A 144,179-nucleotide genomic window follows, 5' to 3' on the forward strand; every position below is an offset into this window, starting at 1 on the left:
TGTTCTGTACTTGTGGTTAAAGTCAGATATTATGACGTGTTGGCTTTAAGATAAACACCCACACTATGACAAGGTTCCTCTGTATAATAATTGTGGCAGGGATGGCATGTGTAATATTAATGTTATATTTTTGTCATATTTAATTGCCTACTTAAATACCTGTAGTATTAAATTCATATGACTAAAAAAAAAAAACGTAATACTTTTCTGATCTTGTGTTGTCCAAATTCTTCACTTTCTGTTTACTGTCTTGTGTGGGTAAAAGGCGATTTTCATAGGCTCTTAATAGTACAGTCATTGTGCCTACAGTATTGGCAGCTTCTGATAGCATTTGTCTCATCTTTGCAGTCATGCTATGTATCTGACCTGTTCCCGCCTCATTTACTACCAACTGCAGTTAGTAAGGGCCAGACCGTCTTCCTTCAAGATCGTCGTTATATCGGAAACGAGAACGAGACCAATACCGCTCGTACAAACTTAGACGACTGAAGTCGTTAAAAGAGGAAAAGGTATTTAACAACGCGAGATGGACTTATGACTTTGGGATCTGGGTTTTAACTTTACAGCCAGGCCAGAAAAATTGTCAACATACATTTGTTTGTGCTTTTGCTGAGGACAGAAGAGTAAGTTGGGTAATGAGAAACTGTTAAGATAATTTTACTACAAAGATATGTTCAGTTCTATAAAATTACCACCAAAAATTGATGAATGAAATTTGAAGAGAATTTATTACAGTTACACCTTTTGATTATAAACCATCAAGTGTCAGTGTTTCTCAGATGTTATCAAGTTTGTTATAGTTATTTTGGGGTGCTCTAACCCTCGTCCAGTCTGGCTGTACAGTAAGTGTAACGGAAAATTAAATGTCTTGCCGAAAGATTAAAGTCAATTAGACTTCAGATTTTGAGGTTGTACAAAAAGTCTTCAGTTGTAAAATATAAATACAAGAGATTGATGTTGTAGAATATTGTATAGAAATAATAAAAAGGGGGAAGGTAAGTAACAAAAATCCAGAGTTTGGTGTATAGAAAGTAACATCATCAGGTTGTCCTCAAAGGTTTAGTTTAATTTAGACATCTTAGGATTGAACACCATTTACCTTACAATAATTTAATCTCATTTAATGGTTGAGAGATTTTGTTGTTTTAATAAGTTATTGTATTTGAGTTGATGTAACAATGAATTTCATAGTTTTTTTTATTGTATGTAGTTATATATTGTATGAGGCTTTTATTGTTTGTATATGGCAGGACTGTTACAAACACTTCGAGTTTTTTTAAGCAGGGTTACTATACTACTGGTCGACCCAACAAACACGGTTGTTGTAGCCTTTATATTACTCAAAACTTTTATTGTATGAAGACTAAAAATTATATACATTACCAGTTCTAAGACAGGTTGTCCCATTATCTTATTCAACTACAGCATAAAAACTGCTGGTTGTAGATTTAAGACCTAATATATATCCTTGTCCCAGAAAACTCCAGGGAAATAAAACAAAAATATGAGTCTGCCAAAAGTGTAGGAACCCCGAGTACTGAAATTCGTTCATATACTTTTTGTGTTTAACATTTTTAGGTTTAATTACAATTATATTATTTTAAGGTAATTTTAAGCACGGATAACTAGAGGTAATAGTGATTTAGTGTTTTAACTAGAGGCCTTTAAAATGTATAGAGAATTACTGATAGATTGACAAAACTATTTTGTGGATGTACAGGGTGTCCCAAAAGGTTCATGTTCATATACAGTATTGATGGTAATGAAGAACAGCCTTTAGAATGAGTGAAGTAAAATGAGAAACATTCTGAGGGGATGAAGTGCAGGGATTGATACTGTGTCTGTATTTTTGTTCATCATCAATATTTTACAGCCACATTTACACAGGTGAGCCACAATTACCTGAAGGTTGCTGTTAGGTATAACCAGTGTAAATTTTTGATGAAGTAAAGGTACATGTTGAGTTTTGCATTCTGGTGATGATGGACTTTTGAGCCACCCGGCACAATTTTGTATATAGTTTGTGTTTTGATGAAGGTTCAATAATTTATTTACACATTTAGTTTTTCTTGGCATTAATAGTTTAGAAATCTATATTTTAATCCAATTTTTGGCTGACCTGTACCAGAAAGAGACTTTGTGTCAGGAATACTGTTCAGTAGTTCCAGATTTCTGAGTGTTTGTCTGTGTAGGCTTTTAATGTTGTAGGCATGAGACGGCCTCAGTGTTTAAGTTATTTTTATGGAACTTATCAGGTAAAGTCTTAGATGGGGTAGTCTGACCACATGGAAAATGTGACAGTCACACTGAGACTAAAGTAAACAGATATTGGTACTTTTCTCCAGCTTTAATGGTACTGTGCTGTGCTGTACTGTGCTGTGCTGTACTGTACTGTACTGTACTGTGCTGTACTGTGCTTTACTGTATGGAATTTGGGAAAGATTGAGAGTAAAACTGTAGCTATCCACTGTGGCAGTAGAGGACTTATTTGTACAAGAAGAAAATTGTGTATAATAAGAAGAGAAACAACAACTAGACACAGGAAACACTGGATTATTTCTGTGAAGAAAAAAGTCTGTCAACTTTAAATACTGGTAAATGAAGCAGTGTCTTAGACAGGAAATTATAAAACTAAAAAGAGAAATGTCAAATTTGGGTATATGAAACAAGCTGTCAGAATGTCAGATAGGAGAAGTGTGTTATGAGTGCCCATACTGTACAGGACTATAGCCATCAGTTAAAGAGAGGAGAGACTCTACACTACTTTAATAGGCAACAATTGTCAACTAATCTGCTACATAAAAGCTATATTATTATTAACAGCTGTGGGTAGTGTGTATAAGAAGATAATTTCTTGGCATTCATAATGAATATTGTACTGTACATGGGAGGCTCCTGGAGCATCATAGTCTCTTCTGGTGCCATTTAATGTATGTAGGTCATCCACATTAAAAACAAACTGTTTCACCGATGAAGTTTGTGGCAGGGCTTTCTGAATCAACACGTACTGTGTACTTTTACCTGCCGTACCTACGGTAAATATGTGAAAGTTACCGGCTGAAAGGCATTACTGTATCTTAACCTTGTACTCATCGGCCATTCTTAAAGACGTCTCCTGGTTACCGACAAGTACTTCCGGCACTAGACATTTTGATGTATTTCAGAGATGAATATTTTATTTCACGTGTTTTATGGTAAATATATTACTTTGCAAGCTGTGTCTTATCAAGTTTGTTTTTGTGAATTTTTTTGTCTAATAAAATTTTCCTTAACATAAAAAAAAATATTAATATGCTTAGGATTTTTATTTAATCTTTTTTGAGACATTATTTATGAACTGTGACAGTCAGTAGGTGTAGCCATAGTTCTTCAAGGCAAAGTGTCATTCTATGATTTTCTTCTTCTTAAGTTTTTAATAAACACTGAGAGGAGTCAGTGACATTTGATGCATTAAGCCCTTCACCCATGGTATGTACAGTGCTGTATTAACACATTCTTAAGTATGGTACAGGGGGTCCTTATTATAAGTGGTTAATAGGAACCAGAAAAAAACACTGATAATGAAACCAATTATAAAGGGAAATTAATTCCCATAAGAATTAATAGGAATAGTCTAATTGGGATGATCACATTGTAAGGGAAACTCATAAAGTTTAATTTGGTATCTTTAAACATTTATATATACCCTTATAAACAATGAGATGCAAGCTGTCGAACCACGCACTCACATACTCATCTAAGTGATTGTGGTTCATTGAGACACAGTCACCCATAACTACTAGCCACTACACCACCTTGCTTCTCTTTCGAACTGATGACTACAAAAATAATCCACCAAAGACACAACAAAGTTAATAATTATACTTCTTGGAGCACTTCAAAATTGTGCAGGAGAGAAGGATGACCTTTAAGAGAATGGGAGGTGAGCAGCAATTTCAATCACTCAAACACTTTTGCTCCTGATGATCAACGGATTTCGTCGTTAGAATCCTTTTAACTTCGGGGACTTTTTACGTGTAGGCCCACAATTATTTGACCAGTTATAATGAAGATGCTTATAGCAGGACCCCCTGTATATATAAACAGAGCCAATTTAGGTTTGTGGTAAAGAAGTGAGTCCAAGCAACTAATGTATTTTTAGTAAATCTTTGGCAAAAAATAATATATTGAAATGCATAATTTTTACAGATTTTCTTAAGGTTTTATAAAACAAAATTACAGAAGTTTTATCCATATATATATATATATATATATATATATATATATATATATATATATATATATATATATATATATATATATATATATATATATATATATATATATATATATATATATATATATATATATATATATATATATATATATATATATATATATATGGATAAGATAAATCTTGATAAAGTCACACGGGGAAAAGGGAAACAACGGAGCACCTTAACTTTCGTCTTTATTCAAGACATCTTCAGAAGCAACTGGATTACATGGACAGAGAGAGAGACTTAAATATACAGGGTGACCTTGTTAAACATGAGGTCAGGTCATAATGATGTCATCCACTAATCCTCACACCAACACACATGTAGAGGAGCTTAAGAGAAAGGGGGCGATGTGACTAGTCAGGTCAGATCAGGTAAAAAATAAGGGACCCACTAAATAACTATCCTACATCTAGCTCCAAGGTTTTCAAAGCATTTTCAACCTTGGGCCACTGACAAATAAATTTATGTAACATATTATCAGTTTTGGACTGACCATTACTTAGGTTTATTGATTTTAATTCCTTAATCAAACTAGCTTCAACCAGAAGTCTTTCTGTGATGCAAGATTTTTTGAACACCTCTAAGCTTTTTTCCCAAGCAATGGGATGATTATTATTCCTAACATGAACGAACAGGGCACTGCTTTCAGATGCTGTTCTGTATTGTACTTATGTTGTTTGATTCTGAGCTGCAATGTTTTTCCTGTCTTGAATAAAGACGAAAGCTAAGGTGCTCCGTTGTTTCCCTTTTCCCCGTGTGATTTTATCAATATATATATATATATATATATATATATATATATATATATATATATATATATATATATATATATATATATATATATATATATATATATATATATATATATATATATATATATATATATAAATAAGAGGTGGACACATTCAAAATACAGGTATACTGTAACTACACATTCTGGATACAATGAAGTTATATAAATAAATCTACGAGGTCTGGATATTTATTCAAGAAACATTTATGTATTCTGGATGTACTGTAGAGGCGTCTCTTGCTTTATGAGTATGGTAGGGTCCTTGAAAACCATTAATTTAATATTTATATCAGACTTGGGGACATAGCCAAGACTCCACAAAGTCATTAGAATGTCACCAATTTGAAGCCAGACATGTAAAAGGTCATTAAGCCAAATCTAAAGCTTTTCAAGGCTTCATGAAACCTTAATACCATTATTTATATAACACAATACTGTATTACCTTATGTTGATTGTAATATGTATGGTATTCTGAGTTGCAACAAGACTTTGAAATAAGCTGAGTTTAAGCTGACTGTTGTTGGGGTAACTTTTAACTCTCCCTTGGCTGAAGAGGAGTTATTTATAGTAACAAATTACCTTTCTAAATTATTTTATCCACAATACATAAACATAGTAAGTTACTCACATATCACAGAGAAGCATCGGGATGAATTATCATAAGATTTCCAAAGGTACAAAGTGAGCTAATGTTCGGGTCACAACTGCTTAGTATCTTTGATCTCTTCCAACACTGAGGTCAGGTCCTTGTGAGACTACACCTGTAGGAATAATATGTGATATCAGTGTGGCTCTCAGTTCATGTAAAGTCAGATCAAGGTCACATTGTCACCACACACTTCACCTGACCTCCTCTGATGTTGACCCTCCCTAGCACTACCCGAGGTAGAGATTCTGACCTGATTGACCTGTGATAATATGTTCTTGTGTCAGCACTGGTCACTGACATGCTGGTCAGTAATTTAGGTGCCTACACGACAACCCATGTCACTTGTCAAGTCAGGTCAAAATGACGCTGCCTTGTATCCACCACTAATATGATATACAGCGGGGTATGCTATAACGAACGGATCCTACTACGAATATTCCTATAACGAACGGTTTTACCTATAAAATTGAGAATGCTATAACGAACAAAACTCCTACGACGAACAATTTTTTTTTTGTATTGTTTTTTTTACTAATTTATTGTTTTTTTATTACAAGTATTAATGATATTGGTTATTTCAGGGGTTTAGATGCATATTTATGCACTTTTTTACAATTTTTACAATTCTATATTATATTTTTCAGTGTTAAGTGGTTGTATTTGGGGGCCTGGAACGGATTAATCCTATAACGAACAAATGCTATAACGAACAAGGTTCTAGAACCAATTAGATTCGTTATAGCATACCCCACTGTATTTAATTAATATGATCGAAATACAATTATACACTGTACTGTAATACGGTCAGTGTGTCTGCGTAAAGGTGAAAATCCAAAGCCAGGCCTGTGGCTTTCAAGCCGAAACTGGTGCAGTGCATCTGGCTTTGAAGCCAAAGACTTTAGAAAGTTTTGAAGCTGAAGCCAAGTCCAAAAAGAAGGGTTCAGTTCCCCATTGACAAGACCCCAATATTGTATCTAATAATAATTAAATCAGTTCACAAACAACAACTAACTACAGTACTGTAATATAGCGCCTGACACATTAAAAAAAAAATAATAATATAAATTTGGTAAATTACCTTAAGGGACCATATAAGTGAGAAGAGCTTTCGTATAATAAGAAAGAGGTGTAACACAAACTTTAGTGTCTCATATGGTCATACAGCGAGGGCCGCCTGTACTGTATATTCAATAGACTGTGGGTCTGTCTTTTATATGGTGTATATTAGTGTCAATTTTTATTAATGTTACTGTATCAGTCTGCATGTGATATTATGGTGCTTGTCTTAATATAGTACTTGGGAGTGTTTACAAAGGATAATTATCAGGAACATTAGGAATAACATTTGGCAGCATATTAACTCAATTTATTTTATATGTCATTGTCTTACATTATCCCAGAAGTGTTTGGTTAAATTTGCATCACTCGGGTATAATGAAGACCACATTATTTTTGTTGTTGGAAAGTTGTTTTTATCATTAAGGTTTGATCAGAGAAGAACAAATGTACATAGAGTACGTACACATAATGGCCAGTACGATACTTTACTGTACTCTGAATGATATTATAGTTTGTTCTAATTTAGGAGTAAGTAAAACACTTTATTTCAACTCGCAAGAGTCAAAGATGTAGGGTAAGAAGAAAGGTTCTTATTTGTAGTGAGTTATTTCTAACAATAGTTCAGATATCACTGTTCAATGTGTCACAGATGTCTGCCAGCAGCTGTAACATGACTGCCCACCATTTACAAACAATGAGGGTTTAATACTACCTAAGTTAAGCTCACTCACAAACTTAGTTATGATGTAAATTTATTAATATTAACTTTAATTGGTTAAATGGTCACATTATTTTGTACTGGTCCATCAACTACTTCCATAACCTCACCTCACCTAAGCAGGTGTAAGACAGAACTTATAAGGTACAGTTGATACTTCACTCTAAGCTTATCTAACAAAGGTAATTATTAATATGTTATGCATAGCATTTTATAATAAACATCCTCATCAAAATATAATTATTGTAGTCACAGATTTCTACCTTTCCAGGATTATTATGCATGATGTTTGATAAAGTCTGTTGCAGAATCCTAAGAGAGAACATAGCAACTAGATGAGAAGGACATGATTGTTTTCTTCCTCTTATCAAAACTGTAAACTGTATTGTATATTTTTGGAAATGTCTAGAATGTTGTTATTCACTTATGGTATTGCATTAATACAACATTCTTATTGGTTTTGGAGTAAGATGTTATACTCTTGCATGTAGTACTGTATCTAATGAATTTCTCCGGTCCTCTGGAGTTTGTTATTACAATAATCAAAATGAAACATTATCAGGTTTTGGTGCAAAAAGAAATGGTTTTATTTGCAGCAATTTTTTCAAAGTAAAACTTATCACCACATCATAATGTGTTACTAAACTTACCTCTGTGTAATTGAAATGTTTTCAATTTGATGAAGCTGCACTTAACATATACTGATGGGAGCTCTACCATACCCCAGTAACTGCAAGGGAATTATGAATATATTTCATAAAGAATAATTTAGATTTTTTCTCTCAATGCTGTAACATGTTTGTGAGGCTTACTATTGTAACTCCAATATAAATGTGGCTTACTGTGACCGGGTCACATGGTCAGTCCTCTCTCTGTCCATCTGGCTATAAAATTATCTCTATACAGTACAGTACAGTACAGAACCTCAAACTACACAACTGCAGGATAATTGGAGTGCAGAAAGAACCCTTAAGTTCATTCTTTGTACAGTCAGGAGGACAACCTTTACACCACTAGTGTGTTTGAAGAGGTCTACTGTTACAGTGATATGCTTAAGGAAGGCACTATTAGTACCAGGAGGTCTACTGTTACAGTGATATGCTTAAGGAAGGCACTATTAGTACCAGGAGGTCTACTGTTACAGTGATAAGCTTAAGGAAGGCACTATTAGTACCAAGAGGTCTACTGTTACAGTGATAAGCTTAAGGAAGGCACTATTAGTACCAGGAGGTCTACTGTTACAGTGATAAGCTTAAGGAAGGCACTATTAGTACCAAGAGGTCTACTGTTACAGTGATAAGCTTAAGGAAGGCACTATTAGTACCAGGAGGTCTACTGTTACAGTGATAAGCTTAAGGAAGGCACTATTAGTACCAAGAGGTCTACTGTTACAGTGATAAGCTTAAGGAAGGCACTATTAGTACCAGGGTCAGTTTATTATGAATTATTGTGCCACAAAAACACTATCAACACAAATATAGTTAATTAATATCCTATTAATGTGTAAAGGTGACTTGTTTACTCTAATTAAATGAGTGTACAGTATTGTTGGAACACAGGTTATCTTTGTTTTAAAACCAAACTTCAACTTTCATGATGATAAAAATTAAAGTGAACACTCTTGATATTGCTTCTCAATTATGTAAGGTGACAGTGTTCAGAGGAATATACTGTAGTCACACTCAGAACAGCTTGACAGGTGACCAACTCAAAGTTGTCTCCCCAAATATATCATTACCCCTGGGGGTCAGGTGTAGATTGTGAGCAGTATTAGCATTTTTGTTTTGGATTGGTTAGTACATTAGTCAACCACATTGATAAACACCTTTATCTAATACTGTACGTGGATCAAATTGTCTGGTAACACTAGTGTAGAGAAATGCCAGAATTTCAAAGTGATCAGTAATTTAAGTTCTATTCCTGTAGATATTTTATAAATTCTGTGCATATGTTGTGTATAGTTGAATACTGTTACCAATATGGGAAGCAGACATACAAACATATGACAATTCACTGGAGAAAATATCAAAGTATTTCGTCTAGTCTTTCAAATTGTAAAGATGGTAAACTAATGATAGTGTCTTGGGAGGACTGTACAGTACAGGCAATAAAGCCTCAAGACCCTTGCTATTAAACTTGTGTTAATTAAGTTACGCTTGAGAGATGTGTTATTTATAAAACAATCTTTGTTTGTTATACAAAATTCTTTGGCATACTGTATATACTGTACAGATATTGACAAAGATTTAATGATGACGTCAATTTTTTTAATTACCTTCATGACAGAATTATGAATGAGCATTACACAACCATGATAACTATTACTATATTTGTAGGCTTATGTGGCATCAAGTACAGTACAATACAGTACAGCACAGTACAGTAAAGTACAGTACAGTACAGTACAGTACAGTACAGTACAGTACAGTACAGTAAAGTACAGTACAGTACAGCACAGTACAGTACAATACAATACAGTACAGTACAATACAGTACAGCACAGTACAGCACAGTACAGTACAGCACAATACAGTAAAGTACAGTACAATACAGTACAGTACAGTAAAGTACAGTACAATACAATACAGTACAGTACAATACAATACAGTACAGTACAATACAATACAGTAGAGCACAGTACAGTAAAGTAAAGTACAGTACAATACAGTACAGTACAATACAGTACAGCACAGTACAGTAAAGTACAGTACAATACAGTACAGTACAGTAAAGTAAAGTACGGTACAATACAGTACAGTACAATACAGTACAGTACAATACAGTACAGTACAATACAGTACAGTAAAGTACAGTACAATACAGTAAAGTACAGTACAATACAGTACAGCACAGTACAGTAAAGTAAAGTACAGTACAATACAGTACAGTACAATACAGTACAGCACAGTACAGTAAAGTAAAGTACAGTACAATACAGTACAGTACAATACAGTACAGAACAGTACAGTATAATACAGTACAGTAAAGTAAAGTACAGTACAATACAGTACAATACAGTACAGTACAATACAGTACAGTACAATACAGTACAGTACAATACAGTACAGTAAAGTACAGTACAATACAGTAAAGTACAGTACAATACAGTACAGCACAGTACAGTAAAGTAAAGTACAGTACAATACAGTACAGTACAATACAGTACAGCACAGTACAGTAAAGTAAAGTACAGTACAATACAGTACAGTACAATACAGTACAGAACAGTACAGTATAATACAGTACAGTAAAGTAAAGTACAGTACAATACAGTACAATACAGTACAGTACAATACAGTACAGTACAATACAGTACAGTACAATACAGTACAGTACAATACAGTACAGTACAATACAGTACAGTACACTACAGTACAGTAAAGTACAGTACAATACAGTAAAGTACAGTACAATACAGTACAGCACATTACAGTACAGCACAGTACAGTACAATACAGTACAGTACAATACAGTACAGTAAAGTACAGTACAATACAGTATAGTACAGTACAGTAAAGTACAGTACAATACAGTACAGTACAGTACAATACAGTACAGTACACTACAGTACAGTAAAGTACAGTACAATACAGTAAAGTACAGTACAATACAGTACAGCACAGTACAGTAAAGTACAGTACAGTACAGTACAAAATAGTACAATACAGTACAGCACAGTACAGTAAAGTAAAGTACAGTACAATACAGTACAGTACAATACAGTACAGCACAGTACAGTAAAGTACAGTATAATACAGTACAGTAAAGTAAAGTACAGTACAATACAGTACAGCACAGTACAGTAAAGTAAAGTACAGTACAATACAGTACAGTACAGTACAATACAGCACAGTAAAGTACAGTACAATACAGTACAGTACAATACAGTACAGTACACTACAGTACAGTAAAGTACAGTACAATACAGTAAAGTACAGTACAATACAGTACAGCACATTACAGTACAACACAGTACAGTACAATACAGTACAGTACAATACAGTACAGTAAAGTACAGTACAATACAGTATAGTACAGTACAGTAAAGTACAGTACAATACAGTACAGTACAGTACAATACAGCACAGTAAAGTACAGTACAATACAGTACAGTACAATACAGTACAGTACAATACAGTACAGCACAGTACAGTAAAGTAAAGTACAGTACAATACAATATAGTACAGTATAGTACAATACAGCACAGCACAGTACAGTAAAGTACAGTACAATACAGCACAGTACAGTAAAGAAAAGTACAGTACAATACAATATAGTACAGTATAGTACAATACAGCACAGCACAGTACAGTACAATACAGTACAGTACAATACAGTACAGTACAGTACAATACAGCACAGTACAGTAAAGTAAAGTACAGTACAGTACAATACAATACAATACAGTACAGTACAGCACAGTACAGTAAAGTAAAGTACAATACAATACAGTACAGTACAGTACAGTACAGCACAGTACAGTAAGGTAAAGTACAGTACAATACAATACAGTACAGTACAGTACAGCACAGTACAGTAAGGTAAAGTACAGTACAATACAGTACAGTACAGTACAGCACAGTACAATAAGGTAAAGTACAGTACAATACAATACAGTACAGTACAGTACAGCACAGTACAATTTTCAATGGGTAAAAGTACAATTACAGTACAATACAATACAGTCCTGGTACAGTACAGCACAGTACAGTAAGGTAAAATTACAGTACAATACAGTACAGTACAGTACAGCACAGTACAGTAAGGTAAAAAGTACAGTACAATACAATACAGTACAATTACAGTACAGCACAATTGATAAGGTAAAGTACAGTACAATACAATACAGTACAGTACAATACAATACAATACAGTACAATTACAGTAAAGTGAAAAGTACAGTACAATACAATACAGTACCAGTACCAATACCCAGCACAGTAAAATGAAATTACAGTACAATACATTTTGGTACAATTACAACAATGCAATGGAGTAAAGTACAGTACAATACAATACAGTACAGTACAGTACAGCACAGTACAGTAAGGTAAAGTACAGTACAATACAATACAGTACAGTACAATACAGCACAGTAAAGTAAAGTACAGTACAATACAGTACAGTACAGTACAGCACAGTACAGTAAGGTAAAGTACAGTACAATACAATACAGTACAGCACAGTACAGTAAGGTAAAGTACAGTACAATACAGTACAGTACAGTACAGCACAGTACAGTAAGGTAAAGTACAGTACAATACAATACAGTACAGTACAATACAGCACAGTAAAGTAAAGTACAGTACAACACAGTACAATACAGTACAGCACAGTAAAGTACAGTACAATACAATACAGTACAGTACAATACAGTACAGCACAGTACAGTAAAGTACAATACAATACAGTACAGCACAGTAAAGTACAGTACAATACAATACAGTACAGTACAATACAGTACAGCACAGTACAGTAAAGTACAGTACAATACAGTACAGCACAGTAAATTACAGTACAATACAATACAATACAGTACAATACAGTACAGCACTGTACAGTAAAGTACAGTACAATACAGTTCAGTACAGAACAGTACAGTACAATACAGTACAGTACAATACAGTACAGCACAGAAAAATACAGTACTGTACAGTACAATACAGTACAGCACAGTACAGTAAAGTACAGTACAATATAGTACAGTACAATACAGTACAGTACAGTAAAGTAAAGTATAGTACAAAACAGTACAGTACAGCACAGAACAGTACAGTACAATACAATACAGCACAGTACAATGCAGTACAGCACAGCACAGAAAAATACAGTACAGTACAATACAGTACTGTACAGTACAATACAGTACAATACAGTACAGTACAATACAGTACAGTACGGTATAATACAGTACAGTACGATACAGTACTATACAGTACAGTACAATACAGTATGATACAAGACAGTACAGTGCAGTACAATACAATACAGTATGGTACAATACAGTACAGTACAATACAGTATAGTATAGTACAGTACAATACAATACAGTATGGTACAATACAGTATAGTACAGTACAGTACAATACAATACAGTATGGTACAGTACAGTATAGTACAGTACAGTACACAGGTGGGCAAGCGCAACTTTTTTTTTGCGCCACAACCGTAACTCTGCTGAAATAGTTGCTCCGCAACTGCAACCATTTTCAAAAAGATTCACCGCAACGCACAACTTTAAAAAATAAAAAATAAACAAATACTAAAATATTTTTTTTTGCTTATTTACCTGTAAAAGTAAATCAAAATATAATTGATACAAAAAAGTTAATATCAATATTTTATAACAAAATTACAAAAAATGCCTGACAACCACTGGCCTCAGTGGACTGGCTGTCAACAGTCTCAGTCACTTCAACTTCCGTGTCCATGTCCTGGTCGGCAGGATCACTGCTGCCGGCCACAGATTCCTTCCTCCCCACACAATGATCCATAATACTAGTAATAACAAGAAACAAAACAACAAGAAACTGACGTCTTAAGTACAGTGCTACTGACTGCCTCCCCTTCCCTCGCTGTAGTTGTCAGATTTCATCTTTCACATCAACTCTAGTTTCGAGAGTTTATGTGAAAGATGAAATCTGGCAACTACAGTGAGGGAGCAATGGGGGGGAGGGGGGGTCTCATCTGGTTTACAGGTCAGAAATATGCTGCCCAACTTGTATCATGTTTATGCTGAATCATTCCGTCACAAACAGAAATTTTCGTAATGCATGTCTCTAGGGATGCCCGTTTGTTTATACGGTCGTATTCCAATTTTCAATTACTTGCCGAAAAATTTTGGCCGTTTTGCTTGAAAATGCTTGTAAAAGTTGTGCTGTAACCAGTTCCGCAACTCCCTGGAAAAATGTGCGGCGCAACTGTACGCGCAACCAAAAAAGTTGTGGCACAAGTTGACCCGCAACTTTTTGTGGAGCAACTGCCCACCTTTGATAATACAGTACATTACAGAACAAGACAGTACAGTACAACACAGTACAATACAGTACACCACAGCACAACACAGTACAGTACAACACAGTGCAGTACAACACAGTACAGTACAACACAGTACAGTACAGTACAGTACAACATAGTACAACACAACACAGTACAGTACAGTACAACACAGTACAGTACAGTACAACACAGTACAGTACAACACAGTACAGTACAGTACAACACAGTACAGTACAACACAGTACAGTACAACACAGTACAGTACAGTACAACACAGTACAGTACAGTACAACACAGTACAGTACAACACAGTACAGTACAATACAGTACAGTACAACACAGTACAGTACAGTATAACACAGTTGTGGTTCTTTGCCTCAAAGAAGAATCGTTGTATTTCACCAAGACAAAAGACCAGTTATCATTTAATTTAAGATTGTTATAATAAACTCGTGTAGTGAAATATCTCTGTTGTCAATGTGTGTTTGGTTACAAAAAGCTCTAACATGGTGGAAGGAAGCTATCTTGTTCAGTTGACCAAATAACTATCTGTACCATGGAGGGGTTGATGAATTCCAGAACGAACACTGTGACTCCTGTTGTCTTTGTGGGGTTGTCAATATCCTACTTTTTGATATACTGTACCAATATACAGTACACAGTACTGTATACAGTATTGCACATTCACCACAAGATTATTTGAAAATGGATCTAAAGGCAGTCCTTACTACACACACACACTACCCACTTTTACATGACAAAATTTATGTATTAATGAACATGTTTCACCATGTGCTGTATATTTTCATTTACAGCCATATTTTCCTGTTATTCAAATGACAAAAGTCACCACCAAGTTGTTTTGCCCTACAACCTGTGCCTCTACACAGGTATTATTATTTTACCAAGTCAGGCTGTCGGGGATTTGTGTTGTTTTTATTTTAACCAGTGCTTTGTTAAATGAACATAAACCTCTTTCACTCTAACAATTTTCACATAATACACCATTGTCACAGAACACATGTCTAGTGAGCACTGCCTTCACTATGGTAACTTTATTCCAATTTTTGAGATGTATAATTCAACATATTTTTTACTGTACTGTATAGTGGGTTTGGGTGTTCTTTGAAAAAAAAACATAATAAATGTAAAATAAAACACCAGTTTATTGCTCTAAATCAAACTCCAGTGGTAAGCAACTTCTAGTATTAATTGAAATAGTTTCTTCAACCCTTAGTTAAACATTTGTACTTTTACTCTTCAATTGTTCTGACAAAATATAAGTACAGTACTGTACTTGAGAAATTTTAAATAAAAATTAAAATAATTAATTCACACTTAAAATACATTATAGTTTATTCAAGGTTCATTGTTATAAAGTAAAGTGTTGACAACTTGCTACAATATGCAGTTGTTGAAAGTGTTACTTACTGTTTACTAATTAAACACACTGTAGTAGAATGATAGAGAGCTCCAAGAAGAACCGGTTATTACAGATCTTTGGTTGTTTTATCCCCTGTAATAGTTAATAAATTGTGTTATAACAATAGAAGGCATTACTGCAACAGATGAATTTTATGTTTGTGTCTAGCAGCTAAAAGGAATCAGGAAGATAGAGCATTTATATTTTATGCTTCCTAAAAATGTAATTTACTGTGTGTCTTCAGTGTATGAAATGCTTTTCTTACTTTTATATCTTTGCAAAGATGACAATTGGTACATAACTGATAAGTAGATTATTTAAATACTTTTGTCTTGTAATAACCCTCTGCACTCAGCCCTCAGGAGATGCAATAATTATATTTTAAATGAATATTGAAGGACACGTTGCTCTTCTTGACCTAAACAATAACCTCATATAATAATAAATACCTAACAAATATAACTCGCCCATTTAAGGACTTATTTATAATGTTCAAAATATTATGATAAAAATGGAGAATTTGTTGGTTGTAGTACAGGGGCGTCCTCGCTTAACGTCGGGGTTCCGTCCCTGAAAATGTGACGTTAAGTGAAACAAAGTTGAGCGAATCAATTTTCCCCAAAAGAAATAGATAAAATACGGGAGTTATGTTCCCCAGCCTCACCTTTGACCCATGAAAAAAGTTACATATACAGAAAATTATTGCCATTTATATAGAAAACAGTATATAGAAGTACAGTACTAAGTTTGTATTGGTACTCACTGATGGGCAGAGGTGGTAGAGCGAGTGTGTGGTGGGTAGTGAAGCGAGGGAGGAGGATGGTGGGAGCGGAGGAGGAGGGTGGGAGTGGAGGAGGGCCGGAGCGGAGGACGAGGGTGGTGGTGAGTCACTGAGACTCTGCGGCTGCCTCCTCCACCTCCTGCTCTACCTGAGGTTCCTCCGCTGTTGTTTCCTCCTCCTCGACTGCCAGCTGTTGTGAAGAAGCTCCTGCTGTCCTGCGACGAAAAAATGAATCCGGTGTTGACTGCTTGGTGCTACTCTTCTTCTCCTTATAGATCTCGGTGTAGCAACCAAGACTGTCCTCAATGCTGTGTTGAACCTTTGAGCTACGTTCTCTGTTTGGGTCGTCATCTAGAAGCATTTGCATTGCTTGCTGGAACATGTTCAACAATTCTGCCATCCTCTTGGAAGTTAGCGTTCGTTGAGGTTCTTCGTCGTCGTGGTCTTCAACGGGACTGTGTTCTGTTAATTGTGGCAGATCTTTGTTGGTGAGCTCTTCTGTATGGGATGCCAGGACGTCCTCAATATCCTCTGATTCCAGCTCATCAAAGCCTGCCTGTCTAGCCAAGCTGAGGATATCCCTATTCACAGCTGGGACTAAGTCCGAGAATCCCGTAAAACTGTTGATGCACTCAGGCCACAGTTTACGCCACACACCATTCAGGCAACTTTCTGAAACCTCTTCCCATGCCTTACCAATGTTGTCAATTACATGAAGAATGTTGAAGCCACGCCAATATTCTCGGATCGTTGGTTTATTTTCTCCGTCTGTAGCCTTGAGCAGCTGGGCCATGGTACGGCGTAAATAATATGCCTTGAATGCAGCGATGACGCCTTGGTCCATAGGCTGCATCAGTGCTGTCGTGTTGGGAGGCAGGAATACAACTTTTACACTGACATGCAAGTCGTCAAGATTGGGAGGATGAGCTGGAGCATTGTCAAGGATCAGAAGAAATTTGAAGTTAAGGTTCTCCTTGGCACAGTATTCCTTCAGTGCAGGGATGGCGTGCACGTTTAACCATTGGCTAAATATGGCGCCGGTTATCCATGCCTTTTTGTTTGCCTTGTAAATGACAGGAAGGCGATCCTTAGAGTAACCTTTCAGAGCCCGTGGGTTGGCAGCACGAGAAATCAGCATACGCTTCATCTTGAAGTCACCGGCAGCGTTCGCACCAAGCAGCAGCGTCAAGCGGTCTTTTGCTGCTTTAAAACCTGGCGCTCTTTTCTCCTCCTTGGAGATATAGGTCCCCTCAGGCATCCTCTTCCAAAAGAGACCAGTCTCATCCACATTGAAGACGTGCTTTGGTGAGTAACCTCCTTCCTGGATAATCCGTTTGAATTCTGGCGGGAATGTCTCGGCAGCAACCATATCTGAACTGGCAGCTTCACCAGTCATCTTAATATTGCGGAAGTTATAACGACGCTTCAGTCGTTGAAACCATCCTCGGCTGGCCGTAAAGATCTCTTCCTTCAGTCCTTCACTCTCTTCTGCCTTTAAGTCGTCAAACAAAGATCTGGCCTTATGCTGGATAACCATAAGGCTCACAGGGGCATTGCATCGATTCTGGTCCTCCATCCACATTGCCAGCATCTTTTCCACCTTCTCTATCACAGTGCTTCTAGTACGAGTCATCTTAGTAGCACTCAGAGAAGAACCACTTCCAGCACTAACCTTAATCTTGTCAGCGTTGGTACGGATAGTACACACCGTTGTGGGGGTTAGACCCAGCACAGGGGCTATGTCCACAGCACGTTTCCCTTTTTCAAATCGGGTTAATACATCCATTTTCGTAGCCAGGGTAATGGTCTTACGTTGCCTCTTCACTACACTAGCATCAGTAGCACTTGATGGGCGCTTGGAAGCCATTTCGAATGGTTAGAGTAGGTTTAGAGCAAAAACACTTAAGCACGCATGAATAATTTGAAGTCGTAAAAGAGACTGGCTTGGCATCGCTTGGGGATGCTGTGACGTTTCGCGAGTGAGGGCAGCGCGCCGAGCCGAGAGAACGTAGCGCGGGTGATGTGCCATAGAAAGTAGTCCGTGACGACGCTAAACGACGTAGTACAGGTATCGGATCACCGGGACGTTAAACAAATTTTTGGTCTCTAAAGTTCACGGACGTAGTACCGAAACAATGTTAAGCGGGACGACGTTAGGCGAGGACTTACTGTATTGATAAACTTTTGAAAATTACAGACAGAACATCGTCTTATTTCTAAATGAGCGGAAATTATCAAGTTTTGAATCAGGAAATAATTAGTTACTATATGGTAATCTTTTTACTGTACAGTACTGACATCACCTTAAGAGCATTTTGACACTGCTGGTGACTAATATGAGGTGAATTTTTGTAGCTGAAATTATTGTAACAGAGTTGTGGAACTGAACCACAATTCTGGCTTTACAACAATACTTAACTGTCGATGTCTTCCTGAAGGTGTGAAGTTATTTTATTTTTTATTTTAATATATTTAAATTTTATGTATTTTGAAAAGTTTCATTTACAATAAAAGTGGAATATAAGAATAATAACAGAGCCAGTGACTGCAAAGGGTTTAAGTAGCGTTAATCATGTCTTATAGTAGAGTACATTACCGGGTTACACTGTACAGTATTTAGATCAATAACACATTAGCTGTAGCTTTTAGTGAAACTTACTAATTGGTCTTATAAAATAAAAGATGTGTGAATGAGCCAAATGTTTGCAAGATGTTGGTAGTTTTTCAAGGATGGACTTTAAGATGCTTGATTAGTCTTCTTTGATATTATGTACAATCTCTCATAAGCAATCAATAAATTGTATATGTACCAAGTTGTATTTTCTCTTTCCTTTTACAGTTTACTAAAAAACTTTGTACAGTACAGTATACTGAACCTCCACTAATATGATACAGTTGTCCTCATACAATATTGTGTTATTCTTGCAGTCATGGCCCCAAAATCATTTTTATACAGAAACACTTAAAAATCAATGTAAATAATAAAAAAAAACATAAATAAGTAAGAAGTTGTGAGCATAATCTCCATCTCACTGCCATTCATCAGCTGACTACACAGGAACCCACAAGAATATTTTGTTCTTCTTTATTCATGTTTATTTCCATTATAAGAGGAGTACATACAGTACAATATACTTTATACTGTATATTCACCAAAATACCTCTTTTCCCTAAACATTTCCTTCTAAAATCATTGTGCACCTTATACACCAGTAAACATGGCAGGTTGTGGTAATGAGTGATTTATTGAGAAGCTGCATATAAACTCCGTCTGTCATTATTTAACTCTTGTTCCTTTATGTTCATGTCAATAAATAATGTCTATTTTCACCTCTAAAATGACACTTTTGCTGCTTATTGGCACATACATGGAGTGCTTGGCTAAGCACCGGAAGACTTTTCTGCACTTATAAATACAGTATGTAATTCTGAATACCGTAAACAACCCGAAACTTAATTTGTATACTGTATTATATATATTACATTGTTATCTAGTACATGAATAAACATAAATACTGTAGAACTTGACAAGGTGTGGGCGAACTGACTTCAGGTGGGGGCGAACCGACCCCTAAGTATGGGCGAATTGACCATAAACCACATGTACAGTTCTTTAGAAAACACAGAAAATCCTTTCTTTGTGGAACCAATATTATCTATTACTGCCAGACACTCATGCCTGCTGCTTCCTCTAAGTTTCCACAGCAGTCACTGTTATCACTATGAACTGTACTAGCTGAAGGCACAGTACAGTACTATATTCTCTCATCCTCACGTGGGCGGCCATCACAGCCATCAACACGCCTAAATTAAATTTTCTGAATAACTCTTGGCATATGGCTTTAGTTCTATGGCTGTATTTCAATCTTTAATCGTGAATAACAGTAAAAATGCTACATAAATTTACACATTCACATCACCAAGACCATCTTGATCATCTTATGAACTCACTATTAGTTACAAAATATTTTTATTTTATTTTATTCTAATGTCATCTGTGGTGCCACATTCTCAGGCTTCTCACTAGAATTTTGAAAGTAGCACCCGGGGCTCCTTTCCCCCAAACAGTAGGGGTCCCTACTTTCAAAGATGTACAGCGAACCCTCGTAGATCCGGACTGAAAGGGGGGGGGACCACCCGTCCGAATCTTCCGGTGAATGTTTTAAGTGTATAAATACGATAAATAATTTTAAAAAAAGCGCCAAAAATACAGTACATATTATCTTGACTACTTGGGTTAGTTATAGACTTTTTTCTTGTGAATAAAACATAATTTTGAGCAACATATTACCATACCCACTTTGTACTCAAATGTACTACACTAAAGGAAATTTTTTGTTTTACCTTTTATGCAAACTGTGTGATGTCTCCCAAATTAATCTATATCTTGCAAGGATTCCAGCAATGGAAGTTATATTCTGCTAAGTTTAGTCCGTGACATTTTATAAGATAAAATCGTTAAGCCTAAAACTACCTTCACTCTGTTTTGGGAATGCTTCTTAGCCCAGAACCAGCCCATTTTTTTTCCAAATCTTCCAAATCTGTATTCACCGGGTCCTGATCTTTGAGGGTTTATGGTGTAATATCTTGCATTATTTAATGGGAGAATGACAAGTCACATGGTCAGTCTAGCTGGGGCGTTTATTGTCTGGTGTTGGTTACAACGTGCCTAACACATTTCGTGTTTACACAAGCCTAAATACGGTACAGTATTTCATTTAGCGTTTGTACAGCGCACTGTCTTATACAGATAGAGGGCTGGCAATTAAAGAGAAACACTCAGTAAATTAACATAAAAAACATTGTGCATCTCAAGAATCTCCCGGGGTTCAGTACTTTGTAGGGTTTCGTGATATTAATGTTGTCTAGCACTCAGGATGGATGGAAACTCTAAGGTGGTTTTCTTATATAATATAAGTTATATGGTAGACAGTCTGGTGCTGGAGGTGCCGTGTGGTGAGGAGCTGCTCAGTAGACACGTTCGGTGAGTAGCGTGTTGAAGGAGGTAGATGTGCAGGAGCTTCGTTAGAGAAGATGTTGCCTGTTGCTGGCCTCCTGGTTGAATGAAAGCTGGACAGCGAGGAGCTTGCTGGGAGGAGGTGTTGCGTGTTCAGGAATCGAGAGCAGAATGAGAGCTGGTTGGTGAGGAAGCTCAGAGAAGGACAGCTGGTGGGTCGCCATGCTCGCTGGCGGGAGCGAGGACCGCCAGGCAGGCGGAGGAGAAGCGAGGGCCGCCAGGCAGCGGTGGAGGAGGAGGAGGTGTTGCTTGTTCAAGTAGAGAGGCCAGAATGAATCTCAATGGAGAGACAGAGCTCATATACCCAGCAGCCGTGAGTCATCTATGAGTCATGGTGGGAAAACCCGAGAAAGTCGCCGGTCTTTGGCTCCGTTGCTAGGATACTGCGGCATCTGGTGACGCCCCCCTCCGGGCCGCTAGTTTGGTTGCTAGGGAAGACGTCGCAGGTGGCCTGCAGCTATGCAGTTGTAGGGGAGACGTCCACTACAACTTCATTTATCACAAACGATGCATTCTTAAAATTCATTGTGAATATCGGGTCAATTTTCCCATAAGAATTATTGCAAATGAGGGGGGGGATGCATTCCCTGCCAGCAAATTACACCACATATTTTTTTAAACAGGTTGACAACGCTTTATCCGAAAACCAAAAGTTTTTTGGTGGAGCAAAACTTTTTTTTTTTTTTTTTAAACAGGGATTAGTCCACCCAGGCATAAATCACTGACCCACATCGGGGCCTGGGGGGCGCAAATGTAATAGTAATACTAATTATAATAATAATTATAATAATAATTATTCCTAGTAAATAAAATTTTTAATAAAAAATACACCAAAACAAAATAATAATGATAACAATAATAATAATAATAATAATAATAATAATAATAATAACAATAATAATAATAAAAAATAATAAAATTAATAATAATAATAATAATAATAACAGTAATACTGTATTAATAAAATAATAACAACAATACCTGGCAACAAGGAAATACAAGAATGAAAAAAAGATAAAGTGAGAAACACGATCTAGACCTATGAATTATTATTATTATATTTTTGCCCCCCAGGCCCCAATGTGGGTCAGTGACTTGTGCCCGGGTGGGCTAAAAAAAAAAATAAAAAAAAAATCTGAAAACTGAAAAATAACGAAATCCGAAATGCATCTGGCCCCAAGGATTTCGGATAAGGGATTGTCAACCTGTATATATACTCATTATCTGAGGCTATTAGGGGCCAGGGTCACGTGTATACTGTAGTACCAGTAAATGCGAGGAATTAATAAAAATTATACTAATAAACAAAATAAAATACAAAATACCACATTGGCAGTTGGCAATAGTTTCACTACATATGGGAGACTGGAGCAGGTGAGGACTCTAACACTACTTCCTCAACCTACACTCCAACTATCGTGCATCTAAGAAATATTTATTCCCTTATGATAATCATTTGTTTCATTTTTATGCACATTCTGTACGAACAGTAGTGTGTGCATGTAACAGAGTAAAATAATTGAATAAAAATACATAGGCCTTCTAAAAATTACTTGTTGAAAAATGACAATATGACACCTTCACCTAGGAGGAGGAGAGGTACTGTAGACAGATGTAGGTACAGGGACACCTCACTTGGTGACTTACCTTCATTAAGACACCTTCACCTAGGAGGAGGAGCGGTACTGTAGACAGATGTAGGTACAGGGACACCTCACTTGGTGACTTACCTTCATTAAGACACCTTCACCTAGGAGGAGGAGCGGTACTGTAGACAGATGTAGGTACAGGGACACCTCACTTGGTGACTTACCTTCATTAAGACACCTTCACCTAGGAGGAGGAGCGGTACTGTAGACAGATGTAGGTACAGGGACACCTCACTTGGTGACTTACCTTCATTAAGACACCTTCACCTAGGAGGAGGAGCGGTACTGTAGACAGATGTAGGTACAGGGACACCTCACTTGGTGACTTACCTTCATTAAGACACCTTCACCTAGGAGGAGGAGCGGTACTGTAGACAGATGTAGGTACAGGGACACCTCACTTGGTGACTTACCTTCATTAAGACACCTTCACCTAGGAGGAGGAGCGGTACTGTAGACAGATGTAGGTACAGGGACACCTCACTTGGTGACTTACCTTCATTAAGACACCTTCACCTAGGAGGAGGAGCGGTACTGTAGACAGATGTAGGTACAAAACACCTCACTTGGCGACTTACCTTCATTACACACACACACATACACACCTATGCTCTTCATATTTTTTCTTTCATTGCAACATATCTTTCAATATACAGTAGTACCCCGATTTACGCAGTCAATTGAGCCCACGGGGTACCGCGAAAAGTGAAAACCGCGTAAAGTGAACAACAGAACATATGGGATTAATTCCAATTGAGACTGGCCCAACCCCCAAACTCCACTTTTTCCGACACAATACCTATGTTGTAGTAAAAATAACATCTTAATTTTATGATGGTATGCTCACACAATTAATATTTAAGAGAAATACAGTTGCCAGGTTAATGTCCATTCAAATAATGGACTCAAATCCCCCTCCCTCTTCCCAGCTCACTAGCTCCTACCTCTCTGAGAAATGCTTGGGTGAAAACACTAGATTTTAAGGTATAGTAATAAATAATACCTCAGATTAAAGTTAGGATAATATAATTGACATTTCTGGATTCCTTGCAGGTCAGGGAATATTTTGAATGTAAAATTCATATATTTTGCACAAAAGATAAAATATTTGCTTTGTGTAAACCAAATTATTACATTAGATCTAAAATTTGTATGTCTAATGCAAAATCCATGATGTTTATATTCAAAATGATCATCATATTGTAAGAATTCCAGCGATGTAAATTATATTCTGGCCGGGTAATTTGTATGAATTTTATGAGCTAAAAAAAAAAAAAAAAAAAAATTATACTTCACCGCGTGTATGAGTAGATGCACCGCGGAAAGTGAAAGTCCGGTTCTGGCAAGGTACCGCGTAAATGAGAAAACGCGGAAAGTGAAACCGTGTAAAGCGGGGTAATACTGTATTAGTTTGTTTACAATGTAAACAAATTTACTACAGCTACAACCATGGTCTTATTTTCTTAATTTTCTCGTGTAGAACTATCGTCCCGGATTCCCGGCTGTAAACACAAGCGTAAACAATGGCGTCCCATCTCCTCTTGTGTGGCCATATTATTATTCATTTATATTGTATAAGGTGCATTCAGAAACATTATTTAAAGAACATAGTTTGCACTTTTCATTAATTGTATTGTTTTGGGGGAAAAGAGGGTAAAAAACCACACAAAAGATATGAAAAGGTTACACTGGGGGATGCATATCATTATTATTGCTATAATTTAATGGTAATTAATGATTCACCTTACACTGCAATATTAGAGGACACATTACCATCATTATTCGAGGCTTTGCTGGACAATAACAATACAGTACTGTACAAAAGAACACTGCGTGAGTGAGTGTGCTTACGTGAATGAGTGTGTGTATGACAATTGTAAACGAGTGTAAACATTAAAACATGCATTACCCATTGCCATTAGAAGAATTCTAGAACGATCGGAGTATTTTTTAACGCTGCAGTTTGGAAGTACAGTACAGGTACAAGTGTGGGGTGAGCACCTCCCAATATACGATAAATAATTTGACTTAAAAATAAAATGACAAGCTAAGTCAGTGTTGGTGATACCAGAGCAGACCGAGGAAAGCACGACTGAGCAGCAGGTGAAGCAAGTTGTCAGAAACGTTGAAAAACTCAAGGATGCTTTGAGTGCTGAGTCCAGCCTGCAACACAGTGATGAACTCAGTGTACAGTTAGACAGTTCGAAGTCATACTACAGACACCGCTACCAAGAGTTTAAACACCACCGCCTATTTTATGCCTCAACAATTCATTTTATAAGTGTCTGCAGTTGATTTTGAAGGCTTTGAATGTGAGTAACCTTCACCCTCTGCCCATCATTTACCAGAGCTTCCCAGACCTCCATTATTTGGTGGAGTATCATATAATTAACTTCCTGGGCTTTCTTAAGATATTAATTCAATAATGTAGATGCATTTTGTGACATTATGTGTCATTTATGTAAGGTTAAGTTAACCAACCAACCCCAAGTTGTTCCAGAGTAAAAGTCTGGCGAGTCCAGTACAATACAGCGATTTTAACACGCGTTAAAACGGTTATCCTGATGGCAGTGTTATCGCGCGACTCAAGTCACTGAACATATTCCACGCGCGTAGCCGCAGACAGGGCCGTCATACACATAAGCCCATTAGGACCGTAACCTCCACTAGGAAACCGAAGAAACCCACCCCTGACAGACCGTACCACTACACTGAAGTTCCACGGATATGGTATGATCTCCCGTCTCTACTGCCATCCAACGTCACTTCCCTAGCTAACAAGTTTGACGAGCTGGCAACTACAGTCAGGTCAGCCGCCGCGAGCGTCGTTGCCATATGTGAGGCTTGGCAAATTGTGCCTGAAACGTGTCATATTGAGGGATATCAACTCTTTCATCACCTTCGTTCACATAGACGCGGAGGGGGCGTTGCCCTCTTCTGTCAAGATGACCTACGCCCGTCACGCCTGGATGTTCAAGTCCCAGCAGATGTGGAAGCATTATGGGTACGTGTTGTGCCACGGGCCCACCCGCGCCACACTGCTTCCATCATAATCTGTGTGGCATACCATCCGCCTCGCTCACCCACCAGAGACACTCTTATCAATCATCTCATTACCACCTCAGACCACCTCAGAGTTAGGTACCCATGTGCCAAGTTAGTATTATGTGGGGATTATAATGAAATTGACACCACTGATATCCAGGACCAGCTATCACTATCACAAGTTGTGAACTTCCCCACACACGGTCAAAATACCCTTGACCTTATCTTAACTGACTTAGCGGACCAGTACCAACCACCTCAACCAATGCCTCCTATCGGGTGTAGCACACACTTATCAGTGCTCTGGTCCCCAGCTGCCACTCCCACTCAAGTACAGAGACCCTACATCAAGACCTACAGGCCGATTACTGACTCTGCAGTGCGCCTCTTCGGGCAGTGGATAGTTCACCATCCCTGGACTGAAGTACTTAGCGTGGATGACGTGGAAACCAAATGGATAAATTATACCAACACCACCACGGAAGCTCACCACCACTTCTTCCCCGAGAAGTCCGTCAGATCTCACCCAGCTGACTTGCCCTGGATCACACCTCGGATCAAAAGACTTATGCAACAGAGAGACAGAGCCTTTCATCTCAATGACCACATCCGCTACAGGTCCCTTCGCAACCGAGTCATCCGCGAAATACGCACTGCAAAGAAGTCCCACTACCCAACCAAATTACAACACCTGAAGCAGACCAACATCAGTCAATGGTATGGTAAGCTTAAAGAACTCTGTGGACTAAACAATAAGACACACCCCCTCCCCTTCCTTAGCCATCTCACTAATGTTGACGCAGCTGAGCAAACAAATAACCATTTCGCTACTATATGCCAGACGCTCCCCCGGCTTGACACAACCACTCTCCCTGCTTACCTACCAGCCCCCCTTCCCACTGACTTAGTAGAAGAATTTGAAGTAGCAAAACGCCTGGACAAACTAAAATTAAAACGCTCTACCACCCCCATTGACTTACCAATGAAACTCTTCAAGGAGTTCTCCCCGGAGCTTGCTAAACCCCTATGCTCCATCATCAATGCTTCTCTCAGTCAAGCCAGATGCCCAGCTGACTGGAAGACCTCTTATGTATCACCAGTGCCCAAGTCAACCAGCCCACAATCCTTAAATCAGCTACGACCTATTGCAATCACCCCAATACCCAGTCTAATCTGTGAAAGTTTTGTGTTCGACTGGGCTTATGCTGATATTGCAGGAGTCGTAGACCCTCAGCAATTTGGCAATATGAAAACTTCCTCCACCACTCACTGTCTTGTCAGCTTTCTCGATTACATATACCGCCATCTCGAGAGACGAAAAACGTCTGTAGCTGTCGCCTTCATTGATTTCACTAAAGCATTCGACCTAGTCGACCACAATATAATCATCAACAAAGCTATTGACCTCGGGCTTCGGAGAAGTCTTATACCATGGCTTACAGACTTCCTCAGTGACCGACGCCAAGCTGTACGCTTCCGAGGGGATGTCTCCACCTTTCAGTCACTCACCTGTGGCGTCCCCCAAGGCACCAAGATGGGACCACTCTGCTTCCTTATGCTCATCAATGATGCCCTAAGAGAAACCCCTGCTCGCTGGAAATATGTCGATGACTCCACCATTGGGATCAGCGTCAACAATTCTGCTCCCGACTATACCGCCCTTCAGGATTTATTGAACAGTCTCCAAAACTGGGCCACCAACAACCATGTCACCATCAACCATACCAAGACCATGGTTATGCACATCAACCTCTCCTCCGACATTGTCCCACCTCCTTCCATTACTTTAGGTCCCAACACACTCCAGGTTGTAGATTCCACGAAGCTCCTCGGCGTCACCATAGACAACAAACTAAATATTTAACCACACGTCAGTGAAGTTGTCAAATCCTCCAGTTTCCGTCTCCACCTCCTCCGCCGACTCAAGTCCCTCGGAGTCCCTGCACCCGAGCTCCTGTGTTTACACAACATTCATACTTCCCAAGCTCACCTATGCCTCCCCTACCTGGTCTTCCTCCCAAAATGCCACACAACGTAAACACCTACAAAAAGTGCAAAAGAGGGCATGCAAGATTATTCTCTCCCCTTCCTACTCCACATATCAAGAAGCGCTCAACACACTGACCCTTTCGACTCTCACTGACCATCACCACGACCTCATCTGCAAATTTGGTAAGAAGCTTCTGCACCATCCTCGACACCGGCTCCTACTACCACCTGAGATCCCTAGCCCGAGAATTGCTGTTCGATGCCACAACCGCATCCAGCCTAGGGTTGCCATATCTGAACATTCAAAAAAGAGGACGCTCCCGAAGACATTCCCCCCCCCCGCCCGGCACACACAGGCTAATATACAACACACATGGTATAGAAATCTTAAAAAAAAATTACCTTTGCTTAAGGCTGAACATCTTCATTCCCTTAGCTGCAGTCTTCTTCCCCCACTGTGTGTGTGACTTGATGTGCCCATGCATACTTTTCTGTAGATCGGATCTTTTTCAGTATTGGCTGATTGCTCTTTAGAAAGGTATAGAAGTCACTGCAAGGTGTTTCTCGGAAGTTGTACTGTACGGTCAGAATGCCTTTCATTGTTTCAACACTCAATTTGTTCCTTTCCTTTGTCCATTGACTTTGCATCAGTGAAAAAACTCTTTCTACATTTGCATTGTGACATGATATAGCAAAGAAGAATTGTGCAATTCTTAGCAATTCTGAGTGGCATTCAATGTTCTTTGATTTTTCAAAGTATCTGGTCCACTTTTTATGTGTTGGCAGATTACTAAATTCTTCATCACTCTTGTAATTTTCCACAAACTGCTTCAGGTTACTAACTTGGTCAAAACACTTCTTCAACTTCTACCCCCTTATCAATCAAATATTTGACAGCTAAGTTGACAACACCTACAGGCGTACAAGTGACTTATCAGCTGACGAAAACTGAACGAGATCTCTACGGTTTGCACCTTCCCCCTCTCTCTCTCTCCCGTCATTACAGTTTCATGTTTTTTTTCCGTGGAGAAAATGATGGAAGCTGAAACTCCGGACTTTTGAAGAATTTTAAAAATTCCTTCCGGATGAAGATTTCGAGACCTAAATGGAGGACATGTCCGGGAAAATACGGACGTATGGCAACCCTAATCCAGCCCATACGTGCATGAACTGATCGCTATAAGAACAGCCCAGTCCCAACCATTGTAAAATTTATCAATAACTTGTAATAAACCAGTGTATTCACTCCCAGTAAATACTACTTCTTGCACTGTCACTATGTTGAAATGAACTGTAGTTTGAGCTTTTCCCCATCTAGTTATTATATGTCTTATTTGTATCACTTATGTTACTTGTATATTATTTGTAATTCGAAACCCATTCCCCAAATATGTAACTGTATATTTTCAGCCTTCTGGCTGCCAAGCTCTTTCAATAAACCGTTAATTATTATTATTATTATTATTATTATTAATGCTGCTCGGATTTCCGAAGTGCGGACACATACCAGTACGGTACACCCACAGAGCGAGACCCCACTGTTCTTAGTCTCACAACTGGTTGTTTTGGATTGAATAAGTTGAGAGCAGTAACAAAAGGGGCCATGGCTGTATCACCCCCCTATACTCTCTACACCAATAAATCCCACTAAAGATATTTTACCTAGCAGTTTTACACCTCTTGTCAGGATCTCACTTCACTGGTAGAAGGCTGGATACTTCAATACCAAAATGTTGACTGATTTCTGTCATTTAAGAACAAGGAAAATAAAATAATCTGTACTAACAGTTGATATACAGTAGCTAAATTTTTTATTTAAATGACACAATCTGAGAAATCAAGACTATTGATGTGCTGGAATGTTAAGTGGCCAGGGTTGTACAGCACCTGCTGAGTAAATAACTCAAATCTTTGAAAAAATTCCACATTTTGAGGCCAAAAGATAGTTTTAGCCCCCTCTGCCATAGGTTACCCCCTCATCCCTGCTTTTAACAATGTAAAACTGTTTTTATTTTAACGTAGTTGTCATTTGCAGGCCATTTTCTGGGGATACAAGTCCTGTACAAAATAACAGACTAGTGTACATGCATGCTTGTGTACACCTGTGTGTGTAAACAGTCCTTCATGAAACATAAAAGCATCACAAATCATAAACATAACTCATGCAGTACATATAAATGCAAAATACAGTACTAAGTTAATATTTGAAGCATAATATTTGAAGCAGAGTAAAATCTTAAGGTTTGATTCCTGGGAAGGATGAAACCATAGGCAACTTTCTCTGTAAACCCAGTGTGTGTTCCAGGGTAATGGCTGACCGCAACAATTAGGTGGCTGTGTGTACAGTAGTTCTGAGCTACACCTTAATATGAAAATCATCTTGGTGGCAGTTTTTCCACTTTATATAAATTCCTTTTTATGTGGCCTTATGGTAGCTACTTAAAGCAACATAATAAAATAACACAACACATTCCTATATTTATGGATATTTCCTTAATACATAAAAAATAATGTATGAACAATGTAAAATAATTATGATGATAAAATATGGCAATCCTAAAAGAAACACTACACTGAGGATAATAACTTGTGTTAATCATCCTCACTGTGTAACTTGAGGGCTGATATGTATGTCTTAAGTTTCTGAGTCTCACAGTTATAGCCACAGTCGATGAGATTCCCTTCCTCGTCAAAGTTCTCCTCTTCGTACTCGTCCGCATCGTAGCTCTCGTCCGAGTCGACTGTTAGGGTAGATAAGGTTCTGGTAAATGTTACTGACCAAATTTTTTCATCACATAACTCCTAAACCTTCATTTTTGTTTTTTATCAAATGTTTCTCTTTACTTCAATATCTAGGTGCATTAGTCAGCTCTATGAATGTCTCTCCAAACAAACTAACTGACTAGGAGTATCCAATCATGCTACAGGCCTCACTGGTCACCCTTCATTCTTATGCATCAACTGTGATTTTATACACACACAAACTGGTCACATCTTAAACCCTTCACTACGCCGCTACTTTATTGGCTAACATCAGACCATTTTAATCACATCAGAGGTGGCCCCATACACAAAGAGTTAAGGAAATGTTGGAGTACAAGAGATTCCTGTACCCCCCAACTATAATAGAGGGTGTGAAGAGAACTTTCTGCTTTACTGTCTTATATACATATAAAGGAAGCTAAATCAACATTATATTACGATACATGAGTAATAAGCCTTAAAATATAACCTTACTATTGTATAGGTCAAGTGTTAACTAGTTCATCCCAGTAATTCCCAAGCTCTCTCAACACAGGTCATAAGACTGACAAGTACATCTGTTTTACTGACATATAGTTAAGTACAACACTTGGGTAACTATAGAGATAAATAGCTCACTTTACACACCTCCAACACAGAGATAGGTGGGGAGGGAAGGATAATAGGAGAGAAAATAGAGCTTGCATGAACTAGGCTTTTCTTATCAAATTTTTAAGAGGATATTTGAAATTGCTCTTAACATGACTAAGAAAGGTTTTCTGGGCAGCAGTTGGGTTACAAAAGAAAATAATAAGTCCCAAGAGGACCAAACAGTACAGGAAACAAATATATTATGTATACGATGGTTTTGTTGGGCTGTTCTTGCTCGAATTGTCTTACATTTTAATATAAAGTACCTGTACTATCTATGCAAATAGTCTGCATACCTAAACTATATGTATAAATACAGTAGTTTGTATACCTAAACTGTCTATATAAATACAGTAGTATGTACAGTAGTACTCCGATTTATGCGGTCAATTGAACCCACGGGGTACTGCGGAAAGTGAAAACCGCGTAAAGTGAACAACAGAACATATGGGATTAATTCCAATAGAGACCGGGCCGACCCCCAAACTCCACTTTTTCAGACACAATACCTATGTTGTAGTAAAAATTACATCTTAATTTTATGATAGTATGCACACACAATTAATAATTAAGAGAAATATCAATATTATTAGGTTTTTTAACACTTACATTAGTAGAAAAGATGGCTGGGCACACGGGGATGGGGCAGAGGGCAGATTATTGGCCCTCACCTGTATCACTTGTATCAATTGTATCACTATCCACCACATGGGCTTGCAGGGCCTCTTTGTCAAACCCATCAAAGTCCATATAAGTCCATATTCTCACTATCATTATCACTATTACTGACTTAGGCCGGCTGTGGTGGGTGGCGGGTGAAGAACTCGGTAATGTTTTGATGACTGGGCGACCTTGTGCGCATCCTGCCCGCGCCGCTTCCCGCGTATATGAGTAGATGCACCGCGGAAAGTGAAAGTCCGGTTCTGGTGAGGTACCGCGGAAAGTGAAAGTCCGGTTCTGGTGAGGTACCGCGGAAAGTGAAAGTCCGGTTCTGGTGAGGTACCGCGGAAAGTGAAAGTCCGGTTCTGGTGAGGTACCGCGGAAAGTGAAAGTTCGGTTCTGGTGAGGTACCGCGTAAATGCGAAATTGCGGAAAGTGAAACTGCGTAAAGCGGGGTATTACTGTATACCTAAACTGTCTATGTAAATACTGTACAGTAGTTTGTATACCTAAACTGTCTATGTGAATACAGTAGTTTGTATACCTAAGCTGTCTATGTAAATACAGTAGTTTGTATACCTAAACTGTCTATATAAATACAGTAGTTTGTATACCTAAACTGTCTATATAAATACAGTAGTTTGTATACCTAAACTGTCTTTGTAAATAATTTGTATATCTACACTGTCTACGTAGTGACCAAGAAAATACCATGGACACATCTGGTAACCAGGGTGACCATTTCCAAAAGGAGTTTTCCTTTGCGACATCTACAGCATTTTTTAACCTAAATTAAGCATGTTTAATGAGGAGTTGAAAAATATATAAAAAGTCGTATAAAATATACAAAATATACTGAGAAGAATTGTTGATTTGTCAAATATCACTATAATGTGATGAATGCCATTTTGTGGTCATTTTTATAAAATTTAATTTTTTTTGAAATGCACTGTATATAACACATAAATGCACTCATACAGTATAAATAAAGAACTGAAAGAAATGAATATTCATTTTTACTCCTGCTGAAACAGCAGATGCTAACCAAATTACTTACTTCACAAACTAAAGGAAGTAGCCTATTTACCATGGACTACCAGGTATGGATGTCTATTTTATGCCCTTTACTTGCCATCTCCAAGAGTTTTTTGTTGGCCAGAAATTTTTTGTACATGGCTGGGCACTTCTGAGAAATTGTTACAGATTTGGAGCTCTGCTTTGACTGAGTCCACTTGCAGACAGTTTCTCTCGTTTCTCCTAGCTGAGATCATCATTGAAAAACCTCTTTCTGTGTGAGCATTGCTGCATGGACTAGAGAAGATATAAGCGCTCACCGTCTTCAGGTTTGTGAAAGGGACCTCAGATTTACTGAACAGCTTGAGATAACGTTCCTCATTGCGGCTCTCTACCATCTCAGGAGTATTGATAATTGTCTCCAAATGCCCAAACTCTTCATATAATTCATCCATATCAATATCTTGAAGGTTATAGACCTTGAATGCATCACAGAATTCTCCAAAAGGTATGACACTTGTTAGGCTCAGCTTTGACACTTTGTTATGAAAGCTGTTATCAGAGAAGTCATACCTGTCACATAAGTACTTTATGGAGCTTTCAGAAAAAACAATGAAGTCTGCTTCACATTTCTTAAGACACATCTGGGGTAAGCTGGCTAAGCTTGGTGTTCACTGCAGTCAAAAAAAGTCCTTTACTCTTCTCTCAAGTTTGCTTTTCAGTTCAGCCATTAGCTTAAATACTGAAATTATGCTGAATGTCTTGGCTTCTAGTGCTTCAATAGTGTCTGAGAACAATTTAAGAGTGTGATTGAGGAGGAAGAAATAGATCTCTGACTATTCACAGGCATTTCCTTCATCTCCAAAGCACTTCCACAGTACCTTGGGGCACTCCTCCTCACCTAAACTCTGGAAATAACTTTTTAGGACTTCCCACCAGTTTAGTATTCTGTCAATAGATGGCTAAAGAGAGAGCCATCTAGCCACAACAGATTGCAAATATCAACCTCCACGGATTCACAGAGTTCCTTTAACTGTGCTGTTCTTTGAGCCGAGATGCTGAAATGGTTATACACTTTGAGCATAATATTTTCAACAGCAATTGCCAGTTTTTCTGTAGCAAATCTTGTTGCATTGTGCAAAATATGAGCCATTTTCAGTTTTTGATAAACACTACACTATTGTGTTTTTCAAAGTTTACACTTGTATTGTCAGCAGTGTATGCAGACACTTTATTCAGATCTAGACCCGACGTCTCTAGTTTAGAAAGTAGCCGATTTGTTATGGCCTCTGATGATTATCGCTGTAAGAGTCAAGTACCACATGTTGTACTAGGGTGCGTCATACGGAGGCGAATTTTTTTTTTTTTTTGAAAAATCGGCCCATGGTATTAATGATGTAGTTCTATGTGCAGAATCATGTGATATCTTCAGATTTGAAAAGTTTTCATTTTTTGCTAGGTAAATTTGAACTTGAAATCTTATGAAAATTCAGTATTCCCACCCTTTTACCAACACCACTAAATAGCTTATTTAAAGTAAAGTAAATGTATCAGGTTAATTTATTAGGATGAAAATGATCCAGAATAGTGAAACGAATGATCTTGACACATTTATTAAATTTAATATTCCTTTAGAAAACAAAATCATCAAATGCAAAAACCAGTTTTACTACTACGACCCGGTGTTGCTGCACACCATAGAGAACATGTCTTTCTTGCTTCTGTTTCTACTCATCACCTCCCTGCTGACCACCTGAGCTCGGATGTAGCCTTCCCTCCTCTCCTGGTTGTACATCGACTGCTGGCCCTCGGCCACTTGCACAACGCTTCTATACTCTTGGGTGTGCGAGGGCCAGGCAGGACATGTATGGGCTGTCTAGGAAAGCTCTGACTTGGAACAATACAGCTGCAGGTAAGAGGGGGGCCTACTGCCAGCCTGATGTTACTCAGGATCTATGAGATCAGTGGGGAGGTCTGGCACCTAGATTGATCTTCAGGAGTCTTCCTGACCCTGGAAGGAATCGGGCTACCTCAACTGATTCATGCCCAGATCCTTCCTCATATAAGTCTCTTACATCCAAGATCTTTTTTGACTGCCACTCTTCTCCTCCTTTGTCCTTACTGCAGAGCATTGTCTGCAGAACTGCCTCGGAGGAGCATACCAGGAAGATCTCCCCACAGTCTGCCCACAATCTGAACAACCTCTCCTTGGCTGACTCCTCAGGAGCTCAAGCTGGAAGAGAACATGCCTCGGACCTTCGGAGAACGATGACTTGACCTTGGTGTTGAACCAATTTGACAAGTAGACACTCACGATGAATTGGACAATAAGTCTCAGGTTGTGAAGCTGGTTCCTTTTCAGTTTATGATGAGCGACCCAAATTCTGCAGAACCTGAGAGCCGTTGTGAGCCACCTAGAATGTGAGACTGGACCTATCTGCAGGTAAGTAAGTCTATCAGGCATGACCCCAGTTTTGATGGCACTGCAAATCATGTAACCATAGTACTGGTCAGTACTCAGGTCGTCAATGACAGTATGTGCAAGCTCAACGAGTGGAGGGCCAACTGTGATTTTTTCAAAGCTCGGATTTATTTCTAACTCAGTGGCAGAGTCCAGCATCTTGCCAAGAGGACCAGACCATCTGTTGTTTGAAAGAGTCTTGCCATCCAGCTCCTGGATCAGATGTTTGAGTGGCAACTCGTTGGTGTGGAGGTCACAAACAATCCAGACCAGCTTCCTCCCAATCTTCCGCTCTATCCACTGTATGACTCCCCTTGCCACCCTGTGTTCGTGTTGGTGCTGTCCCCTCCAATGGCCTGCAGGGTCTGGTCTACGTTCCTCTCTTTGAGCCAGTTCACAATGTTATCTGCCACTCTCTCAGCTGGTTTCCTGCTGTCATCTTTCTCTGGAGTGAAATGCCACAAATACTTCCCTCCTGGTTCACTGCAGCAGGAGTAGTGTTCCTCCTTCACCATGGCAGGGAACAACTTGTCAGAATCTCCAACTTTCATGAACACTTTAGTGTCATCCCTTCTCCCATCAAAAAGACAAACAATTGGTTGTTTCCTCTTATCCTTCAAACTCCTCTTCTGGAGTTGCTGACAAGTTTCTCCTGAAGCTCTCCTTGCTTACTTTGTTATGATCTATCTGGGTGAACATCATCCCAGGTGTTATCAAACCACCGTCAGCAGGCAGCTGTTGCTATCTCTGCAGTTCTCTGGGGCCAGTGTGGTGTCGCATGCTGGCCAGGCTATGCTCAGGATATCTTTCTCTTTCGAATCTTATGCCTGGAAGGTTTGGGATCATTATTTTTCTGGGTTGGGGACAAAGTCACCATTCTCTGGTCAGCACTCGGATCAGCCATGGGAAGTCATTAAACTCTGAATCAGGCTTGACTCCAATCATCGGCCTTTTTTTACCTTCACCCCAGCCTTCACAGCCCCTTTTTTCCCCAAGGCCTCTTTCCCTTCTGTCTCTGTGGCAGCCTCCTGTCTTGACTCGGAATATCTTTGCCAGGAAATCATGGATTCTTATACGTCAGTCTCTGTGCTTTGACAAATGCCAGTTCGATCACAGGAATCTTCAGTTCACGCCAGCAAATACAGGAGATGGGCCTCAGATTTACAGTCACGACCAAGATTCAAACTCAGGACAGAGAACACCAAGCACTTGCAAGTAATTATGTCAAATAACTGGTCCAGTTGTTTTCAAGCAAAGCTGTCCTTAACCTAAAGCTTTCTCCCAAGAGAGATATCTCTGCCTCAACTGGCTGCTAGCAGTCTCTCACTAATCTTCTTCTGACTTGTTACACTGGGAGGTTTGAACTGAGCATTAGCCAGAGTGTACTGTGCCAAGACAGCTTTGGTCATATCACTGGCAATGTCTTGTTTGTGTAAGTTCTTGGTTCCTTTCACTGATTTGCCTGATTAAACACCGAGATCTCAAAGCATCTCTCAATGTAGGCAACTCCGACTTCAGGAGCCTCTCCAGACCCAAGATAGTGACTGAGATGGCTGGATTTTTGGTTCCTCGCTCTGACAATACGTTAGCCATATCGCAACATATCAACTTGAGTAAATGCATCAGAATCTGAAACAGAAAAAAATATTGTTAGAAGGTTGTTAAAGAATGAAGTCAGAAAGCAATGTTCGCTATTTAATTGTAACAATGCACTAATGCAGTTGTACGTTAGATTTTCGATAAATTTCACGCTAAAATTTAATTTCAAGTAGTGCTGCTGCAAAATATTGAAACTGAAATTATTTTCTGTTTATATACACCAAAATTCCGTACTAAAAAAGTGATGGGCCATTAGTTTTAGCTTGATCTTCTCCTATGACACACCCTAAGTACTCCCTTCAAATGAAAGTATCTCAGAGTATTGGGAACACTTTTTGCACCTGTGTTAGCATCAGTTGCATTGAAAAGAGTAAGTTATGTTCTTGATGTACCCACGTATGCCAGGCCAATAAGGTGATAGAAAATTTTCACACAGAGCTTTTTTCTTTAGTTTTCCCACATGTTACACCTTTCACTATCAATGAGTCATTGTATATTTCTTTGTTAACTTTTACTCCACAATCAACACTTCTGTATGACTGATGATGCTTCACGCATGATACGGTGACCGGATAAAACCCCAATGGACATAACCCCAGTCTCAAATATAAAATACAAAATAAAACCCTTTTAAGCTTAGGTTAGGTTAGTGTTGACAAATGATAACCCCGTTGAGATTTTGTCCGAGGTTTTGTCATGGAACCGCATGATACACTGTACACAGTCATCTTTTCTGCTTTTAGCAATAAATCCAAATTCTTTGGCCCATTCATGGTTAAATGTGGTCTTTCTTTTTGGCATTTCTTCAGGGGCTTGAAGCAAGAACCAAAAAGTCAACCACTCTCCACTGTGGCCTTGGCCCGCGGCACAGTTGTGTTACCAGCGGTAACACAACTGTGCTCCCACAGACGTTGAGATGTGTCACAGTGTTTCGGTCCCCTCTCCTGTGTTGTATAAAGTAAGGCCTTTATGTGTTATTATGTTGTTCTGTTTTCTCCCAGCTGCCATGTTGAGTGTATTTTGTGTGACTGTACGAGGTCTGTCCAAAAAGAAACCAAACTTTTTAAAAAACAAATTTATTGCTTTACTTAAACCAAATCAGATTTGTCTCAGTACTCCACTGTTGATACACCGCCCCAATGTTTTTCCAGTTCTGGAATGCATTTTGAGGATGGTGTGCAGGTCTTGTAGCTTAATTTCTTCTATTCTTCTATCGTCTGAAATCGGCAACCTTTCAGGTGGATTTCAACTTGGGAACAAAAAAATTATAGGCAAATCAAGAGAGTAGGCGGCTGACGATAATCGCCTCGCCAAAAGTCACGGATAAGGAGCGACGCGAGCAGGTGCATTGTCATGGTGTAGCATCCAGGTCTTGTTTGTCCACGCCACGCCTTTCCTTCGCACTGCCTCTCAAACGCCCAGGCCTCAGTAAACTTTATTGACTGTCTGACCACGGAACAAACTCATGATGAACCACGCCTTCCAATTAAAGACCATCAACATCACCTCCATATGAGATGTAATTCGTCCAGATTTGGGATTGTTTCGTGGATGTTCTTCTTTGAAACGCTGGTGACACGTGACATTGTGTACGGCTCAAACAATCCTCCCATAAGCCTGTTGCAACATCTGAAAGTCTCCTGTTTTCCCAATTTGAAACAGAATTTCACACAAACACATTGCTCTTCAAGATCCTTTGTTCAACTTGCAACAAATTGCCGGCGCATTAAACACACGCTCACTCTAGCTGTAGCTTTATGACTAATTGACTTGGCGTGATGCGCTGGTGTTAGACTAAAAGTTGAGGTCATCTGATATGCCGCCCTGTCACCAGTACGCTGCACCGCTCGTTACACTATTTAAAGTACTGATTTCTTTTTGGACAGACCTCGTATATATACTACAGTAGTTTGTATACCAGTACTGTCTATGTATATACAGTAGTTTGTATACCAGTAGTGTCTATGTATATAATAGTAGTTTGTATACCAGTACTGTCTATGTATATACAGTAGTTTGTATACCAGTAGTGTCTATGTATATGGATCGCAACAGTGGCCCCTCGGTTAACGAGTTACCTTCCACAAGATTCTTAACTTCGGTTAACGAGCTTTTTACGAGCCGACCTCAACATGTATTCGCTAGGCATTTGGGGGTCCACCAGCTGTAGTATTAGTCCGCCAATACAGTAATCGGTTCTAGGGCTTATATTCCTTGCCATTTTAGTAAATATTAAGAAGTTTATACTATTCAATAATTTTAAAAGTTTAATATTAATTTTTTTAGTCATTTTAACAATTATTGAACATAATTGAAGGTAAGGTAACTAGTTTTATGCGTGCCATCCAGCCTGTCAACACAGCAAACAGGCACCAGTCTCTCTGTCTTTTCAGTGGAGGTAACATCTTGCTTGAGATTCTCCAACTAAACGCTTTTTTTCTGTGTTTGCAAGCAAATTATTGGTCATTTTGAAAGTTATTTTACATATTGACAATATATAATGCAGTGCAGTGTTGATTTAAGAAAATAATCTTGAATTATACCAAGTGAACTAAAATTGTATGGGTGAATTGGCACCATGGGGTGACTTCTCTTCCACCCCAATACCTTCCTTCTCCTCCACCCCCATTCTAATTCCCATCATCATCATCATCATCATCCAGGAGCCTTCTACATACACACCTCAAAGTAAGTGTACTTTACTGCATTTATTTTTAGTTTGTATATAATTTTCGGTGAGTTGAACCAATTACCCAAAAACCCATTGAAACAATGGTTTCGGTTAATGAGTTCACTTGGTGTAATTCAGGATTATTTTCATTAAATCAACATTGCACTGCATTATATATTGTCAATATGTAAAATATATTTAAAAATGACCAATAATTTGACTGGAAACACGAAAGCATTTATGTTGAAGAGTCTCAAACAAGATGTTCCTTCCTCTGAACTGGTAAACAAACTGACGCCAAGCTTGGTGCGTTGAGTGGCTGTTTGCCAAAAAAACTAGTTTGCATCAATTATGTTCAATGGTTGTTAAAATGACTAAAAAATTTAATATAAAACTTTTGAAATTATTGATAGTACAACCTTCTTGATATTTACTAAAATGGTAAGGAATTTAAGCCCTAAAACCGATTACTGTATTGGCGAACTAATACTACAGCTGGTGGACAGCCAAATGCAGGCGAAAACATGTTGGGAAAAATTCGTAAGGCATTCATAACCGAAGTGAAGAATCTTATGGAAGGTAATTCGTTAACTGAGGCGCTCATTAACCGAGGGATCACTGTAGTTTGTATACCAGTACTGTCTATGTATACACAGTAGTTTGTATACCCCAAATTCCTATGTACATAGTTTGTACACCTGCACTAGCTATGTACATAGTTTGTACACCTGCACTAGCTATGTACATAGTTTGTACACCTGCACTAGCTATGTACATAGTTTGTACACCTGCACTAGCGATGTACATACCGTATATACTCGTGTATAGTTCGAGTTTTTAAGACCAAATTTTTTGGCAAAAAATTGGGGGTCGTCCTATACATGCGTAACAGTTTTGTTAGGTTGAACCCGTGCATGATGGGAAGGGCGAGGAGCAACTTTTAGCTTCAGACATGAAAAATATTTACCATTTACTGCCAGTAAACAATGGAAACGTAAAATATGTACCAATTAGTAATGAAAAGTTGTGCAGTTCCTTCAGTAAATGAAGCTCACCAACTTACAATAGGCTAAATTACCTTACAACGTGTTTTCAGTAGTCTATGTTGAAGTTCTTAGCACAGGCTAACTTATCATATCATATACGGTATCACAGTTCTCATTGATCTACAAAAAATACCGGTAATAAAAACCTTTTTGATATTTCACACTTTATATAATACCCAGTAATCTACTTCAACCTCCTATTGTTTACAATGACGCATCACGCACCACCAGCTGTTGAGTATCAGCTAGACGGTACACGTGTTTTTCGAATCGTTTTCAGTAAAAAAACTGTTACATCACACGTATATTTTACCTAAACTGCGCCTAAATGAATATATTCTCGGAAATAAATAGTACAGTAGTTTTGCTGAAACATGATGTATTTTAATGTAAAATAGGATAAAATACATGCCGAAAACAAAAGATTTTACCGAACCTTCCGATATTCAAGAGAAGTTACTCGTTTTTTTAATAGTTTTGGGTTAAAATATTGTGATATTACAATGGTATTCTATTCATACTGTGCTTGATATAATGCATTCACGGAAATGTAATATTTTTGCTGAAATGACGTACATATTACAGTGGAAAGTGGGATAAAATCGTGACGAAAACAATGACTTTCGCTTTCGTTCGTTCAAAAGATGTTACCATAATCGCTTTTCGAATGGTTTTCAGTTAAAAAACTGTTGTATTACAATAATATTCTATCCTAATTGACTTGAATAAATACTACGATACCATATTTCGGAATATTTTCATTAAAATCCATCAAAATAATTTTCCTTGTCTTCGTCTGCAGCACCAAACAACTTCTCCCAGTCCTCTCCTTGAACAGGGCTAGACGGTACACGTGTTTTTCGAATCGTTTACAGTTAAAAACTATTACATCACACGTATATTTTACCTAAACTGCGCCTGAATGAATATATTCTCGGAAATAAATAGTAGTTTTGCTGAAACGTGATGTATTTCAATGTAAAATAGGATAAAATACATGACGAAAACAAAAGACTTTACCTAAGCTTCCGATGTTCTTGAGATGTTACTCGTTTTTTTAATAGTTTTCGGTTAAAATTCTGTTATATTACAATGATATTCTATTCATATTGTGCTTGATATAATGCATTCACGGAAATGTAATATTTTTGCTGAAATTACATACGTATTACAGTGGAAAGTGGGATAAAATCGTGACGAAAACAATGACTTTCACTTTCTTTCGTTCAAAAGATGTTACCGTAATCGCTTTTTGAATGGTTTAGTTAAGAAACTGTTGTATTACAATAATATTCCCTCCTAATTGGCTTGAATAAATACTTGAATGGAAATATACAATAATTTTGTTGAAACTACCCTCGTTTCAGTGTAAAGTGGTGTAAAGTGTCGTGTCGTAATAATAAATGGTAAACAATTTGCCTTCGGCACTCGGTGTTTCGGGCACGGCGAGCCTCAGTTTATAGGACGTAGTGTTTTTACTGAAGGTTTTGTTGTTCCATTACCCTCAAAAACTTGGGTCGACCTATAAACGAGGAATATCATAAATTAACGATTTCTTGGTCAAAAAATCAGGGTCGACCTATACACGAGGGGGGGTTATAGACGAGTATATACTGTAGTTTGTACACCTGCACTAGCTATGAACAGTTACAGACATAATTCCCTGGACACTCTGGCAGTGTCTACCATGTAAGTACAGTGAGTCCCGATAACCAAAGACCCGTTGGCCGCCGATTCGCATAACTGACAATTACATACAAGGGAAATACCCCGCAGGTGTTGTTGATACCCCGGAGATCCGATGATCAGCAGAGCCGACGTGGTGTGATATCTTGCCACCAGAGGGCTCTGTGCACTGCCTCTTGACTTATTGCTGCCACATTTGCTCTTGTTTACACTTACCATGTGTCTCTGACTTTGTGTTATTCAATCATGCTTAAATGCCCCAGTGATAGTTGCTCTTGTGCTGGACAACTTGATGTCATGTAATAAGGCATAGTAAGAGTGGTGATGGACCAGCAGAGATTGGAAGAGACTTGAACTTGCTACCCTAGTCTCTCCCATCCCCAACACAGGTAAACAACAGTCTCAATTTATGCTTTACATTGCTCATTTAAGGCTTATGATGGTTACTATATATGTCTGCTTTATTATCTGGCTTGACAGTGTGCAGTACAGAGATATGTCAAGGGTAGATGAGGAGGGTGGCCAGTCTTTAACCTGTTCTTATGGGATTAATTGCTACTATAACCGTTGATTGACTAACCAACGGCTTTTCACGGTCCCTATATGCAGTGGTTATTAGGTATGCCTGTACTTGATGATCATTAGGTGAAGGATTAGAATTTTAGTGAATAATCTCAGAATTTTCTTTATATTAATGAGTGTTTCTTTTCCATTTTGTGGTTGTGACACAATACTGGAAAGCCTTGAGCTGCAACAGACATGAGTCAGGTGAATCATGGCAACATGGGTCCATAATTACCACAGCAACAATAACATTTGTTCCCTGGTAATGTCTTATTTACACCTTCTTTTTTCTTCTTCAAAACTGTAAAATTAGTGGAAATAAAGTGTTTTAATTAATATAAACTGAACAATATAATTCACCATTGGTTAGGAAGAACACACGGAGACAGATGGCATTGATGTGGGCAGAAGGCCAGAGTAGGTATGAACACAACAAGACATTAATAATGAGAACCTTATCATTTCATTTTCCTCTTTTTTCCTTTAAAATAAAAAAAAAATAAAAAAATGTATATTTTCAATGTATCTGTTAACAGTGTTGGTGGCATGTTAGACTCATCACTGTAGCCACCCCCAGCCCTCTCTCTCCCTCTGGGACTGAGCTGTGAGCTGTTATGTTTTATATCAACTTGTAATTTTGGGTAGACACAGGGTATAAGATTTGTTTTTTTACATGCACACACAGTCTTTCATATGGGATGTGCCAGAAAACAACTTGTATGGTCTAAAACATAAAGGTAATACTGTACAATAAACATTTGTTGGTGCACAAGCAAAAGTTAGCATGGAGAGAGGGTGATAAGGGATTCCAGCTGTTCACTGTGTGTAGTGAAACAATTGCCAAATATCAATGTAGTACTGTATTTACTTTACTTATTAATATTATTTATATTTTCTCCACACATTTATTGGTACAGTATATTGTACTGTACCAGCGATGTCGCCAGAACAATTATTGGTACAGAACACTACAAGGGAATGAGAGATTTCTGGGTAATGAGATGACTCTCAAACAGGTACACTATACACATGTTGGTCACGGCCAGTTCACATTGGTCAGTTATGGAGTGCACGTCTACGGTCTACCGCACCAGCTTTTTTCCACTTTTTTCTCCATCATTGGCCAGTATTTGAACCATTTAGCCTGATAACTCTGGACCATGCACCTAAATCTGGTACTGTACAGAGGTACACACTGTACTTAGAAACATTTAAATTTTGGTTGGGGGCAGATAACGGAAAAGTACCATTGTTTTTTTTTCCCCTCGGGAGAAGGTGTCCCTCATATTTCGTATAATCTCCTAATTTAAAAGGACTACAGTAGTTATTTCAAGTAATGGGAGTATTACTGTATACAACACAAGTATATGCCAGATACTGCCAAGTGTTCAGGGAATTATGTCCACAACTATACACTGTTTTGCTACACTGTCTGTTGTGATTAAAAAAATTCTATCTAAAACAAGAGCCATAAGAAATATAAATGCCATCAACTGTAAGAGCAAACTTACACTGTCTGGAATGTGATCTGTGCAGGTGTTGACTCACATAATCTTTATCTCTGAAACAAAACAAAAGTTACCATTAAGATAATAATAAAACTTACAGTACAGTATATACATCACTCTATGGGAGGAACTTACGACACATAGGGATGCAACAACAGTAGAGGTCATACAACATTAAAGGAACTTCAGGATCATTCTCAACAAAAGAACAATGGAGTTTCAACGAGCCATTTCGACGAGGCTTAAGAACGGCCGAGCCTAACCTAACATAACCACACCTGTAAAGACAAGACAACCTTTATATAACACTTGCCCCTCCCCCCCCAAGTGGTGAGGCTGGGATGAGCAGGTTTTTTAGGCATTAATATTTTACTTTACTTAAGTCTTTTACCTACACATTTATACACTACTGTACAGACTATTGGAGTAAGAAACTGTGTATGGTATTATGCTGCACACACTCACTGATGGATATTAATGAATGATTAATCTATTGACAAGTAAAGATTTGTCTGTTTAATTTTGACCTTTAATATAAACTTACTCCTCTATTGTACTATATTACCACACATAGACGTGGGGTGAAAATAATAATGGAACAACCTGCCAGAGAGAGTTGTGACAGCACCAGACTTGACCAACACTAAAGAAGGTACAGATACATTCAGTACTTGCCAGCAGTGTGTGACAGACACCGCCCAACCAACTAACGAGCCAATTAGTGGTGTACAGGATAAAAGTGTAAGAAATAAAAAATAAAATAAATAAAATGTATATGTAAAGATGTAAGGCCACCCCTCTCTCTCTCTCTCTCTTCCCCTGTTGGTGGAGGGTGTGGAGGGGGTATAATGAGGACGTGGGGGTGTGGCCTTCTATGTGTCACTTAACTTCAGCTTCTCCCTTTGGGCTGACCACAAGTGACCAAACAAATAAATTACAACAACCCTGATCACAACTTTCCTGGATACTGTTGATAAGGAGAAAGATGTTGGTGTTGTGATAGAGTCAGATAGATCAAACACAGCACAACTAGTGAGGGCAGTAGTGAGAGAAGGAAATCGACATTTGGCAATTATAAAGCATACCTTAGAATACAAAGAGAGGAAAAGGCTCATTCAACTGTAGAAATCTCAAGTATATTCCAGTCTGGATTACTGTATACAGGCAGAAAGATCTAACATCTCAAGAAAAGGTGCAACACAGAGCAACTAAGATCATTCCTGAACTGTCATGTCAATTATCCAAGTAGACTTAAGGCCTTAGGACTAACAACCCTTCAGACAAGGCACAATAGGGCAAATCGCATTGAAACTTTCAAAATACAGAAAGGGAAGAAAAACACGAACCCGGGATATTTCTTTGTGACGGCACGCTCCACCAACACGAGGAGACAGAACTACAAGCTCACCAAGCTATCATGCACAATGAATATAAGGAAATACATCTTCACACAGAGGCTGGTAAACATATGGCATGGTCTACCAGCTCAAGATGTGGAATTAAGAACAGTACAGTACTAGGCTTCAAAACAGCCCTTGATAAAATGATCAAGAACAACAGAGGTCCCTACACAGGCTACTGCCCCAACATGGCCACCCACTAGTACATAAGGTAAGTGTATGAATACAAGATATTTTCTTATGCTGTGGATGATCATTTTTTTCCCCCAAGTGACTAAATTAAAATACTGGCGAGTGTCTCCCAGATCAAGACACGATACAGGCACAAAGACTTAACCTAATAATTAACATAAACAATGTAACTCACTCGTCTGAGCTGTCATCCTCCTCAGGGTAATCATTCCTCCAGTTGTTCTCATCATTCTCATCGTCGTCGTCTTCATATTTATCGTCATCGTCAGATAACTCGTGGGTACTTATCAGTATGCTGTAATGACAACAGATTTAGTGATGATAATAATAATAATAATATCTTGTCATAAAGATACAGTAATAATAATACAGTTATTACAGCAGTAGGTACAGCCTTACCTGGAGTGGTTTGTCTTCTTACTTAATATCTATGGAATAATTCTCATTTTTTACTCCTTAATGTTGAAGATGGTAAGTTAAGTCCTGCTCTTCTCATCCCAGTGTGAGGTTTTTAATACTAACAGTACAGCTTATCCAGGGGTTTAATGTTGACATTACTCAACTGTCACTTGCCACCAGTAAGTACTGTATTAGGTTATGAGAAATAATTGATTTTAAGACATCATCCCTACTTCATCATAGAGCCCTTCCTCAGGTTCAGTGACTGACTGTGTGTATTAAGAGGGGGTCAGTCTGGGCACCTAAGACCCAAATATTGTGGTGGTTGTCATGAGGACAGTATCATCAAGTTCAGTTGTAACTCAGCCAACTCTTATACCTTTTACATGTACAGTACACGACTGCAGACCTTGAAGATGTCACCTTGGTACAGTAGCCATCCAGAGGTGGGGCACCATGCTCTTTGTTCCCCATCAACTCTCACTGTCAAACAACCTTAGACTTACCACTTGCTTCCACCTGTTCCTTGTTGGTTTCTTTGCCACTCACGTTTTTTGCAGTTAAATGGATTTAGTTATGACTTACACTGTTAATGTAAAGTTGTTCTTGTGTAGTCAGTAGTCATCTTAGTGATGAGCAACCCATCCTTAATTAAGACGGAGATAAAGAAAAACTTATCTTAAATATGGAACAAACTGGACGGTCTCGCACACACACACTGCTGCTAGTTTGAGCTTCCCATGGAGGGTCATACGAGGTGTGATCCAAACGTTCCCGGACTGGCTTCATAAAACCTTTCTCTTTGCAGATATCGAAATTGAATCATCAGCAGTTGCTCACCTTGGGTGTAAGTTGTTTACTACATTGATTTGGCGGGAATCTGTGGCGCCAACCGACCATAGTGCAGCTTTGTGTGAGTGTGTGCACCGGCCCATCTGCTAAGTAGAGTCAGCCGCCACTCTACCCTCAACATGGAGGGAGGTATTTGCTTCAGACTCTGATAAAAATGGTGCAGAAACCCACAAAATAATCAAAGAAGCCTACAAAGATGAAGCAATGTCCAGGGCTCAAGTTTTCAGGTGGCACAAGAGCTTCAAAGAAAGGTGCACCTCCTTTGAAAATGAGCATTGTTCTGGGTGGCCTTCCACTGAGAGAAATGATGAAAATGTCCAGAAAAATGACCAGCTTGTCCATGAAAATCATAAGGTGACCATCCACAAGATTGCCGAGCGGTTGGACCTCTCATATGGAAATGTTAACCGGATTCGGACTGACGACTGGCAATTGGCCGCTTCACCAGGACAATGCACCTGCGCACACTCTCTCCTCTCTGTCAATGATTATCTGGTGAAGTACAGCATCCCAGTGGTCCCCCACCCTCCAGATCAGGCCCCTGGGAGTTCTGGCTGTTTTCCAAGTTCAAGTTGAACCTCGAAGGGAAGAAGATCATGGACAGAAAGGAGACCCAGGACACATCACAGAAGGTGTTCTTCAACCTCATCAACGAAGACTTCCAGAAGTGGGAGGAGCGGATTCAGTGCTGCATTGAGGCCTCTGAAGAATATTTTGAGGGTGACAAAAAGTTTCACTGTAATATCTTGAGAAATAAAGATTTTATGAAACCAGTCCGGGAACTTTTGGATCACACCTCGTATGTGATCAAGCCAACCCTGTTAGGTTGCAATTCTCTCTCTAATAATACAGAACACTTTTGCTTAACCAGTGTCCCCGTACAGTATGTTAATATCATAGACCTGGGAGTGTTTTTTCCATTCAAATGTTTTACCCTCTATACTGTACAGTACTGTTTAGTTATGACTAGAGATGATGTATTCTTTTATTAAAGTACCTCATATACTGTACTGTACTTCTCCTTTACATTTAAATGCGTCTAAAATGTAACATATTACCGGTACTTTGCTTATAATTAAATTTTACGTGTAGAGTTGTTTATTATGTTACCATGAGGGGAGTGAGGGATCATGGTGTGACAACTTCTCTGTCTCCTGGTCCAGTCTGGTCAGTGCCACACTCTGCTTGTGTACCACATCTTTTCCTCATCCTTAATACAGTACTGTACTGTACTTCATTATTATGGCACTAACTACAAAATATATGAGGGCTGTTTAATAAGTAATGTGTCCATAACTAGCAGGGAAATAATGTGAGGGTGAATGTGTCATAACCTGCATCAAAGAGTTATGAGACAATTTTGACATTCAATCATTTAGTTTTATTTAAGTGTATAAGGTATTGTCTGCTTATGGCCCTAACAAGGACCAGCTAACAATGTTTGGTGGCAGCTTCAGTAACAGCAAGTTGTGTTAAAGGTTTATAACATTTACTCCCTGACCTGAAGAAACACTAAGACCTTCTGACCTAATGTTTTAAGATTAAAACCTAAAACATGTGTGACCACCACATACTGTACCCTTATTACCTACTGTACTGAACTGTCAAGGTCTAAGAAACACTCACCATAGTTGTCTCTCTGCCTTCCTTCAGTGCTCAGTATAATAATGGTGTATATGCCTTTATAATGCTCCAAATTAATGTTAATTACTAAAAATATTATTATATAAATAAACTTTAATAAAAGAACTAAAATTACAATATTTTTATTAGTAGTACAGTACAGTACAGTACAGTACATTACAGTACAGTACAGTACGGTACGGTACAGTACGGTACGGTACGGTGCAGTACAGTACGGTACGGTACGGTACGGTACGGTACGGTACGGTACGGTACAGTACAGTACAGTACAGTACGGTGCAGTACAGTACGGTACATTACGGTACGGTATGGTACAGTACAGTACGGTACGGTACAGTACAGTACAGTACGGTACAGTACAGTACGGTACAGTACGGTACAGTACTGTACGGTACAGTACAGTACAGTACAGTACGGTACGGTACAGTACAATACAGTACAGTACGGTACAGTACGGTACGGAAAGGTACCGTACCGTACGGTATCATACAGTACAGTATGGTACAGTAAGGTACGGTAAGATACAGTACTGTACGGTACGGTACAGTACACCCTGTGGTGCGATGAGTCACATTGTGGCACATCTTATCCAAAATGTTTTAACAATAACACATTTAATTGTGCCCCTAAGTTTTAAATCTCCTTAATATATATTTTCTTAAATATAGATTTATCTTTAATATATAAGGTTAGGTTAGTTTTCACTTTCCCTCAAAAAAAAAATGTCATTTGACATAAAAAATACACCTGACCTAATACTACCTTGGTTTCCAGCACTGGGAGTCATACTGTGATTTGGTTCAAATTTCATACAGTTACAGTACTATTTTACATGGGTCTAAATAGTCATAAAATGGGAACTTGGGGTTGGTCTTGGATGCCTGGAACCATAACTTTCGTTATGACGCACTCGGCGGGGTGATAACCAAGGGATGACTGAACAGTACAGAGTAGTTTCAGTAAAATGTACTGTACCAACATGCCAGTTCACATCAAGCTGAGCTACAGGTTGTACCTCTCTAGTCCGGCAACCTCGGGACCTGACCGGTGCCGGACCATGGAAATTCACCCTTTTCCTGGATAGATAGTGACTTGTGCTTATGCTTGGAAGCACTAGCACCACTTTCTCTGCATCATGGTCTCTTTGAAGACATATTGAAGGGTTAAATGTCGTATAGTAGCTTCTCAAATTTCGCGAGTTTTTAATTCAACGTATTTTATTGGAACACAAAAAAAAATAAAAATTTTGACGGCGGAAACTTGAAGTTCGACGGGTTTGAACGGCCCGCCAACGTGCAGACGACGTGCATAATCGTGTAAACAGCGTCATTTCTCTTATGTACAAAAGATTCATTATTGTTTATTGCTGAATGTCTTTTTTATTGAATTAATGTTTATGTGTGCAAAATGAGCAATACAATTCATTAATAACACGTAGAATATTAAAACACACGAGGAAATGACACAGCATTGTTTTTGTTGATTACAAAACCAGTGACTGACTGGTTCTACATATAAAACTGAAGAAAATAAGACCTTGGTTGTAGCTGTAGTAAAATTAATATAGTTGTTTTAAGCAATGTTATTTAATGTTAATAAATGGAACAATAGAAGTAGCTAACGATAATGGTAAAGAAAAAAGAGAGATCGCGTATGTAAGTGCGCACACGTGAAAACATATCATCATTACTTTACATAAGAATATGAAAACAACACTTATTTACTGTTCATATATATTTTAATTAATGTATCTGAATTTGTTTATATTGAATTAATGTTTGTGTGTGCAAAATTAACAATACAATTTATTAATAATACGTGGAATATTAGAGGAGACGAGACGGCTGCCGGCATTGTTTATGTTAAAGCTTACAAAACCAGTGACTGATTGGTTCTACATATAAAACTGAAGAAAATAAGACTCTGATTGTAGCTGTAGTAAAATTACTGTAAAAAAATTAATATGGTTGTTTGAAGTACCTGTAATGTTATTTAATGTAATAAATGGAACAATATAAGTAGCTAACCATTAATGGTAAAAAAAAAAAGTGAGACTGCGTGTATGTTAGTGCGAACATGTGAAAACATATCGTCATTACTCTACATAAGAATATGAAAGCAACACTTATTTACTGCCTCATATATATTGAAGGGTTAAATGTTGTACTCTGTATAGACAAGCAGAGAGAGAGAGAGAGAGAGAGAGAGCAGCTGAACTGCTGGATGTCTACAGACCTTAATTTCCGGCTTTTTTTGGATTAGCCCACCGGGCATAGGTCACTGACCCACATTGGGGCCTGAGGGACAAAAATTTAATACTCCTGTAATAATAATAATAATAATAATTCAGATAAGGAGAAAAAAAGAAGAAGAAGAAGAAAAAAAAAAAAAGCTGCCTATTGGACAAACTGAAATCGTTCCGGACCACAGAATGCCGGACTAGAGAGGTACAACCTGTATTAGCAAATATAAGATACTCTTGGAACATGAAAAAAATAAGGCAAATTCACCTTCTTTGTTATACAAAAACTTGGACATGATACTTTTTCTTTTTACTTTTATCCTCTTCACTACCGATTGGCTCGTTAGCTGCTTGGGCAGTCGGCTACTGCAGTCTCTGTTACATATTGTTAGCAGTATTGGGCATGCACTGGGTCCAGGATGTATCTGTCTGACTTCTGACTCTATAACACTGTTCAAGTGCCAAGATAGTGAGGCACATTATACTTAGTTCCTTTTAAGAGTTGTAGTAAACAGGGAGATGTGTAATGAGCTTTGAACAGCAGCTCAAGCTGAGGTTTCAAACCTAGAGTGATACCATTGGTGAGCCTTAAATGTCACGAGTAGTGTGGGCAGATGCTACACTCACCTATACAATACAGGACCTAAAGTGGTGGCTTCTGTTAAATGATTTATGATAGTTTTATATCATAATAGTTCTTGTGTTACAAGTCATGCAAAATCAAATAAATATTGTACAGTATAACTATTACTCATCAGTGCTTGAGCAACAACCCTGACAAGTCTTAAGAAACTTTTGGAAAAAATAAAGGAGTTGATTACTACTAAAAACCATAGACCCTCAGACCCTCCTGTTGACAGACAAACACACATAAAATAATATAACACAGGAGAGCTCTCTGGCACTAGCTGGCAGGGCATAATAAATAGTAATGGAAGATTGATAAGAATAACAATAGTTCATCACAGTTGAGTACTCACTCGCACACATATTTCATCCAGTCAACGTCATGTGGCCAGTAGTAGATGTCATACACAAACTTCTCAGTCTCCATGGGGACCCCATTACATGTTATCACATCAGAAACCTGAAAAAAATGTGCACAATTTATATTTTTGTTGAAGTAGGGTTAGGGTAGGTTAGGTTAAGTAAGGCTAGGTTAGGTTAAGTAAGGCAAGGTTAGGTAAGGTAAGGGGAGGTTAGAAAACTTAGCTTCTTGTTCAGTGGGGATCCAAACACAGGTCTCAGAATCCACAACATACAGTATTTACCAGATGCTATATCACAACAGGTCTAGTGTAGTTCTCATAGGCCAAATGTTTACTACTACAGGCTAAACAGATGTACCACTGCACTTACTCACCATATCATTCATCCCCACAGCTTAAAAGTTGTAAGTAGGTTGTGAAAATATAATTCATTTGTTATTATGTGTTACTGTATTGTACTGCCCTAGTGAGAGAGATAACGATGACCCTTAACTCTACAGTAAGCCACACTAATGAACACACACTTAGCAATTTTCACTCTTGTACTTTCAGAAACTTATAAAATACATCCAGACAAAAACACACATACATAACCTACACATATTTGAGTTCCCAGTACCCCATGTCATAAGTTCCCGGTACCTCATGTCATATTAATGGTACCTCATGTCATATTAATGGTACCTCATGTCTCAATAATGGTACCTCACGTCTCAATAATGGTACCTCACGTCTCAATAATGGTACCTCACGTCTCAATAATGGTACCTCACACCTCATTAATGGTACCTCACACCTCATTAATGGTACCTCACGTCACAATGGTACACCTCACCTAACCTAAATCTATTTTCCAGGTCAGGTACAATATCTCACCTTCTTGGAGGACAATTCAGTATCATAATACTTTATGTCCTCCACAGTTGACAGAGGAGGAGGAGCACAGTTGGCTCCTTCATCCTTCTCTTCTTCTCTGCCTCTCTTCTGCTGTTGATCTTTTCCTTTATCTTCAGGTTTTACTTTCATAGCACAGTTGGCTCCTTCATCCTTCTCTCCTTCTCTGCCTCTCTTCTGCTGTTGATCTTTTCCTTTATCTTCAGGTATTATTCTTGTGATGATATTTAGACTTAAAGTCGGTCGGTGAGAAGCATGAGCCTGGGTGAAGGGATGATGTTAGTTAATACACAAGACCATTATCTTATACCAAGGCTAAAATTATTTTAATGTACTTCCACGATGATTGTATACTGTCAACAACAACAACACACACGTCAAAGTGGTTAAATAAAGTTCAATAAAGGTTTCCCACATTTTCATATACTGTAGTAGGATTCCTGAACAGTATTACAGTGATCCCTTGGTTAACGAACACAATTCGTTCCAGAGTCGTTCAATAACCGAATCCATTACAGTGTTTCAATGGGATATTGGGTAATTGGTTCCAGCTCACAGAAAAGTACATACAAAGTAAAGCCAAAAACACGTGATGTCAGAAACACGAGGATCCATATATATTTCATTAGCCCAATAAAGCACGCGGACTTCTACATACAATCAACACCTCAACCCGTGTTTCGAAGCCGGATTTGGTAAAACGTTACTCTGACCACCTATGTGATACGGGTGGTCCCCATTAGAGGTTCACGGCGCCATAAGCTCGTTGAACAGGCTTTGTGTGAAATATAACAAAGTCTAGGACTGCTTTTAGTATCCTGGTGGTCCAGCGGTTAGCGTTCCCCGGTCACAGTCATAGGCTTGTGGGCCGTGGGTTCGAATCCTGGCGGGTTGAGGTGTTGATTGTATATATATATATATATATATATATATATATATATATATATATATATATATATATATATATATATATATATATATATATATATATATATATATATATATATATATAAATATATATATATATATATTGCAAATTATATTCTCCTAACTTTAGTCTGTGATATTATACCAGGTATATAAGATACAAACTGTAACCCTAAAACCCTGGCTGGGCAGATGGGGGAGAGGGAGCAGGAGGTGAGGTGATATGTTTGACAGTTGGTGCCAAGGTCTAATGTGTGTTTACAGCTATTCCTCGACTTACGACCACCCGAACATACAACCGCCCCAGTCATACCAATTTTTTTTCAAATTACGTATTTTCGAGTCCTGACGTTAGTGATTGCGCTGTGTACTGACAAAATTTTTGTTTGTATTCCCTTTAAAAAGGCTGGCAAGCGCCAAAGGTCTGGTGAAGTATTTACCTGTATTTGTTTATTTATGACCTTTACATTGAATTTTTGTTTTTTGATTATAAAATGTCAAAGAAATGACCGGAGAAAATATAATTTACATTGCTGGAATTCTTATAAGATAGTGATTAATTTGAATATAAACATGCTATAGTTTGCACTAGACAAAAATTTTAGTAATCATTTTGTACATTACATTATTTTGAATACATGTACAATTCAGCTTTGCCCTTAGGACAGTGTGTGCATGTAAACGAGTTTCAATAAATTAATAAAGTTACATATATCGAGCCAAAAATAATAGTTGAAAAACTTGGATGGCTAAATTTTAGAATGACCCAAAATTTTAATATAAAAATGCAAAAATATTCAAGAACACAACCTTCTTGATATTTACTCCGCTGGAAACGAATTGAAGATCCTTATGGGAGATAATTCGTTAACCGAAATTTCGTCAATCAAACCGTTCGTTAACCGAGGGTCCACTGTACATCTCTCAGAACTATGTGTAAAGATACCGTACAGTAACTATTTCATCAGACACAATTATGTAACTGGGTAAAAATTGGGTCCCAAAATATGCACCAAAATTTCCCTCATGTCTGTAAATCTACTGAAAAGACTGAAAGTGAGGTAGTATAACACAGTCTAAGGAAAGACATGTGAATATAATTTTTTTTTTAACATGTGAATTTAATTTTTTTTTAAAGATAAAAAAATTGCCCCCAAAATTTTAACAACATTTACAGCATTCATCCTTTCACATGTAAATTACTGGAGTTGTGGCAACACTGGTCTTCATAGTTGAATATTCCTACAAATATTTACTGAAATGTGGCTCTCAACTCATAACACAGGTACGTACAGTATTGTACTGCACTGTGCTGTCATCAACAAATAAAGTCCTCTCACTTCTCCTGCTACTTCGTGAACCCTGAAATCCAGACTCATGAACCCAAAGCAGCAGACGCCGATGCATAATTCTGTCCATAAACGTTTCGGATTCACGAGACTGAATCTTGGGGTTCGTGGATCAACAGGAGAGGCAACACGACTTTTGCTCACGACTATACAGTACTAAAATAACTACTGCTGCTGCTGCTGCTAGAAATACTGTAGTTATTGTTATTACAGTGGTCCCTCGGTTAACGAGCACAATCCGTTCCAGCTCACCGAAAATTGCCTAAAGTCAACAAAAAAGGTAGAAAAGTACACTTACTTTGAGGTGTGTATGTAGAAGGTTCCTGGATGATGATGATGATAGGAATTAGAATGGGGGTGGAGGAGAAGGGACAAGAGAAGGCATTGGGGTGGAAGAGAAGTCACCCCATGGCACCATTTCACCCATAAAATTTTAGTTCTCTTGGTGTATTTCAAGATTATTTTCTTTAAATCAACACTGCACTGCATTATATATTGTCAATATGTAAAATAAATTTCAAAATGACCAATAATTTGCTTGCAAACACAGAAAAAAAGCGTTTAGTTGAAGAGAGTCTCGAGCAAGATGTTACCTCCACTGACAAGAGAGAGAGACTTACGCCTGTTTGATGTGTTAACAGGCTGGATGGCGCGCCAGAAACTAGTTTCTTTACCTTCACTTATGTTCAATAATTGTTAAAATGACTAAAAAAGTTAATATTAAACTTTTAAAATTATTGAATAGTATAAACTTCTTGATATTTACTAAAATAGTAAGGAATTTAAGCCCTAAAACCGATTACTGTATTGGCAGACTAATACTACAGTTGGTGGACCGCCAAATGCAAGCGAAAACATGTTGAAGTCAGCTCGTAAAAACTCGTTAATCGAGTGATTGCTCGTTAACCGAAGTTAAGAGTCTTATGGAAGGTAAATCGTTAACCGAGGGATCACTGTATTATTATGAAAACAGCAAACACTTGTAACTTGTCTGAGTACAACAATCCCACTTACAGTTTACCCAATATATTGTAGTTTTAATAGTGTACTAACAAAATAACAGTACAGTACAGTACACCCTTCCAATGTACAACTGTTACATGAGGCAACACAACACCATTAATATGTTTAACACAACAACAATACAGTACAGTATTTTATGACCCTAATATATATGGCATTTTAAGTGTCCCTACAAATGAATCCCTGTCTATGTATTAGTGAAGGAATGTTGAGAAGTTATAACCCAAATAATAAAACAGACAGACAACTCTATATGGTACTATTATATACATCACACATTAAAACAATAATAATAAATGACGGGGTACTCACTTCTTCCCGCTTGTTCTTAATTCTCTGTTTGGTTTCACGCCTGGCAGCATCTCGATGTGCCCCAACCTTGTCCAGTCTCTTGTACTGCTCTCGTAGCTGCCAGCCTTTCTTGAATTCCTTCTGTAATTCCTTCAGTACTTCTGGCTCCAAATGTTCCTCCTGAAAATTGTAAAAATAAAATATTGATACAAGTCATGGTGATGTGCGGTCAACCTTCAACAACTGCATTAGAGGCACAAATTTAACACAGTACTGCACCTACTGTATATATTTACTCCTTGATTCAGCCCAACATAATTGAGAAAGGAGTCACACACACACACACACACACACTTGTCAACCATCAGTGAGACGAGACGTGCCCTGAAGGCGCTCCGGGTTTTGGCAGCCAGGCCGAGTCTGTTTGCTCCCCCCCCCCACCTCCCCATGCTATATCCCAACGCCCTACCAGCCTTACTACACCAGGACTTATTCAGCAAAACATTCAAGTGATCAGTGCAATAATTAATTACCAAGCAGTGTTCCTATAGTGCATCCCAAGGAAAAGCACAAAAACACAGCAGTGTTATCTCGCGACTTAAGTTACTGAACATATTCCATGCGCGCAGCCGTAGACAGGGGCGTCATAAACAAAAGCCCATTAGGGCCATAACCTCCACTAGGAAACCAAAGAAACTCACCCCTGACAGACCGTACCATTACACTGAAGTCCACTGATATGGTCTAATCTCCCGTCTTTACTGCTCTCCAACATCACTTCCCTGGCTAACAAGTTTGATGAGCTGGCAACCACAGTCAGGTCAGTCGCCACGAGCGTCGTTGCCATATGTGAGGCTTGGCAAATTGTTCCGGAAACGTGTCATATTGAGGGATATCAACTCTTTCGTCACCTTCTTTCACATGGACGCGGAGGGGGCGTTGCCTTCTTCTGCCAAAATGACCAACGCCTGTCATGCTTGGATGTTCAAGTCCCAGCAGATGTGGAGGCATTATGGGTACGTGTTATGCCACGGGCCCACCCGCGCCACACTGCCTCTATCATAATCTGTGTGTCATACCATCCGCCTCGCTCGCCCACCAGAGACACTCTTATCAATCATCTCATTACCACCTCAGAGTCAGGTACCCATGTGCCAAGTTAGTATTATGTGGGGATTATAATGAAATTGACACCACTGATATCCAGGACCAGCTGTCACTATCACAAGCTGTGAACTTCCCCACACATGTCAAAATACCCTTGACCTTATCTTAACTGACTTAGCGGACCAGTACCAACCACCTCAACCAATGCCTCCTATTGGGTGTAGCACACACTTATCAGTGCTCTGGTCCCCTGCTGCCACTACCAGCCAAGTACAGAGACCCTACATCAAGACCTACAGGCCGATTACTGACTGCAGTGCGCCTCTTCGGGTAGTGGATAGTTCACCATCCCTGGACTGAAGTACTTAGCGTGGATGACGTGGACACCAAATGGATAAATTATACCAACACCACCACGGAAGCTCACCACCACTTCTTCCCCGAGAAGTCCGTCAGATCTCACCCAGCTGACTTGCCCTGGATCACACCTCGGATCAAAAGACTTATGCAACAGAGAGACAGAGCCTTTTATCTCAATGACCACAACCGCTACAGGTCCCTTCGCAACTGAGTCATCCGCGAAATGCGCACTGTTAAGAAGTCTCACTACCCAACCAAATTGCAACACCTGAAGCAGACCAACATCAGTCAATGGTATGGTAAGCTTAAAGAACTCTGTGGACTAAACAATAAGACACACCCCCTCCCCTTCCTTAGCCATCTCACTAATGTTGACGCAGCTGAGCAATCAAATAACCATTTCGCTACTATATGCCAGACGCTCCCCCGGCTTGACAAAACCACTCTCCCTGCTTACCTACCAGCCTCCCTTCCCACTGACTTAGAAGAAGAATTTGAAGTAGCAAAACGTCTGGACAAACTGAAGTTAAAATGCTCCACCACCCCCATTGACTTACCAATGAAACTCTTCAAGGAGTTCTCCCCGGAGCTTGCTAAACCCCTATGCTCCATCAGCAATGCTTCCCTCAGTCAAGCCAGATGCCCAGCTGACTGGAATACTCCTTATGTGTCACCAGTGCCCAAGTCAACCAGCCCACAATCCTGAAATCAACTATGACCCATTGCAATCACCCCAATACCCAGCTTAATCTGTGAAAGTTTTGTGTTCGACTGGGCTTATGCTGATATTGCAGGAGTCGTAGACCCTCAGCAATTTGGTAATATGAAAACTTCCTCCACCACTCAATGTCTTGTCAGCTTTCTTGACGACATATACCGCCATCTGGAGAAAAAAATGTCTGTAGCAGTCGCCTTCACTGACTTCACTAAAGCATTCGACCTAGTCGACCACAACTTAGTCATCAACAAAGCCATCGACCGACGCCAAGCTGTACGCTTCCGAGGGGCTGTCTCCAACTTTCAGTCACTCACCTATGGCGTACCCCAAGGCACCAAGATGGGACCACTATGCTTCCTTATGCTTATCAATGATGCCCTAAGAGAAACCACCACTCGCTGGAAATATGTCGACGACTCCACCATTGGGATCAGCGTCAACAATTCTACTCCCAACTATACCGCCCTTCAGGATTTATTGAACAGTCTCCAAAACTGGGCCGCCAACAACCACGTCACCATCAACCGTACCAAGACCATGGTTATGCACATCAACCTCTCCTCCGACATTGTCCCACCCCCTTCCATTACTTTAGGTCCCAACACACTCCAGGCTGTAGATTCCACTAAGCTCCTCGGCGTCACCATAGACAACACACTAAATTGGAAACCACATGTCAGTGAAGTTGTCAAATCATCCAGTTTCCGTCTCCACCTCCTCCGCCGACTCAAGTCCCTCGGAGTTCCTGCATCCGAGCTCCTCAGTGTTTACTCAACATTCATACTTCCCAAGCTCACCTATGCCTCCCCTACCTGGTCTTCCTCCCTAAATGCCACACAATGCAAACACCTAGAAAAAGTACAAAAGAGGGCATGCAAGATTATTCTCTCCCCTTCCTACTCCACATATCAAGAAGCGCTCAACACACTGACCCTCTCGGCTCTCTCCGATCATCACCGTGACCTCATCTGCAAATTTGGTTTGAAGCTTCTGCACCATCCTCGACACCGGCTCCTACTACCACCTGAGATCCCTCGCCCGAGAATTGCTGTTCGACACCACAACCGCATCCAGCCCATACAAGCACGAACTGATCACTATAAGAACAGCCAAGTCCCAACCATTGTAAAAATTACCCTACACACACACACACCCTTCATAAACACAAACGCACACACACCCGACACAAACACACACACACACACCCTACATAAACACAAACACACTGTTTATGTCCCAATTCGACCTTTTAAATGTTAGAGTAACATGACTCGTACTAGATCATGACTCACTGCTACCTCCTCCATCACAACACAGACCAAAGAGCGAATACTGTATACTACTGTACAGTATATGTAAAGAGAACCTCAGTACAGGGGGCCCCTAAATTTGCAGATTTGTATTTCGCGATCCTCTATTATTCGCGGATGACACCCTGGATGTACCCAAGAATGTCTGTGGGTAGTTTTAAAGTTGCCGGCATTTTTGCGGCTGGGACAGGGAGCCATTCGTTCTAGAGACAATAATTTCCTTTACCTGTATAGTCTATATATATGTATGGTGTGTGTGTGTGTGTGTGTGTGTGTGTGTGTGTGTGTGTAGACACACACACACAAAACACATACAAATTAATAATATAATGGGAAAATCCTCTCACAAATAATTAGAAACAAATTTATTAAAAATGAGATAGTCTACCCTCAAGTCCGTACTTAATAAATAAAGCACGGACTTGAGGGTAGACGGTAAAAATTGTAATAAATATATTCTGATTATTTGTGAGAGTATTTTCCCATTATTATTTATTTGTATATACAATACAGGTAAAAGAAATAATTGTCCTAAGGGTAAACACAAAGGGAATGCAGTAAACATTTCATTGTACACAAGTAAAAATGTCCCCCCTCCTCCCCGGTTAGCAAATGTTATTCGCGGCCATTTTGGGAACCTAACTCCCGCGAATTTGGGGGACCTATATATTGTTAACCAGACCTGTACACTGTACGTTGAGGGTTTGTTGTACGGTGTTGATGAGTCACAATGGCACTTTCTTCCCTCAGCCTCACAAACCTTTCTCCACCAAGATGCAGGGAGGTAACAAAGGCTCTCTATTTATTTGTCATTATGTGTGTCCTCTGTTACTGTTAAAGCCACTGTGTTCTGTACCGGTGATCCCACTAAATATCCACGTCTGCTTTATCCCTGACACGGCACACAACCCGGTGTTACCCGTCAGCAGCATATCCAGTCCCCTACTACACTGCCTCCAAGCTTACAATAACCTAACATGAACCTTTTGGGGATTACTGTACGTTTAGGCACCAAACTTATTTCCTGTGATGATCAAGCACCCTAACCTAACCCCTCCAGGTAAGTATCAGGGTGTTTAATCATCAGGTAATAAATATAGGAGTGTCTTACCATCAGGTGATCCTACTTTCAATTGAGGGTTTTCTTGAACTGGTCACCACTTAAGATTATTTCTAACCTTAATTCACCCCAGAAAATTATTATTAGTATCTTAATTAATCTCTAAATACATTTGTCTTTTCTCTCTCATTCAACAGTAGCTGTAGTTTGTCCTAACCTTTAATGGCTGTTAACCACTTTGGTACTTTTCCCTGTACAAACTCTTGTCAACTTGTGGTAAATATGAACACTTGTAAGCCTTAAGGAACACATATTTACTCTAGTGTATCTAAACTCAGTGATGGCCAAAATACATCATTACTCTATATACATTAATATTTGATGGCCATTTCCCTCTTCCCATGTCACCCTTGGCCTGCCTCGGACTCTTCTTCCCTCCACATTAAGGCTCATGCATCTCTTAACACAACTGGTATAATTTATTCTCTCCACTTGCCCAAATCATCAGCCAGCGTCTACACAGTACAGTACCGGTACTTGTTAATCCCCACCCACCCTCTCAGCTGTCAACAGGGCCTCTTGTCTCCTATTAGTCAGCCACCTCACCACTGTCATCTCAGCTTACCTTGGAGCTTACTGTTGCAACTCTCTTTAGAATTGTTGGAGTGAAGATGTCTCCTGAGGTCTCGGCTGCTTCGTCCTCAATCCGTCGACGTTTGGATTTCACAACAATACTGTCTGTCGGATCTTCGTTAAATAGACGTTTGATACGTATCAACGTAGCCATCCTTATATGTTCTCCCTGAAACATACATATACTGTAGTCAGCAGTTTTACCTCAACCTGTATAGTTCATACTGTACTGTACTACACAAGGAAAAATTTATAATGATTCAGTATAAAGTACAGTACCTCACACAGCTGAATTCATTGTGACAAATTCCTATACTGTGTGTTTCAAAATTAGACAAGAGTAATGTTTTTAACTCTTTAATGACAGCAACTGTAAATAAATGAGGAGTGCCTTCTGTCCCTTGTGACGGTGATCCCCTTTTTTTATGGGGAACATCCTACCCGGGCACAGTCACCGACCCACTACGGGGCCGGGGGGAGGGGGATATAAGAGTAAAATTAAATAAAAAATAGAAAAGAAAAAGATTACAGTATATAAATCCACACCACGAAGATGCCGAAAAACCAGCTATTTAAAGCAAGACGGATTGTATGAATATGGAAACACAGAAGAAGGTAGAGCATTCCACAGTTTGGATGTGTGAGGAAAGAGGATGTACAGTACTATAACGGGTTATTCAAGTGTGACTGACATCCACAGAGAAATGGTGGGCACCGCAGGCAAGATGTGTGTTACGAGCCCACGGCCTTGCCGGCGGTACACAGGATGCCAAATCCACCAAACATGCCCGTTAAAGTATCCGTCAAAGAGAAAGAGTAAAGAAACATTTCGGCGAAGACAAAGGGAAGAGAGATTAAGATAGCAAAGGAGGCAAAGTCAAACCTCAAGGGATTCTATCAAATGTATCAAACTAAAACAACGGAGAAATGAGCAATAATCTGAATAAATACTTTTCAACAGTTTTCACCACCAAAAATTTAAACATGATACCCGAGGCACCGACTCTATACAAAGATAGTGAAGAAACAAATTAAGCGAGATAGTAGTGACTAGTAACGATGTTAGTAAGCAAATAGACAAACTGAAGCCTAACAAGTCACCAGGTCCTGATGAGATATTTGCCAGAGTATTAAAGGAATGTAAGGAAGAGCTTAGTATGCCCTTAGCAAAATTGCTAGAGGTCTGGAAGTGGCTAACCACCAGAAGGAATTGTCCGAATTGGTTGAAATTTTGTCTCCACATAAATATCATATTAACCACAAAAATGGAAATGACAATGCATAGAACCTAATAGAACTTGACCATTGTTTTTATTTACTCTATCCTGCTTCACAATTCTCCTCCCGGTGCCATTTATGTTGTTTACCTCGCTGCATCCCTCTTCAAGAAACGTTTCCTATAAATGATGGTGAACGCTTCCACGAATTCCTCCTCACCATTGCTGATGTATATCAGCCTCAATATTAAGCTAAGTTGTTTAACACATAAATTAACACAATAATGTATAGAACCTGACCTAACATACCCATAGTTGGGTATGTTAGGTCAGGTTCTATTAGGTTCTATACATTGTCGTTTCCATTTTTGTTTAATATCATGATATTAGTGTGTAGAAAAAATAGAAACCAATTCGGACAATTCCTGTTGGTGGTCACCCTCTTCTGCACCTTTACCACAGTCATTAAAAATGGGTGTAGTATCAAAATCCTGGCGGATAGCGAATGTAATATGATTTTCAAGAAGGGAGAAAGATCACTATCCTCTAACTACCGTCCAATCAGTTTAACATCAATTGTAGGCAAATTGCTGGAAGCAATAATTTCAAACCCTATTCGAAATCACCTGGAGAAGCACAAGTTACAAATGTGAATCATGGTTCATTGATCAAGTTCTACTAACATAAACTCATAAAATTCGTCCTTATCAACTGAAACCTAGGTACTGTATCTCAAACTCACTCCTGAACCTCTAGTCAGCTACTTGTTTGAAGAGTGCAAGGTGGGCTGAGTTAGTAATGTGTGGGCCGAGTTGGAGGTACACCAGGTTAGGTTAAGTTAGGTTAGGTTAGGTCAGATTAGTTTGAAATTATGGTTGGGTCAGGTTGAGTTGAAATTATGGTTAGGTTATATTTAAATTGTGTTTTTCCGGTGGTTTTTGTGCTTTAAACAACTTCCAATTCGATTGAAGTAATTTTTTTTACCTAAAGTGTTCCTCTTAAACTACCGCACTTAAAATCACCAAAAAACAAGTAAAAAAAAAAGATAAACCACCAAAACAAGTAAAGAATCATAACTAATGGTAAAGATGCATGAAAGCACTACCACCAGAAGTTGTTTGTTGATTTTCTTTATTTTTACTCTACTTATTGTTTTGATGATTTAAGTATATTAAAAGAAACAACTTTATATTATAATTTTAAGTAATTTTTAGGATTCCAGGTTTTGGTGGAGGTCAACATTTCCTCCTAGTCACTGCTGCTGTCAACCTCAATATTAAGGCAACTTGTTTAAGATTTTCTATTAGCATGATAAAAAAATTAACACTATAATGCATAGAACCTGATCTAACACACCCTTAGGTTAGGTTCTATTCATTGTCATTTCTATTTCAGTGTTTAATATAATACTAATTGTGTGCAAATTTTGTTAAACCAAATCGTTTACTGGTGGTTGTAGTTCCTATAAAATTACCACCAAAAATATATAAACCACATTGAACAAAACTTAACCAAGAGTTTAAATTATTACATCATTTATCATCATCAAGACAACGTTTGGTCCCTCACATTACATTAAGGTTATTACTCTCCCTCATAACATATTAATGAGCCGGGGTTTAGTACATGACACTTACTACTGTAGTAATAAAGTCACTATAATGGATTAATGGAGTTCTTCAGCTCCTCCAGCACCGCCACTCTGTCCCGGCCAGTATTGCCAACTGATAATTTCACAAGGCGCTAGATTCACTCCCCAAAAAGCGCTAAACTTATAAAATTAGTTAATAAAAAGTGCTAGGAATTAGTTATGGTAAATTATATAAATATTATTAGCACAATTGATTTTATACTATTCACCATTATTCCAGATCTACTAATTCCCACTCCACAATCTCCTCCTGGATGTCTTTATCTTGTCCTTCCTTGGTCACTCACAGGTCGTTGCAGTTCATGTGAGGATCCTGGTTGTGGTTAAGATATGTCTTTAATGACCTAATGGTTTTCAACACTTCCTTAGACAGTTTATAACTATAACAACAACTTCCATACCTTCTAAGTCAATACTTGATAGTCTTGCAAATAAACTTTTGATGCTAAATCTGTTTCAAAGTTTTGACTTTACAATATTCATATGACTAAAGATGTGGAATCAGTGTAGTGGCTTCCTCCCCTACAAACACTTTTGTCGCTCAGTAGCCGACCCCGCGAATTCCCCAGTGTGTGCCTCGTGGTCTAGGTCAACCAGTGCCGCCTTACATGACGGAGGTCAACTACTAAGCCACGCCTACCTCCGCTATATAAGACCTGACCTCGTGGTGACCTGTCTCTCTCTTTCTACCTACACCAACCAACACCTCCTCCACTCCTGCCTGGCGGTCCTCGTTCCCGCCGGCGAGCATGGCGACCCACAAGCTGGTCCTTCTCTGAGCACCCTCACCAACCAGCTCTCTCTACATCACGCTTGTAACCATGCTGCCTTCCCAGCACCAAGCTGCACTGTACATCCAATACAACATGTATACAGAGAGCACATTGTGAGTTTCCTTTCTCCATCCCATCCTGAGTGTGAACCAATAACCCGTACCCCACATCAGCATTGGAATGAGGCAGTTAGCACTGTCAAAGCTAACTCACAGAGGTCACTTTTACTTTTATCCTCTTCGCCACTGATCGGCTTGTTAGCCGCTTGGGCGATCGGTCACGACTCTTTTCCTTTATATTCTTCACCAAAAGGTCGGCTCGCTAGCCGCCCGGGCGATCGGTCACGTCTCTGTCACGCACTGTTGGCAAATACTGGGCATGCACCGGCTCCTGAATGTACCTGAACCCGCTCCAGTGTTGGTCAAGTCTTCTCTTGAAAGAGCTCACACTCGGTGCCGTCACAACACTCTCTGGTAGATTGTTCCAAGAGTTTACAACCCTCACTCCGAAAAAGTTTGCCCTCACGGTTTTCCGGACTTGCGGCTTCTTCAATCTTGAGCTGTGACCCCTTGTGGGGCGAGCGTCCGCCAGCTCCAAGTAAGGACACTCAACTGAGTAGTGCCCCCTGAGATGCTTATAAACCTCAACTAGGTCCCCCCTTGCCCGTCTGTAGTATAAGCTAGGCAAGTTCAGGCGCTCCAATCTCGCAGGGTAGCTGAGATGCCGAAGTGCAGGCACCAGCTTGGTGGCCCTCCTTTGAACATTTTCAACCAACTGACAGTCCCTAGCATATCTCGGGGACCAGATGGGGTGACAGTACTCCAGATGGGGAAGCACTTCACTCCTGAAGATCGTCACGAGGGACGGACCGTCTAGATATCTGAACGACCTTCTTATAAGACCCAATAATTTATTTGCCTGATTTACCTTCTTCTCACAATGGCCCGAGAACTTCAGCTCATTGTCAACATACACACCTAGGTCCTTCTCACACACAGTCTCAACTAGTACATTTTCTTCATCCCGTTGGGACATATGGTACGCCTCCTTACCGTTGGTACGCCCCAGGTGCATCCTCTTACACTTCGTGACATTGAATCTCAGCAGCCATTCCTTCGACCATTCCTGGAGCCCACAGAGGTCCTTCTGCAGCTCTTCACAGTCCGCTTGGTTCTTAATTTCCCGAAATAACTTGGCGTCATCGGCAAACATTTGTATGGAGGAGTGTACAACGTCAGGCATATCATTTATGAAACAAACAAACAACAGCGGGCCCAATACACTACCCTGCGGTACCCCACTTGTTACAGGTACAGATGACGATTTCGTGCCATTAATCACCACACATTGCTTGCGGTCATGTAGAAAGTCTTCTATCCACGCTAGGACATTTCCCCGAATTCCGTACCCTTCCAGTTTGATTTTCAGCCTTTCGTGGGGTACACTGTCGAAAGCCTTGGCAAAATCTAGGTAAATATTGTCGATATTACCACCCCGTTCTAGAATATGGGTCCAAATATCCAATACCTTGAGCAATTGTGTCAAGCAAGAGCGCCCCGGCATAAAACCGTGTTGGCAATCTTTTACAAGGTTGTTTCGTAGTAGATGTTCCATCGCTGCATCTCTGATAATACTCTCAAGTACTTTACATATTATGCTGGTCAGGCTCACCGGTCTATAGTTGTTCGTGGAGTGCCTATCGCCCTTCTTGAAGATAGGACTCACATAAGCCACTTTCCATTCACTGGGGACCATTTGTTCATCCAGGCATTTACAAAACAGAATCTTCAGGGGCTCTGCAAGCTCGTTGCACAGCTCCCTTAGCACTCTAGGATGCACCATGTCAGGTCCAGGACTCTTATGGACCTTTAGCCTGGACAGTTTATTTCTAATACCCTCTTCTGTGAACACAATGTGGGTCAGTGCTGTGTCGAACCGTCTGTCCTCAAACGCAGGAAGGTTAGTTGCATCCTCTCTTGTGAACACTGAGGAAAAGAAGCTGTTCAATGCCTCAGCTTTATCCTGGTCAGAATCTGCGTAACTACCATCTTCAAGCCTCAGGTCTGATACTCCTACTCGCGTTTTCAATTTCGACTTTGCATAGCGGTAAAACGCCTTTGGGTTTGACTTGACCTCGCGTGCAACCAGCCTTTGGAACTCCTTTTCAGCCCTCCTACACTCTATCTTGCCGGTAATGAAGAGTTTTTGCCCAGAGTCCTACGGTGTCCTCCACTGGAACTCAATGAGTGTAATAATTTCATCACCATCAACAAAAACTTTTGCTCATTCCAGTATTCCATGCTTTATTGATTTTAGGCATTCACTAGAACTCACAGATGATATTGACTGTAAAACTTGGACATTGTCTGGCAAGCGTTGACGAAGCTGTTTCACCAGCTGCACTCCAAACTGTATCTTCCACGAATATCCTTTTCATTCGGAAACTTGCACTGTGACGTCTGCTTTTCAAACTCATAACCTAGGAAAGTTGTAGTGGATTTCTCCCCTACAAACGCTGTTTGTCGCCGACCCACTCCACAAAGTAACAGAGACGTGACTCATCGCCCAAGCGGCTAACGAGCCGATCAGTGGTGACGAGGATAAAAGTAAAACTAAGTAGTTATGTTCTAAATCTCCTTTTAATTTCTTTCGAGGAATGTGAACATTTGAACTAATGGCATAAAAAAGATGAACAAGGTCACTTCAGGTTCAAGCTGCTTATTTACAGTTGAACTTGTCCAAAACTTTAAATAGAGCCGAGCTATGTAACACCGTTCATCATTTCTTACAATTTTACATTAAGATATTCTTTATAATATCTGAAAACTCCCACCAATTGAAAAAGCACCAAATTTGGTGTTAGATGTAAGAACAACGCTAAGGCGGCGCTAGATAAGGCAGACAATTGCTAGATGAAGCATGCTAAGCGCTAAATTGGCAACGCTGTGTCCGTTTCCTCTGGAATCTTCTACAATTTACACACTTTTATTATATAATTTACTAATATATTTATAATCTAATGCAATATTTGTTCTTAATTCATTTCATTTTTTGTCCATTGATGTTCAAAATTAATGTTAAATTGGGGAAAGTAATAATATGATTAAATCCGAACACAACAACAACAACAGTGTTTGAGGACCTGCAAGACCACCTGTAGACCTGGCGACCTGTAGACCTGTGACGACCTGTAGACCTGTGACCACCTGGCGACCTGTAGACCACCTGTAGACCTGGCGACCTGTAGACCTGGCGACCTGTGACCACCTGTAGACCTGTGACCACCTGTAGACCTGTGGTAACAACTAACACCTGTGACGACCTGTAAACCTGGCGACCTGTGACGACCTGTAACATCCTGTAGACCTGTAATCCTGTGACGACCTGTAAACCTGTGGTAACAACTAAGACCTGTGACGACCTGTAGACAACAACTAAGACCTGTGACGACCTGCAAACCTGTGGTAACAACTAAGACCTGTGACGACCTGTAGACCTGTGATAACAACTAACACCTGTGACGACCTGTAGACCTGTGATAACAACTAACACCTGTGACGACCTGTAAACCTGTGACGACCTGTAAACCTGTGGACGTGACGACCTGTAGACCTGTGATAACAACTAAGACCTGTAGACCTGTGACGACCTGTAAATCTGTGACGACCTGTAAACCTGTGACGACCTGTAGACCTGTGATAACAACTAAGACCTGTGACGACCTGTAGACCTGTGACGACCTGTAAACCTGTGACGACCTGTAGACCTGTGATAACAACTAAGACCTGTGACGACCTGTAGACCTGTGGTAACAACTAAGACCTGTGACGACCTGTAACATCCTGTAGACCTGTGACGACCTGTAGACCTGTGACGACCTGTAACATCCTGTAGACCTGTGTGTGTATACTTTAAGAGATGGGGCTGAAGAAGATGGTCCAGGGTGGCCTCACATCATACCTGTACTCAGACGGACTCAACCAGGCAGACCAGATTAAGGTCATCATCTTGAGCAAAAATGAATCATTCTCGTTGAAGGTACGTTAGAATTATAGTTTTTTAATCGGTTTTTATGCTTTTTGAACGACTTCCAAATAGGTGCACGACCGAAATGATTATTTTCTCCTAACCTAACCTAACCAACCACACTGTCTTGACACCTTCATCCTGTAGATTAGAACATTTATAGTACAGTATACAACAGTTGAGAGAATGGTTCATTTTAACCAGCTTCCTAATGAATAATGTCTATAGAATAAAACTTATTTGTAGTGGATATAGGTTAGGTTAAGTTATGTAAGGTTGAAATTATGGTTTTCTTTTTTGTGTGTGTGTTTTGAACAATTCTGACCATTGGAAAAAATGTGCATGACCGAAATGTTAATTTTACCTTCTTTTTAATGTCAGGAATATACCCCAAAAGGACAAGAATTAGCAATATTTGTTATACTTTGTTAGTTTGACAATACACAAAAATATTTCTCAGCGTCATTTTTGTACACACGAGCGGTTCCGTCTGATCAGAGATAAAGATGAACCAATAAAACCTACTGTAGCCATCCTAAGATAAAGTAGTCGTAATTGGCTTCATATAAGAGTCATGACCACAGTACAGTACTTTATTACCTGTGATGACTGAAGGCTGTCCTTGGTCAAATTGGCTGTGAAGTTACTGTACTTTATGTTGGAAACTGTATACTATACTGTACCTCTCCTGTATATGTTCACTGTATACCTACATGGTCTATAATAAACCTTTATGATAATTTTTCTGACTAAATATTATTAGAATTATATTGTTTCAGTTGTCGACAAGCGATGACTCAGTGATTAAATGGAGCCACAACATCCAGAAGACGCCCCGGGAATACTTGTGTCTTCTCAGTAAAGCTGTTACTACCTCCTTCACCACCACTGATAAAGAGGATATATTTGAGATCCAGGAAGATCATTTTGTGTGGAAACAATATTTTCCAGATTTGAAAGTGTACGGTAAAAGAGGAAAATTTAAACTTGAAACAGTAAGTCCATTTGAAGATAAACATTCACATTTTCAGGCTATTTTCATCTTGTCTTTTATTTTGTCAATTTTTCAATGTAGATATAAAGTGCAGTACAGTATTACTTGGCTTTATTTTTTTAAGTACATACAGTACTTCATATCAACTTTTACGTCATTTTACTGTCGTGTTTATATATTGATTCATTCACTAATATAACAATGTTTCTATTCCTATACAGTACAGTATTTCATTAGTACTTGTATCAGTTAATCTTGCCATTTTCCTTGTGGTCTCTATAAATCTTTCACATTCCATATACTACTGTACAGTAGAGGAATACCTCCCTGTTCACAGTTGATATTTTAACACTAATATTCACACAGCATATACCGGTACCACTTATTCACAATGCAAATTAGAAAACAATAATGTCAGTGAAGATGACATGTTTCTAAGAAAAATGAAGTGTGTGTGTGTGTGTATGTGTGTGTGTGCTTGTGTATGTGTGTGTATATGTGTGTATGTGTGTGTATATGTGTGTGTATATGTGTGCTTGTGTGTGTGTGTATATGTGTGTATGTGTGTATATATGTGTGTGTATATGTGTGCTTGTGTGTGTGTGTATATGTGTGCTTGTGTGTGTGTGTATATGTGTGTGTGTATATGTGCATGTGTATGTGTGTGTGTGCTTGTGTATGTGTGTGTGTGTGTATATGTGTTTGTGTGTGTGTGTGTGTATATGTGTTTGTGTGTGTGTGTGTATATGTGTGTGTGTGTATATGTGTGTGTGTGTATATGTGTGTAATAATAATAATAATAATTAATGGTTTATTGAAAAAATTCTGCGGCCCGAAGGCTGAAAATATACATTGGACATAAATGACTTATTACATACATTGGTGGTTTAACAAAAGCCTTCATTAGAGAAAGGTAAAGGAACATACAGATTAATGTAGGTGTTGAACAGCAAACACGTAGTGTAGTAACTCCCTCCCAGATGGTGTTAGGAGGAACTCACGTGGTGTAGTAGTTCCCTCAGATGGTGTTATGAGGGACCTGACGTGGTGTAATAATTCCCTCGCAGATGGTGTTATGAGGGGCCTCACGTGGAGTAGTAATTCCCTCACAGATGGTGTTATGAGGGGCCTCGCATGGTGTAGTAATTACTATGCAAACAAATATTTTTTAAATGTACAGTACTTTGCATAGTAATATTACAATAAATAGTACAGTAATAAATAAATGTAACACTTACATTGTGAGGTGAGTTGATAATATGTACATGATATTCCACAAGTGTAATGATCTTACTGGTAAATAAAGTAAAACCCCACATTGGAGAAATAAGACAATACGTATATCGGAGCTGATATAACATGTGTGTTTGGGATCCTGTCTGCTGAATAAATCATCTGATGTTACCCAAATAAAATATTAAAAGTGTCGTCCCTGTAGTGATTTATTAACAACAAGACTTAACAGTTTAAGAATCATCACCAGTATTGTCTAGAGGTACGACTCGTTTATTTTATTGCAGCGAGTCACTCGGTTGTGGTCGTCTTAACCATCATTACTGTATAACTATCCAGTTTTACACCACACTAAGCAGAAACAAAAAACTAATTATCTCAATCATTTTGTTTTATCACTTATACAGATAGAATATGATGATGCTGTTGGTAAGGTCTTGGATGGAGCCATACAAGAACTGAAATCTGACTCACAGTGCATCCAGACTCTAAAAGAAGAATCACAAAAGATGTCTAATAGTAAGTGAGTTTGACAAGTAATTCTTATGTTTTTGTTTGATAATATCATATAATACATTATCTCCACCTGCCCGTGCACTGTACTATAGAAGGTCAGATACTAAACCTCTTGGTGGTTCATATGTTGCTTTGTAGTTCCTCATTTGTACAGTGTTTCACCCTGACCCTTTTACCTAGGCTTTGCTCACTCCTTCATCTATGACGTCTCAGGTGAACATCAGTTTGAATAGATTATTTTCTTAATGTTGTTATGTATAAAAGTTATTATGACTAATGCCTGATATAGTTTGGCAGAATTAGTCTAGAATAAATAATAATAATTCATATTTTGTCAATTTGATGAAGGATAGCCGACAAAGCCATGAAATGCTTATCTCGAGGATTATGCCAACAACGTGTAGTGTTGCACAGTGGTCACCTGTACGAGTACTGTACCAACCATACCCAACGTTGCTTAATTTCATTGATCGGATGAGAAGCGGTGTTTCTGTCTGGCCTTGGTAGAATGTAATGTGATGTGATGAATGAAATAGTACAAGGAATGATACCACAACCCCAGGACATTTTGAAACGCACTTCTGACACTTTTTCACGACATAAAATGTTAAATGAAGCATCTCAGATATCTTTACCAGTCTTCCATTATTGTGGGGTTGGCTACGGGACACTGAAACCTTTAAGATAAGGGGGAAATAATGCAAGAGAACAACTGTAGAAGCCAATAGAGCAGGACTAAAATAACACATATACTGTACTCAATAACAGTTGGTAATAATAGCAAGTGTTCTCACCTTCTGTAGGAGCTCTGTGTTATGTTATTAGCTGCATCAGTCAGCTCTATGAATACCAGTAAGGTTGAACTCACTGAGAATCATTTTAAACTGTTCACGGAGTTGCTGACTAATCATCATTACATTTGTTTACACTTGTTATTTTTGTTAAGACAGTTTTTCCTATACTCAATAAATCCATAAATAAAAGAATAATTAATGTACAGTGATCCCTCGGTCAACGAATTACCTTCCATAAGATTCTTAACTTCGGTTAACGAGCAATCCCTCGATTAACGAATTCCTTACGAGCGCCCCTCAACATGTTTTTGCTTGCACACTAGCTCAGTAATCGGTTCTAGGGCTTAAATTCCTTACTATTTTCGTGAATATCAATACATTTGTACTATTCAATAATTTTAAAAGTCTTATATTAAATTTTTTAGTCAGTTTAACAATTATTTAACATAATTTAAGTACAGGGAAACTAGTTTTTAGCGTGCCAAACAGCCTGTCAACACACCAGACTCTCTTCAAAATAAATGCTTTTTTCTGTGTTTCCAGTCAAATTATTGGTCATTTTGAAATTTATTTTACATATTGACAATATATAATGCAGTGCAGTGTTGATTTAAAGAAAATAATCTTGAATTACACCAAGTGAACTAAAATTTGATGGGTGAAATGGTGCCATGGGGTGACTTCTCTTCCACCCCAATGACTTCTCTTCTTCCTTCTCCTCCACCCCCATTCTAATTCCCATCATCATCATCCAGGAGCCTTCTACATACACACCTCAAAGTAAGTGTACTTTACTACCTTTTTTGTTGACTTTAGGCAATTTTCGGTGAGCTGGAACCAATTACCCAAAAACCCATTGAAACAATGGTTTCGGTTAACGAGCAACCTGCTGGAACGAATTGTGCTCGTTAACCGAGGGACCACTGTAATGAATACTGTTCTGTACTCACCATATATATTGTGCTTTAACATACAACAAAAAAGTATGGGAATTTTTTCTGCTGATGACTAAATGCCGATAGTTTTGTAGAAGCTGTGGAAAAGATTGAAAAAAGATGAATGTTGTACAGTAGTGTAAATGTATCTCTCAGCGTCCTGGGTGGCCAACTTGACAGCTAAATGTTTGCATTCTTGAACTAAAAGTGTTAAAAAAGACAAACATCACTACAAAATAGCTAACAGTACAGTACAATATAGGTCTACAGTACAGTTATTCTCAGGTAACTCACCTATATATGAGTACAATATAGGTCTACAGTACAGTATAGGTCTACAGTACAGTACAGTTATTCTCAGGTAACTCACCTATACAGTATATGAAATGTGTCCAAAACTACATATTTTGTTTTTCAGAAGTGAATGAAGCTGTGGACATGGCATCAAGGAGCGTCTTAATGAAGGAAGAATTTGAGAGGGAGATATATAGCAAGTGTGCTGCCATCATTAATGCCAAGAAACTCAGAATACAACAACTAAAATCCAGCCATCCAACTAGCTCAGGTTAATGGAAAGAAATAATTGTTTTTACAATAACTTGAGAAAAACTTAATAGATCAATGAGAATTATTGTTTCTAACTTTAAAAATAAATATCAAAACTAAATAATTTATAACTTTATTTATCAGTTCATTTTATTTAATTTTTTATATAATTTCCGCCACTTATCAGTATTTGGGCGCTCTATCCAGTGTTAGTACAGGAGGGGACTGGGCACTGGGAACCACTTGGAATATTTTTTTGGTTGGGTATATGACCTCATGTGGTAGTGTACAGTAGGTTTGCTTCTCATCCTCACACAGTTCTCTTCCTTATGTTGTTTGAGTCACATCCAGGGAGGAGTTACTCAAGGTTTCATTAAGTTATCTCGCACTGATATAGATTGTGACAGTTCTTAGTCACTTTTATTCTTTAAGTTGTCTCTTGCTCTCTGTGTGGTCCTCTGTGAAAACTCTCCTGAAGCAGTTAACTTAATAAACCCCATAGTTAATCTTTTGTCTCGTATATAGAACTGAGTTACCCATCAGTGATAAAGTATACATATAATTCCAATTCTATATGACTGCCAGAATATTATATTTACATGTTTAAAGTGAAACAGGCCATAGATCACTCCCTCATAAAACAACAAGAGAAACACACAGTACAGTACACTGACAGCAAGTGAGAGAATCCTCAGTCATGGACCCCACAGAAGGAAGCTTTCTAGGTATAGTGGAGATAATAAGTGAGTGGATTGATCTGTTCTGTAAGGAAACTCCAAACTTACTGCATCACATTACACAAATCTACACACAACACAAATAATCAGCCAACAGAGTTGAAACAAAAACCTTACCTGTACTTCACAAACTGACAACACTGTCTAGGTTAATCCAGGGTGTCCATTAGCTACTTCACTTATCAAGGTTCCTTTTCTGCTTAACTAACTAACTTACAAGTCTTTCGCCCTTAATGATAGGGAAAGCTTTCTGACCGAAGTGATTGGAGTGGATACTGAAGAATAACAACAACTCAAGTATTAGGTTGGAGTGTGACTGAGGCAGATCACACAGCTGGTATGTATTGAGGACTCAGTAGACAGATGGTGGAGGTGCTGTCTGACACACCACAAAGACTAATAGAGATATAGACCAATAATTTCTATATACTTTCTTTTATCTTTACCTGATTTCTACACAAGTTTTATTATTACAAGTCTAATGTTTACTTTGTCTGTCTGTCACTTTATATTACATAAATGTGATCCATTGTATAAAGAACCTTGAACATGCCTCCGAGTTGTTCACATCCTTAACATACCAGAATATTTTTATACTGTACCTCAGTTGGGGTTTCCATTTTGAAGCTCTGCCACTGGCCAAACTAACTGAGCTGAATGACATTTGGGTGAACTCCAATACTTACTGGAAAAAGAGGTAATTTACATAATATAAAAATAAATTGTGTAATGTGATGTAGTTTGTTGTACAGGTAACATCAGGTAAGTCACAGTTCTTTAATTCCCAGCCTCTAAATCTTCCTTGGCCTGGAAACACTTAATGTGGAATGTGCTTTAATTAAGTGATTATATATTGAACTTCATAATAATTTTCCCTTTTCTTACATTCAGTTGGTAAACCCTGTGGCCTTGTTAGGTCTGCTGAGACGTCGGGCTCAGCCGCTCGGCCACCCAAGAAAGCGCGACTTGAGAACAGCGACAGTGATTGTTACGACTCGGACACTGACGTAGACGAGCCCGACGAGGACACGGACGAGGAAAATCTTGCTCGCCTCTCACCGTCCAAACAGAGACACGAGGCCAACTTTAGTGCTGAAGCCAAAGCACCAGCTGTTGTCTCAGATTCACAGGAGTGTTTTAATGACAGTCTGGAAGCTGAGTTGTACCCCACTGCAACTACAAGTAAAAGGCCAAATTTTTCCTCCAAATCATCTGTTGTAAGTAAAAATGATACCAAAGGCTCACAGCGAGGTAAAACTAACAAGTGTGGGACATCAAGTGTAGCGTCACACACCTCAAAACAATCTCGCGTACCAGAAGACAATAATCAAAAGTCTATCATTGATGAGCTCTTTTAGTGGAGTTCTTTAAATGTTTTTCAGTTTGGTAATCTTAATGTTAACAGTTTGAGGTAATAATGTTATACCAATGTTGGATGTGTATTATGAGGAGGGGCCATGTTGTGGGTACAGTACAGTATGTTAAAGTATCTAAAATATATTTGTTATTTTACCACAAAAGTACTTTACTAGTTACCCTTGTTATTAACTAACATAGGAACATAATATAATATATATATATATATATATATCCATTTTAATGTATGTAGAGTATTTATATATGAACTTTGCTCCCTTGGCCTACAAGATATAGTAGTAATGGTACAGTACAAAATTGTGTCTAGGAGTGTTCTTATTGATACAACCAAATTAATTAACTAATGAATATATATACTGAACACCTTTTTTATTTAACATACCAAAGAATATGGGAGGCAATATGGAAGAGTATAGTTGTGTCCGTCCCTTAGTACATATTGTTTCCGGTCAGTAAGTTGAGAAAGACACAACAGATCTAGAGACTATTTGGCCTACATCTTGAGGCAGTATAGTCCTGCATAATGAATAACTAATTGACATAAATTAGGTTTAACATCGATAGTGTTTCAGGATGATAAGTCACTAAACTTGTAAATTTAATGAGTAAAATGATATGTGAAATACTACCTATGTGTTACAGTATTTATACTTTTAATTTACATACAATCCTTTAATTCATTAAACAATCAGTAGACCTTTAATGAATGGTGAAATATGAACAGGAAAACTTTAAGAGGCAGCAACATCTATTTTACTTAACTTTCTCTTTACACTCACAGTGCTGTAAGGTATAATAAAATATTCGGTCACAGTTCTAAATATCCAGTACGGCGATATCCCCGTGAGCCGGAATATTTGGTGCAGAGCTCTTCTGGGCGCGAGAGATTTCCGGGAACGGAGACAAATTTTCTCTTCCCGGAAAAAATTGCACATCCCTGGTATGTTTCCGGGTGGTGGGGAGAGTTTCCCAAGTCTAAACTACACAGACAGACACAGTGTTGTATTTAGTTACACCAACACAACTGTACACCAGCAGAGGCTGTCATCTTGAGCTGATGATGCAGGCAGACCAAATGGTGATACAGGATGATGGCCTGCCTTTGTCCTGTACTGTAGCAGGTGTTACTCCGTCCATGAAGGAGGGATCGTACACACACACTAGCCTACAGCAGACATACACTATCCACTCTGCTATGTACTGTACTTTCACACTTACTGAATGTACAGTACAGTATATATAACTGTGATAATTGTTTCATGTTAACACTATTCTTGGCTGATTGTGTCCTGGTACAATAATGTACAGTACAGCTTAACACAAACTGTATGCAAGAACAGCAGGAAGCGAGGGAACAACCTTGTACATGTATAACGGCAGCACAATATATACCAAGTGCCTTAAGTTACCCAAGCAGCTAGCCGACCCAGCACACGGGAACTCATCAGAGCACGATGCAATCTCTCGGAACTCCCCGAAAATATGTTCTCACGCCCAGGACGGACAGATTTTCTCGGAATTTTTCTGTAAAATGCGCAAGATTTCATCCTCGGAAAATTGTTGCCGTGCCCGGAATGGAGATAGTTTTCCCAGAAGGCTCAAAATTTATTCCAGCTATTAGAGAATTGTGGAGACCAAATATTGAGGCTAACAAGAGGGAGATTACTGTAAACACAACCAGTGGTGACCAAGACCCAAGTGAACTACACCAACAAGTGTGGACGGGTTAAACAGTACATATCTTTACACACACAGATATATGAACACTCGGTAAAAAAAGTATCTTTCAGGAAGGGTCTGATGAATTTGGGGCTGAACACTAGGGTTGGTAGATGTGATTGTGAGACATTTTCTACCTATTATAGTAGACCTAATTTAGTTATTTAATTTAAAATATAAAGTTAGTTTGTTGCATTATGATGGTGAATAACAGTGTGCCTCATGAGCCTTTATCAAGAACCTTCATTCATAAGGTGTTATTTTGTTTAGCACAAGCATTGTAAATAGTGATATATCCATTAGCCTGAACAATTGGTCAAGAGCACTTCTGGGAATGAGAGATTTCCGGGTAACGAGGCGACTCTCTCAAAGCTGGAAAAAATCCCCCATCCCCAGAATTTTCCGGGTGCTGGGAAAAATTTCTCGGAAATTTCCCCAAAAACGTGTCCCTCGGAAAATCCTCCCCAGAGGCAGAATTTTCTGGAGAATTCCAGCTTCGGGAATGATTTTTTAGAAAATTTCAATTCTGGCCGTCGAAGAGTTTCGGGTTTGAGGGATTCCGGCTAACAGAGATATTACCGTATAGTTTTTTACCGAGCGTACTTAAGTTCACATAACATTTAGCAATTGGTATCTTTATAAAAGGTACATATCATCGAATATGTACAGTACGGTAGATTGAACAGGCACTGACTGTATGTAATTTTGGGTCATTAATCATGTGTAAATTATAAGTGTAGTAGAGTGTTAACATAAAGGTACATAACTGGTCTAGTAACAATGGCAACTGAGTTATTGTTGTCACTCCTCTTGTTATTTATCACAAGAAAAAGTACATGTACGAACAACAGTTTGGTCTAGTGTGGTACAGGTACTTCTTCTCTTCTGTCAGTACAGTATATCTGTCTTATAACATCTTTTACCGTATTAACAATTCTCCCAAATTTGTTTTATATGTTTCAAAGGAACAATCTTTGAAGTGTTAAATATTCAATTCATGTACTACACCCAACAAAAAAGTATCTGCACCTTTTTGCCGTCAAACAATACAAAACAATGAACTAAAAATTCTTAAGTCCTGGGGCCTAAGCCACTGTTGACACACCGAGTCACCATGCAGTTGGACGGCACAGTTGTGGAGAGCGCCGATGGACGCCCGAGTAGAGTCTGACGTCTCCTTTCCTAATTTGTTGCCGATATAATTTATGGCCAATGACAGACAATATTCCACCTTCCTTCTTACCTACAGAAGGGTGAGCTTTGCCATGTCTCAAAGGTAGAGTTCAAAATACCTTTAAATAAATGTAAAAATATAGAAACATACATTACACATGTGTAGTCAACTTCATTACCGCTTCCTGTCATTAATGCATGTTCCCATAAGGCAACTCATCCCCACAGTTGATTGATAAAGTTCTCAATGTTCGTTAACCAAATATATTATACAGACTGTGTTGTTTTCAAGCATGTCTACTGGAACATATTTACCACTGTCGATATCCAGAAGAGCTAACAGGATATTACAGAGATACGTCTCACAATCATGCTTGCCAACCCTACCGAGACAACAGGAGGCGCAGCAGCAGCACTCAAACTGAAAACCATCAATCCCAGGGGTACAGATACTTTTTTTGGTGGGTGTATGACTGCACATGTAATACTGTACAGATATGTTGATACACTAATACAGTATTGTATTTTCTTAATTAAAAGATAATGTTGTTGTTCTTCACTATTGATTTTTATTAGATGTTTGAGTTTCTACTTTGTGATTTTCTTTGACCTTTTGTTGTGTTGGAGATATATGAGCGGGCAGACACTGACACTCCCTGAAGGCCACTACTGTGCTTCTGACATGTTACCTGGGTGGCTAATTGTCCACCCAGGTAAATATATCACCCAGCTACTCCACAAAATCTGAGCATATTTATAAGGAAGTATTTTGGGTCTTGAGAGGAAGGATAAACCTACTTGTACAAAATATGGCAGGTGTTAATAGTGGACATCCTTTTCTTTGAGAATCCTTCATCCTTACCTAACCTAACCCAAGCACTACAGTGACTACCACTAAGTTAATTTGGCCAATGTTACCAAATGAGATTAATGTTTTAAGGTAGTTTATTTTGTTATTATTTATCTTGCCCAATAATGGACTGATAATCGATAGCCCAAGTTAAAAAACAAAACAAAACTATTCTCACCTAACTTAACCTAACCACTAAATCTGTCTTAGAAGTATTCTTGCGATAACGATAATAAATAAATAACACTCGGAGATATATCTACGCTACCCACCATTATACTGTACTGGCAACATTCAACAACAATAATTTATCCAGTTTGTTCATTGTTGCGAGCCTTTACCTACTACAGTACAGGGTGGCTACAGTGACTCTACCTTATAGAGTACTGTACTGTACTGTAATGGTTAAATAAAGTAATACCTCTAGTGTTTAAAGAGTAAGGGATCAACATCATGTTCTTCATTAAATAGCTCACTTTGATCCCTTAACATACTATTTCTGGTAGTTCCTCTTACACCTATGGAATAAGTAGATGGCGCTGTAGTCTTCAGGTCCGGCCTTTCATCGACATCGACCCAAAATGCAGTGTTGTACACCCGCCGGGCCTTTTCCGCATCCGCCACATTAGCGTGGTCATAGACACACTGCAACAGAAAGATTTAAAGACATTAAATAACAGTCAACTTCTTATATTGCTTTACTGTATATAAATTTCAGTACTGTATACCTGAACTGTATCCAAAAAGAAAATGACCCATTGGTTCCACCATACATGAATATATAAGGCATGTACTGTACTGTCAGTCACACCATAAACTTTTGGCCCTTCAGTGTTAAACAATATGAGACACTGGCAAAAAATTCTGTACATAGTTCTCGCACCTGACTTAACACTGGTAGCCCTTATATAGGAACACTTGGAGCTACCAGTGACACTACAGGTACTATACCCATTCCTGTCACCTCTCATAATGAAATTTTATTTTCTGTGTAATCCCTGGGTGGACACCTTTACACTGTGTGACCAGGTGGAACACCTCCCCTTACATCTTTATCAAGATGATCTTGTTGCTCAGATCAACGCCTCTGACCATGAAGGACACTACAGTCCTCTAGTGTAAACAAGTACAGTACAATACAGTGCAGTGCAGTACTGTAACATCAAATCCTTTTTTGCTAACTTTTTAAAATGGAATTTGTTCTGTTTGAAGTTGAACTCATTACAATGGTGTTGCAATAATTCACAAGTTAGGTGCCAGAAGATTTCATTATAATATTGTGAATTATAGTTTAATTGATTTAAATGGAAATTATTAGCTTGGTTCTAGAAGCCAAAAAACACCGGCAGTATACGTGCATCCATTGTTCTGTGAAATGGCTTCCGCCGGACCACCGCCACCAGAGAGAAACCTTTCCTTACCTGGACCCAGCCGCCCTAAGCCAAAGAAGATACGCCGTTCCCTAAGCTACGAAGTGAAATACCAGATAATTCAAGATTTGGAGAAAGGAACATGTCAAGCTGATCTCGTGTGCCAGCATGGAGTCAACGAATCTACGATTCGTACTATTAAGAAGGATGCAGCCAAGATCAAAGAGCACATGAGAATCACAAAGTCTGCAGGTGCCTCAATGATCAAGTATTGCCAGAACAAGGTGCTGCTAAAGGTGGAAAATTTGCTGGTGAGTTACTTGATTCGTCAGGCGCGACGCAACATGGCGGTGGACACGCGATCCGTTCAAGAGTACGCACGTGAACTGTATGCAGCAGTGTCACGTAAGATGGGAATTGCAGAGCCCAAACCCTTCAATGCTTCCTCTGGTTGGCTGCATAGGTTTAAGAGGAGGAACAATATCACCAACATCAACATTGGTGGTGAAGAAGCGAGTGCTGACCGTGTGGCGGCTAGAGATTTTCCTCCGTTCTTACGTGAGGTTATGGAGGAAGGGCGGTTCACTGACGACCAGGTGTTCAACATGGACGAATCCGGCCTATTTTGGAAAAAGCTGCCTACCAAGACCTTTGTTGTCCAGTCTGCCAGCAAGGTTCGGGGTCGGAAGTTGCAGAAGGAGCGCATCACCGTCCTCTTTACCACCAATGCCTCCGGTACCTGTAAACCAAAGTTATCGGTGATTCACACAGCCCGCAAGCCGCACGCCTACAAGAACGTGGACATGAGCAAGATTAATGTCCACTGGCTGACCGCACGCAAGGCGTGGATGTTCTCTGCACTGTCACTCTCCTGGTTTGATGACTGTTTCATTCCCGACGTGAAGAAATTCTGCGAGCAACAAAATGTTCCATTCAAGATTTTGTTGCTCCTTGACAACGCACCTGGACACTCGCCCCTACTTATGGATCGTCACCCCAACGTAAAAGTGGTCTTCCTTCCTCCCAACACTACGTCATTAATCCAGCCCATGGACCAGGAGTTGATCTGCAATGTGAAAGCTGCATACTCTGCAAAGAAGTTCAAGCTCCTGAACGACTCTACCAACACCAAGGATGAGTTGCGTAAGCTGGGTGACACCGACAGCGAGAGCAAAAGCGACGAGGACAAGGAACAAGAGATGGTGACTCAAGAAGTTCTCGTCAGACAGTTTTGGAAAAAATTTAACGTCAAACAAGCTGTAGACTTCTTGGTGGAGGCATGGGATCAGCTGTCTAAAGCTACGATTCATCACGCATGGAGGCATGTGTTGCATGGCATACCAGGTGAGAGGCGGAGTGAACCTGTGACTGGTAAGGTTCAGTCTGTGACAGTGGCATTGGACCTTGCAAGAGAAGCTGCGCACAGTATTACAGCTGAAGGCTTCTCCGAGACCACCAACGAAGACATCCTGGAGGTGATCAGAGATCCTGAAATGACTGCCGACGAGATGTTGGAAGATGATAACATCAGTGAAGAGGAAGGTGGTGCGTCAATCCCAGAAGAACACAAATTAACGCATAGTAATATTAAGGGTGCCATTGAGTGTGCAGAGAAATTAAAGCTCTTCCTTTCCAACGACCCTGACGATGACCGCTATGAAGTCTTCCATACTCGGCTGGTGCAGGCTATGGAGCCGTACATCAAGGTGTATCAAGACAACATCAACACTAGCCATCAAAAAAGCATTACCGAGTTCTTCGCCCGCAACCCACCACAGCCAGCCAGAGCCAGTGATAGTGACAGTGAAAGTGACTTTGAGGGATTTGTCAGGGAGGCCCTGACAACTATGACTGATAGTGATGGTGATTCACCTGAGGGCCAGTAATCTGCCCTCTGCCTCGGAACCAGCCTCCATCCCCGTATGCCGACTCATCTCTTCTACTAACATAAGTGTTACACCCAACCTTTAGTTTTCCTAACCTAACCTTTATTTTTCCTAACTTAACCTTTATTTTTCCTAACCTAACCTCTTCTATATTAATTGTGTGTGCATACCATCATAAAGTTAAGATAATATTTTTACTACAACATAGTTTTGTCGTCAAAAAGTGGAGTTTGGGGGTCGGGCCAGTCTCTACTTCAATTAATCCCATATGTTCTGTTGTTCACTTTACGCGGATTTTACTTTCCGCGGTACCCTGTGGGTTCAATTGACCGCGTAAAGTGAGGGTTACTACTGTATACAATATTTTATTTACCCGATGACTTAACTTATACTTTCATTTTCTGTATTTTGTCATTCTATTTATTCTTTTGTCTTAAATTAAGTGATTTTAGATGTATATAAGGACTTAGGCTATCATCACTATAAACATTGTTCTGCAGTACAGTGTGCACATAGTATGTGCTCTGACTTATGTACATTTTCGACTTAAGAAAGTCCGTAGGAATGGAGCTCGTATGTAACCCAGGGACTGCCTGTATTAATTTTGGTACCAAATTAATGACAAAGATCTTGTTTTATATATACAGTACCCTGTATATGGAGCAAGTAACGCGATCACTAGATTACAAGATGTTGTAACTGCTAGATTAAGGTTAGGATATAAGTACCTCTGGCAGTATGTTCCTCAAGCAGATGTGAACAAGACTAAATGTAAAGTGTGTGGCCAGACATATGGCCACACACTTGAACACTACGTCCTCGACTGTGTGAAGATAGAACCTTTTAAGGACAGGCCCAAGCACACTGTGTGTGAAATGGCACAACACTTCATCTCTAATGGCAAGATAGCCGACATATTAAGATTGTATCCACTTTTTTGCACTTAGTAACTATATCAGTTCTCATGTATAGAACCAAATACACAATGTGCTTGAATACTTCTCACGCAAATGTGAATAACAAAGTGTGCGGCCAGACATACTGCCTCACACGCCTGTACTTTTGTGAATAAGTTACCCTTTATGTAAAGAACTAAACAAATAATATAATTGAAATACTGTGTTACATTCAGTGCCATAATATCCTGACAATGGGGGTTAATTATTATGACCCGTTGTAAACTCTACTCTGTAATCCTTTTGCGCTACCGTTCGCAGTATGAGTGTGGGGTGCACAATAAACTAGCCGCTATGGCTGAAAAAAAAATTTTGACATGATTTCGTCCATCCCTGTCAACACCTACAAGATGGTGGCGGATGCATTCTGGGGCTTCCACCAGGTGGAGCTGGAGGAGCCCAGCCAGAAGCTGACAACCTTTATAACCCCATGGTACCAGTGCCTATACTAAGTGTTTTGATGATGCCATTGAGGGCATTCTGTGCAAGCAAAAGTGTGTAGATGACACCCAGCTCTTCAATGACAGCGTCCAGCAGGCCTTCTGGCACACAAACGGCTTTTTAGAGAGGTGCGGCATGAAGGGGATTACGCTGCTGCCAGAAGGAGTGTGAATTGTGGGGTGGGGAGGGAGGAATATAAATAATAAACGGTTTATTAATAGAGTTGCAGCCGGTGGCTGAAAATACACAAACTTACATGTGATTTAGACATAATGATATGCGTTCTGTACATTTACAGGGCTGTACAGTACATAAATCAGGAGTTGTTTATTATTTTAACAATAGATGGGATGGTGCTGTTCTTATAGCACCATATCTTCTAGAGGTTGGCTGCCATAAGAAACTGCCTAATGCCAGGGAGCTTCCCCCACCATAACTGACATTCGATCGTGGTTCTGGCTGGTGAATCAGCTGGCACCATTCAGGGCCACAGCCCCTGTCATCGTACTGCAACAGCACTGTTCCTGCACGTCCATCGAGGCACCATTCTGCTACAGTGGTGGATGGCGTTTGGCACTGTGTGGGAGCGGACACCTGTCAGCGGCGGAGGCGGGCTACGCTGCTATTGAGGGGGAGGCTCTGGCAGTAGTGTGGTGTTTGAGGAAGACTCGGCTGTTTCTGTTGGGGTGCCCCAACCTTGTGCTCATTACTGACCACCGACCCTTAGTTAAGTTATTTTGTGACAGTGGCCTTGAAGGACATTGCCAACCCTCGGCTGTTTAGGCAGAAGGAAAAGACCCTTTGGTGCCAGACCCTTCAGTGCCTGCCAGTTCCACGTCAGATATCTGCCCGGCGAGAAGAATTGTGCGGCGGACACTTTGTCGAAATACCCAGAGCTGAAAGAGTACCCCGACGGGGAAGACGTGGGACAAGAGGAAGAGATGGCAGCCGCAGCGACAGTGGCGGCCCTGGATGCAGTGGAGGGTGTGGTGTTGGACCAGACTTTAGTGGTAAGAGCTGCTGCTTTAGACCCGACATACCAGATGCTGATGAACCGAGTGAGGGCTAGGAACTGGCCTACGAGTCAAATCCAGGAGTTACCCAACCTCAAACCATTCTACAACGTCAGAGACCGTCTCTCTACGGATGGTGAGGTGGTGACATACATGTTTAAATAAGGAAATGTGAGGCCAGTCATACCCGAGTCACTTTGACAGCAGGTGGCTGCAAATTTACACTCGGGTCATCAAGGAGTTGAATCGATGCTACGCAGGGCACGACAAGTGGTGTATTGGCCTGGCTTGGAGGCGGACCTGACTCGCCACAGGTCCCAGTGTGAGACCTGTAACAGGTTTGCGCCCTCCCGGCATCAGAAGCCGCTCATCGTAGCACCCCTCCAGACTATCCCTTTCAGCGTGCAGTGGATGACCTCCTTCAGCTGGATGGCGGGACATACCTGGCATACACAGACAGGCTGTCTGGATGAGCTACAGTCTCCCATCAAGTGCCTCTTCCTTCGACCTCATCCGTAAATTGAGGGGATATTTCATGAGATGGGGAGCGCCAGAAGAGCTCTTCACCGATGAAAGAACCAACTTTACCAGAGAGAGAGATGCAAGAGTGTCTGAAGAAATGGGGAGTGGCTGTTCAACTTACATCAGCCCACTATCCCCAGTCTAATGGGAGAGCGGAGGCTGCCGTCAAAGTGGCAAAAAGGATCACGAGAGACAACACCGGGAGAGGAGGGGGCCTTCACACCGAGGCGTTCTCCAAGGCCCTGATGCAGTACCTGAATACGCCATTGCGAAGCATGGGCAAGTCCCCAGCGCAGCTGGCAACCGGGAGGCAGCTGCGGGACTCTGTGCCGATGGTCAAGCAATGCTACCTGGTGGACGCCCACTGGAAGGCCACTCTACGACACAGGGAGGCCCAGATAGCAGAGTCTGCGGAGAAGGTGCAGAAATATAAACATGGAACCCGTCAGCTGTCAACACTGCCCAGGTGTGAGACTCCAGAACCCTGCCACCAAAGTGTGGGACCGTGTGGGGATGGTGGTGGAGGTGAACGTCAATATGCGGTGCGGGTGGAAGGTTGTCCCTCCGCAACCGACGACACTTGCGACCCATCTCCGAGGCTCCGCCCACTACTACACCTGCCGCGTCGTCATAGGCAGGTGCTATGGGGAGGGTGGGCCAGAGGCTCTGCAGCCGGCCACGAGACGAACAGACCGGGGCCTGTCGGTGCCACCAGAAGAGCCCCCACGCCCACAGAGGGGCTCACCTCACCAACAAGGAGAGCTCTAGGGTGGATGGAGAGCTTCACTGACTAGATAGTTTTCTTTCTTAAGTTACTGTGTAAGTGTTCTCTTCCCCCCATAAAGTTTTTTTTGTTCCTGACTTAAGTTATGATTACAGTGGTCCCTCGGTTAACGAACACAATTCGTTCCAGAAAGTCGTTCGTTAACCAAAAATTTCGTTAACCGAATCCATTGTTTCAATGGGATATTGGGTAATTGGTTCCAGCTCACTGAAAAGTACATACAAAGTAAAAAAAAAAAAAAAATGCAGTAAAGTACACTTACTTTGAGGTGTGTGTGTAGAAGGTTCCTGGTTGATGATGATGATGGGAATTAGAAATGGGGGTGGAAGAGAAGGGAGAAGAGAAGGAAGTGGGGATGGAGGAGAAATCACCATTCAGGGGGCCCATGCTTAATGCCGTCATTTCACCAATAAAATTTTAAGTTCACTCGGTGTAATCCAAGATTATTGTCTTTAAATCAACACTGCACTGCACTATACAGTATATTATCAATGTTAACTAAATTTCAGTATGACCAATAATTTTAATGTAAAAATGCAAAAATATTCAAGACACCAACAAAATAGATGTTCACTCCACTGTCAACAAAGCCCAACTGACGCCTGGTGGCTGAGTCAAGCGTCTGATGGGCGCACAAATAAATTAGTTCCCTGTACTGCACATACAGTATTATCAATATGTTAAATAAATGTTAAATGACTAAATATTTTAATTAAAAAAAAATGCAAAAACATTAAAGAGCACAACTTTATTGATAATTACTCCACTGGAAACGAATGTAAACATATAACAGATTACTGAATTGGCAGACTAGCCCATCAGCTGACCAGCTGATGCTCACCAAAAAAACGTGATTTTCGTAAGGATTTTGTTAATCAAAGTTTTGTTCGTTAACCGAATTGAAGATCCTTATGGGAGCTAATTCGTTAACTGAAATTTCGTTAACCGAACCGTTCGTTAACCGAGGGACCAATGTATAGAATTGTATCGTTCCAGTAGCTATGTTACTGTGTCAATTCACAAGAATATTCTGTAATTTGTTCCATTATATTATTATTCACTTGGGGGTGGGGGGGGGGATGTGAAATAGTTAGATATGTTGGGATGCAGACTGTGGCAGACTCCACCTTGTGAGGAGTTTGTAAGTTTAAGGCCAATAAACTCATAGACGGAACACAGGTACTCCTCGACTTATGACCACCCAGACACACGACCGCCGCAGTCGTATAATTTCTTTAAATTACGTACTGTACGTATTTTCTAGTACCGAAACGTTTCCGTCCCGTAAGACAGTGTGGCGTGGGCTGGGTCGCCTCGTGGTGTACAGCATCCACGCCGTAGCACGCTCAGTTGGTGTTTGGCCGTCGTTGGTGTTAGTGATCGTGCTGTGTACTGACAAAATTTTCGTTTGTAATTCCCTTTAAAATGACTGGCAAGAGTAAAAGTGAGAGTTCTGGTGGTGCTCAGAAGAAAAAGAGACAGTCAATTACTTTTGAGATAAAAATGAAAATAATAATGCAATATGAAAATGGAAAAGCGGTAGCAACCATTACACGTGACCTTGGCTTCTCTCGCTCGACGATATCAACAATTTTGAAGGACAAGGCAGAGGCATTTGCTACTACTCTATTAATAAGGGGATACAAATGTGTGAAGAAATGGATCAAAATGTTGAGTGTTTTGCAAAAGTTGATAGAATGATCCAAGATGCACTTGCTTGCTACAGGGAGATTTACAATGAAAAGAAAAGGCAAACGGTGCAGTCTAAATTGGACATGTATTTTAAAAAGTCCCCCACTGCTGTCTCCTCACGCCCCACCACTGCTGCCTCTTCACTCCCTAAAGATGATCCAATACCTTCAACAAGCAAGTATGTTAGCCTGTCTGAAGAAAGCAACATTGATGACTCACCCAGCCCTGTCTCCTCCTCTGCTTCATCCAATTAATGTAGTCTCCAAGCTTAATTAAAAAATTATTGAGGCCCTGTGTGCATTCAGCTGACTGCATTAAAGGTAAGTGCACAGTAACACTTTATTCATTTTTCATATTTGATTACTTTTACTGTACTGTATTTCATTTTAAATTTTCTATGTATTATTTTCGCATCTTCGACTTACAAACTGGTCGTCGGTCCCTAACCCCGTCGTAAGTCGAGGACTGACTGTACAGGGTTTCACCGCCACCCCTTTCAAAAGACCCAACACCGACGTTATGTGACTTATCTCTGAAGCTTATTAACCCACTACCTGCATCTGCTGCTTGTGAGTGTTTGATTGGTCATGGTGGGCTTATTACAGGCATTTATTATTTCATTAATTTATTACACCCCATGGGGCGACAAGCCTAGTCACAACACCATGCGGTGAGATACTAATACAGTGGTACTAGTGTCTCGCAGGACACAGTATGACTTGTGATATGGAGACAATATTGATATGATTTAAGGACAATGGGAGGTACCGGTAACACCCACCAAAGAGTGGGTAGTGAACAAGAATTAAATCCAAATTATTATGAATAAGTAGGTGGTGACAGTGGTTAGTGACTCTCCCTGTGGTAGGAGGTCCCTGACAGTGGGACAGTCAAGACAATAGTATTGAAGGGTGTTTGTGTTGGGACAGTTACAGAGTTTACAGGAAGAGAAGAACAGGTCATCCCCTGCCTCAGATACTTGCCACATAGGTCGGTATCCTAGTCTAATGCCAGCAGACAACATTATGTCTGTGGACCACGAGTCCACATCGACGATACTTGTGTGGATAAGGAAGAAAATGATCATAGTGTTGGATGGATATATTTTCAGCCCCTTCACCATCCCTGCGATGGATTGTAGGGAGAAGAGCGGCTGAACGTATTCTTTTTTGTAGGTCGTGCTGGGCTTATATTTAGGCCTAAGAGATCCTGATTGGACAGCCATAATTTCAAGAATCAGTTATTGATTAATCTTAATAGAAAGATTAACAAATAAACATGTGTAATGTCGTGTCTTTTATTTTGATCTTTGGTTAACTATTTTTTTTTAATTTACTGTGGATTTATTTTAATATTTTAGAAAATTTATAACTTTGTTGTTACTTTTTGCTTTCAGTACTTGAGTACTTTATCAATGAGATACTTTTTTAATTCTACTTGAGTAACATTTTGCCAATGTACCAATACTTTTACTAAAGTAAAAAAGTCCGGTACTTTTTACAACTATGAAAGTATGTAACTGGTGACAGTTAGATGGGTAAAACTGCAAATAGCTGTACAATATGATTTTTTTTCTTGAATGTAGATCCAAAGTTTTGTCACCCTCCACAATAAAGGGTATTACAGTGATAACTGTGGCCCAGAGCCAACAAAACGTTGGGGACCACTGTACACCTACACTAGTATCTCATAACAACAATAAAAACTGCTTTGGGAGACTTACATGTCGACAAGCGTTGCCACAACATGATCCTCGCAGAAAATGCCTCAGTCTCGTCATGACCCGGTAGTGAGTACCAGGGTCATCATATGTAAAGTGACCTCTTGCAACTGCTGCTTTATGTGCTTCATATATTCTCAGGTCGTTAGGATGCAAGATGGATTTGTCTACCAGTTTTTCCCAGTGTTGTTCAGCAGCCTCAAACTGCTCTCTGGTTTTCTTGTTATCATTTAATATCTTTGTTCTTACATCAGTCACGTTTTCTCTTGTATATTTATATCTTTTGTTCACATTGTTCATTGTTGTTACATTCGAAGTATAACTAGAAATATGTGTCTTCATCTTGTCCAGGCAGTAACATCTCATACACTTTAACATTGTAACCAATGGTAGTAATGGTCAGCACCTCATCAGCTCACAGCAAAACACAACACTATCTGCAAATGTAGAGAAAATAATATTGATCACATTTTTGTATTCAATTATGATACTGTATGTCCATTACTCATAAAATGTTAAATGCCATACTAGAATCCTCTCAAACTTCAAAATCTGATCAAGAAGAAATTATTATATAATGTAGGAATACTTTTTTGTAAATAATGCCACTGCAATTGACATTTTTAAGGCCTATGGTGTTCGGTAAATGTCCATAAAGTGTCCATAAAGTGTGTTGCAGACTGCCATTATCAGGACGATAAACACATGTGGTTTATCACCAAACACTACTAAATCACCAAGACAAAGGTGTGGTTAAGTTAGGTAAAGTTAGGTTAGATTTTGCTAGGTTTGGTCTGATCAGTTTTTTTTACTCTGGGTTACCCCCAAAAAATCCGTCCTTATGGAATTTGGGTAAATTTATATTTTTTCAAACATAAAAATTACAACATAGAAAAAAAATGTCACCGAAATTATAACATTTATTTTGTATGTATTTCTTGGTGGTTGCTACAAGATGGTGGAGGACAGCGCACCCATGACAACGGTGCTCAGTTTGATTTCAAACTCCAGCTTGTTCAGATTTGTGTCTGTGTTCAGGACAGTGTTACTGTGTACCTTTATTCAAGAGGAGTAGAAAGAGGCCGTCAACTTCAAGTGAAAGCTGTGGTGCTAAAAGATCCTAGGAAGGAATTACATTGGATATTAAACTTGATGTTTTAAGGAAGTAACTGTCATCATTAGAACCTAAGAATATAAGAACATAAGAAAATAAGGAGTCTGCAATAGGCCGGTTGGCCTGTGCATGGCAGCTCCTGTCAAGAGTTACTACCACTCTCTATCATCCATGAATCTATCTAGCCTCCTTTTGAAACTTTCCAGAGTTCCAGCACTTACTACAAAGTTGCTAAGCTTGTTCCACTCGTCCACCACCCTATTTGTGAACCAGTTTCTTCCTATCTCCCTCCTAAACCTAAACTTATCCAACTTGAATCCGTTGCTCCGAGGTCCTATCCTGCTCGGATATTATAAGAACTTTATCTATATCCCCTTTATTGATTCCTTTCACCCACTTAAATACTTCTATCATATCTCCCGCACTCTTCGTCTTTCTAGGGAATGCAAGTTAAGTTTCTTTAACCTATCCTGATATGGAAGGTTTCTAAGTCCCGGAATCATTTTTGTCATTCTTCGCTGCACCAACTCTAGTGAATTTATATCCATTCTATAATAGGGGCTCCAGAACTGAACCGCATAATCGAGGTGCGGCCTGACTAGCGCAAATATAGTTGCAATAAGACCTCTGCACTCTTGTTACTTACACTTCTAGATATAAAACCCAATACTCTGTTTGCCTTATTTCGAACATTAACGCACTGTTTTCTAGGCCGTAGGTCCGGGCTTACAAGTACCCCTAGGTCTCTTTCACAAGTCGACTTCTCTAGGTTGATGTTGTTAAGGCTGTATACATTATAAGTATTTGTTCTTCCAATATTAAGTACGTTGCACTTGCTGGTGTTGAATTTCATTTGCCATTTTTCAGACCACCCCTGCAGTTTATTTAGATACTCCTGTAATGCATATGCATCCTGCCCCGAATTAAATTGCCACCCTATTTTGGTGTCATCCACAAACTTGCTTATGTCACTGCTGATCCCAGTATCTAGATCGTTTATGTAGATTATGAACAAGAGTGGACCCAGTACTGACCCCTGGGGAACCCCACTGAAAATGAGTTTAAAAATACCCAGTTTTCACTGATTTTATGAGAGGATACTGTATCATGGAGGGTAAAATAAACAAATGGCTGACATCATATGCTAATCTAACTTATACTCATCTAAATGAACAGCAGTGAAAGTAATCAGCATACTAAACTGTCTAAAATCACCATCCATACTTACTGAACCGCTGACGGTCACGGTCATATATCGGCCGAGGTAACTCCCAGTACACACCACCTCACCTCAAGCAAAACTCAACATCATTTATGGTGAGTTAAATTCAAGTGTTGTGTGCATTATGAAGTAATCAATGTATGTGTTTAAAAATGTTTGATTTCATTCACACGTCCGCTTGTATTACGTATTTCTGCCAACAATATTTCGTCCTATTATATAACGGGAGTTATTGGGAGAATTAGTCCAGCGTTACAGAAGTAACTTTACTTTTACTTGACCCAATTGAATAATAAACGACACAGCTCAACTCTAGAGCCATATTGGTGTTAACTGTAATACCTTATCTTCACACAGTTGTTATTAACAATTTATACAGATGATTATTCTCAGGAAAGCTCTTGTGTTTTGGTCCCAGCAGAACACGTGAGACTCAGCTGTTGCCGAGGTAAACAACACTGGTGCCAGACCAGCGGGTAAATGGTACTGTACAGTAGGTTTATTTTATTTGTTACGGGGATTAACCCACTGACCCACATCAAGGTCTGGGAGCGAAAATATAATAATAATAACAATAATAACAATAATAACAATAATAACAATAACAATAATAACTAACAATAATAACAATAATAATAATAATAATAACAATAATAACAATAATAATAACAATAATAACAATAATAATAAAAATAATAATAATAATAATAAAAATAATAATAATAACAATAATAATAATAAAAATAATAACCATAACTAAATACAAAACGAAAAAAATAAACCAAGAGTGAGAAACGATATACATTATGTGTGTTGTGTTGTCAAAGTAAGAGAAACAATTGAGACCCTGCAATTGTGTGTAAATGAGGCAGAAAGTCAGATGATCAACCTGGGGCTTTGTCATATATGGTAGCAGGGTCTACCATTAGACAACACATTATGCTTATTTTAATTTATGCTTCCAATATCTTCCCAGGCGGTAGTATCTCCCCTTTTACTTTACTTTTCTTATTCTCTTCATTATTGATCGGCTCGTTCGCCGCTGGGCGATCGGTTACGTCTCTGTTACGCACTGTTGGCAAGTACTGGGCATGCACCGGCTCCTGAATGTACCTGAACCTGTTCCAGTGTTGGTCAAGTCTGGTCTTGAATGAGCTCACACTCGGTGCCTTCACAACACTTTCTGGCAGATTGTTCCAAGAGTTCACAATTCTCACCCCGCAAAAGTTACCCCTCACAGTTTTCTGGACTTGTGGCTTCTTCAATCTTGAGCTGTGACCCCTTATGGGGCGAGCGTCCGCCAGCACCATGTAAAGGCACTCGACAAATAGAACCCTTCGAGATGCTTATACACCTCGATTAGGTCTCCCCTTGCCCGTCTGTAGTATATGCTAGACAAGCTCAGGCGAGGGACGGTCTAGATATCTGAATGACCTTCTTATAAGACCTAATAATTTAGTTGCCTGGTTTACCTTCTTGCAATGGCCCGAGAACTTCAGCTCATTGTCAACATACACACCCAGGTCCTTTTCACATTCAGTCTCAATTAATGCTGTTTCTTCGTCCCGTTGGGACATATGATACGCCTCCTTACCGTTGGTACTTCCCAGTTGCATCCTCTCACACTTCGTAACATTAAATCTTATCAGCCATTTCTTCGACCATTCTTGAAGCTCACAGAGTTCCTTCTGCAGCTCTTCGCAGTCTGCTTGGTTCTTAATTTCCAGAAATAACTTGGCATCATCGGCAAACATTTGTATGGAGGAATGTACAGCTTCTGGCGTGTCCTTTATGAAGCAAACAAACAACAGCGAGCCCAGTACACTACCCTGTGGTACCCTGCTTGTAATGGGTACGCATGATGATTTCGTGCCTTACCCGAACAAGCAATAAATCTCTCAGCCTGCGACCACGTGCGCCGCCCCCGCAGCCTGTGACCTCACCAGATGTGGCGACTGGGGGCGGTGTTTACAGACAAGAGGCCCTGATTCTGCTGAGTGTGTGATTTAGAGGGTGGCGTGGCTGCCTGGCCTCCATGATGCAGATCGCCCTCTCGAGTGATGCTGTGAGGACCAGCCCTCTGCTAGCAGTGGTGAACACCGACTCCCAATCCTGGCTGAGTTTTGTGCTGGAAAAATTTACACAGTACTATTGTCCCTTGGAACACCATACTGGTCCGCAAGGACCCGCACTTGTAAGTACAGCCAAAGTGATGACATACCCCTCAGTACTGAAATATTGTGGACTAATTATACCTACTCGTTTCTACCTTATCTGGAGCAATAAGACAAATCGGAATGAAGTGTAACTAAGATTAATAGAGTTATGAACTTTGTATTATGTCACTATAGTTAATAATCAATTGTAATTAAGATGAAATCGTGAGACTAACTAATTATGTATCAGATAGATCACCATGTAATACTAATGAACGCCTTGTTCTCTGCAGGTTTTGACCACATCAATAAATATTGAATGCGTCAAAAGGCGGGTTTCAATCATTCCCTTCGACTTGCCCGTCACCTGAACATCATTAACCAAGGCGTTTATAGTCAAAACAAGTACGGGAGGGCGTCAAAGGGAATTCTCGACCGCCAGGAGGACCACAGGACCACGTGACGCCGCCACCGCCAGGAGTGCAACGTGGGGCGTCGGCCAGCCTTCCACAGTGGGTGCAACTTGGAGTCCACCCACTTTTCTTATTTTCCTTTATCCTCTTCACCACTGATCGGCTCGTTAGCCGCTTGGGCGATCGGTCACGTCTCTGTTACTTTTCCTTTTCTTTTATCCTCTTCACCAAATGAACCTGCTGGTCAAGTCTTGTCTTGAAAGAGCTCACACTCGGTGCCGTCACAACACTTTCTGGTAGATTGTTCCAAGAGTTCACAACTCTCACTCCGAAAAAGTTTGGCGTCACAGTTTTCTGGACTTGCAGCTTCTTCAATCTTGAGCTATGACCCCTTGTGGGGTGAGCGTCCGCCAGCTCCAAGTAAGGACACTCGACTGAGTAGTGCCCCTTGAGATGCTTATACACCTCAACTAGGTCCCCCCTTGCCCGTCTGTAGTATAAGTTAGGCAAGTTCAGGCGCTCCAATCTCTCGGGATAGCTGAGGTGCCGAAGTGCAGGCACCAGTCTGGTGGCCCTCCTTTGAACATTTTCAACCAGCTGACAGTCCCTAGCATATCTCGGGGACCAGACGGGGTGACAGTACTCCAGATGGGGAAGCACTTCACTCTTGAAGATCCTTATGAGGGACGGACCGTCTAGAAATCTGAACGACCTTCTTATAAGACCCAATAATTTATTTGCCTGATTTACCTTCTTCTCACAATGGCCCGAGACCTTCAGCTCATTGTCAACATACACACCTAGGTCCTTCTCACATCGTCTCAAATAGTGCAGTTTCTTCATCCCGTTGGGACATATGATACGCCTCCTTACCGCTGGTATGCCCCAGGTGCATCCTCTTACACTTCATGACATTGAATCTCAGCAACCATTTCTTCGACCATTCTTGGAGCCCTTAGAGGTCTGTAAAGGCCTGGGACTTAGGGATAGAAATCCCTTACTAGACTAATCAGGTTCTTAATAAAGGAAAGTCAAGGACCATGGTTTTCTGAGGAATAACAAACAACCGTTTGAGATTGACATCTCTTTACTATAAAAATATAACACAAAACTCTGACGCCACTCAACGAACATCAAGTAACAATTACGGGAGTCAAACAATAAACGCAGTAAACGGTTAATAGAGTTAAATAATTAATGGAAGCAAACAATTAATGGGAAGCAAACAATTAATGGGAGTCAGCAATTAAAGGAATCAAACAATAGAATCAAACAATGAACAGATATTTCCTACGACAGTGGCCCGGGGGAAGGTTCCAGAACACAGTGATGCACTCTCAGGGGGAAGCGTCCGTTCAACCTCACTCGAGCGACAGCGGCCGATTTCTTGATACAGCAGACGAAACACCGAGGGCACCGACGGTGGAGATGAGCAGCGGTAGTGGTTGATGTCCAGAGAATTGACAGTCGATTGGTGAAGGTCTGGGAAAGCAGCCCACGAGTCAAGGACCTATGATGAGATCACAGCCAGAATTTGACGAACAGCGGGGTAGCTAGATAGTGACTGTATGGCGGCTGGGGTGAATCTGCCGGTGACACTGGTAGCAGCGAACCTCCTCACCTCCGTCCAACCCCTCCAAGTGGGGATCGCGCCCGCAAATGAGAGAGTTAGCAGCGGTAACGAGCAGGAAGGTCGTTTCCGCCCTTACAAGGTCCTTCTGCAGCTCTTCACAATCTGCTTGGTTCTTGATTTACCGAAATAACTTGGCGTCATCGGCAAACATTTGTATGGAGGAGTGTACAACGTCAGGCATGTCATTTATGATACAAACAAACAACAGCGGGCCCAATACACTGCCCTGTGGTACCCCACTTGTGAGAGGTACGGACGATGATTTTGTGCCATTAATCACCACACACCCTTCCAGTTTGATTTTCAGCTTTTCGTGGTGTACACTGTCGAAAGCCTTGGCAAAATCTAGGTATATATTGGCGATATTACCACCCCGTTCCAGAATACGGGTCTAAATATCCAATACTTTGAACAATTGTGTTAAGCAGGAGCGTCCCGGCATAAAACCGTGTTGGCAATCCTTTACAAGGTTGTTTTGTATTAGCTGTTCCATCGCGGCATCTCTGATAATAGTCTCAATGTCATGGTCACGTTGACTGCTAGTCTGTTTTAACACTAATGATTCTTATTATACTCCACGAACGCAAAACATGAGTGGGTTAGCTATTCCTAAGAGAAGACGTGTTTTTCCCCATCGACGTTTATACTCATGATCCCTCCCAGTAAGTCCAGCCTTCGAACACAGTTGTCAATGTTGTTATTCCACTTCTGTTGGCAAGCTCAATCATGAAATAGTTTATGTAAATTTACTTTAGTAATTCGCCAGACCTTTGTCAACTGAGGGTCATCCTTGAATGAGTGACAGCTGGATTGTTTGTGATTTCTGTCATTGCGTGAGTAGCGATCGCTGGCAACTCAGGGGTATATTAACCACTGCTGAGTAGAGAGTCGTCTCCGCAAGGTGGATAGCCCACCTGCTGTTAACCTCCTCCTCTATTTCCCACTTCTTAACTTTACCTTGTACTGTACTCTTCTTGCACCTTCAGAGCTAGTGCTCTCTTCTCTCCGTATAACCAACCAACCAGTCGTTCTCTGTGACGCGTCCTCTCCAACTTGTCTACAGGTACAGGGGAAGGCTTAATTGAACACCCACCGGTCGCTCGGAGCCGGTGGATATTCAGCAATGATCAATATATGAGCGATGGCGCTGATTCGGCAGATTTATCTGTTCACTGCCTCGTGGAGCTAGACCCCAGACTCGCCATGTGTCTGGCTCCCACCGATCACAGCAACGGTCGTGTGTGTAGTAAGAGTACAGGATCTGAGTAAGTGCAGTGGAGTAGGCCGAGGAGTTGCACCTTGGAGTGGTATGTTAATAATATCTTTTTCCCTTTGTATTTCATATTAATAAACCTGTTCTTTGAGTATTTTAGGAGTGTTCATTTTTCCCCACAGTAGTTCACCGTTATTTCCGTCCAAGTGACTTGATATCAGAATTACTATACCCACGTGCCGGTCCTCGCCATGCTACCAAAAAGAACTGAGGTTATGTGGTAACCAGTGAACTGAAGTAAGTAAGACAAGGGCGGGCAGGGTGAGTAGGAATCGCCGCCCTTACATCAAGTATTTTACATATTATGCTGGTCAGGCTCACCGGTCTATAGTTGTTCGTGGAATGACTCTCACCCTTCTTGAAGATAGGACTCACATAAGCCACTTTCCATTCACTGGGGACCATTTGTTCATCCACGCATTTACAAAACAGGATCTTCAGGGGCTCTGCAAGTTCGTTGCACAACTCTCTTAGCACTCTAGGCTGCACCATGTCAGGGCCGGGACTCTTATGGACCTTTAGCGTTGACAGTTTATTTCTAATGCCCTCTTCTGTGAACACAATGTGGGTCAGTGCTGTGTCGAGTCGTCTGTCCTCAAACGGTGCAAGGTTAATCGCTAGTGTGATCCAGAGGGGGCGAGGCTTATCCCCCTGCTTTTGTCCCAGCCTCCTCACATCCTCTGGGGTTGATGGTGTAATGACCACGGTCATATACGTCAGTTAACGTAAAATCAGACGATTGACATTACGCTCAATGGCCCACAAAACATGTAGCTATGCTTTCTTATTGGAGCTCCCCATCTGAGGAGTCCGTTTTCTCATCGCTTCAGGACGCCTGAGTCCTCCGTTTTCTTTCAATCTTAGACTGTACCCGAGACTTCATTATTCCTTAGTAATGACAGAATTTGAAATTGCAACTGTGGTTGCAATTGGTGAGGCAACCTAGATATGTCTGATTACAGTTGGAACATTCAAGATCCATTGTGAGTGGTGTTGAAAGCTTCAACTGTCCTTATTGTTAGTAAAACTTGTCAAGTGAGTGAGTGTCGAGTTTGTCAGTCTGAGTGACATATCTTATGTCGTCCGTGGGGATATCCTGAATTTCCGATCGCGACTGAAGTTATATTATTTTGTTGCCCAAACATCAGGGAATCTGATGCTTGTAGTTTAGTTAGTGTCAGTTGTCTATTTTAGAAAGTCATTAATCTACTGAAAAGATTCTGTCAAACTCAAAATCTCCAAGACTTAACGGAAGATACTCCCTGGCTGTGGTGTCCGGCCAGTAGAGTTGTTAGTGCTATATAACTCCATTTCACCTCTTTCCTGACAAGCTCAATCTCTGATTAGATCATAATGATAGACGTAGAAAATTAGCCTGACCTGTGACACTGACGGTCACAGTTAGGTGTACAGCGACCACTTTGAATAGAAGTTCTATTGTTAGTAAGATTAGTCTTTCTGGTAGGGATACGTGGGCCGAAGTGCCCCAGGCTCACATATATACGAATGCACGAGGAAAATCACACTCATGTGATTTCTCCTCAACGCATCTCCAGGTATGTGAATGATTGTTTCTCGCCGTCATGTCAATTCAGTTTAACTTAGTCGATTTTTGTGAATATCAGTGTTCATGTTTTAACATAGTAATATTCTGTGCCAAATATGTCGAGTTACATAGATATCGTCTGTATCGTTGCCAGACGTATGTTTTGTATAGTTGAAGGTAGACATTCACACTCTTGTGATATCTCAACGCATCTATAGACGCTGTTTGTGTGTTGGCAACACTACTGAGGTTCGGGAGCCGCCTATGGGCAAGATGGTCCTCGAAGGATGTCTTTAAGATGGTGAGATTAGAATTCCAGGGCGAGATTCCTCGGGAGGAGCCATAGACGACACACTACCACGAGTCAACCACCGCCCCCCCCCCCGGGCGCTCCTAGCGAGCGAGCCATAGCTTGGCGGTTGTTGTAAACAGCTTACACCGTTGACTCCGTCTTGTGATTGTTGTCCATCTATTGTTCTGAGCTATTTGCATGGAGCAGTATCGGTCCATGCTTGGGGATAACTAGCAGATATATAGTATCCCAGGTTAAGTATTGAACCACTGAATGAGAGTTAAAAGTGCGATGTTGTTCCTTCCTAACTAACAGGATGTATTGTATGTTGCTCTAATTGTGGAGTTTGTCTAGTGTGTTATGAATTTATCGGTATTGTCCATGAAATAATAACCTGAGTGTAAGGGCGGAAACTATCTTCCTGCTCGTTACCGCTGCTAACTCGCTCGTTTGCTGGTGCGGACGACACTTGGGGCGGTTGGACAGAGGTGAGAACGGCAGCGACTATCTGGGTCACCGGCAGATTCACCCCAGCCGCCATACAGTCACTATCTAGCTACCCCGCTGTTCGTCAAATTCTGGCTGTGATCTCATCATAGGTCCTGGACTCGTGGGCTGTGTCCCCAGACCTTCACCTATCGACTGTCAATTCTCTGGTCATATACCACTACCGCATACCACGACCGTCAGCTCATCTCATTCCGTCTGTGCCCCGGTGTTCTCCTGCCATTTCAAGACGTCGCTCGAGTGTGGAGTTAAATGGACGCTTCCCTACCCCGAGTGTGGATCACAGTGTTCCAGAACCTTCCCCCAGGGCCACTGCCGTAGGAAATATCTGTTCATTGTTTGATTCTATCAGTTGTTGACTCCCATTAATTGTTTGCTCCCTTTAATTGTTTGCTTCCATTAATTGTTTGACTCCATTAACTGTTGACTTGACTTAATTGTTTGACTCCCGTTGTTACTTGATGTTTGTTGAGTGGTGTCAGAGTTTTGTGTTATATTTTTTATAGTAAAGAGATGTCAATCTCAAACGGTTGTTTGTTATTCCTCAGAAAACCATGGTCCTTGACTTTCCTTTATTAAGAACCTGATTAATCTGGTAAGGGATTTCAATCCCTAAGTCCCAGGCCTTTACACTGAGTGTAAAATCTTATAACCAAGAATTGAAGATGTAATTTGTTACTTGTAAAAGTAAGACCTGAGGGTTCAGTGATATCTGATCTTGTGTAGTAACTCCTGAATCTTACATGTCAGAGAAATAATACAACGGTTATCTAATTAAGTAATGAGTAATTGAAGTTGTTAAATGATATAATAAGTACTTGAAGTGTTTTATGAATTAGTAAGTAATTGCAGATTTGTTTTGTCAATGGTACAGTAAGACCTGAGGGTCCAGTCTTGTCTGAGTGAATTTAAGTAACATCTTATTCATTCTGTGTTAATAAATATTAAATTAGTAATCATCACTCTATTCCTTCTAAACAGTGGTTCCCAGTAAATAACACTGACTCACATGCTTATAAACACTCTACCACACTACCCAAAAGCTTTCCGTGAGATATGTTGTATTCTAATAAAAGTCTGGGTGGTGGCAGGCTACCATTGTAAGTATAACAAGTGCTGTACTAAGAATAACATGGTTCCCCAGACTAATCCATGGTTGGGAATATAATAACACAGTATACTTCAGCAAGGTAAGGACATATAAATTCAGAAAATATAATATACATTATGTAGATGAAAAGATATGAAAGACTTGGAAACTATAAGCAGAGAAATATCAGAATTATTTATATAAGAATATAAGCAAGAATATAAGGCATATATAGATAAAGAATTGAAGAATAATAACAGAAAAGAATATCTGGATGATAAAATATGAAGTAAAGGGAAATCCAACCATTACAATGGCATCTTCAGAACCTCTGAACAAATATTCTTAAACTGCATCTTATCGTGTTATCTTACTTTCAGTTCCCTCCGCCTTGCTCTAGGGGACTCCAAAAACTATTACATTATCCCTGCGCTGGAAACGTTGTTGTTCCTCCTCTCCCTCCTCATTTCTTCGACACACTTCTGAGTCCCTAGCTGCTGTAGAACCTGTTCTGATCCTGCATTACTCTCCGCCACCTCCCATGGCCCTGCTAATGCCTCAGCATAACTCCTCCTAGCAACCACCTCCATTCTATCAGCCACTTCCTCAGTCTTAGCAAGGATCTCTTTCCCAACTTGCTCTAGTTTGGCAACCAGCAAGGCTCCAGCTTCATCTATTTTCGTCCCTAGGGAATTCGTTCCCTTATTGCTTGTAATCGCCTCTTTCACCTTGACTATGCAGTCAGGGCAATACCAGCAACAGCCTTCATGCTTTACGGTAGTTAGCATCTTCCTAAACGTTGCATTGGTCAGGCCTGTATCAGCCATATCCGTCATCCACCGCAGTAGTCACATAACATCATATCTCATGGTTGTTGTGTGGACAGACTGCGTATAGATCTACACCTATTAAAAAAAAAATCTACTTAGCTGCTCTCTGCTGGTTGTAACCTCCCCTGTTATAGTTAGGGTTGTCTTCCCTCCCTTCACCACCTCTCATTCCATTCATGCTGGACCCACCACTGATAATGTACACACTGAACAACTGAAGATCACACACTATACAATACAGAAGGATGAAAATGGTAAAATTACGTCGAGAGAATTTTGATAAACATGAGATAATCTGATACTTGGTAAATACAGTAGAGATAAGAAAGAGTGGTGATGGAATAATGATACTTGTGAACAAATGAATGAGGATGATGGACAGGTCTGAAATAAATATGTTAGACCTCACCATTTCCTCCAATATGTCCTGGAAATCACACATCCTTAGTATAACGAAAGCTGCCTCCCTTAAGTTGGGAATGCTGTACAGATGCCGCAGCTACTTCACCCCTGAGCAGTTGCTCCAAGTATACAAGGGATTCATTCGTCCTAACTTGGAGTACTGCTCTCATATCTGGGGTGGCTCTTCTTCTGTCCAACTATTAGATAGGGTGGAATGAAAGGCATTTCGTCTTATTAACTCTCCTCCTTTAGTTGTCAATCTCTCTTCCCTTTCTCTTCGCCGCAATGTTGCTTCACTCTCTCTCTTTTACAGGTGCTTTAACGGGCAATGTCCGGTGGATTTGGCATCCTGTGTACCGCCGGCAAGGCCGTGGGTTCGTAACACTCGTCTTGCCCGCGGTGCCCACCGTTTCTCTGTGGATGTCGGTCACACGAGAATAACCCGTTATAGTACCTCCTTCTTTCCTCACACAGCCAAACTGTGGAATGCTCTGCCTTCTTCTGTGTTTCCATGCTCTTACAATCTCTCACTTTAAACAGCTGGTTTTCCGGCATCTTCGTGGTGTAGATTAATACAGTATAACCTTTTATTTTCTATATTTACAATTTCTTTCCGTTCTCTTTTTTTTCGTCCCCCTCCCCCCAAGCTCCGTTGTGGGTCGTTTGACCTGTGCCCGGGTGGGCTAATTCCCGGAACCTCAAAAAAGTGGGGAAATAATAGAGGAAAGTGGGGAAATAATAGAGGAAAGTGGGGAAATAATAGAGGAAAGTGGGGAAATAATAGAGGAAAGTGGGGAAATAATAGAGGAAAGTGGGGAAATAATAGAGGAAACGGGAAATTATAGAGGAAACTGGGGAAATAATAGATGAAAGTGGTGCATGACAAGTGTGGAATATGAGAGTAAAGGGGTAAGGCAAGAAATTGAAGAGCTATACTATACACAGTTACATACACACGTCCCCACTTCATCAATATACAGACACAGGATAAAAAGTGATTCTTGTTCATTTTGCTTCTCAGTTGGTAATTAGATAATCCTGACAGGTGTATTTTCAGTTTAAATAAATACTGTACATGACCTTCTTTGATTCATTTAATTTCTTGTAAATGGATCTTTTTCACGAGACAATATTTTGCACCAGTTGTCGGAGAAATTCAAATGACGTCTTGGCAGGTTCATACTGTTCCTGAAACACATTGTTCGTTTATCTGATAACAGAACAAGAGTACAGTACAGTCCTGTCAGGTAAACAATATATTTGTCTCCAACAGTTTTGGAATGCACCGGACTGTACTGAAAACATGGGGCTTGTTTTCAAAGTTATTTTTAGGGAAGGGGGGGAGATAGTTACACATTCTAAACATGGTCATACTTTTTTAATAATTCACCACCAGAATGATCTTTTCCTATACTGTCGTAGAAAAAAAAATAGTTGTGCAAAAGCTTCAAAACACTTACAGTACAGTACCATAATTACAAACCTAAATAAAGAGCCAGACAATATTTTCCTCTAATGAGAAGCCACATAAGGCACAGTGACCTTAATGTGGTACACTCAACAAGTACTTCTACAACACCTGGACACGATGGATGTGAGACTGATCAGTATGGGGCGAGTCATCTTGGAATGGTTTCAGATTCTTCGTTAAGTTTTCAGATTGTATAGTGACTGTTTATAGTGTTGGGGAAGTTTTTGGTGAGTGTACATGAACATTCACCCTCATATGTAGCAGCCCACCAAGTTCAGTGATTCTACATAGAAGAAATGGACCAAACTTGCACAAATGGACGGAACTATGAACCTACAATACAATAATGTACAGTACCATACAATGTCTTATCAAAGACAGATATACAAAATTAACTAAATTACCCTAGTTACTCTCTAGGTCTAAACATAATTGTATTTTTTACATCACTTAAGTTTGCTGCAGTTTGTAACATTTCTTGTATGAATTTACACAGTATGTACAGTTGTGCTGAACAGTCTGTAAAGTTACCACACACCTCATCCACAGCCTCTCACATGAAGAATCCACCACTCTATAGAACAGTAAAAGGCAATACAATGCAGTACACTTATCAGATAATATTCTAAAATTAAAATTCACACACACGCATTAGACGTGGGTATAAAATGATGATATGCTATTGTAACTTAATGGTGACTATAGGTACAGTACAGTACTAACTAGTGTTTGCCAATAGGGGTGGTAAAGTCCCCCATTGTATTGCTTAAAAGTCAATGAAGTCAAAACAATAGATAATAAAGATGAAAAATATTGATTATAAAACTGAACTGGTGTGAGGTTGTCTTCTGATAAATCAACACACAGTACCAAGCTTCGTTAAAGTTCACCGATTTTCATTGTAGTTATTAATTTCACAAAGTCTTGTGTCCACACACTCATATTTCACTTTCACTTCACTTTTATCCTCTTCACCACTGTTCGGCTCGTTAGCCGAGGTGGGGGATAAAAGACTGATCAATAGAGAAAAACTAAGATTAAAGAATATTGTACATGAACCTACGCTGAGAACACAGGTTGATGATATTGAAATACATAAAATGTTCATTATTACTGTGAGTTAATGCTTGAGGAGGGTGATAGTCGACTAGCTGAGGATTGGAGGATGATTATGACAATGAAGATTAGGACACACACACACACACACACACACACACACACACACACACACACACACACACTCACACACACACACACACACCACAAAATATCCATTTCCAGAAACTGAAGAATTGTAAAAATGGCAAAAATCACTCAAACAAGTACAAATAAAGTGGTCCCAGCCATACACAGTGGGGGTATAAATAAAGAGGAAATAACAAATAATACAGATAACAATGAACTCAAAGATAATTACAAGTTTAAGAATTATGTATGGAGAAAATGCCAATAAACCTTAGGAATAAAGAAGGTTGAGAACAGAAGATAACAACTATATATTACTAGTTAGATAAAAACACTTCAATGTGAATAATATTAAATACAAAATAAGGTGATAATATTGTAAGAGCTGTTGACCTGTATAACAAATTGGTCAATCTACATCAAAACCATGAATAATAATCCCAGGCTGCTGGTAAAATGGGTCCCGAAACTTAGGAGACATATACCAACCTACCCTAACCATTAAGAGTAAGGTCCATTTAAACTGAGATGCATTAGGACAGGCCCCTCATAGTCAGGCTACGTAGAGGCCCACCTGACCAGTAACCCGGCACTTCCTCTCAACCAATATCCCTCACGATAAATGTATTCTGTTGTCAAAGGTTGTGTCTCCAAGTGATGTTAATTTTTCCTCCACACAAGTAAACTCAAATAACAAAAAGACTAGGAAAAATAAATAAATATTGCACTAACTATATAATCAATCCCCCATATGAAAGTAAATTATATTAGCTACAGTTTGTTGGGAATTAGTGTACAGTAGTACAGTATATGTAAAATAGTACAGTTACCCCTGTATCTCATTTAATTAAATAATGAGTGTTGTTTAAATTGGTAATAAGCAAAACTTACAACAAATTACTTTACTATTAAATTTTTTGTGGGTAGACAACGTAAGTAATGGTTTAACCCTTCCTTTACTTTTATCCTCTTCACCACTGATCGGCTCGTTAGCCGCTTGGGCGATCGGTCACGTCTCTGTTACGCACTATTGGCAAGTACTGGGCATGCACCGGCTCCTGCATGTACCTGAACCTGCTCCAGTGTTGGTCAAGTCTGCTCTTAAGAACATAAGAACACAAGAAAATAAGGAGTCTGCAATAGGCCGGTTGGCATGTGCATGGCAGCTCCTGTCGAGAGTTACTACCACTCTATCATCCATGAATCTATCTAGCCTCCTTTTGAAACTTTCCAGAGTTCCCGCACTTACTACAAATTTGCTAAGCTTGTTCCACTCGTCCACCACCCTATTTGTGAACCAGTTCCTTCCTATCTCCCTCCTAAACTTATCCAACTTGAATCCGTTGCTCCGAGTCCTATCCTGCTCGGATATCATAAGAAATTTATCTATATCCCCTTTATTGATTCCTTTCACCCACTTAAATACTTCTATCATATCTCCCCGCACTCTTAGTCTTTCTAGGGAATGCAAGTTAAGTTTCTTTAACCTATCCTGATATGGAAGGTTTCTAAGTCCCGGAATCATTTTTGTCATTCTTCGCTGCACCGACTCTAGTGAATTGATATCCATTCTATAATAGGGGCACCAGAACTGAACAGCATAATCGAGGTGTGGTCTTGAAAGAGCTCACACTCGGTGCCGTCACGACATTTTCTGGTAGATTGTTCCAAGAGTTCACAACTCTCACTCCGAAAAAGTTTGCCCTCACAGTTTTATGGACCTGAGGCTTCTTCAATCTTGAGCTGTGACCCCTTGTGGGGCGAGCGTCCGACTTTACCCCATGGCTGAGCTGACCTATGACTGTACTGTATGTTGTTTAATGAAGTTATAGGAGCATGCAGGAACCAGGAGATTCAGTCATCATGTGAGCTACAGTAATGTTGATGGATAACAACATGATGTAAACAGTATTTCCATCCAGCAACCAAAACAACCAGAAAACAACAAAATAATTCACATATACTGTACAGTGTTGCCAACAAACAAATGGCCTTGTACCTTTAAACACTACATCATACAAACACTCTCTGGGACTGTCTTATCCCAGTTATTTGTGAAATGTTTCAGTCTGAATCTATTTGAACCTAACCTAACCTAACCTAACCGAAACGAACCGAACCGAACCGAACCGAACCGAGCCGAGCCTAGCCTAGCCTAACCTAACCTAACCTAACCTAACCAAGTTTATCTTAAATATAACCTAACCTTGGTATGGTTAGGTTACATCTAGTTACAGATGGATTGTGTACTTGAATTACATTATGTTAGGTATGACTATCAAGAACAATAGAAGGATCCTACACTGACCATTCACCTACTTTCCTCAGTACGGTCACCTCTAGTTTGGGTGGCCACCTCTAGTTTGGATGGCCATTAAGTAAATAAGGTAATCAATATTAGATTATGACAAGAGTATTATTACAATATTTTCTAAATTTGCTAAAAAAAATGCTTATTTAATATTTTTTATAGTACAATACATGTAGAGAAGATAATTTCTTTACTCTTACAGGCCACTATGGTATGTGGTGAAGTGCAACAGGTATTCATTCCTGTTTTGTCAAAATCTTTAGATGTGTTCTGCTACAGTGATCCCTAGTTCAATATAACCTACATACACTACATGCCTAAATGAAGATAATTGTGTCTAAATTAGGGTATTATCCTTAATAACTATCAGGAAGATTAAGAGCAGCATACTGCATGTACATCCTTCTTTTACAAAATTCATAAAATTCAATTTCTCTGGTAAAGTTTTTCCTAACGATGTCCTTGATCTTCTCGGAGACTGTGGGCTTGTATATGTTGCGGTTCACTTTGGAGAACTTCTGCACCTCATCTATTAAGGGACAAAATAATGGTAAAAAATTATCAAAACTGTTTATATTATAAGACTACTTTAATATCTCAAAAGTGTATTCAAGTTTGTGCAAAAGGACTTACCAGTTAAAATATAAAAATAAATAAATGATTTTCTTGTTATTCCCACAAGCGTTCTTATATTATTAGCAGATTGTTAAGGTACTGTATGTTGATCATGTGAGGTGTGATAAATACTTTACTTTATCAAATTCATCACTGATTCTTCTTTTTTCTTAACACTTTCTTGTTACTTTTTACACTTTATTCTACTATAATACTGTACAGTCGACCCTCGTTAAAACGGACTAATAGGGGGGGGGGGAAGGGTGTCCGTTTTAGCCGATTGTCCGAATTAACCAATTTAGGGGTTAATATTGCATTATACAGCTATGTGTATGTTTATTTGAGTGCCCCGTCATAAGAGTCCGTTTTCTCTCACTTCAGCACTCCTGAGTCGTCCGTTTTCTCTTAATCTTAGAGTGCACCAGAGGCTGTTATATCGTAGTAGTGACACAGAATTTGATATTGCAACTGGGGTTACAATTGTTGAGGCAACTTAGGTATGTCTGATTACAGTTGGAATATTCAAGATCCATTGTGAGTGATGTTTAAAGCTTCAACTGTCTTTATGGTTGGTAAAACTTGTCAAGTCTGTCAGTCTGAATGGCATGTGTGAGGCCTTGTGTTTGTACAACCGCTAAATATATAAATATATAATGTTATGGTAATTATCAAAAAACACATAGGCATGACGAGGTTTATTACAAAGTGATGAAAAGGATACTGTACAGTGGCTAGTCCACAAAACATGTTGCCATGTCTCTTTATTTGAGTGCCCCGTCATAGGTGTCCGTTTTCTCTCACTTCAGGACGCCTGAGTCGTCCGTTTTCTCTTAATCTTAGAGTGCACCAGAGACTTTGTAATTTCTTAGTAGTGACACAGAATTTGAAATTGCAACCCCAATTGCAACTGGGACAATCCCAGAACCAGAAATTTGATATGGACAATTCAGATTTCGTCCGATTTATCCGAAATCCGGATTAAAGGGGTCCGAATTAACGAGGGTCGACTGTACTTCTCTTGTATTTCCAACCCTCTCTGTTTCTCGATCTCTTGTTCTCTCCTTACACACAAGTAGGAGATAAAAAAATACAGACAAATGGGACCTCTACAGTTCAGTACAAAATCTAGGTAAAGATACTTACTCCAGTAGAGGTGTTTGGCTCCCTTGAAGAACTTGGGGACGTAGTGTTCGAGGACAGTAAGAGTTGTATTGAGGTCTTCCAGCACTCCCACCACTGCATAATTCTTCTCAACGTTTTCCTTAGCTTTCTGCAGCGCGTAATCTGTGTTGAATCCGCTGACGGAACGTGAAAAGCTATAGTATATTTTTATTGATTGTAAATTGGTAATATTTCTGTTATATTAATTTATATTTTTCATTCTTCTGAAAGAATTGACTTAACTGATGCAGGCCATTAGGTTAGTGTACAGTGTGTTGTGCTCAGACTCCACTACTATGTATAAAATAACCTTATTAATTTCTGTGACAAGAAGGATTTACTCACGTTAGTATTCAACAACACTGTTCATGTTAAAATTGTTAAGACTACAATGCAGTAGCTGGTATTTAATCGCACAGTTCTTGTTTATGTTATTGAAGTGTAGCTAGCTTGTAATAACAATACTGTGCAATATTCATGTTAAAACTACTAACGTGCATTTCTTCTCCTGTCCACAGAAAAATTCTGTCAGCTGGGCAAAGTCTGAACGCTCATCCCCTTCTCGGTACTGGCACTCCCGGTCTCCTGTTAAGACGCAAGTCTCATAATCCTGTAAAGAAACAATGATGTGAAACAACAAAATTAGTTTACGTTAATTCACAGCCAATTTTAAACCAATAATGTAAAATTTAACCAATATATTTACTGTCAACTGTCTACTGCCTTCCCACTTATGTTTAGTTTACTTTGTTCAAGGATTGAAGGTCGGTGTTGGTGGTACTGTACAGCATAGCACACTTGGCTCTCACCACTTTACTTTTACTTTTATCCTCTTCACCACTGGTCGGCTTGTTAGCCGCTTGGGTGATCGGTCACGTCTCCGCCACGCACTGTTGGCAAGTACTAGTCATGTACTGGCTCTCTGTTACGCACTGTTGGCAGGTACTGGGCATGCACCGGCTCCTAAATGTACCTGAACCTGCTCCAGTGTTGGTCAAGTCTGGTCTTGAAAGAACTCGCACTCGGTGCCGTCACAACACTTTCTGGCAGATTGTTCCAAGAGTTCACAACTCTCACTCCGAAAAAGTTTGCCCTCACAGTTTTCTGGACTTGCGGCTTCTTCAATCTTGAGCTGTAACCCCTTGTGGGGCGAGCGTCCGCCAGCTCCAAGTAAGGACACTTGACTGAGTAGCGCCCCTTGAGATGCTTATACACCTCAATTAGGTCGCCCCTTGCCCGTCTGTAGTATAAGCTAGGCAAGTTCAGGCGCTCCAATCTCTCGGGGTAGCTGGGGTGCCGAAGTGCAGGCACCAGTCTGGTGGCCCTCCTTTGAACATTTTCAACCAACTGACAGTCCCTAGCATATCTCGGGGACCAGACGGGGTGACAGTACTCCAGATGGGGAAGCTCTTCACTCTTGAAGATCGTTACGAGGGACGGACAGTCTAGATATCTGAACGACCTTCTTATAAGACCCAATAATCTATTTGCCTGATTTACCTTCTTCTCGCAATGGTGCGAGACCTTCAGCTCATTGTCAACATACACACCTAGGTCCTTCTTACATTGTCTCAAATAGTGCAGTTTCTTCATCCCGTTGGGACATATGATACGCCTCCTTACCGTTGGTACGCCCCAGGTGCATCCTCTTACACTTCGTGACATTGAATCTCAGCAGCCATTTCTTTGACCATTCTTGGAGCCCATAGAGGTCTTTCTGCAGCTTTTCACAGTCCGCTTGGTTCTTGATTTCCCGAAATAACTTGGCGTCATCGGCAAACATTTGTATGGAGGAGTGTACAACGTCATGCATGTCATTTATGAAACAAACAAACAACAGCGGGCCCAATACACTGCCCTGTGTACCTGTTAGATGTTCTGGGTAATAAGTTCTATATACAGGAGAGAACACAAACACCTGTATAGTTTTGTAGGTTCGGTTTACTGGATAAGAGTATGTACACAGAGGTGGATAGCACTGCTCCCTAGCTAAGGTCCTGGTCAACTACCATAGACGACGTATGGCAAGTGATACATTAGCAGCTTCCATACGTCGCCAGGCACATTAATTAAGCATGTGGGATATGGTAATAACATTGCCACACGCTGCTAGCTAGGCTGAATAAACATAAATGGAGCACATACATAATATACATACATAATACATAATCCAGCATACATAATATACATACACCTCCCTCCCCCCTATACGCTCATAGCAAAGTCTTGAGCGGACCTTTTCTTCTGGATCCGTTCTGAGCGTCGAGGGGCTTCATCACTGGGAAGGGTATGGGACTCAACACTGGTGGCGGGGCCAGCAGAAGGCATTGTTACGGGGCGGAGAAAACGGCGGTTCCTCCACCACACACGACCACTGGGTAACCGCACCTGGTAGTCCCGTGACCTGCCGAGACCCATGACTACGCCTACTTTGTCCCAACGTAGGGAGGTCGGGTCCTGAACACGGACTTGGGTGCCGACACTCAACCTGGGGAGGGAACGGGCGTGGTCGTTGTAGCGGGCGACGACGTCCTGAACACGTTCGGCGGCTCGGCGATCACAATCCTCTGTCTTAGCCTGCCACTCCTTGGAGAAGGATTGAGGGTGAGCAGGGACACAAGAACGAAGGGGGCGTCCATACAAAACCTGGGCAGGGGAGCGTCCGGTGTAGTTGGGTGTGTTGCGGAGTTCAAGAAGACCCCGGTCGAAGGCCTCGCAGTCAATATTCCCAAAAGGGGCCACCTTAAGGATGAGGTGCTTCAAAGATTTGACAGCAGCCTCAGCGTGGCCGTTGGACTGCGGGTAATGGGGCGATGACAACACATGCCGGACTCCCCATCGGTCAAGGAACGCAGCAAAGTCCCGGCTTGTGAACTGAGGCCCTCCGTCGGTTCGCAGGCGTACAGGAACGCCCACGTCACGGAAGTAGTGGCGGAACTTGCTGATGGTGGCGGCAGACGTCGTGTCATTACCGCCCTTGATGACAACCGGCCAACCAGAGAGACGGTCGACGATAACCAGGAAGGACTTTCCTGACACACAGAAAAAGTCGGCCGACACAGACTCAAAGGGGCGGGTGGGGTTGTCGTCACTCATGAAGGGTACCTGCTGCTGGCTGGGTTGTAATACGTGGCGGGGCTTACACACCTGGACAGCATTGGAGATGTCGGGGTCGATGCCAGGCCGGAACACAGTCTGTCGTGCACGTCGTTTGGTGGCCTCAGCTCCACGGTGACTGTCGTGAAGGCGAGCCAGGGCGTGGGGACGTGATGCAGCAGGGACAACTACCGAAGGAGAGGTGTCACTGGCCAGAGGTAGGGGTAAGGCGGCAGCAGGGTAGTTGCTGCTCCCTTCATGCACCCTGTTGGCGTAATTTACCTCGAGAATCGGTGTTGGGAAGTCCTGGGAGATGATGGCCAACTCTTGACAATGTCTGTAGGACAGCAAGGGAGTCGGGACACCATTATGCACGTCAATCCAGGCCTGACACGACCTGTTGCCAAAGGTGACATGTGCATAGAGTGAACCCAGGGCTGGGGCCATCTGTGAACCATCTGCCATGACGCAGAGGTCCTCGGCAGGCGGTCCTAGATCGCTTGGAGAGAGCCCCAAGCATCGCAAATGCTGGGGACCGATGACTGTAGCATCAGCGCCGGTGTCGGGCAACATCTGAAGACGGGATGACACGCCGCCGTAGGTCACGATGGCGCTGATGTACTGGGTGACTTTGGTCCTGGGATGCGAGGAGTACACCCTCCTAAAATGGGTCGGGCTTTGTCCAGGGTCGTCGTGCCTCTGATTTGGCGACTGTGGGCGGCCCTCACTGGTAGAAGGGCGCCGAAGCTTCCGCCGACGCTGTCCCTTGGGTTCGTGGGTAGGGCAACACTTGTCATAGTGGCCCAGACGACCGCACACATTGCACTGTACGTACTTAGCTGGGCACCGCACTGTGAGCGACCAGTGGCCCATACGGTCACAACTGTTGCAGGTAGACTGAGCAGCTGGACACACCTGTGTTCCGTGCTGCTTACCACAGTTGTTACAAAATGAACCGGGCGTGGACGTGGTGGGCGAAGGCGTAGGAGCGGACTTCTTGTCCTTCTTGTACCGGGACACAGCGCGTACAGCTGTAGGGGGAGCTCGGATGGCAGAGGTGGCACACCTGGCGGCCTCATAGGAGCGACATATCGTCAACACATCCTGAAGAGAAGAGGAAGAGTCGAGGGAGGTGAGGCGTTGGACAAGTTCCTCGTCCTTAACACCCATCAGGATCACCTGCTTCAACTGGGTCTCCTCGCACTGCTGGTGGTGGCCTAAACATATATCTACCTCTTCCGAGGCTCTCTTAAGACGTACATAAAAAGCGTCAAAAGACTCACCCTCCATCTGTCTGCAGCTAAACAATTCCCTCCTGCGCAGAGCTTCATTCTGCTGTCCTTTGATGTGCCGTTGTAGAACGTCCAGTACCTCCTCTACAGACAGCGAAGAGGTTGGGGGTACCTGCAACGTATGTTCTAAGACACGCTGAACTTCCAAGGACAGGCACATACGCAGCTGGATGAGTTGTTTAGGCTGTGACAAACTCTGGAGATCCACCATTGTAGCATAATCAGCCCACCGCCGCCGCCATTCGCGAAAAGTCTGGAAATTTACATCAGGCTCCAAGATGGGCGGTGTTTGAGCTGCTGCTTTAGGTGGGGCTGGGGGGCGTGAAGGAAGCATGGATGAGGTATCTGAACCATTCAGTACCGAGGCAGTGTTAGAGCCAGGGGCTTGGTTAACAGTGAGGCGAGATATCAAGGCTTCAAACCGTGCACTGTCTTCCATTCTCCGTTGGTGGTCTCGTTCTGCCTCTGCTTGCCTTCTGTGCTCATCCGCCAAACGTCTGTGAGCTTCATCCTCGCGTCTCTCATCTCTCATAAACTTCATTAAGGCAATTATCTCTGGAGATAACGCTGAATGGTGAGGTGAAGGGCTGCGCGATGTTGTGGGAGCTGGGGTGTCATGGTCAGCCTGGTCATCCATCTCTGGGGGACTATCATCCGCTTGACTCATCCAGGCGCTGGGTCCACGGCTACGTAAGGCATGAGACATAACTACTTTATCTGTGTACTGTGTCTTAAATCAGTGTTGACCGGTCAGCCCGTCGTATCAACAAGATTTCAGACAAAAAATTTTTAATTAAATACACAGATAAGTAGGTTATATATATAAAATATATATAAGAAACCGCGCGGTCAGCAAGTGTTAGTACATGTATGTGTGTGTGTCCCAGGCAGGCAGAGCGTCTCGCCCCAGCTGTGAGGGGGGGTGGAGGCGGCGCTGTGAGGGAGGGGGGTGGAGATAGGAGTAGCTCAGTCGCTCTCTGTAAACGGTCAGAGGAGGGTGCGCTGAGCTCTACACCCCACAAATGCCCAGAACATGCCGTATACCTTGGAAATCCGTTCGAACAAGGTCACACATGAATGGCACGAAACACACAATGCACTAAACACTTCACAGAAAATCACTGTCACTGACACTGCTCAAAGTTGCGAAATTCTTCGAGGGATGACGCGGGGTTGACCCAAGGCGGGGATCCATCAGCCGGCTTTCCACAAACTTGCACTAATCACTCGTAATAATCCAGTAAAACTACGCACTGCGCCATGTTAGATGTTCTGGGTAATAAGTTCTATATACAGGAGAGAACACAAACACCTGTATAGTTTTGTAGGTTCGGTTTACTGGATAAGAGTATGTACACAGAGGTGGATAGCACTGCTCCCTAGCTAAGGTCCTGGTCAACTACCATAGACGACGTATGGCAAGTGATACATTAGCAGCTTCCATACGTCGCCAGGCACATTAATTAAGCATGTGGGATATGGTAATAACATTGCCACACGCTGCTAGCTAGGCTGAATAAATATAAATGGAGCACATACATAATATACATACAGTACCCCGCTTGTGAAAGGTACGGATGATGATTTCGTGCCATTAATCACCACACACTGCTTGCGGTCATGTAGAATGTCTTCTTTTCCACGTTAGGACATTTCCCAGAATTCCGTACCCTTCCAGTTTAATTTTCAGCCTTTCGTGGGGGACACTGTCGAAAGCCTTGGCAAAATCTAAGTAAATATTGTCGATATTACCACCCCGTTCCGGAATATGGGTTCAAATATCCAATACCTTGAGCAATTGTGTTAAGCAGGAGCGTCCCGGCATAAAATCGTGTTGGCAATCCTTTACTAAGGTCGTTTCGTAGTAGATGTTCCATCGCAGCTTCCCTGATAATACGCTCAAGTACAGTCACGCAAAAAAGTCCTGTCGCCTCTTATCCTAAACCACGAACCCCGAGATTCAGACTCGTGAACCCGAAGTAGTAGACACTGATACATTAGTGTGTCCATAAATGCTTCGGATTTAAGAGTCTGAATCTCGGGGTTCGTGGTTTAGGATGAGAGGCGACACGACTTTTTTGGGTGACTGTATTTTACATATTATGCTGGTCAGGCTCACCGGTTTATAGTTGTTCGTGTAGTGACGATCACCCTTCTTGAAGATAGGACTCACATAAGCCACTTTCCATTCACTGGGGACCTTTTGTTCATCCAGGCATTTACAAAACAGGATCTTCAGGGGCTCGGCAAGCTCGTTGCACAACTCTCTTATCACTCTAGGCTGCCTCATGTCAGGGCCGGGACTCTTATGGACCTTTAGCTTTGACAGTTTATTTCTAATACCCTCTTCTGTGAACACAATGTGGGTCAGTGCTGTGTCGAACCGTCTGTCCTCAAACGCAGGAAGGTTAATCGCATCCTCTCTTGTGAACACAGAGGAAAAGAAGCTGTTTAATGCCTCAGCTTTATCCTGGTCAGAATCTGCGTAACTACCATCTTCAAGCCTCAGGTCTGATACTCCTACTCGCGTTTTTAATTTCGACTTTGCATAGCGGTAAAACGCCTTTGGGTTTGACTTGACTTCGCTTGCAACCAGCCTCTGGAACTCCTTTTCAGCCGTTCTACACTCTGCCTTTGCTTGGTTTCTGGCTCTTGCATACATCCTCCTGTCCTGCTCATCGTTTGACCCAACCCACGTCTTGAATTTCTGGGTTGTCGACCGCCGCATGGTTCATGTGAAGGGATCCCCTCGTATTCCTAGCGGCACTGGGTTTGGTCTTGGGTATAATATATATTTATCGATCAAATGGGTCCTTTTACAAGTTATGATATTCAGATTGTGTCTGCGTTCTTGTGCCTTAATGAGTCAGGCCAGTGGATACCCCTCATCTCTTCCCTCATCCCGTTATAATTTCCCTGTACTCTGACTTCCTCCTGTACTAACACTGGACAATAAAAGTTGTAACAAAGAACAGACCAACTATCCAAAATAACTGGTACAGTATCCTGAGAAGCGGTGAAAATTATAAATTAAAAGAACCCCAGATAAGAGACATGGGGCTAAACTGAACAGATTACGTAGATTAATGGAACATTTACTTGAAATTTGAAATTTTTTCACTTGCCTGACAAATTTTTGAAAGAAATTTACATGCCCAGATTTTTGTTGTGTGTATCACGTTGTAAACACTACTTCTTGACCGATCAGTGAAGTTAAGCAACGTTGGGTCTGATTAGTACAGTAATGGACTGGGATGGGTGACCACCTGGCCTTAAGAACACAGATGCTGCTGGCATAAGGACTGTACTAGAAGCAAGCATTACTTGTCTAGTTGGTGTCAGTGGCGGTAATCCTTGTCATACTTTCACTTTTATTCTCTTCGCCACTGATCGGCTCGTTAGTCACTTGGGCGGTCGGTCACGCCTGTTACGCACTATTGGCAAATACTGGGTATCCACTGGCTCCTGAATGTATATGAACCTGCTCCAGTGTTGGTCAAGTCTGGTCTTGAAAGAACTCATACTCAGTGCCGTCACAACACTCTTTGGCAGATTGTTCCAAGAGTTCACAACTAACTCTCACTGTGACAAAGTTTGCCCTCACAGTTTTCTGGACTTGTGGCTTCTTCAACCTTGAGCCCATGAAATGATATGGATTGATGGGTCCCACTGGTCGGGAAGGTTGTGGACCCCAGGGCCGACCTGATCATCATCAAACTACCAGGGTCTCAACTGACGCCACCGCGGTTGCTGGAGGGTCGGCTTTTTCACACTTAATTTTTCCAACATTCGCGGCCTGAGATCAAATTGTCCTCCAATTTTCTTCCCCCGACCTCTTACTACTCTCCGAACTTCAACTGTCCAAAGCAGCTTCACCCAAACCTCTTCAAGTCTCCAACTACAACCTTTATACCTCCTTCCGTTCTAAGGGAGGTGTATGCGCCTACTGCAACACACGTACACCTATAGCTCGACTCACGGATCTTGAATCTTCCCTTTATGATGTCATCTGGCTCAAAATATCTCTACCTACTGTGACTATTTTTCTTTGTCTCCTATACTGTTCTCCCAACTCTACCAACTATTTGACTATCTCACTTCTTGCCATGAGCCGTTGCTATCCACACACCCCAACACCGAGATCCTCTACCTAGGGGACTTTCATATACATCACAGAGAGTGGCTTGGCTCTGCAGGGGATGACCCAGGTGGAGCTGAGGCACTCTCCTTTTCCTTACTTAATGATCTGGAACAAATAGTCAAACACCCTACACGTGTTTCTGATCGACGCGACCAACTTACTACCATTTTTTTATCGTTGTTTTACCTCTAACCCCTCACACTATTCATACTCAATTTCTGCCCCATTAGGGTCTTCTGATCACAACCTTATTTCCATTAAGTCAAACTGGGCACGACCACCACCCCCACCCCCCTCTAAACGTCAACTATGGAACTATCAGAGGGCAAGCTGGCAATCCTTGCTAGAATTCTTTCCTTGGGATGAATGTTGCTTTTCCACTGGGGTTATACAGGGTGGTATGAGTGCAGTTATCCCATCTTCCACCAAAATTTTCAGTTTACAATCATGGTTTGATCGCTCCTGTTCTCTTGCATGCAGGGAGAGAGATAGGGCATATCAAGCTATGAAACTATCTTCTCCTATTACCCACACCTCCTTCATTACTTCTAGGAATCGTTGTAAGGTTATTCTGAGTTGGGCCAAGCAGAACTTTATAAAAAGAAAGTCCGCTGTCCTGACTAATTCTTCCTCTAGTAAATCCTTCTGGTCCTTAACCAAAAACATCTGTAATAACTTCTGCACTCCTTCTTTTCCTCCTCTCTTCCGACCTGATAACTCTATAGCCAACTCTCCCCCTGACAAACCCAATCTCTTTGGCACCTTATTCTCCTCTAACTCCACCTTAGGCGATTCCAACTCTACCCCTTCTACCTCTGCTCCTCCTACTGAACCTATGCACTTTCCTATAATCTCCACTCGTAGGGTTGCTGGTGTGTTATCCAGGTTTGGATGTGAGTAAGGCGCATGGACCGGACGGAATACCCCCCTCGTGTTCTGAGGGAGTGTGCCGACATTCTGGCCCCTGTGCTTGCTCGCCTCTTTCGCCTTTGCCTCAAAACCCAAACTTTTCCTTCTTCTTGGAAGCATGCCTTGGTTCAGCACATCCCAAAGAAGGGTGGTCATACGAATCCCTCTAACTATCGTCCCTCTCTAAGATTTTCGAAACTATCTTGAACTCCCATTTTCTCCGTCACCTTGAACGCCTTTCTCTTTTGTCGGATCACCAGTATGGCTTTCGCCAGGCGAGATCTACTGGTGATCTGCTCTCCTACTGCACCCATCTTTGGTCATCCTCTCTTAGGGATTATGGGGAAACTTTCGTCGTGGCCCTCGACATCTCCAAAGCATTTGACAGGGTATGGCACAAGTCTTTGCTTTCTAAACTTCCCTCTTATGGTTTCTCTCCTCCACTTTGTTCTCTAATTTCTCGCTTCCTTGAGAACCGATCCATGGCAGTTGTTGTCGAGGGATCGATCTCTCGCTCTTTCTCTACCAATAGTGGTGTCCCACAGGGTTCTGTTCTTTCACCTACTCTCTTCCTTCTTTTTATCAATGATTTACTTCACACTACAACTAATTCTATCCATTCTTACACTGATGATTCTACTCTTCACTCTTCTTCACATTTTCCCCTTCCTCCTAACTCTCAAACTAGATCTGTTTCTAGAGCTGATATCATTACTTCTATCAATGCGGATCTGTGCAGCATCTCTGAATGGGGAGGTACAAACTTGGTTAAATTCAATAGTAATAAAATTCAGTATTTACCAATTACACTTTCTAAATTAGATGATCTCCCACCAAATTAACATTTCAGGACGCAATCATTCTGCCAAATTCTAAAATAGATATGCTTGGCCTCACCATTTCCTCTAATATGTCGTGGAAGCCACACATCCTCAACATTGCTAAAGCTGCCTCTCGAAAGCTGGGAATGCTGTGCAGATGCCTTAGCTACTTCACTCCTGAGCAGTTGCTTCAAGTATAAAAGGTATTCATTAGTCCTAACTTGGAGTACTGCTCTCAAATCTGGGGTGGCTCTTCTTCTGTCCAACTGTTAGATAGGGTGGAATCAAAGGCATTTCGTCTTAGTAACTCTCCTCCTTTAGTTGTTAATCTTTCTTCCCTTTCGCTTCGCCGCAATGTTGCTTCACTTTCTCTCTTTTACAGGTACTTTAGCGAGCAATGTTCGGTGGATTTGGCATCCTGTGTACCGCCGGCAAGGTCGTGGGCTCGTAACACACGTCTTGCCCGAGGTGCCCACCGTTTCTCTGTGGATGTCTTTCACACTACAATAGCCCGTTACAGTACCTCCTTCTTTCCTCACACAGCCAAACTGTGGAATGCTCTGCCTTCTTCTGTGTTTCCACACTCAAACAAATAATCTCACTTAAAAAAGCTGGTTTCCGTCATCTTCGTGGTATAGATAATACAACCTTTTCCTTTTCTATTTTTAATTTCTTTCTATTCATATTTTTCGCCCCCCAGGCCCCGTTGTGGGTCGTTGACCTGTGCCCGGGTGGCCTGTTCCCCGTAAAAAAAAAAAAAAAAACACGACCTAAAAGATGGACAAGAGATACAGTATGAAGACAGAGTGAGGAAGGTCACAGGTTATAATTAACTTGTACTAACCCAAGAACAGGAAGACATAGATAAAGGTGAAGAGAACATCTAGAAAAGAATGGAGTAATGATGACCAGATATTTTTAGTTAAATTGCTTGTCGAAAAATAATAGACTGTATAGTACTGTATAGAGTTTAGGGATCTGGGTGAAGGCTTATGACAGGGTGGATGAAGGGGTAGTGTGGGAAGCTGAGAAGATTTATTCAATAAGAGGAAAAGTGTTTGATAAGTACAGTACTGTGTATGAGAGAGTAATTGTCGGGCTCATGTGAGAGTTCTGAGGTGAAAGTGAGAGGGAGACAGGGGTGTGTGGTGCCCTCATGGTTATTCAACATATTTATGGACTGAGGTGTAAGTGAAATGAAAGCAAGCGTGACAGGCAGGAACATAAGCAGAGCTGGAGAGTGGGATGTGGATGATGCGGTGGTTTTTTTGCAGAGAGCGAACAAGAATGGATGAAAATGATGAATAACTCTGAATGGGTGTGAAGTTGAAAGTACAGTATATGGCACAGTCATTATAGAGAGGGCTTTTGAGAATTCAGAGAAATCCATTCGAAATACAGTACTGTAGTAAATAATGGAAAACGGACCAACAAATTAAATTATTATAAATTACAATACAGTTTAATGATGGAGAATGACATAGTAGGAAGTTGAAGATTAAAATAATACCGGGACATGTACAGTGATCAAGTGATATTTAAGTTTGACTGGTGTAATAAAACCTAAACTCCTGAGATAAGTTACTTGAAGCCTACATGTTGGGTAGAGGGTAAAGACAAGTACTGTATACACGAGTTGTTTAGAATGACAGAAAATACAGTGGGTGTAAATGGTGTACAAGGTGAAGAGAGGAGAGAGTAAACAAGACGAACAATAGAGGAGCAAGAAATGAGAAATAGTTGTATAAAAACACATTAAAAATAAAACAACGGAGGAGATAAGGTAAATAAGAGAGTATGAGGGAGAGGATAAGGCAAATAAGAGAGAATTAGGGAGGGGATAAGGCAAATAAGAGAGAATGAGGGAGGTATGTAGTGGTAGATTTCTGAAGGAGTGAGGCATCAAGGTGTGATTATTTTGATAGAAAAATCTGAGGTTATTGGAGTCCCAAGTGAAGGTGAAATGCAGGTCAGACTTTAGTGAACGATGAACAGCGCTGATTGGCATTCATAGAAGGAGTGAATACTGGAACCATTAGCTACGTTACCATTGGGGTTGGTTGTGCCTGAGAGGTCCCTTATGAATATTAATGAGTAACAGAGACAGTTAGGGTAAGATGATGGGAACTAATGGAAAATAAGAGGATATAGGAAACTTATCACACCATGTACTTACAGATTAAATGCCCAGTACTAAGAATACCTCCGTGCAGCAACTTACCTTTCGAAGCCAGGCAGCAGAAGGCAAAGGCAACTCTGGGAATGCCTGTTTGCGTTCCACAAAGTACCAAGGGGCTCTCACGTAGTAGTACCAGGAGATAACGCGCTCCACTGGGTCACGGACCATGTTAACGTAGATCGGTTGTGTTAAATTATACCTGAAGAGATGACCTTAAATTATTCTTTCAGTATTGGAGTACAAGAGACATAAAATAGTTAAGATATTGTACTGTAGATTATTTAATTATCTAAGCCATATGAAGTTATCTATAGGTAATGAAAGGATATACTATACTACATCCTATGGTGCTGAGCGATATCAAATAATTAGAAGCAATGGGAGAAAGTAGTGCAAGATAAGAAAGGAAAATAACATGAAAAAACCAAGACAATAAGTAGGTATTGTATGCACTATTGAACACCAGGACGTTTACTCATATCCTAAATTCACAAATCATGCCACTGGGACATTTACAGCTGAAAATCTTGTGACCCTGTTTACAGATACCAGACTAATGCTCAGTTTTCAATTCCATCGCCAAAAGTGTTAGTTGACATTACAGCAGAGTACAATCCTCTACTTTTCTCCTTTGTGTGAGAGTCCTATCCCCTTTAGATCAAAATGCTATAAGATACTGCAATAAAATCTTGACACTGGAAGCAAGAGAGAGGAATTTACCAGTACTCTTGTTTATGACTAACAGGATACATTATAAAACAGGTGTGTGACTGCTAAGGTACTAACGTGGTGAAGTTCATGTAGCAGACGTGCTTGACGTAGACTGACGGTGGACGGAACACGTCAACTAGCTGTACCAGGCGCCTCTGTTGGTACCAAGAGTTAGGTTACTATTGTACCACACCTGAACAGTATACTCTCGCACACACACACACACACTGCATATATGCCACACACACACTACCAGTTGTACCACACACTACCAGTTGCACCACACACTACCAGTTGTACCACACACATTACCAGTTGTACCACACACTACCAGTTGTACCACACACTACCAGTTGTACCACACACTACCAGTTGTACCACACACATTACCAGTTGTACCACACACTACCAGTTGTACCACACACTTGTACCACACACTACCAGTTGTACCACACACACTACCAGTTGTACCACACACTACCAGTTGTACACACACACTACCAGTTGTACCACACACTACCAGTTGTACCACACACTACCAGTTGTACCACACACACTACCAGTTGTACCACACACACACTACCAGTTGTACCACACACACACACTACCAGTTGTACCACACACTACCAGTTGTACCACACACTACCAGTTGTACCACACACTACCAGTTGTATCACACACACTACCAGTTGTACCACACACACTACCAGTTGTACCACACACACTACCAGTTGTACCACACACTACCAGTTGTACCACACACACACTACCAGTTGTACCACACACACACTACCAGTTGTATCACACTACAGTTGTACCACACACACTACCAGTTGTACCACACACACCTACCAGTTGTACCACACTACCAGTTGTACCATACACACACTACCAGTTGTACACACACACACCAGTTGTTCTATGAGCGATCAGTTCGTGCACGTATGCGCATCCAGCCCATACGTGCACGAACTGATTCGCTCCATTGTAAAATTATCAATAACTTGTAATAACCAGTGTATTCCTCCCAGTAAATACTACTTTTGCACTGTCACTATGTTGAAATGCCCTGTAGTTTGAGCTTTTCCCCATCTAGTTATTAATATCTTATTTGTGTCACTTATGTTACTTGTATATTATTTGTAATTCGAAACCCATTCCCCAAATATATAACTGTATATTTTCAGCCTTCTGGCTGCCAAGCTCTTTTCAATAAACCGTTAATTATTATTATTATTATCATTATTAGTTGTACCACACACTACCAGTTGTACCACACACTACCAGTTGTACCACAAACTACCAGTTGTACCACACACTACCAGTTGTACCACACACTACCAGTTGTACCACACACTACCAGTTGTACCACACACACTACCAGTTGTACCACACACTACCAGTTGTACCACACACTACCAGTTGTACCACACACACACTACCAGTAGTACTCACACACACTACCAGTTGTACCACACACACTACCAGTTGTACCACACACACTACCAGTTGTACCACACACACTACCAGTTGTACCACACACTACCAGTTGTACCACACATACTACCAGTTGTACCACACACACTACCAGTTGTACCACACACACACTACCAGTTGTACCACACACTACCAGTTGTACCACACACTACCAGTTGTACCACACACTACCAGTTGTACCACACATACTACCAGTTGCACCACACACTACCAGTTGTACCACACACTACCAGTTGTACCACACACACTACCAGTTGTACCACACACTACCAGTTATGTATAATCAAAATATTTATACATCTTTATATTTATGGTTAGATTACAGGTATAGAAATGTAGTAAGTCATAAATATGGCGCCTTGACTTAGATAATTAACAACATACTTATTAAAATTAATCACATATTACTGATAAAAATGCTGACCTAACCTACAGTAGTGGTGATATAAATATTGCACCAGTACAAACACAGATTTAGGTATAATGTACAGGTACAGTAATTTATAGGTGATAGATATACTGTATTAGTATTACTACAGACTTAGGTACAGTACTGTCCCCAATCCTTATAGAATTACAGTCATTACATTATCATAGTGGTGGTGCTTGATACTAACATTATCCTCAATACTAAAACTATTTCTTTAACCCCTTGAAGCTTTGAAGGGTTAAATCATCGTCTTCAAACGGTTAAGTATCATTAAAAGTAAAAAAAAAAAAGTATAAGATTAATTAGTGTTTTAACGTGTATATGGAAAAGTATTTATGTATCTTACCTGTTCCCTTTCGGTAAGTTTAATATTTTCAACTTTCTGCGGACGATCCTTGTGGAAGGTGAAACCGTTCTTATAGCTGAGGCTGCGGAGTAGTTCCATGGTGCTCTGGCTCCCTACCTTGGGAACACGGTTGAACACCAGAGTCATCTTGTGGTGATGAACTGTGTTATTCAGTGTTTTAGGGTCAATCTGTGGACGAGTGTTTCATAAAATAACAACATTTTTGTTCATATAATGTACTTATTAAAAGAAGCTATCCAAAAACTACTGTACTGCATACCTTAATATATAATGGCCAATACACCTTTCATGGTCTCAATATTTCTTTGGATGACACCTCAGGTAACACCCCATTCAAGACTTCCCCACCAGAACCTTCCTAACAAATATTATGAAAAGTAAATTCCAAACAGGAATTATCACGCTTAAGTCAACACAAATAAACACAGAAAGAAAGGCACAGACAGACAAACATATTTTTACTGCATGTCTGTATACAGTCCAAGATAAAACTAGTACAGAATGTGTTTGTTGACAAGGCTGCCCCTACATACTTGCCTTTAAACCCCAAAGCGTAACACCTCTCCAAAGTGGTCCGGCTGTTTCTAAAATTTAAAGTCAATCTCATTTTAAACCCGCTAAACCCCTCCTTAAATAGTATAGGATATAAAAATATGGTAGATAATAATATACTTACATTTCGGAATTCATCCAAATCATAACCACCGAATTTTGATTTGTGGCGGGAGGAGCCTTCGGGTTCATCGACGGCAGAACCAAAATAACCTGGAACAATGAGGTAACAATAACTATAAGCTGACAAATGAATGAATACAGTACAATTATATCAAGTGCTACAATATAATACAAGATACAAGAAAACTGTATTGTAATATAAATGAATAAATACAGTACAATTTCTAGAGAATGCAATTTTAAGTTTATAATTATTTAAATGACCACCAATGCCTTCAGCTTATCTACGGTTCCATTAGTCAATAATTACACATAACACAATTTACATTCTATTTATATTAACTTAATCCTTTAAACAGCCAAATCTATAACTCTCTTTCTAAACTTTTAATTCTTGATGACAAAATAAGCTCTTAATACATTAGTTATTTAAGCGTAGTGCTGTTTATACGTTATAAAATCATACAAATGAGAAATCTTAACTAAATGAAGTGTGGAAAAGTTAATGGAAGCTTTACAGGCTGTTGATACTGACTGTTGGGGTGGTGGGCGGTGAGGGAATGGTCTATGTTGTTGGTGTACACAGCCAGCTGGGACTGTAGGCTGCTCGTGTGGATAAACAGCATGCAGGTGGATGTGACGCTCACTACAGCCAGCAACTCGCTCACTCTGGTCACAACAACAAAATAAATCACATTAGCTCAATTATTATCACCGTGGCTGAGAAGTGGTTGAAAATATACATATATGAACGAATAATGTTGTCACCATTGACACTACAGTCAAAGTAAATGCAGACATGTATAACCTGCCTATTATGCACTGAAAGGATGAATAATAATAATAATAATAATAATAAAACACTGGACCTATTTGTGTTATATAACGAGAAACAACAGCCAGTTTTAGTTTAACAAATTTACTGACACAGCTTGGAGTACAGTTTCCCTATATAAGCTTTGGGTAGAGTTCCCTTTAACTTGGCTTATATATAAATAAGTTGAGGGGTTAAGTTACAAACCCAAAATGGTCTTTCCTCCATTTATTGCTATATTGGTCACAGTCTATTAGTGGATGTACCGTAATTAACACTGTAAGCTGTGAGTGTCAGTTCAGGACGGGGGCTCAGCTTGACTGAGTTAGGTCACCCGTCCTCTTCTCGTGAGCTTCAAGTGAGGACTGGTGCTCGTGAGGGGAGGCTCTGAAGGAGAGGCTGGGATGACCCTACATTCTCAAGGTCGGCCTACTGATAGAGGAATTTCCCCTCACGTGAACAGCACATGGCAGCTCACAGATTATGGAAAATTACCGTGGCGAAGGTGTCATGCATTAATTTGCTTTGCACTAGCATTTTTACGTGGACGAGGAAAAGCATAGTGCATGAGAGTTGACTCCAACAGAAGGATATACTATTCTACCTCTGTCTGTGAAAAGTGGAGTTAACAGATAACTCGTCTTGGCTATTTGTAAGGCTTCAAGAAGAATTTTCACATACACGGGCTGTGCATCCACTCGTCCTAACCCTGCAATTGATAAAGCTTGAGTTGAAGTTTTTGTAGCATGCAAAATGCTTGGAAAAAGAATTGAATCATTCCAGTGTAGGCACTGAATTCATGAAATTATAAAAATTTAAGTAACTGATTAGACTCAGAAATCTTTTCGTGTTAATATCATTGCAAAAATGCCAGGAACATTATTATGTACGTTTCGCAGAACGTAGTTTTAAACAATAATCATCAGATACACTGGGCGTATTTGACGTGTGTGCTGTTTGAACAGTTGTGTCTGGGACACCAATGTCTGGTATATCATTAACATTCCTGGGGAATGAATCTGAATGGACCTTTTTAATTCTGTCCTCATGCACAACATCTGAAGTTTGTGAGTTTGGCTTAAAAATTTTAAATTTGTTGCACGCTTCTTTAGCAATAATGCGGAATGGTCCCTCAAACTTGGGTGAAAGCTTGGACTTTCGTTCAGGTTCTCGCACCATAACAGCATCGCCTATTTCTAGCATGACAGGCTTAGCTTGTTTATGTTGCTTGTATATCATTTCAGCGCGTGACGCTGCTAAATGTTTACGTACTTGGCCATGAATATCCGTGCATACGTTGATTTGCCTGGTAGCGAGATCGTCCACATTATAGACTGGGCATGGCTTGTCTGTAAGTACGCCATACGGTAGACGTTTGTCTATGCCGTAACCAATATAATAGGGTGATTTGCCTGAGAGCTGTTGATCGACCCATTAATAGATGCGGCGACTTGCGGTAACCAATCCTCCCACGCATAATGCATTTGACTAGCTATTGGACGAAGAATCTCTAGTATTTTCCGATTGGTTCTTTCAACAAGGCCATTAGCCTGTGGATGATAGGCTGCGATAAAACTTTGTTGGATGTCATATTGTCGACATATTTGCGCTACAAGTTGGTTCTTGAACTCTAATCCGTTATCGGAGAGAAGAACCTTGGGCGTAGTAAAAGGACATATGAGGTGAATAACTAAAGTATAAGCCACAGATTCGGCTGTGTTATCCTTCAATGGGACCAAAACCACAAATCTAGAACAATGATCCACACACACCAGGACGTACAAGGATCCCTGATGACTCCTCGGAAGTTGTAACAAGTCGACCGCGACTGTGTCAAACGGGCGGTCTGGTGTAGGATATTGTAGTATTGGAGCCGGTGCCCTTGTAGTACCCTTATGTTGAGCACATGACAAACACTTAGCAATATGCAATTCTATGTCTTTCTTCATAGTATTCCAAAAATACTTCTTTCTGACCTCCGCCAGACATTTCTCACGTCCGGGGTGGCCTGCTTGGGGAGCATCGTGATACAACACTAGTATCGTCTCACGAAGTGTATCAGGTACGACAATTTGTGCACCAATACCTTCAGTTGTCTGCTTGGAGCGAAGGAGTATGTCTCGCTGTAGTTCAAATTGATTGAACGGAAGAGGTAACTTTGGAAGATTAGTCTCCTCCCCCGACTCTAGCGCGAAAATGACAGTAGACACCAATGGATCGAGTCGTTGTTCATCCCTTACTTGCGAGTGGGAGAACGATGATAGAGGCATCACTGGTGCTATGTTTCTGGACAAAGCGTCTGCGATCACATTCGCTCGTCCCTGTAAATACTTGAACTCGGGTTCAAACTCTTGAATGGTCAGATACCAGCGTGTTAGTCTACCTGAAAGATTTTTGCCGTGGAACAGCTCTGTCACTGCCACGTGATCTGTATAGACGGTTATTTTATAACCAAAAATTATGTCTCTAAACTTCTTCAGTGCCCAAACAACAGCTAACGTTTCTAGATGCGTTACTGAATAACGTGTTTCGGCATCATTAAGTTTAGCAACCAATTTATATTTTTTAACTCGTGCGTCCAGCTGCAAAAGTACAGCGCCGATTCCCTGTATTGAGGTGTCGGTACACAGAGTAAATTCTTGAGAGTAATCAGGAAATGCTAAAACAGGGGCATTGGTAAGTGCTGTCTTCAATGCACTAAAACTATCTTCTTGCTCAGCATCGCATACAAAAGTTGCATCCTTCCTAAGTAGCTAAGTCAAGGTTGAAGCTAATGTCGCATAAACTTTAAGAAAAGAACGATAATATCCCGACAAACCAAGAAAACTATGTACTTTATCAGCAGTTGTAAGACGTGGGAACTGGGCAACAGCCTTAACTTTGTCATCAACTGTATGAATGCCGTTACCGTCAACTACATGACCAAGGAGTTGGATTCTTGATTTTAAAGATTCACATTTAGAAAGTTTGACTTTGAGTCCTGCTGTAGAAAGTTTTTGGAAAACTTCACGGAGTTTAGCATTATTCGTACCTACATCCTTACTGACTACGATGAGATCATCTAAGTAGGCACATACTGTGGTCCCTATCAACCCTGCAAACAAGGTGCTGATCATCCTTTGAAAAGTCAGTGGGGCATTTCTGAGACCGAAAGACATCCTCAGAAATTCAAAATGGCCCAAAGGAGTACTAAAAGCAGCAATCTCTCGAGATTTTTCATCCAGAGGTATTTGCCAATAACCGCTAAGCAAATCAAGGTTGCTAAATACAGCATTATCCTTGCCTAAGGATTGTAAAATATCACTCAAGACAGGAATTGAGTACCTATCTGGGAGAGTATTTTCATTGATGCGCCTAAAATCAATTACTGGGAGCCACATGAACTGCACATGGCAGCTCACAGCTTATGGAAAATTACCGTGGGGTGATTGTATTATATAAACTAAATGCATTAACCAAACTTTATATAATTGTTATTGCCATGAGACAGGGGCTAATAATACCTCCCTATTCTGAGTAATTCAGTCAGGTCTTGACACTGAGCGTGGTATCACTTCTCACTGCCACGCAGGACAGAGGTTCATACACAAAGAAATACATCATATTCATTAACAGTATATATAGGTCAGAGTCATGTGGGTGATGTCACTGTTCACTGCCATGCAGGACAGAGGTTCATACACAAAGAAATACATCATATTCATTAACAGTGTATATAGGTCAGAGTCATGTGGGTGATGTCACTGTTCACTGCCATGCAGGACAGAGGTTCATACACAATGAAATACATCATATTCATTAACAGTGTATATAGGTCAGAGTCATGTGGGTGATGTCACTGTTCACTGCCAGTATGACATGAAAGTGAGTAGTGAACCTGAAGAAGAAAATGTTGCCTTAAATTACACGCAATTGCTAGGAGCGGAGTTGGTGGTGGTGACTGTGCGCTCTCAATCAGTCAGTCGGTAAGAGTCTCTCTCTCTCTCTCTCTCTCTCTCTCTCAGAAATATACTATAACATCAAACATCAATTCTCTCCTTCTCTCATTATATTTTCAATTTATATCACTTGAGTTCTCATTGTTAGAGACGTGAGAGAGAGAGAGAGAGAGAGAGAGAGAGAGAGAGAGAGAGAGAGAGAGAGAGAGAGAGGAAACGGGTCCAGCTAGGTAACAGTTTGGGGGGACTAAGGCAAGCACAAGCCACCGTCCAGCTTGTCCGTACTGAGCGAAGGAGAGGATGTAATGCTGATGTTAGTGCGGTTCTGTACACGGCGTTACGGGTCTGTACACGGAGTTACGGGTCTGTACACGGAGTTACGGTTCTGTACACGGAGTTACGGTTCTGTACGGCGTTGCGGGTCTGTACACGGAGTTGCGGGTCTGTACACGGCGTTACGGGTCTGTACACGGCGTTACGGTTCTGTACACGGCGTTACGGGTCTGTACACGGCGTTACGGGTCTGTACACGGCGTTACGGTTCTGTACACGGCGTTACGGGTCTGTACACGGCGTTACGGTTCTGTACACGGCGTTACGGTTCTGTACACGGCGTTACGGCTGTACACGGCGTTACGGGTCTGTACACGGCGTTACGGGTCTGTACACGGCGTTGCGGGTCTGTACACGGCGTTGGGTCTGTACACGGCGTTACGGGTCTGGTACACGGCGTTACGGTTCTGTACACGGCGTTACGGGTCTGTACACGGCGTTACGGGTCTGTACACGGAGTTACGGGTCTACACGGAGTTACGGTTCTGTACACGGCGTTACGGGTCTGTACACGGCGTTACGGGTCTGTACACGGCGTTACGGTTCTATACACGGGTCTGTACACGGAGTTACGGTACACGAGCTGTACGTCTGTACACGGCATTACGGTTCTGTACACAGAGTTACGGGTCTGTACACGGCGTTACGGTTCTGTACATGGCGTTACAGGTCTGTACACGGCGTTACGGGTCTGTACACGGAGATGGGGGTCTGTACACGGCGTTACGGGTCTGTACACGGAGATGGGGGTCTGTACACGGCGTTACTGTACACGGCGTTACGGTTCTGTACACGGCGTTACGGGTCTGTACACGGAGATGGGGGTCTGTACACGGAGATGGGGGTTTCATATATAATGGAACCTGGATATAACGGGCTTTCCTCTCGTATATATAGTTAGTTAAAGGTTTCACTGTATATATGCCTCCCCCACGAGCCTCTTGGAACAAATCAATTTCGAAAAAAAAAATATATATATACTGTATATATATTAAACCGCTTGAGCACGTCGTCACTCGGAGGAAGGTACGGTATATTTCCCCAGACGTTGAGAAATTTTCCCCGCCACTTTCACAGACGCGGAATTGTGATTGTCTTTTATTTTTTCTTAAAGGCATTCGTGGTTAAGGTATTATATTGAAGATCCTTCAGTTTCAAGAGGATTTAAACTTTTCTGAACGATGCCAAACCCACGTACAGCAGTCCCCTTCACTAGAGCGTTTACAGGGGCTCTTCATATAGCCTAGGTACAGTCCCCTTCACTAGAGCGTTTACAGGGGCCAGTCATATAGCCTAGGTACAGTCCCCTTCACTAGAGCGTTTACAGGGGCTCGCCATATAGCCTAGGTACAGTCCCCTTCACTAGAGCGTTTACAGGGGCTCTTCATATAGCCTAGGTACAGTCCCCTTCACTAGTGCGTTTACAGGGGCTCGCCATATAGCCTAGGTACAGTCCCCTTCACTAGTGCGTTTACAGGGGCTCGCCATATAGCCTAGGTACAGTCTCCTTCACTAGAGCGTTTACAGGGCCAGTCATGCCTAGGTACAGTCCCCTTCACTAGAGCGTTTACAGGGGCCAGTCATATAGCCCAGTCCTTCACTAGAGCGTTTTACAGGGGAGCGTTTACAGGGGCTCTTCATATAGCCTAGGTACAGTCCCCTTCACTAGTGCGTTTACAGGGGCTCGCCATATAGCCTAGGTACAGTCCCCTTCACTAGTGCGTTTACAGGGGCTCGCCATATAGCCTAGGTACAGTCCCCTTCACTAGAGCGTTTACAGGGGCTCGCCATATAGCCTAGGTACAGTCCCCTTCACTAGTGTGTTTACAGGGGCCAGTCATATAGCCTAGGTACAGTCTCCTTCACTAGTGCATTTACAGGGGCTCTTCATATAGCCTAGGTACAGTCCCCTTCACTAGTGCGTTTACAGGGGCCAGTCATATAGCCTAGGTACAGTCCCCTTCACATCACACACACACACACATCACACACACAATCACACACACATCTCTCTCTCACACACACATACACACACACACACACACGAACACACTCCAGGTTGTAGATTCCACGAAGCTCCTCGGCGTCACCATAGACAACAAACTAAATTGGAAACCACACGTCAGAGAAGTTGTCAAATCCTCCAATTTCCGTCTCCACCTCCTCTGCCGACTCAAGTCCCTCGGAATTCCTGCACCCGAACTCCTCAGTGTTTACACAACATTCATACTTCCCAAGCTCACCTATGCCTCCCCTACCTGGTCTTCCTCCCTAAATGCCACACAACGTAAACACCTAGAAAAAGTGCAAGAGGGCATGAAAGATTATTCTCTCCCCTTCCTACTCCACATATCAAGAAGCGCTCAACACACTGACCCTTTCGACTCTCACTGACCATCACCACGACCTCATCTGCAAATTTGGTAAGAAGCTTCTACACCATCCTCGACACCGGCTCCTACTACCACCTGAGATCCCTAGCCCGAGAATTGCTGTTCGACACCACAACCGCATCCAGCCCATACGTGCACGAACTGATCGCTATAAGAACAGCCCAGTCCCAACCATTGTAAAAATTATCAATAACTTGTAATAAACCAATGTATTCACTCCCAGTAAATCCTACTCCTTGCACTGTCACTATGTTGAAATGCCCTGTAGTTTGAGCTTTTCCCCATCTAGTTATTATATATCTTATGTTACTTGTATATTATTTGTAAATCAAGAGACCCATTCCCCAATTATGTAACTGTATATTTTCAGCCTTCTGGCTGCTATGCTCTTTCAATAAATCGTTAATTATTATTATTATTATTATCACACACACACACACAGACACACACACACACACAGACACACACAAACACACACACACACACACACACACACACACACACATACACACACATACACACTACACACACACACACGCACATCACACACACACACACACACACACTTGCTACAGCATCATGTGAAGTTCCTCATAACACCATCTGTGAGGGAATTACTACATCATCAGGCCCTCATAACACCATCTGTGAGGGAATTACTACACCAGGTCAAGCCCCTCATAACACCACCTGTGAGGGAGCTACTACACTACGTGTCTGCTGTTCAACACCTCAGCTCACATGATCTACGTGTGTAAACATTAATCTGTATGTTCACTGTATATGTTCCTTTACCTTTCTCTAATGAAGGCTTTTGTTAAACCACCAATGTATGTAATAAGTCATTTATGTCCAATGTATATTTTCAGCCTTCGGGCTGCAGAACTTTTTCAAGAAACCGTTTATTATTATTCTTATTATTATTATTATTATTACATCACACACACACACCACAGGGTATCTACTTCACATACGACAAAATTGGAACAGTCTTAAAACATCCTGTGGACAATATAATTTCTCCTCTGACTTTAGGTTAGGTTAGGTTAGCTTGCAACGTTACGATATTTTTGTCAACTAGAGAATTTCTGTTCAGGAGGGAAATGAGGGCAGGGAGACGAGTCAGGCTAGACGCTCAGTTTTCCTATCGTGAATAATGCTACGGTTACATCCTACAGTGTACAGTGTAGTGAATAATGCTACGGTTACATCCTACAGTGTACAGTGTAGTGAATAATGCTACGGTTACATCCTACAGTGTAGTGAATAAAGCTACAGTTACATCCTACAGTGTAGTGAATAAAGCTACAGTTACATCCTACAGTGTACAGTGTTCAGTGAGTAGAAAGTGGGGTAAAATCGGTGTGAATGAGACCGTCACTATTTGGTTGAGTGAGACGTACTGTACAAACACACCTGCTGATACTAGTACAGGGCGGTGGAAGAGGCGGCAACTCATATTCTTTGATATTATAGTCATGTGTAAACTCAGCTAATACCGTTCGCCTCTCATCCCGAAAATCACCCATGAATCAGAAGTCATTTAAGTTGAGAATAATGTATGAGTCTACAGTCTCGGGTTCATGTATCAGTCTACAGTGTCGGGTTCATGTATGAGTCTACAGCTTCGGGTTCATGTATGAGTCTACAGCTTCGGGTTCATGTATCAGTCTACAGTCTCGGGTTCATGTATGAGTCTACAGTGTCGGGTTCATGTATGAGTCTACAGTGTCGGGTTCATGTATCAGTCTACAGCTTCGGGTTCATGTATCAGTCTACAGTCTCGGGTTCATGTATCAGTCTACAGTCTCGGGTTCATGTATGAGTCTACAGTGTCGGGTTCATGTATCAGTCTACAGTGTCGGGTTCATGTATCAGTCTACAGCGTCGGGTTCATGTATCAGTCTACAGCTTCGGGTTCATGTATCAGTCTACAGTCTCGGGTTCATGTATGAGTCTACAGCTTCGGGTTCATGTATGAGTCTACAGTGTCGGGTTCATGTATGAGTCTACAGCTTCGGGTTCATGTATGAGTCTACAGTGTCGGGTTCATGTATGAGTCTACAGCTTCGGGTTCATGTATGAGTCTACAGTGTCGGGTTCATGTATGAGTCTACAGCTCCGGGTTCATGTATGAGTCTACAGTGTCGGGTTCATGTATCAGTTTACAGCTTCGGGTTCACAAATCTGAATCTGTGGGTTCGGGGTTTAGGAGGGAGAGAAGCGAAAGGACTTCATTAGTTGACTGTACGACTGAGCTTCAACAACTAAGGTCTTTAAATACTTATTATAAATTAAAAAATAGTTACCAGTAATTAAAAAGGTGAGAGATTTAGTAATATTAAAACTACTACTACTGTTTTTTTTAACGTGGCCTCCAGCCTCACCCAATAGCCACACCTTCGCCACCATTTTATTACCTTAATATTAAATATCCTAATGCATAAGTAGCTATCCTATCTGTGTTGAGTTAGTTGAGCCGCAGATCTATGCGGCATTCAGTGACTGTTGCCTCATAGTCAATATCTGCAACTGTTGTCGGCTTTGGGGCCGATGCTCTCATTCCCCTGGGGCAGAACAAAGCCGACCTAAGGATTAACTACTGTTACTACTACTATACTAACAATAGTCACTTTTAACCTAACTGCTTTTAACCTAACCTAACTTAACCTAACTTAACTTAACCCGTACTAACTTAACCAACCCTAAACCAAGTCGAAGTATCCTACGTTAGCTGTCTTATGTTCGGTTTGTACAGTACCTAATTATTTTGTACTCCGGTTAAAGCGAACCATAAGTCAATGTAAAGTCAATGTTAGTGATAATAAGTCAATAATCTTAAGCGGGCTTTAGCCCACCCGAGCACAGGTCACTGACCCACATCAGGGCCTGGGGGGGAGAGAAAATAAATAAAATAATAACCATAAAAAAACTAAAACAAGAGACCAACGATATAGTAATGTACATTGTGTTGTCAATTGAGACCCTGCAACTGTGTGTAAATGAGGCAGAAAGTCAGATAAGCAACCTGGGACTTGGTCACAATTTTTTGTGATGCCAACCACCTCTCTACCACCACAACACACTACTCAGCTTTTGTTATTGTTGTTGTTGTTAACCTCTGACACAAGACACCGACCCCGGGTAATGTTTGCCTCCACCCATAACCACTATCATATACCACGCCCTATGCACCTGGGCACACCTGTCTCTGTAAATCAAATCACACCTGCAAGTCGATATGTAGATCCCACTATTCGTAAACTTCCTGGTTAGATTAGGTTAGGTTAGGTTAGGTTAGGTTGGAACGACAAACAACACGATGCTGCCTCACTTCCTCCATCCTGTGTAGCCAACTCAACCTACACCATCCCTCTCTCCCTCCCTCCTGTGGTCTAATAATAACAATAATAACAATAATAATAATAATAATAATAATAATAATAATAATAATGATGATTAACGGTTTTGTAAGAGCCTTCTGGGCGTTTAAAGGTTAATCAGGCTCTTCACGTTAAACTCGAACGTTATAATTCGGTCAAACCTGTTGAATACAATTCATACATAGGCAATCATACATAAATGTTTAATCCAATATATATTTACATAACAATCATAGCTATGTAAATAGTCTAATTTTAACACTTCCAATGAGAACTTAATTTGCCATATTTTATGTTGTTACAATGATAAACGATGCAATGGACACAGTCTACCTGTGTACACAATAAGTACAAATTAAACTTACGTGTTGAAAGTCTCAGGGGAAACAGGTTAAGTGTTGGCTCTATGATGGGGATAGCTACAGTGGCGGACTGACGGTGCCCTGCCGGGCATCACATGTCCAGCCCGACTGGCCAAACTCCCTGCGTCAGGCGTGTTATACGCAAACAAGCTCCCCTTACACCACCCAACGCCTCAACCTACTCTGGGTCTCTCCATCTCCAACATCTCAACACTCTGGATACTGTATACTCATTACTGCTTGCGGTAACAGGATTATTGAAAGAGCATGGCAGCCGGAAGGCTGAAAATATACAGTTACATAACTGGGGAATGGGTCTCTTGATTTACAAATAATATACAAGTAACATAGTGATACAAATATGATATATAATAACTAGGTGGGGAGAAGCTCAAACTACAGGGCATTTCAACATAGTGACAGTGCAAAAAGTAAGATTGACTTGGAGTGAATACACTGGTTGATTACAAGTTATTGATAATATTTATAATGGTTGGGACTTGGCTGTTCATATAGCGATCAGTTCGTGCTCGTATAGGCTGGATGCGGTTGTGGTGTCGAACAGTAATTCTCGGACAAGGGATCTCGGGTGGTAGTAGGAGCTGGCGTCGAGGATGGTGCAGAAGCTTCTCACCAAATTTGCAGATGAGGTCGTAGTGATAGTCAGAGAGAGCAGAGAGGGTCAGTGTGTTGAGAGCTTCTTGATATGTGGAATAATCTTGCATGCCCTTTTTTGCACTTTTTCTAGGTGTTTACGTTGTGCGGCATTTAGGGAGGGAAACCAGGTAGGGGAGGCATAGGTGAGCTTGGAAAGTATGAAGGTTGAGTAAACACTGAGGAGCTCGGGCGCAGGAACTCCGAGGGACTTGAGTCGGCGGAGGAGGTGGAGACGGAACCTGGAGGAATTGACAACTTCACTGACGTGTGGTTACCAGTTTAGTTTGTTGTTTATGGTGACGCCGAGGAGCTTAGTGGAGTCTACAACCTGTTATCCCTGATGCTGGACCTACTCCCTCCCTCCCTCCTGTGTGATCTTGGTTGTTAAGGTGAAATAACAGAGTACAAGTGACCTATAATAAACAAACCTAACCTAACCTGAGCATTTCCTGGTCCGTGTTGCCAGTGTACCCGTCTTCAACACCGGGTTCTGGGACACTTTGTAACTACCGGTGGTATTATACAGGTTAGGCTATGTTAAAGTGAGGTGAGGTGAGGTTAGGCTAAGGTAAGGTTAGGTTAGATTAAATTGGGTTATGTTAGACTTAGGTTAGGTTAGGGTGGTGTGATTTTCTCCACGTTTCTCCCGCCCTCCGTCATCAGGTGTGGCGGTAAACACAGGCTCTCACCTTCCTGCCAGACCTCAATATTAAACACACTAGATTATTTCACCAGAGGATTAAACACCTTAACGCTAATCTAACTTAACGTAACTTAACCTAAACTAACTTAGCGTAACCCAACCTAATCTAACCTATTCTAACTTAACCTAACCCAACCTATTCTAACCTAACCTAACCCAACCTATTCTAACTTAACCTAACCCAACCTATTCTAACCTAACATACCCCAATTTAATCTAACCTAGCCTAACGTAAACCTAACCTTACTTAGCAATATTAATCAAATATAATAAAGCCGAACATGTGGTGTTTATCAGGTGTAATAAGCTGGGGTGCCTAATCTTCATGTGCTCCCTTACTTTCTTCATAAATCAATAACGAAAAATGTTATACCATACAAATCGCTGTATCCCAACCAAACCCAACCTAAACATAACGTAACGTAACGTAACTAAAGCCTGATAAGTCACCAGGTCCTAATGAGATATTTGCCAGAGTATTAAAGGAATGTAAGGAAGAGCTTAGTATGCCCTTAGCAAAGTTGTTTAACATGTCCTTAAAAACGGGTGTAGTACCAGAATCCTGGAGAATAGCGAATGTAATACCGATTTTCAAGAAGGGAGATAGATCACTATCCTCTAACTACAGTCCAATCAGTCTAACATCAATTGTAGGCAAATTACTGGAAGCAATCATATCAAACTCTATTCGAAATCACCTGGAGAAGCACAAGTTGAGCAATGATTCCCAGCATGGCTTCACAAGCGGACGCTCATGTCTAACTAATCTATTAACATTCTTTTTATCAGTTTTCGAATCAGTGGACGAGGGGCACACTTATGATGTGGTATATCTCGACTTTAGCAAAGCCTTCGACAGAGTCCCCCACGAAAGACTAATAAGAAAAGTGGAGGCTCATGGCATTAAAGGAGATATTCTGAAATGGATTAGGGCGTGGTTACAGGACAGGAAACAGCGAGTGAGCATTAACGGCACTAAATCCCATTGGAGCAACGTCACTAGTGGAGTTCCCCAAGGCTCAGTACTTGGACCATTATTATTTATTATATACATAAACGACATAGATATCGGCGTAGGCAGCAACATAAGTAAATTTGCTGATAACACTAAAATAGGGTGTGTGATTGACCTGACTAGGACTCCGCAAAGCTGCAGGAAGATCTAAAAAAAATTTCGAATGGTCTGAAAAATGGCAGATGAAATTCAATGTGGACAAATGTAAATCAGTATAGGAGATGTAAACAGGGAAACCAGATACCAGATGAACAACGATGTTATTGAGAAATCCGACTGCGAGAAGGATTTAGGAGTAATGATAAGTAGGAATCTTAAGCCAAGTAAACAATGTGTATTTGCTCGAAACAAGGATAATAAAGTACTTGGGTTCATACAAAGGAGTGTTAGTTACAAGACTAGCGAGGTCATCATAAAACTATATCTTGCGCTTGTGAGACCTCACTTGGATTACGCATTCCAATTCTGGTCACCGTATTATATACAGAATGGATATAGAATCCTTGGAAAGAATTCAGAGGAGAATGACAAGAATAATCCCGGGCATTAGGAACCTTCAGTACAGAGTCAGATTAAAGCACCTTAATTTGCACTCCTTCGAGAGACGTAGAGTGGGGGGCGATATGATAGAGGTGTATAAATGGAAGTCAGGACTAAACAAAGGTGATATAACAAAGGTACTCAAACTATTCAACCAGGAGCGAAGTCGTAACAATAGCTTTAAATTAGATTAATTTTGATTTAGGCGCGAAATAGGTAAACATTGGTTTGGAAATAGAGTAGTGGACGATGTAAGGACTACCGGCTCTTGTAAGCGCACTCCTGTATATTTCCGTTAATAAGAACCTACAGAACTCTACAGGTGTTTATGTTCGCTACTGTAGTTAGAACCAAGTACCCCGAACATCTCCATGGCGCAGTGAGTATCAAGTGATCGATTAAGTGGAAATAAGTGTGTTCGTGTAAAATCAAGACCGGTAGACCTCCTCCGTCAACTCCGTCATCCGTCGCCATTGTCTTCCCCAAAAATTCGTTTGAATGACCAACGAGTTTTGAGCAGTGTGCAGTGACCGCAAGTCCCTGTGAAGTGTCTTAAGTGCCCCTCGTGTGTGTAGTGCTAAAGTGTGTGTCCTTGTTTTAAAGGATTCACTAAGGTGGAAGGCTTGTTCAGGGCATTGGTGAGGAGTGGTGCGCAGCGCATCCGTCCCTGGCTGCCTCGAAGGTAACACCCCTCCCCCCACTGCTCACCCCCCACCGCCTCCCTATGCGCTCCCCCCGCCTACACACACCAACTCACGCACGGACACACCGACTGCGGTCATTTCTTCATATATATTTTATATGTATATAAGTTACTTATCTGTGTATTCAACTAATTTTGTTGTCTCAGATCTGGTTGATACGACGGGCTGACCGGTCAACACTGATTCGAGATACAATATACAGACAAAGTAATTATGCCCCGGGCCTCACGCAGGGGTGTCCCTAGCGCCCGTAAGAATCAGACGGATGACAGCTGTACAGAGATGGATGACCAGTCAGAGCGTGACGCCCCACCCTCTCCCAACACATCTCCCAGCCACACCCCTCGACCCTCAGCCTCGTCCTCAGAGATAATTGCTCTGATGAAGCTTATGAGGGAGGAAAGGCGTCAGGACGAAGTGCGAAGACGTGCTGAGGACCACCAAAGAAGATTGGAAGATAACAAACGGTTTGCAGCTTTGATATCTAGCCTCACTGCTAATCAAGCCCTTGGCCCTTCCACTGCTCAAGTATCGGCTGGCTCAGATACCTCGTCAACGCCTTCTGCCAAAGAGGTTGTCCAACCCCCACCCACCTTGAAGCCTGATGAGACTTTCCAGACTTTTCGTGAGTGGCGGCGACGGGACTGATTATGCTACAATGGTGGATCTCCAGAGCTTGCCACAGCCTAAACAACTCATTCAGCTTTCATTCAGCTACGTATGTGCCTGTCTTTGGGAACGCAGCATGTGTTGGAACACACGTTGCAAGTGCCCCTGACGTCTTTGTTGTCTGTAGAGGAGGTACTGGATGTTCTAGAACGGCACATCAAAGGTCAGCGGAATGAAGCTCTCCGCAGGAGGGAAGTGTTTAGCTGTAGACAGATGGAGGGCGAGATTTTTGATGATTTCTACGTACGACTCAAGAGAGCCTCGGAAGAGATAGACATATGTCCCGGTAATCAGCAGCAGTGCGAGGAGACCCAGTTGAAGCAGGTGATCCTGATGGGTGTTAAGGACGAGGAGCTTGTCCAACGCCTCACCTCCCTCGACTCTTCCTCCTCTCTTAAGGATGTATTGACAGTATGTCGCTCCTATGAGGCTGGCAGGTGTGCAACATCTGCCATCCGAGCTCCCACTACAGCCGTATGGGCTATGTCCCAATACAAGAAAGACAAGAAGTCTGCCCCAACGCCTACGCACACCACGCCCACGCCCGGCTCCCTTTGCAACAGCTGTGGTAGGCAGCACGGAACACAGGTGTGTCCAGCTGCCGAGTCTACCTGCGACAGTTGTAACCGCAAGGGCCACCGGTCACTTACAGTACAGTGCCCAGCCAAACACGCCCAGTGCAATGTGTGTGGTCGTCTGGGCCACTATGACAAGTGTTGCCCGACAAACAAACCCAAGGGAAAGCGTCGGCGGAAGCAGCAGCGCCCTTCCACCAGTGAGGGCCGCCCACAGTCGCCAAACCAGAGACACAACGACCCTGGACAAAGCCCGACCCATATTAGGAGAATGTACTCCTCACGTCCCAGGACCAAAGTTCCCCAGCACATCAGCGTCATCGTGACCTACGGCAGTGTGTCATCCTGTCTCGAGATGCTGCCCGACACCGGCGCTGAGGCTACGGTCATCGGTCCCCAGCATTTGCAATGCTTGGGACACTCTCCAAGTGATCTAGGACCGCCTCCCAAGGACCTCCGCGTCACGGCAAATGGTTCACAGATGGCCCCAGCCCTAGGTTCACTCTATGCACATGTTACCTTTGGCAACAGGTCGTGTCAAGCCTGGATTGACGTGCATAATGGTGTCCCGACTCCTTTGCTGTCCTACAGACATTGCCAAGAGTTGGCCATCATCTCCCAGGACTTCCCAACACCGATTTTCGAGGTAAAATAAGCCAACAGGGTGTACGAAGGGAGCAGCAACTACCCTGCTGCCGCCCTACCCCTTCCTCTGGCCAGTGACACCTCTCCTTCGGTAGTTGTCCCTGCTGCTTCACGTCCCCACGCCTTGGCTCGCCTCCACGACAGTCACCGTGGAGCCGAGGCCACCAAACGGCGTGCAAGACAGACTGTGTTCCGGCCTGGCATCGACTCCGACATCTCCAATGCTGTCCATGCGTGTGAGCCCTGCCAAGTACTACAACCCAGCCAGCAGCAGGAACCCTTCATGAGTGACGACAGCCCCACCCGCCCCTTTGAGTCTGTGTCGGCCGACTTTTTCTGTGTGTCAGGAGAGTCCTTCCTGGTTATCGTCGACCGTCTCTCTGGTTGGCCGGTTGTCATCAAGTGCGGTAATGATACGACATCTGCCGCCACCATCAGCAAGTTCCGCCACTACTTCCGTTACGTGGGCGTTCCTGTGCACCTGCGAACCAACGGAGGGCCCCAGTTCACAAGCCGGGACTTTGCTGCGTTCCTCGACCGATGGAGAGTCCGGCATGTGTTGTCACCGCCTCATTACCCGCACTCCTACGGCCATGCTGAGGCTGCTGTCAAATCCCTGAAGCACCTCCTCCTCAAAGTGGCCCCTTCTGGGAATATTGACTGCGATGCCTTCGACCAGGGTCTCCTTGAGCTCCGCAACACACCCAATTACACCGGACGCTCCCCTGCCCAGGACCCTGCTCACCCTCAGTCCTTCTCCAAGGAGTGGCAGGCCAAGACAGAGGAGTGTGATCGCCGAGCCGCCG

The 144,179-nt window shown here is 40.9% G+C and overlaps 4 protein-coding genes across 6 annotated transcripts in view; 2 read left to right on the plus strand and 2 right to left on the minus strand.

Moving 5' to 3' along the window:
• The window catches only part of LOC121874290 (phospholipid phosphatase 3-like), a 52,807-nt gene extending 49,372 nt beyond the window's left edge, over positions 1–3,435 (plus strand). Inside the window, exon 6 of one of the 2 annotated variants that reach the window (XM_042378389.1) lies at positions 349–485. Coding sequence is in view for 1 of the 2 variants with exons in the window: in XM_042378388.1 (XP_042234322.1) it covers positions 349–489 (141 nt within the window). In the remaining variant the exon portion in view is untranslated. Of the gene's footprint in view, positions 1–348 lie in introns of both variants that reach the window. The other variant, XM_042378388.1, reaches the window with a different exon arrangement.
• Positions 3,436–30,896: 27,461 nt separating this feature from the next.
• On the minus strand, positions 30,897–68,522 carry LOC121874291 (probable RNA polymerase II nuclear localization protein SLC7A6OS). 2 transcript variants are annotated; one of them, XM_042378391.1, is made up of 8 exons: positions 68,354–68,522; positions 62,371–62,547; positions 57,212–57,370; positions 53,583–53,861; positions 52,698–52,804; positions 46,756–46,875; positions 44,992–45,041; positions 30,897–31,127 (listed from the first exon to the last, which is right to left on the minus strand). In XM_042378391.1, exons 2-8 carry the CDS (start codon positions 62,530–62,532, stop codon positions 30,979–30,981), a joined length of 1,026 nt encoding a protein of 341 aa, XP_042234325.1. In that variant the 5' UTR covers positions 62,533–62,547; positions 68,354–68,522; the 3' UTR covers positions 30,897–30,978. The 2 variants fall into 2 exon arrangements, with proteins under 2 accessions (XP_042234325.1, XP_042234324.1); XM_042378390.1 differs by lacking the exon at positions 68,354–68,522 and adding an exon at positions 65,233–65,316.
• Positions 68,523–69,606: 1,084 nt separating this feature from the next.
• On the plus strand, positions 69,607–80,660 carry LOC121874292. Its single transcript, XM_042378392.1, has 5 exons — positions 69,607–70,057; positions 70,825–71,040; positions 72,680–72,791; positions 74,936–75,082; positions 76,692–80,660. The coding sequence occupies exons 1-5, from the start codon at positions 69,938–69,940 to the stop codon at positions 77,156–77,158; spliced, it is 1,062 nt and encodes a 353-aa protein (XP_042234326.1). The 5' UTR covers positions 69,607–69,937; the 3' UTR covers positions 77,159–80,660.
• Positions 80,661–108,585: 27,925 nt separating this feature from the next.
• Positions 108,586–144,179, minus strand: part of LOC121874294 (heparan sulfate 2-O-sulfotransferase pipe-like) — a 65,950-nt gene continuing 30,356 nt past the window's right edge. Inside the window, exons 2-9 of the mRNA XM_042378393.1 lie at positions 127,178–127,311; positions 126,644–126,732; positions 125,947–126,135; positions 123,749–123,828; positions 123,005–123,161; positions 111,019–111,134; positions 110,507–110,661; positions 108,586–109,277 (exon numbers count right to left, since the gene is read on the minus strand). Coding sequence (XP_042234327.1) covers positions 109,105–109,277; positions 110,507–110,661; positions 111,019–111,134; positions 123,005–123,161; positions 123,749–123,828; positions 125,947–126,135; positions 126,644–126,732; positions 127,178–127,311 — 1,093 coding nt within the window. The 3' untranslated portion in view covers positions 108,586–109,104. The remainder of the gene's footprint in view (positions 109,278–110,506; positions 110,662–111,018; positions 111,135–123,004; positions 123,162–123,748; positions 123,829–125,946; positions 126,136–126,643; positions 126,733–127,177; positions 127,312–144,179) is intronic.

The sequence above is a fragment of the Homarus americanus genome, unplaced genomic scaffold, assembly GCF_018991925.1.
Source record: "Homarus americanus isolate GMGI-L3 unplaced genomic scaffold, GMGI_Hamer_2.0 scaffold26488, whole genome shotgun sequence".
In the NCBI taxonomy this organism is placed as follows: domain Eukaryota; kingdom Metazoa; phylum Arthropoda; class Malacostraca; order Decapoda; family Nephropidae; genus Homarus; species Homarus americanus.

Bases quoted from the DNA above. Each gene is read 5' to 3' on its own strand.
- LOC121874291 (XM_042378391.1), bottom strand. From the start codon at position 62,532: ATGGCTACGTTGATACGTATCAAACGTCTATTTAACGAAGATCCGACA. The intron at 46,876-52,697 runs GTGAGTACTCAA...TTGTCATTACAG, and splicing joins TGGATGAAATATGTGTGCGA to CATACTGATAAGTACCCACG. The intron at 45,042-46,755 runs GTGAGTTACATT...GTTTTGTTTCAG, and splicing joins GAGGATGACAGCTCAGACGA to AGATAAAGATTATGTGAGTC.
- LOC121874292 (XM_042378392.1), top strand. From the start codon at position 69,938: ATGGGGCTGAAGAAGATGGTCCAGGGTGGCCTCACATCATACCTGTAC. The intron at 72,792-74,935 runs GTAAGTGAGTTT...TTTGTTTTTCAG, and splicing joins ATCACAAAAGATGTCTAATA to AAGTGAATGAAGCTGTGGAC. The intron at 75,083-76,691 runs GTTAATGGAAAG...TCTTACATTCAG, and splicing joins CAGCCATCCAACTAGCTCAG to TTGGTAAACCCTGTGGCCTT.